Source organism: Watersipora subatra, chromosome 2 (genome assembly GCF_963576615.1).
Source record: "Watersipora subatra chromosome 2, tzWatSuba1.1, whole genome shotgun sequence".
Taxonomy (NCBI): domain Eukaryota; kingdom Metazoa; phylum Bryozoa; class Gymnolaemata; order Cheilostomatida; family Watersiporidae; genus Watersipora; species Watersipora subatra.
In genome coordinates this window covers 64,275,369-64,398,630 of record NC_088709.1, presented here as the reverse complement: position 1 = coordinate 64,398,630, position 123,262 = coordinate 64,275,369, and the positions used below count along the sequence as shown (strand labels likewise).

The 123,262-nt window shown below is 34.5% G+C and overlaps 1 protein-coding gene and 2 non-coding genes across 3 annotated transcripts; 1 reads left to right on the top strand and 2 right to left on the bottom strand.

Annotated features, from left to right (window-relative positions):
• Positions 1-7,736: 7,736 nt before the first annotated feature.
• On the top strand, positions 7,737-100,955 carry LOC137387188 (filamin-A-like). Its single transcript, XM_068073514.1, has 49 exons — positions 7,737-7,773; positions 9,345-9,531; positions 12,499-12,685; positions 13,259-13,519; positions 18,788-18,885; positions 19,947-20,094; positions 20,484-20,602; positions 22,887-22,964; positions 24,047-24,209; positions 27,713-27,913; positions 29,892-30,029; positions 31,175-31,308; positions 32,818-32,953; positions 35,737-35,915; positions 36,824-36,947; positions 37,247-37,380; positions 38,002-38,204; positions 40,336-40,478; positions 41,282-41,920; positions 42,848-43,021; positions 43,848-44,048; positions 45,013-45,135; positions 45,891-46,039; positions 47,048-47,193; positions 47,792-47,945; positions 49,330-49,519; positions 49,856-50,032; positions 52,478-52,542; positions 53,042-53,326; positions 53,762-53,848; positions 54,610-54,651; positions 55,627-55,750; positions 56,913-57,053; positions 57,434-57,490; positions 58,176-58,304; positions 59,092-59,274; positions 61,551-61,709; positions 63,773-63,976; positions 76,776-76,928; positions 79,692-79,820; positions 80,844-81,080; positions 82,374-82,541; positions 87,738-87,868; positions 92,759-92,882; positions 93,797-93,967; positions 96,973-97,076; positions 97,777-97,894; positions 99,297-99,488; positions 100,159-100,955. Exons 1-49 carry the CDS (start codon positions 7,748-7,750, stop codon positions 100,350-100,352), a joined length of 7,809 nt encoding a protein of 2,602 aa, XP_067929615.1. The 5' UTR covers positions 7,737-7,747; the 3' UTR covers positions 100,353-100,955.
• Trnar-ccu (transfer RNA arginine (anticodon CCU)) lies at positions 85,383-85,486 on the bottom strand. Its single transcript has 2 exons — positions 85,450-85,486; positions 85,383-85,418 (listed from the first exon to the last, which is right to left on the bottom strand). It is a non-coding gene; the product is annotated as a tRNA-Arg (tRNA).
• Positions 85,556-85,628, bottom strand: Trnar-ccu (transfer RNA arginine (anticodon CCU)). Its single transcript has one exon. It is a non-coding gene; the product is annotated as a tRNA-Arg (tRNA).
• Positions 100,956-123,262: the final 22,307 nt, after the last annotated feature.

The following is a 123,262-nucleotide window of genomic DNA, read 5'->3' as shown; positions in this document are numbered from 1 at the left end:
TGTACAGCCATATAACTGCATTACAATCGGCTAATAATAACAAGCACCTCTCTGACGCTGCCATCTTTCGCGGTATCTAAACTGCTATAAGCTCTTTAGGATTTAGTTTGGATATTAACTGATATCATACAGTGGTGAGTAGACTCCTGGTCTGTGTATTGCTAAACTTACCAAGTCTATACTGAGTTATAAATTTAGCCGTTTGACATTGTGTCATGTTCACTGTTTTCTTTGTTTTAGACATAGTGGTAGTACTGTTCAGTGTTGAAGCCGAAGTGCTTCGTTAGCATAATTTGTAATACTTTATTATAACGTGATATAATATATAATATTTGTCTTGATATAAAGAGGTAGCTCTTAACCAGTATTATTAAAAATATCTTGTATTTTATGTTCGAATCTAGAATGAAGACGTATGGATCTATACGCCTACAAAGTAGATACATAGATCTATACATGTACAATGTAGATACATAGCTTTATACATCTACAAAGTAGATACATAGATCTATACATGTACAATGTAGATACATAGCTTTATGCATCTACAAAGTAGATACATAGATCTATACATGTACAATGTAGATACATAGCTTTTTACATCTACAAAGTAGATACATAGATCTATACATGTACAATGTAGATACATAGCTTTATACATCTACAAAGTAGATACATAGATCTATACATGTACAATGTAGATACATAGCTTTTTACATCTACAAAGTAGATACATAGATCTATACATGTACAATGTAGATACATAGCTTTATACATCTACAAAGTAGATACATAGATCTATACATGTACAATGTAGATACATAGCTTTATGCATCTACAAAGTAGATACATAGATCTATACATGTACTATGTAGATACATAGCTTTTTACATCTACAAAGTAGATACATAGATCTATACATGTACAATGTAGATACATAGCTTTATACATCTACAAAGTAGATACATAGATCTATACATGTACAATGTAGATACATAGCTTTATGCATCTACAAAGTAGATACATAGATCTATACATGTACAATGTAGATACATAGCTTTATACATCTACAAAGTAGATACATAGATCTATACATGTACAATGTAGATACATAGCTTTATGCATCTACAAAGTAGATACATAGATCTATACATGTACAATGTAGATACATAGCTTTTTACATCTACAAAGTAGATACATAGATCTATACATGTACAATGTAGATACATAGCTTTATACATCTACAAAGTAGATACATAGATCTATACAAGTACAATGTAGATACATAGCTTTATACATCTACAAAGTAGATACATAGATCTATACATGTACAATGTAGATACATAGCTTTATACATCTACAAAGTAGATACATAGATCTATACATGTACAATGTAGATACATAGCTTTATACATCTACAAAGTAGATACATAGATCTATACAAGTACAATGTAGATACATAGCTTTATACATCTACAAAGTAGATACATAGATCTATACATGTACAATGTAGATACATAGCTTTATACATCTACAAAGTAGATACATAGATCTATACATGTACAATGTAGATACATAGCTTTATGCATCTACAAAGTAGATACATAGATCTATACATGTGCGATGTAGATACATAGCTTTATGCATCTACAAAATAGATGCCTCGATCTATACATGTACAATGTAGATATATAACTATATGCACTTATAATGTACATTCTAACTTGAAATACAAAATATTTTAATTGTTTATAATTTTTATTCTTTTTTACCAATTTTCTCGTTTATTGTGGGGCCACCGCTGCCAGTCTGTTGTTTCAGATAACTTCTGGTACTAAGGCTAGCATGATAGTTAGTTGAAGAACAAGAGCAATTGTGGTTGCACGCCCTTCCTAACACCACCAACGGTTCCTGTACGATTTTAACTACCAACCTACTGGTCACAATCCGGTGTAGCAGCGATGGCTGTTTTTATGAAATAAGAAAATTGGTTAACTAGCAAAATCTGCTTCAAATGGAGGGCTAGTTATGGCTCTCCCTTGGACAAAGCTGAAAAAGTGCGTAGAACAGTGCTGAGCAACAAGGAAGAGCCATTGTCTTCCATATTGCTGACGCATGTTCGGATGCATGCCAGATTAATTGTGGCTAAACAAGAACCTTATGTATGCAGGCAGTCAAAGGAGACGCTTAAACAATTGTTGAATGTTCATTTATATATTTTCCTCTCCCTACCCTCGACATATAAAGCCCGCTTTTCACCCTACCACAAGAAGCGGCGGTGGTGCAACTGGCGGCTGCCGGCGGTTGCTGAGAACTACTGGCTGGTGAGAGTCAGCGGTAATTTTCTGCTGGCGGTGGTTGCCGGCAGAGCTCAGCGAGTTGAACTTTTCTACGATCCCTAGTATAAGTTGCAGGATGTCGCCGGTAGTGAGAACTGTACACAGGCTGCCCACACACCCAGAATGCATTGTGCTTAGGATTTCCGTAATTTCGATTTTCGAATTAATCCGTATTTCTGATTATGGTAAAGGAACTAATATGACCTTGACCTGAAAACACGCATTATATCTCAACTCTATGCGCAAAAACCGTTGTAAGGAGCAGGCGATTCCTTAATTACGCAATCACTGCCAGTACTGTAGCTGATCCCGGTGGAGTGAGAACCGGGCCTAATAGGTTACTATAGGCTTTTTGAGCAGTCAGTCGAGTGTTTCTAGTCATGAACATGATAGCATAATAAGTCAAGTCTGGGTTGCCATTTTATGCTAGCAATAAATACCTCTTTTCTCATGTTCTATTTGTTGGTTTTTCAGTCACCGGTCACACTTTAAGATTCATTTGTTTGGCTAGGTGCGTATTGCCAGCTCGTCTTTGGTCTGGGTAACCGTTTATTTTTCAATTCTACATTTTTAATTTTATAATAGACGTTCTTAACTAGCACTGGTTACAAAGTAGACTACCATCAAGTGAACACAATCTCACAACCATCAGGTAAATACCATATATCACCAAGCAAATACTTTATATTACCATGTAAATTCACTTTATTACCAAGTAAATACCCTATATTACTAAGTAAATACCCTATATTACTAGGTAAATACCCTATATTACCAGGTAAATACACTATATTACTAAGTAAATACCCTATATTACTAGGTAAATTCCCTATATTACCAGGTAAATACACTATATTACTAAGAAAATACCCTATATTACTAGGTAAATGCCCTATATTACCAGGTAAATACACTATCTTACTAAGTAAATACCCTATATTACTAGGTAAATGCCCTATATTACCAGGTAAATACACTATATTACTACTTAAACAGCGTCAAACGATTTACCAAGGCATTTAAATTACAAAATAGTTCATGTTTAGTCAATTAAGTATTAATATCTTTAATTTTAACTTTTTTATTTCCAATTCTAAAAAGCTACTTCAATACTTGTTAGTACCTACCTGCTAGTACCTGCTAGTACCTGCTAGTTGCAGTTACTACTGTTTCTGTCATTATTGATATATCATTAAGTCCGACTGCTTCACCATCAATACATTTGACCACCTTTCTGATTGTATTAAAAAGCATTGTGTGAACTCTGCTCTACCTGTCACTGCTTCTCATCTATATGATGTCATTTGATAAACTGTACAGATGCTTGCTATCAGCACTTTAATTGTATGATTTATAGCATTCAATTTTGTTAAGTTTTGCATAAACCTGAACTACTAAATGACATGTGGAAATGCTCATTAATTTTTAATCATCACTCTATCGATGCTGATGGGGTTTAGATCAGAAACTGGCCACTTTTTGTAATGAACATATGGCAGGCTCTAAATAGATGTTACAACAGACATCATTTATGCTGTCTGCATAGGTGGGTTTAAATATTATGGACTAGAAAATGTTATTTGGTTCGTGAAGCTTGACTAACAAGTTAATGATCACAGAGATTAAGGTGAGAAAGCATATTGCTCTATCATACCTTGAATATTCTTGATTCTGCTTATAAAAATCGTTTCCTCGTAATATGAGCCACGATACCTGGCCGAACTAGATAGGGTGGCCTAGTTTACTCTAAATACAGGTCACCCTATCAGAGTCAGCGCTTGAAGGAAATAATGTATTTAAAATATATTTTATCTAGAGTAGCTGTAGGCTATGAAAGCTTAGAAACTGATCATTGATGCCCTACATCAGACGCTGCCAGTAACAGAACCTTTACTGACATTTGCTGGACTCTGTCAATAGGGTATTCAATATTTATATCATCAAGCTAAACATTCTAAACACAGAGACAGCATATCTATGAAATGTTTAAATTGTTAAATATTATGCAAGTAAATAGTTATTCTTGCATCTTATTGGTATACTTGACACTAGCAAGAGGGGCAATAGAAACCACAACAATACTAACTAGAGGGCAGCCACAATATCTTAACAATTCGAGTAGTATCAGCGCTGTCGAGTGTCTATTGTGAACATAGCAAGTCATATATCATATTTGTAAAGGATCTAGGATTATCTTTACTGATGAATTATGCTATCAAAACATCTATAATAAAGGTCAACAGCGCCTCAGTGAACTAGTGAGTTAGAATTCCTCTCTTGAGAGACTTGCCTTAATTCCCTCTTTTCTACTAACACAGACTTACTAGCATTGTAACTTCTGCAGCTGTAAAAAAAGGTAAACTACTCCTTATTGGTCAGTCTTTTAGCTTCTTTGTAAAATCTCTGTTTGTAACATGAAGTTGGTCAGTAGTTATTAGTGACTAGGACAGACCCCATTGGGCTGTTACCTATGTAAGATGGCTTACCAAAGGCTAAAGCGAACTTAAAAAATATTTAGGGAATCCGCAGGCGAATCAGCCAAAAGTACTAAAACTGCAATTTAAATTCATAACATCACTTTTAATTTGATATAAACTAGTAGAAAACTGTTAAATTTGGGATTTCGCAGTTTTTGAAATAAAAAATTGTCTTTCGTGTAGTTGGGCTCAATACTAATACATCTGACAATATATTAGCCCAAAAACTTCACACTGTAGATACTCAAAAACAAAAAGGGTTATTCGATTTTAAATAATTACTACTCTTTGATTGATAAGATGATAATAGAGAGTAGTAGACTTGGATGATATCAATGTTTGAACTCACTAACTATTGGTTAGAAGTCTATAATATAGCCAATGGGTTGACTCGAATGATTTTATTGTATCAAGACCTTTTAGCTAATACATGTAGGCCAAATCCTGATAAGCATTATACTAGGGGGCAATCGGAATCAAATATTCAAAATCTAAAAAAATGTGTAAACAACAATATTTATAAGTGGAATACAGTGTTCATTTGTGGTTGGGGCCCGTATGCTCACACTAACACTTTATATGGTTGCTGCTACTGTGAAACCTGTCTGTGAATTCTATTTATATTTAGGTGCTTTATGATTGCTTAATAATAATAACTGTGTCTGAACTTTGATGAAATTGGCTGGCTGATTGTCAGCAAACAAGTTTAAAATGAAATTCTAAGTGCAGGTTGATTTTTTATTAAAACCACATTTGCTCTAAAGTAATATAACAGAATTCATAGTAAAGATAACATTACAAATCAGATTATTATAAGCAAATACTAAAAAAATGTAGTTTATATTTTTGAGCATTGTAATAGAAATCTCCTTGTGTATATGTGACAGGCAAAAACTTGCGTTTTATGCTTTCAGTGTACTTTGCACAGCGTTCATTGCAAGTTTTACAGAAAAAGCATATTTTATATCTTATTTATTTTATATTTTTACAGCATATTTTTTGCCTCAAGTTTGCTACATCGGTAAAATACACTTTTTAAAGAACTGTTTCTTCTAACTGGACACTGCATGATACCTAATGCAACTTGTGCAAGGATTCTAGTAGCATAGAAACAACAAGCATTGAGTAATAGCCATGCCGCCGAAGTAGAGACAACTTCTCGGCTGTTCTAGCCGTAATGCTAATTGGCTAATAACCGTCTGGTATGCATTAGTTATGGTAATCAACGCTGGCCTCTGCTCTGTGTATTAATTATCCTGGCATCCCGCTTGACTCATCTCTCTTAACATTAATATTCTCCTCGCTTCTCCTTTCTCTCAGCACAATGAGTCGACAGTAGGAGGCTGCGACTTCCTGTTTGTGTGGGGTGGATGTCAGATTTGACTACTTCAAAAGGGATTTTGGATACGGCTGATAGGTTGTGTTCTTTTGTCTTACAATGTTTCTCTTACAGTGGAACAAATTAGATGCTGGAGATTACATGCTGACAATAGACATAGTTGTTATTCTAATAAAGGACTGTCGTGTCAAAAGCAGATCAAGTGTTTTTGGCTGTTGCTAAGCGAGTGAACCTCTCAGCTGCATCAGTGAAGTCTGAGTTTAATAATCGACATCAGATAATCTGAACTCATTAAGAATGAAACTCGCTGCTGCCGGGTTACACAGTGGATGAATATGGGTCAGCGCGAGGTATATGAAGTGCAAGGTGCAAGTATCGCTATGCGCTACCAGATACACGGAGTTCTCTGCGACTTCTCCTTATGGTAGTTCGACACACACTAGTTCTAAAGAGTTTACTAGAACAATGAACAAATGTTAGAGAAATTTATGAGCTGTTCCCAAAGATTCAAACAGAGTGAGTTTTAAAACGCTAGTTTGGACACGCTTTCATGAAACTTTAAAAAGGAATGATAGGCTGCTTTGAATTTTTAACCCATCAGAAAATATTGAAAATAACTCTCTCAGAATATGGTATGCAGCGAGGATTATAAAGGCAGGCATTACCTTCGGTACCAGGCTTGATAAAAACAAGTGTGAAGCATTCATGTAAGTCATATATAAGCAAACAATAGCCCTGGGACCATGATTGATATAGGACTGTCGTGCATAGCCCCATCTTAGTGACATCTGTATCTTTTTGGCTTCAGATCAAAAATGTCTTTAATGAAACTTGCTGACTACAAAATTTCTGGTGCTGCTGAATGGGTAAGTTTGCAAGAACAACCATATCCAACTAGACGGCCAATTGGTCACCATAATCTAAACGTTTCACGAAATTACTGACAGCTTGGAATGAGCTATCTATATACGAATCAGCGTTTGACCCTATTGGCAGCGTAGCGAACTGGATTATCTGTTTTGTGGTTGAGTTCAGTGATTAACGAGCGAGCTTGTTTGCTTAATGATGTGAATTAGCAGCAGTAATTATGCAACTTCCTGAAGAAATTTTGCCGTCTCTAACAACAGAGCTTTCAGAAATAGTTTCGCAATTACTGGAATTCTGCAATTCTCAACCCTTATGAACTTTAAAGCTCCTCGTTTATCTAGCTTCACTCTCTCTTCCTTCCCGAAAATATTTTAATTTATAATGTATCAATTATCATGCACTAATGAACAACCTACAGGAAGGTATGTTTCCATAACACCCCTGAATTGTTTATGCACCGCACATGCTTTGTTTTTTTTTGTTATATTTTTTATTATATTTTATATATTTGTTATTTTTGTTTAATTTGTTATTTTCAATGTATCAATTGTCATGCACTAATGAACAACCTTCCGAGGAGGGGGTCGATTTCCATAACACCCCTGAATTGTTTATGCGCCGCGCAAGCTTTGTTAGGCTTCACGGAACGTTTCTTTTCATGAGATGTGAGTAGAGACACGTACTACCTATTGCATTCAATAGACTGTAATTTGACTACTGTCAGGATGCCATATCAGGCTCCATTGTTACGGTGGGTAAAATTATATAAATTATATTCTTTTATTACCCTGAGGGAATTATATTACTTGACAAATGCATTCTTTATTGGCAATTCTGACTCTTCTATTGACATTGAAATAAAAAAAACTGTCGTTTCTAGTATTAGGGTCACTTGCTATTATAACTGAAGGGTTATGGACTGCGTTAGTAGCTCTTACTACTTGCTAATTTTTACGTAATACAAGTCTTTGCAGTTGTTCTGCTGTCTGCCAATAGACTGAGTTTTAGGTTACTACACATACCGCCCCGATCCGAGTACTATCTGTGTCTCTTTAGATCCAAAACAAAAATGCAACTTTCTGACTACAGATATTTTGGTTTTGAGTGTTGGAGTTTTTAAAAACAGCCGTTTTCTAACTTCGTAGGGCGGGTTTTTGCCATAATTCAAGTTTTTCTATGACAGTATTACCTGTTTAACATAATAGCCTTAGGTTAGAAGCAAGTTGTGGAAGACCAAAGGCTACTCCGTTGACTTCAATAGATTTAGCACATAACATCAATGCACTAAGCATTGATGCAACAATCAATGCTTAGTGCATTGATTGTTGCATTGATCACCACATTAATTAGTGTATTGATTAGTATATTCGTTAGTGCATTGATGATTGTATTGATTAGTGTATAGATTAGCGCATTGATTATTTCATTGATCAGCACATTCACTAGTGTATTGATTAGTCCATTGACTAATGCATCAATGATTGTATTGATTATTGCATCGATCAGCACATTAATTAGTGTATTGATCTACTTATAAGTGTGCTTTCACTACTTTTAGTCTCTCCATATCATATATCCTGCTGTTGCCATGCAAAACATGCCATATATGTTTCCCGTATTATTACATGATTACAACGAGGGGTTTTACAATCTCCAATCTAAACTTTTTTATGTAAAAAGTAAATCATCAATCATAAGGTAACCACCTGCAATTCATGCTCAATGGGTGAAGTTGTTTACCGCAGTCAATGGACAAACACCAGACCTATTCGATCAAAAATGGGCAATAACAGAATGTTTAGTAGTAAACTTTTCTATTCTATATTACCATTGGCGGTTCTATACCAGTAGGCTTAACAGTTAACTGTCATCCAAGCAAAACAACAATGGTTTAGTATCTGTAGATGATAATAAAAAAATGATGATATGACATTTAAAAACCAAAGCAATTTAGCCGATTCTCCTGTGAGTTTATTTCGTTTTTAAATGTTTTTTTAGAAGTGAGTGAAAACAAGAAAAACGGATGTCAATAGCTTGTTTTACGTTGGTTTTTAGCATAAATATTTTGATAGACTACCATCAAAATGATGATTGATTATATTGTTGATTGATTAATGAATTGTCGATAAATAATCATAGTTTCGTGATTGCTTATTGTAAATCTAGGCTCAAATTGATTTAGCGATTTTTAAGCAGAAGAAAGTGAGACATGAATTAAATTTTATTATAAACTTAAAGACTTAGCTTGTGTAATAATATATTAGTTTTAGTTAACTTGTTTGATGTTATAACCCATTACAACCAAATATGGGCATGTTGCAGAAGTCGTTGGCCAGTCTTAGAAAACAAGGACAAGATGTATGAGGATGATTATGATGGTGAGGAATGGTACTCAGATGAAGAGGAGTTGGCAGCTGAGAGAGAGCTGGCTGAGGATGCCCAGTGGAAGCTCATTCAAAAGAACACGTTCACTCGGTGGTGCAATGAACACCTAAAACCAGTTCAAAAGGTGAGTAAATGGTCTGTTTTAATCGGTCGTATATGAAAATCTGAAAGCTGTGCAGGATATCAACTTTTTACTTGTTAACCCTCTTTTTACACAGTTTTAGAGGAAAAACCGATGCAATAGGAAACCAATACATAGTATAGGAGGAATTAACCCAAATTCCATTTGTGCTAAAAGTGGCAATCTATTAAAACAAAAGTCAGTTCAATCGAAATATAACGCTTTGATAGGTTATGCTCTCTTTGGTATTAAAAAACTTCTGTATGTAAACCAATGAGGTCTTACCCCAGACCGCTGAGTTTCAAATTAACTGGCAATCAGCTAAAATCAGTCGAACTGCAATTTAAATTCATAATATTGCTTTTGGTTTAAAATAAACTAGTAGAAAATCGTTAATCTTGTGAATTAAAGGCTTTTTAATTAAAATTGTCTTTTGTGTAGTTGGACTCGATACAAACACATCTAACAAGAAATTAGCCTAAAGATTTTGCACTGCATATTCTCAAAAACAAAAAGATATTCAATTATACAAAGTTATTACTTTCTAGCTGGTAAGGTGATAGAGAGTAGACTTGAATGATATCAATGTTTTACCTCACGTACTATTGGTTAGGAATCTAAAATATAGTCAACGAGCTGACTCGATAAAACATAAACTTAGTTCATCAGTCAGAAATTTTCTCGAGCTCAATGTGCATATTCATTATATATATATCATATACATGTACATGTATATACATCCATATATATATGATCAAGACTGAAATCTGAGGAGAGGTTTATCCATGGACATTTTTTGCTCAAGTTTACTGTATGACTAAAATTTAAATTACTTTGATTTAAATTCTAAATTTTGCTTAATTTACTCAAATTATATAGCATTTATTACTAAAATGTTTTAACTAAAGTCGAAAAAAACCATCAGAATCTTTGCACTCAAATAAATAACAAAAATTGAGTTGCTATATAGACCTCTAACCAAGCAGAGCTCAGCAATGAAAACCAACACTGACAAGACTTGATGCATTCACAGGCAGTTGAACTATTCTGTACTATGAGTTGTGTTTCCCTGCACTTAATTGGTTTTCTCAAATTTTTGTGCTCATCAAGATTGGCTCTTTATGAAAATCATTGTTTTTTCGACTAGTTTTTTCAATTGACTTCCAACTATCAACAAGTAAAGTTCTCTTGTCAACAATTTATAAAACTAATTATAGTATCCTTTCTTTATCTGTTCTTCATCCCAAGTTCCTCTGAGTGAATCATCTGTTGAGATGAGTCAGTATGGAGATGAGTTTGTCCTATGGCAGCTTAGTCAGCATTCTTTACAGATACTAATTACAGTTACAGATACTAATAAAACAAAAGTAATGGCATGCTTCTGACATGTAGTGACAGGTAGCTTGGTAGTGTTCTCATGTTCTCTAGTAGAGAAACACATCGCCAAGACTAGTTTTTAATAAGCTACCTTGGGTGGTCCTAACACTTATCAATGGCTTCTTTTGGAACTGTCAGATTAATTGGATGCAGTTTGAAACACATCCAGTCTGACAGAGCCACGTAGCCGTTTCACTTGCTCAATGTGCGAAGCACAGAGGTGGATCCTTAACATGCCCACATTGTCAGTTTAGTACACGGACTTCTAAGTTATGGTCTAGATCCGAAAGACCCAGCAAGCTTTCTGTCAGATCGGCATTAAGCAGAGCTTGAACCACCAACCCCATGGTAGACAGTTAAAGACGCTACCACTAGGACACCCTGACACCCAATTCATACAGATACTAATAGAACAAGAAATATTGGATCAGCTGTAATCAACTATTCAGTTGAACATTATAGAATATTATTCAGAGATTTCTTTGACAAGCATTCATTTTAAGTTGATTATTTTAACAACTTTCTAAATACTTTCTCTTGTCAGAGTTATCAACCCTTGCAGCTTCAAAAATCCAAGTAAATTATACTGTTCACTAAGCAATGGCTACATGTAGGTTAGTTGTCATTTCTTCTCTATTGCGGCAGCAATGAAGCCTGACCCGATAGCTGCCAACATAAAAGTACCTTCTTATTAATATTCCAGTTAAAAGATATTTACGTTGCGTAGGCGTCAGAATGAGCTGTCGGAAGAGCCAGCTGCTACTTTTTTATTACCGGCAGCATTTCTGTAAGCTCTTACTGACCTGACTCAAGTCAGCAAAGAGAAGCAGAAACTATGTGCATGTATGTGGCTGTGATTACCTGTTGATGTATTCATCAAATTTAAATATAAAGTCAGCAATTATTGATGAACGGTATCTTAACTACAATCATTGTTTTCTATTACTGTTATTTTATGGGCTTTTCAAAGTATGTGTACCCTACTTAGCAGTTTGATATATGAGGGTTGCTGCTCAAACACATTCTCACCAATGAATTGAGGTTTTACTGTATTGATTCACGTATTGATTAGTGCATTGATTTGTGCATTGATCAGTGCATTGATTAGTGCATTGATTTGTGTATTGATTTGTGTATTGAGGAGTGCATTGATTAGCACATTAATTAGCGTATAGATTAGTGCAGTGATTAGTATATTGATTAGTATATTGATTAGTATATTGATTAGTATATTGATTAGTATATTGATTAGTATATTGATCAAAGCCACCAAAACACTGTTGCTAGTATAAACTAACTTTAATTATTTAAACGCAAACAGAAGTGGTGTTATTTTTTACTTTTTACCAATTAAGTTGCAACTAACAGCTAACAGTATTTTTACGGCAGCAGATCTGGCAGCATTTTCAGTTGCTTACATTGTTGTTTGTAGTTAACTGCAGTCTTCAACCACTTTGGTATACAAGTTAAAAAGTTTTGTATGATAATAAACCATATCAGTATTATACATACACTAAACATTTTAATTACTGATTTATATTTCTTTCTTGATCACAAGGCGATTGAACAGTGACATGTAATGTTCTTGTTCAGACTGTTTCGGACATTGAGTATGACCTTTCGGATGGCCTTCACCTCATCGCCTTAGTCGAAGTGCTTGCAGGAAGGAAGTTTAAGCGCATGAACAGGCGCCCAAACTTCAGGTCACAGAAATTGGAAAATGTCACAAACGTGCTCAAGTTCCTTGAGGAAGAGGAAGGAATAAAAATTGTCAACATAGGTGAGTGAAGAAAACTTTTAAAATCTTTATTAGAAATTGTGATATAGCTGTTACTATAGTTTTATATCAATAGATTGATACGGTGGCAAGTAAATGTATTAACTTGCCTTTTGTGGCAAGCACATGGTTTTTTACTAGACATGGTGGATTATGGTCTAGTTTTGGAAAAAGTGAAACGTCACAAAACTTGATTTTTTCTTGTCATTATTATAGAATTGTTAATTTTATACTTAATTTTGAATTTGTTTTTGTAACAAACAAATTAAGCTATTTCATTAGTCATTAGTTACTGACTAAATTTAATATTCTGAGCTAAGTTTCAAAATTTTTTGTTGTTATGCAGTGAAAATTTTTATACACGCAGCACTTGATTTAAATCTAAAGCCCACATTTTATATTTTATAGTATGTAAAGTGCACAAGAATTTTAATTATTTTATATATATATTTTGTTTTTAAATATTAGTTAGTAACAACTTTAAAAAAACAGTTTCAATACCCCTATTTGTTTTAAAATAAATTACAAGTACAAATATTCTCATAAAAACCTAAAAACTAAACACGTTTCTTGCAGACAGCACAGACATTATTGACAGCCGTATCAAGCTGATCCTTGGTCTAGTATGGACGCTCATCCTTCACTACTCTATAACCATGCCTCTCTGGGATGATGAGGGTGACTACGGGCCGCCCGGCTCCAGAGAGGGGCCAACTCCTAAACAACGTCTCCTCATTTGGGTTCAAAATAAGATACCAGAAGTGCCGGTACGTAACTTCACCACTGACTGGAACGATGGTAAAGCAATCGGTGCCTTGGTGGATGCTGTCGGACCAGGTTAGTAGTGCTCTAGTATTTTTATCTGTCTGAAAATAAATATCTCAGCTCATTTGCCTTCTGACTGTTGTGAGAAAATTGGCGGGTAAAACATTGAAAATATAATAATAAAATAAAATGAAATAAAAATAAAATATAATATCACACAATAACTATTTAGCTCATTACAAATATACAAAGTTAATATATAAAGTGTCACGTTGTAATTTAGATGATATACATACTAGTAATCATATGTAGAGTATCATGTTATACCTTAGATGATATACATACTAGTAATCATATGATAGGTAGAGTATCATGGTATAACTTAGATGATATACATACTAGTAATCATATGTAGAGTATCATTTTATACCTTAGATGATATACATACTAGTAATCATATGTAGAGTATCATGTTATAACTTAGATGATATACATACTAGTAATCATATGTAGAGTATCATTTTATACCTTAGATGATATACATACTAGTAATCATAGGTAGAGTATCATGTTATACCTTAGATGATATACTGTACATACTAGTAATCATAGGTAGAGTATCATGGTATAACTTAGATGCTATACATACTAGTAATCATAGGTAGAATATCATGCTATAGCTTAGATGATATACATACTAGCAATCATAGGTAGAGTACCATGTTATACCTTAGATGATATACATACTAGTAATCATAGGTAGAGTATCACGGTATAACTTAGATGAAATACATACTAGTAATCATGGGTAGAATATCATGCTATAGCTTAGATGATTAACATACATGAGTAATATTTGATTTCTATTTGTATTTTGGTGCAATTAATAATTTAAGAATACATTTTGTTTTGTTTTATTTGTTCTAAAGCCTAAAAAACAACAGCAAGTATTTCACATATAAAATTAAGCTGAAAGCATTATATAGAACTAATAATTTATAAATATAAACCATTATATATAGGCTAGTTTATAAATAAACAACCAAATAATAGTTTATATTTTTATATTTAGTTTCTTTACATGGTGCACTGAGTATAAAAGTATAAGCTATTTGTAAAAACTAACTTTCTAAAGTAATAATCAGTAGAAAGAGTTTTTATCATTATTTTACCTTAGAGATGTGTGAAAGGAATTGTAAGTTTGGCAAGGCTTAGGTTCAAAAGTTGAGAGAGTGATAGAAATACATGGCTTAATTTAGTCTAACTTACACTAGATACAGGTACAGTTTAACTAAATTTAGTTCGTGTATTTTTATTATTTATAGGTATTTTTTTTATCAAATTTTTATTTTAAAAATTTTGTAATGCTTCAAGAAATATTAGACATCGCCTGTTTAAAATCACTTTATATAGTGACCACAAATACTTGCTGAAATTTTGTGTAAGATGTCAAGAAATGTAAAATGATAAATGAAATAAATAAATTGTGAAATACAGCCAAAGGTAAGGTTTGGCTGTATTTGGCTGTTTGACTATTGTTTGTATCACTTTGTAAATATATATAGGCAGCATTATCTTACTATTGAGCTGTATGAAGACATAACAGTTGGGTTCATACAGCGGCTCCCTTTAGCAACCACCAAACTATTTCGATGAGTTATAGATGAGGGTAACTAAATTACTGTATATGTCAGATAAATTGCCATCTTAATTGCTGGGTAGATATACTCTCACCTCAAATGAATGTGGGTAGCCGATTCCTCTAGTCATAAACCAATTTTAGTGTTAGGCAGGAAACCTGTTGAAATGATTAGTCCAGTTCATTTACTAATTGTGGACCCAACATGCTAGATGATTGGAACCTATATTTACAGGCAGTAAGCATTGTCCTACCTCTAACATGTCTCTAGGCAGTGAGCATTGTCCTCACTTTAACATGCCTCTATGGCTAGTGTCTAATTATTTTCTGATCATGGAACCAACATGCTAGTTTATTGGAACCTATATTTACAAGCAGTGAGCATTGTCCTCACTTTAACAAATTGCTAGTGTCTAATTATAGACTATCAACAATGATAATCTCAGGCCTATATACTGACACAATAATCATAGTGAAAGGCAATTGTAGTTGGGTTTTCACGAAAGGTTCTCATGTGTTTTCATCTTTGGAGTTTAGATATGGTCTTCTTTCACTAAGATGCTAAAAAACTCATCGAATGTAAGCCAGATGCTAGTAAAGGTACTTTTTTAATCCCTCTGCAGACCTCTCTCAAATTAAAGAGAACACGGTTTTTTTGCCTTCATCAGGACATGTAATAACCGAGTTATGCAGCATTAAAGAGCCAATGAAAGAAGAGATACAGAAGTTCTGCTGTTGTTTCAGTTGTTGTTACTTGTAATAACCGCCTCGTAAATTGCTTTAAAAGAGATGAGACGCTAACTGTTTTGTCAGCAATACGCTTAAAAAGTGATGTCTTCCTTAACATTTCTTCGAGAAAAAATAACACCTTTCAGCAGATTACTATTCAGAATAGCTTCAGCTGAAAAAATGTCCACAGTTGACTTGACAGAGAGAGCGAGTTAAAGTCAGATAATCTTTTAATAACCACCAATGATCTTTTCTGAAAATCAACCGTCTGACCGTTATTCTGAGGTCATATAATCTAGACCTAGAGGCCATGATGCTGCCTGAACTCATGACCTGAAATTATTAAGGCGCAGGTTTCAGTCTTGCTAACCACTTGGAAGTTGTGTTCTACTAGGAAGTTTTCTTTGCCATCCGATTGTTGTTAATAGCTATTGCTAATTGCTAACACCTTGATTCTGTGAGTATTTGACTAGCTTCCCTATAAACCTTCAACTAAGCATCCATACAGAGTGTAGCGACATCTGGGTGGGCCAGTGTCGGCTACACTAAGCCGACACTGGCCCACCCAGTCGGCTACACTGGGCCGACAAGGAGATCATGTGTCTATCGGGTGCTATTATAGTAGAGCGGCGATCGTGCGGTGCCTTATGCCAAGGTTTGTCTATATTGAAGCAATGGGAAACTCATGCGCAAGTGTAACACCGTCGGTCGCTAAGGCAGTTTCCATGACGCCAAAATGGCACATTGCACGGGTGTTCGCTTTCAAACAGCGACAAAATGAAAGTGATCCAGCTGTTTCCATGATGACGTTTCAGCGCCATAAGGAAGTGTGTCACTACACTATTGCTGTATGGAAACGCAGAGCAGGACCTGCTAAGAAAGAAAATTAGCTAACAGAAAGTCAGGGCAGGTGGATATAGATCGCTTCATTTGCTGCCTGTTCCTTTTTATCCTCCTGTCGTAAATCCTGTTAACTTGCTGCACGGTTATAATCGGCAGCTGCATAGCCTCAGCTTGTTTACACAGGCAGCGGTTAACCAGATGCATGTATTCATATCTACGTATATCACCCTTGGCTTCTAAGATATAACGAATAATTATTTTCGCAATATCTTTCATTAGCCGTAATTGCCAATACAAATGCCTACTCAGCCATCTTGGAATGTGTCTAGTCCCATAATGCATTGTGGAAAGTGCTTGATGCAGCATCTTATAAGATCTTTTAAGAGAATTGAATGCGTAATATTAGCAATTGCATTGGTGGTCAGACGTATTTTTAGCGAAAATGGCGGTTGCGACATCGAAACCTCTTGAAATAACGAATCTTGGTGGGCATTACAGCTGATCAGGCGTTTTTAGGTTATTGCTAAGTGAGTGAACCTCTCAGCTGCATCAGTAAAGTCTGAGTTCAATAATCGACATCAGATAATCTGAACTCATTAAGAATGAAACTCGCTGCTGCCGGGTCAAACAGTCGATGAATATGGGTCAGCGCGAGGTATATGAAGTGTAAGATGCAAGTATCGCTATGCGCTACCAGATATGTGGAGTTCTCTGTAAATTCTCCTTATGGTAGTTCGACACACACTAGTTCTAAGGAGATTACTAGAACAATGAACAAATGTTGTTAGAAAAATTCACAAGCTGTTCACAAACATTCAAACTATGTGAGTTTTAAAACACTAGTTTGGACAAGTTTTCATGAAACCTAAAAAATAGTGATAGGTTGCTTTTAAATTTTCTAAGCGCACCCAGAAAATTTTGAACACAACCCAAACCTATAATGTGGTTTGCTGTAAGAATTATTTTAGTCTTGCGCGCGTTCAGAAATTTGGAGTTATCCTCTTCTGGCCGCTTTTAGCATCATGGTCATTTCTATATTAATGGCCAGTGAGTGAATCCAACAAAATGTTTTTAGCAGAAATAGAATGCATTGGTATAAGTCAAACATTTAGCTATCCTAGCCTAAAAAGTTGAAATTTTTATAATTATTTTAAGCCAGCATTGTTTTTATGCATCACCATGCATAAGCCTATGGCCATCTATTGTCAATGGATCCTAATTTATTTGGTTGTTGTGTCCCCATGCACATCAATCCAGGGCGGATTACTACCAATAATTCTTCTATAATTATCAAGGGTACAAAATTGGAATCTAAATGCCTCACGAGTGCCTAAACATGTATCTTCTACGCATAGGCATTTTGAAGAACTGTATGCACCTTTTTTAATGCTAGTTTTATTAAATGAGAAGACAATGCACAATTTAGTTTGCTTTAGCTAGTAATGGACGAGTTGTTTGTCATATGCTCACACGTGTTCAAAAAATCGTAATCCAACTTTGCTAAAAACCCATTTTACAAGTGTCTGCTAAACAGGTTACCAACTCTTCAAATATCTAAATGAATTGCTAATGTTGTCAAAAATCAATCCTTTTTTATAACGGCTAAAAAGATTTATTTTGATACAGACAAAATTAACAGAAAAAGAACTGGCATTAGATGGAATAAATTGAGACGAGTATGCTTGAAAGCCTACGATGTATCGACAGCAATGAGAGACATTGTAGGGATAAAGTTTCAGCGGAGGAAGAGTGTTCAACCACTTTAAACAGAGATGTTTTTGCAGAGAGCTGTTCAGCGGCAATGAGAATTGATGCTCCGCCTACTAATCAGTAAATGAACTAGTCAACTGGTTAACAATAATAACCATCTAATTGGGGCAGTTTTATTTAAATAAACTTTAGGCCAAAAATTAAATTTGATATCAGTCCAGCATTTTATGCGTCACCAAAATTTAATAATATTAAAAATAAAAATTAAAAAAAACTTGTTTGTTTCAGTCTTCACTATAAAATTTCCTAATCTAAAAACACAGCTTTTTAATACCTTTTAAACACATATTGCTTTTCTAGAAAGCTTTAAAGTGCAGGCCATGTACAATGGTATAACTTGGTTTTTTCTGTCCTACTAGGTCTTTGCCCTGACTGGCAGGATTGGGACCCTAACCAAGGAAAGAGAAATGCTACTGAGGCTATGGACCTTGCTGAGAAATGGCTGGATGTCCCGCAGGTAACTGAGAATCTGTGTTTTTAAGTTATCATCTAATGAAATGATTTCTACTATCCTAGTTTCATGAGGTTCATCAAAAGGTTTGCCTTTTTTGGATATGTATAATTTATGCTTATGTGTTAATCTGATCTAATTAGATGTTCAGATGTTCTAGTGAGACTTTCTGCAAGCGATTATTGCTAGAGGTTCGAGCTCTGCATAACAACGCATGAGAAGTTCTTTTGCAAAGTACATTATTACTAGATATATAAGAACCAATGTCTAATGCTTACTGATAAAACTTTGTTGCTCGTAATCCCACCAACAGCCAACTTCCTGTTTTTAGAATATTGCACTTGGTTTTTAAAAAACAGACTACCTTTTTTCTTCTGGATGGGCTTATATGATGTTTTTGTGTTTATCCACTAAGCGGTGTTTTGTCTATGACATAATGTTTTAAATTGTCCATAAAGTGTGACTGTGTTCCTTTAAAGATGAGCTTGCACGAATTTTTTGTAGATTTTATCCAAACGTATCAGAATTTTTCTATCATTTGCGATTTTTGTTGATGTTTGAGATGAAGATGTTGAGGGTCAAAATATTTCAAAATTTATATCGACAAAACCTGATCGCGGTTAACATGCTCAGAAGAAAAATATGTGCCCAAATGACATCACTAGTCGCTATAATTGATATCAGCTATTGCATTCAAGCTGCAGCGTTACGTGTCTTTATTTTGTCAGCCTTTTTGCAACTGTATGCGGCATAATCACACTTTCGCTTGATCTGAGAATTTTAACTGAGATCTAGTTTTTTCGATATTAACCTTGAAACATCTTGGCTGTCAGATCATCTCGAACACCAGAAACAAAGGCAAATGGTAGAAAAATACCAATAGTTTTAAATAAAATCTACTAAAACTTTGTATGTGAGTTCATCTTTAAATAATGTGTGCAGAGAGCAGACCTCTTCCTGTGCTCTCCATAAATGCCACTTATGTTGTCACTGTACTGACAGCACCCTACCCGTAAGCACACTTTATGGATGTTCTTTATACATGTATGCATTCCGCAAATTTGTAGTTGATTAAGCCTGAAGAGATGACGAATCCCAAAGTAGATGAACAGTCCATGATGACCTACCTCTCACAGTTTCCAAACTCTAAACTCAATCCAAATGCTCCTATTAGACCTAGGACCAATGCTGCAAGAGTCAGAGCTTACGGGCCAGGTATGATTTCTTTCATACTTTTTAAAATACTACTTTATAATCAATACTTTATGACAATTCATTTTTAACAACTTGAATAGAATTTTTTTATTCAAATAAGTTATTGTTTAGAAATATTGCCAAAATACACATTTATTGGTATTATTATGCAAATTATTTTGTAAAATTTCTTAGAATTTGCAAAATATGCCATCTTTCTATTCTACTGAAATCAAAAACTGATGATGTAAGCAAATCATGGAATTTGGCAAAGTTCAGCAAGTTTCAAAGTTTAAGCAGATGTATTTTTATTCAAATTTAATGGCCAAACGAATATAAAAAAAATGGCCATTGTGTGGGGCCTATGAGAAGATGTTCTGATCTTGACCAAAAGGCCATCTCATTGGCAGGCCTCGAGCCGAAGGGCAACTGCGTGGACAGACCGGCCAACTTTAAGATAGAGACATTTGCTGCCGGTCAGGGTGAGCCCCTTGTGCTTGTCAAAAACCCGAAAGGGCAGCCAGAGAGAGTAAGTGCTGGTGTGGAATTTAGCTTTTTATGCTGCATCATGGTTTTTATCAACTATTAATACTTGCAACTTTGTGCATTATTCAAGTTTGGACAACTTACAACTTTGTATCTTGTGCGTGAGCAGACAACTTACTACTTTATACCTTCAAGCATTTGTGTCACCATTGCAAGGATTTGCACTCACATGTCATTTTTTAGTTTTGTATTAATATGCAAGAAACAAAAGAGCATGCTGTATCTATTTCTATGTGACTGAAATGACACTAGTATTACAAATGTTTGTGCATGAAAGTATAGATTGCGGGTCAATATAATTGCTGCTTATTTAATTAAAACAACTTTCTGACTTGTAATAAATCTAAGCATTGCATGCTGGGTAATCTCAATGACCATAAATAAAAAATCATGAAGTATAAAGCAGATTTTAAGTTATAAGTACTTAACACGACTTGATGTTATAGCGTAACTTGTTAACTGTTTAAAAATTAAACAAATTTTCACTATTTTTGATTTTTGTAAACTGCACCGCTCAGTAGACATTGATAGTGTTTAAAATACAGGAAAATACTGAGTAGATCTGATAAGTTATCTGTATAAGGCACATGTACTTCAAAGCATTGTTTAATACGGCCAACTGAAGTTCCTTTTGAATCCCACAACAGTATAAACATTGTAGTCTTTTGCTCGGCCAAGTGTAAAACGATTTTTTACTAGAGGCTACTACATGTGCTTACTGCTGAGCTTATTCTCACAGGCTAGTATTATTTTAAAATGTTTCAACTTTTTAAATACTCATAAAATAATCGATAAGCTGCTATTTAAAACCTAAACTGGCATGAAAAAAGTTTGTTACACTAATCTCACTAATCTCGCTAATCTCACTAATCTCACCAAACAACGCAGGAAATTTTGAGGCACAAATCATTTACATATTCAGTTATTTTCTATGCTTCAGAATGAATAAGTTATTTATTTTGTAAAGCTAACCACAACCCATTTCTCTAAGCACCAACTGGCACCTGCACTCATAGCTTTGTGTCTCGAACCAACTATTAACCTCATATTAATCAGGATGTGATAACTCCAACTAATATCAACAAATAACTGCATGAGACCATTATGCTGAGTTTACCAAAAGTCGCGAACCAACTATTAACTTTATATTAATTGGGATGTGATAACTCCAACTAATATCAACAAATAACTGCATGAGACCATTATGCTGAGTTTACCAAAAGTCGCGAACCAACTTATTAACTTTATATTAATCAGGATGTGATAATTCCAACTAATATCAACAAATAACTGCATGAGACCATTATGCTGAGTTTACCAAAAGTCGCGAACCAACTATTAACCTCATATTAATCAGGATGTGATAACTCCAACTAATATCAACAAATAACTGCATGACACCATTATGCTGAGTTTACCAAAAGTATGAGTGTGTTTGCATGTCTGCTGGTGTTTCTACGCAGGCCTGCTGCATAGAGGAGTGTTTGCTGAGAGCTTTGCACAGTTTTATGTAGAGACGTTTGAAGCTGGTACAGGCCCAGTCGCTGTCCTTGTTACTAATCCTTACAACGAGCCTGAAGAGGTAAAGTATCTCGGTCATTGTCTTCTCCTTGTCATTCCTTTTTTTTCTCAATCATGATTGTGGAACATGTTGTGTTTAATCAATCAACTGGAATATGTTATGGGAGTTTAAATTGATTGAGGTTAATGAGACGATTACATAGATATTGATAATTCAGTTTTACATGATGGGCTTTGTTAGCGATTATCTCCCCTGCATTTGGCCTCAGGTGATTATAATTAGAAAAAACAAATCTTAAAAAATTCTAATTTTGGTCCTGTGTTGCACTCTAGTAAAATAAATTTAATATATGTTGTAGCATATTTTTTGCCAGCAATTCTAGAGATCAGCTCCAATTTTTGGAAATAAATGAAATCACTTCAGTTGACATGCAATATTTTAACGCATTATGGTCTATATATTTGCTAAAATATGCCAAAATTGTTAAAACTTTTTATCAGGGCTTCTAAAAAACATTGATTTGCTAAAACTTAGTAGCCAAATGATAACTTAACAAATTTTTTGAAATTTTCTGTAGCAGCAATAGCAGATGATATTAATACAGAGTGTTGAGTTGAGCACTGGTACACTCTTTAGCTTTAAGTTAAAATACTGACTATGTTTGCGATGCATCATGACAACTACTTTAAGTTTAATGTAGCTACATGTATATAATGGTTCTAATGGTGATATACTACTGTTGTAGTGCGACGTCGTCTTCACTAATGACAGGAACTTAACATATGCTTGCCAGTACGTGCCAACCATGGAAGGAGAGTACACCGTTAGTACCCTATAAGCTTTTATTGCACTCTGGTTTGAACCAGCATTTTGCTTGTTAAGTTGTCTTGAGCAGTGGTGGCCTGGTGGTCTCGAGGCCTGGTGGTCTAGAGGCCTGGTGGTCTCGAGGTCTGGTGGTCTAGAGGCCAGGTGGTCTAGAGCTCTGGTGGTCTAGAGCGCCTGACCTCTGTATAGCAGGTTGAGGTTCAATTGCCAGAAAATCGATCGGTGGTGACAGAAATTCCAAGCTTAACTCTCTAAAACTGGGCATCATCCAGTCATGGAGGCTGATAATCTAATCTAATAATGATAATGATAATCTAATCTGATAATCTAATCTCGCTGATAATCTAAGATGTGTCCAGCCAAAATTACAGAGCATTGTTTTAATTGAATTTTAATTTTTATTTTCAAGACGCAAGACAATTACTAAAAAATACACTATTAAAAATCATTGATGACTGCTCCATGTGCGCAATATAGCGATAGCTTGGCTAACTGAGGTGCAGAGTCTTTGTTTTGTTGATCTCTTTACAACTATAAATCTCACAACGGCACTTTTTCTCGATCCGAGCGTTTTAATCATGATCAAGTTTTGTTGATTTTAATCTTGAAATATTCGTGTAAAATGACATCACTAGTTGTTATCATTGCTATAGTCGGTATCAGCCATTGCATTAAAGTTGCAGCATTATGCCTCTCTACTACATGTATGTCCATCTCTTTGCAAATATAGACACATATACAGTATATAGTACTTTATTGGCAATAATTCATTTCAAAAAATAAATTGCATAACTCACACTTTCGCTTGATCTGAGCATTTTCACCACAATCAAGTTTTTTTTATTTTAATTTTAGCAGTCAAATCACCTCAAACCCCAAAAGCAATCGCAAATGATAAAAAATGTCGATAATTTCTGATAAAATCTACTAAAAAATATATAATTTTATCTTAAGTTAACTGGAATCTGCATAAATCAAAGAATTGAACGGAGCCTTAACTTAGCAGCAGGCAGACAACAAATTTTAACTCATTCTGGTTTAAGCTACTGACGCTGCTTTATCATCTATCTGCCTCTTTAGGTTATGATTCAGTTTGCTGGACAGCAGATACCCAAGTCTCCCTACAAGGTGATGGTTGAGGGGGCGCCTGGTGATCCCGGTAAGGTGACAGCCGCAGGACCTGGACTTGAGCCATACGGATTACAGGCTGACAAAAAGACATACTTTGAGGTTTACACAGAAGGTAGGAAGTGTAGGCTAACATGCTACTACAGGTAGCCTAGGCGTTAGAAGTAGGCGGAGTTATCAACAAAAGTGGGAGGAGTTAGCACCAATGTGGATGCCTTTTATAAACAAAAGATATAGTTTTTACAGTAATCTTTTAGATGCTCTATCTATGGAAGATGACTAATTTAATCAAGACGCTACAGAGACTTTGACGCTCTGAAAAATTATTGTTATCCTTTTTATGGGTTAAATCACACAATGCTCGTAATTGAATTAATTCCATTTGGAAATTTGTCTTCTTGCCACCTAATGGAATGAAAAAGAATTTTATTGCCTTATATAAGGTCATACATGTTTGAGATGATACCAAATGCGGGGCTCTATCGTTTGACTAATTACTTCTTTATTTTGTGCAAATGCGTAAACTCCCAAGCTCTTTGTGTTTGTGAGTTATAGAGATGCCTTTTCATCTTTTATAGATCAATGTGCTTTTAGAGTAGCGCTTGCCAATTTATTCTTATCGTTTAACCCCCTGCGACTGATGAGGGCAGCTACACACCCTGGTTTTAAATAAAACAAAAATGCTTAAAACAATGAAAAACAGACATATTTAGAATATATAAAAAAAATATATGTTATTGGAAGGTCATTCTAAGAAGAGCCTAACATTTTCACACAGCAGAAACATAAAAATAACTCATTTTATGGTCTTTGATTTTTTTCTATGTCTTCTCTGCTATTATCTGATCAAATTTTGGTTCCTTTTGGGTGAGTAAAATGCGCAAATCATTTTCATGGTTGACAGCATTGCGATATTTATTTTTAATGTATAGAAGAGATGGAGATTGGTTCCTGTACTCCGGTAAACAACATCTCGCACACCTATACGAGACGTCCTGTTTTAGACTCAACTTCTGATTGATGTTTATCTAAGCACGCATATGCAAAATATCTCTTTATTCTGCGTATAATCAGAATACACAGGTTATATACTTTTTGACAAGCACAAATAGGTTTTTTTTAAACTATATTCAGAAGATTTAAATGGACCAAGAGACTGTTTATTTAAAAATTTATATGCTGTCAGAACCCAAAGCGTTAAAACCAACTTGTTGCTTTTCCTTTTGTTTATATCAATATCAATTTTTCTTAACTGATGGTTTTCAAACACATCTCATCTTAACCAGTACTTGTGCACCTGGTACTATGAACCAAGTGTATGCGGGAGAAAGTGGTGTTACGCAATGCCTCAGCTAATAAGACAGTTTGCCTGAGACTATTATAGCAGTTGCTATGCAGAGGTCATTAACTAATTTGAAGTAATTTTCCAATTACTGCATGTATCTGGTCAGAAAGGATTATTGGCAATTAGTATAGCTTGATTTCAACACATATTGCTGAGGCTGTTACCTAAGTCTGCAAATAGTAGGCAACAATAACTCAGGCTAAATTAGCTGATAAACTGTCTAAATATATGTTTTCAGTTGAAAAGGTATGTTGTTACAGAGATCTATCGACATTCTTTGATTAGCTTTAGAGAGAGAGAGAGAATCTTAAAATCAGGATTTTATAAGATGATAAAGATGAAGCAGTTACCATAGTAACAATCTTTACTTTTATAAAGCCCGCTTATCTGTCTGTGTAAAGCCATGCTGGGAGGTTAGAAAAAAATAATTGTTTTCAACAGGATTTGAACTCATAACTTTTAGCTTCTTAGGCGAACACTCTACCATTAGATTTCCAGAATAAATGAAAATACTGTGTAGTCATTACATTTGGCAATCTCTCACGGCACACTAGATTGTCAAGGTACTCCTGTAAATAATATCTGATGCTAAAAAAACTGTAACGATCAGCGTTTGGCAACGTTTTGGATCAAATTATTTGGAGTTGTCTTTCTCTGAAGTAGCATAACCTCCGATTCCACATTTAATGGTTATAAAATCTGTTGATGGTTTGTGTTACGTTGCTGGTTTGTAGTGGGTGCAAATGATAGTACTAGTTTCTTTAAGTTTATTGGTTGGCTACTCGCTGTGCTGCTTCCCCATCTACCTAATTGGCCCCTTTTATATTCAGCTCATGTTGAACTCTACAATCGCAATGAGGAAACACTCATTCTCATCTTCTCATTTAATAGATTTCTGCCATGCTCGTATTGGATATTTGATGTACAAGGGCTTTCATGGGCAGATTTTGCAGAAAGAGAAAAGCCGATTTTGCTAAAATCATTAAATTCCAATACATTTGAGACAGCAAGCACACATGCTGAAGGAATTAACCCACGGCTAATTTTAATAGACCACACTGAATGCAACAAATCTTCGTAAAACATTCTTGTTCTTTGCCAATGCATATTTTGTTTTTAAATGTTTTGTTGCCAAAATTTAAAATAGAAGATTTTGATATGGCTGCGATTTGCATTTTGCAAAAACTGAATCACTTACAACAGTTGAGCTAATCTGTATAAAGGGAAAGTTAAAATACTAGAGAAACTCATCACTGCATCAGCTCTACTGCCAACACTTTTAATGCCTGCTGTTTATGCATCTCTTAAGGAAACAGGATACATAAAAAACTAACACAATCCTAAAATCAACTCATCGTTCGATGTTGCGTAGTAAAGTGAACTAACTCTAGTTTCTCTATGAAGTTTACAAACGTTAGACATCAAGTGACCTTTAGATTTCACAAAAATCATGATGCAATACTCTACACGCACGATAATCATCTTTTTTCCTTTCACCCTCAAAGTGCCGGTCAAGGTCAAGGTTACTATGGAATTTATACCTAAAGTAAACAAGTAGTTTGGTAAACGGAGTTAAACTTGCTGCCTTTTAATAAAAATATTTTATGCATATACATTGCAGTCATACAATATTATTATGGTGCTCCAAGAAGCCATACAGAGACTTAAGAAAGGTGAAAAAATCACGTGTGAATAAATTGAGGCAGCATTCCTTTAGCCTTCAGCTGAAGCAGCTGCCGGCTTAATTTAGTTCTGTCACTTGCATCGGCAGCATGTGTAGTTGTGGTCGTTTTATTTACAAAAGTTTGGTTACAACATTTATGTGAGAAAATTTTCTCATGTATTTGCTTACTAGTAGAACTAGATAAAAAGTTTACATACATTGTACATGAATATCTGAGAACTGGATTCTGTGAACATAGCCATGTGAAGGAGTAATATTGATATGGAAAACATAGTACATAAAGCATTTTTCATTCATCAAATTTACCATAAAAATAGAAAAAAGAAGTAAACTCTATACAATAGAATATGTGAAAGAGTCAATCTTTCCAGCTTTTGGAGTTATCCCATCATTGATCCAATTGACACGTCAAGAGTTGTTTTGGTATTCCTGTTTCCATTTGAGGCAGGTTAATTTTTTCAGCAACTTTTTAATATAGTCTACAATTCCTTTGCAACAAAAGATTTAGGTTTAAAAGTTTGATGGTTATAATTCGCTAAATCCTACTAAATGCTAATCCTGCTAAATGCTACTAAATTGGATATTTTAGGGGCTGGCACAGGAAATGTGGAGATAATAATAATAGACCCGCATGGACAAAAGGACACCACCAAGCCAAAGATCGCTCGCTCTACGGAGACCACCTACTATGTTGAGTACTTGCCAAAACATGTCGGCAGATATACTGTGCATATCTTCTTTGCGAGCAAGGAGATACCTACCAGTCCTTATCCTGTGAATGTGGCAGCCCGTAAGTACACAACTAACCTTTACTAAATTGCACTTAAATTACTAGGATAAGGTCATGTAGAGCATTTTGTAATATCAGACTATCTACGCACATAATGGGTAATAGAGCAGCCAGCCGTTGATGAAAATAAATTTGTTTTCCATCATGGTAATCAAATGACCAGAACAGGTGCAATCGGAGGTCATATTAATACACAACTATGGAAAAACTCATGGCACACACATAAATATATCATAAAGTATTGGCACTTTTTACATGTATACTGACGATGCCTGCAAAATCTTTTTGTCTTTTCTTTTTTATTTGTACAGTTTAAATACGGATACAGTTGATCTTACGTATTATAACTCTTCTGTTGCAGCGAGCTGTCAGTTTTGAATTTTATTTTATATTTTATTTATTTATGTAGTCTGAATAACATTTTTAGTAATGTTTATATATTGCTATAGTGACACTCGTATCCTATGCGATTCCATAAGTGAAAAGTGGAATGTGTGCATTTTCAGGTAATTTGGATATAAATGTTAATATTGTAATCAATTATTTTTAAAAACACCGCAATTCAAGTTGGCATCTGAGTTACGTCTTTAAACCAGTAATTTCTAAAGTGGGAGTTGCTTTCTTTTTACACTTGACTAATCAAATTCAATATAAAAAGTTAATGTTTGATGTATCCAGTTTTCTTAATAAAACAATAAAAAATTTTAATAAATAATCATTAATGTCCCAAAATATGCAGGAGCAAAATTTTTCACTTAAAAACACTAACAAAGAAGAAGTGTGGAATTGTTGTAAATCATCCCAATCTCCTATTTGTCAGTTGATGACAGCAAGTTGTTAGATATGTAGGTGCTATTAATTTGGTTCTAGTGCATGCAGATTCTTTATACTATGTGGTTTTATGCACTACGATCACAATGAAGAATGTGGGATGATTCCTTACTCCTCCAAACTCAATGAGCTACTTCCTGCCAAGAATTTTTGATTAAATTTATATAAATAAAGCGAATTGTGTCTACCAGAGCATAAAGCTCATTTGCATTTGTGTTATAGTAAAAAATTTATCTGTTTTACAAGGCCAGTTATTTTCACATTTTTTCCAAGTGTCAAGGTCACTTGCTATCATCATAACTTCTCTGACTCAGGTATCACAATTACTATGAAACATTTGTGGTTAACACTCAGGATTGCCAAATGGCAGGTCAATCTCCATTAATTTCAGTAGTTCATTCTCTGCTATCGGATTACAGGGAAGGCATCTGTATTATATTGCTCTTCTGTTTCACCGGGGGTGAAAACATGTTAACTGCGGGGTCAAGCTGTTTCATTAAAGAGTTCATCATGCATAATTATTTGTAATAAATTATTTTAGTAATGCATTTCATCAAGGTTTTTAAAGATGTTGCTTTTTAAAATATGTTAATTGATCACAGCTACTGTATCAGATTAAAGACAAGCAATGTTTTTAAAATACAATACTTTAAAACTAGTAAAAGTCAAATATCTATGTTGTGCACTGCAACTAAATTATTCAATAAATACTCATTTGTCTTTTATGACTTGGCTTCAAGTGTTATGAAAGTGATGCTGGCGGATCACTTGTGGGCGGCTGGTGACAGTGGAGCTACTGGTGCTACTGGTGCTTGCTCATGAATGTCTGTTCTTCTGCAAACTGTCAGCGGGGCTGTCCTGCTGCTAGTCTGCAACTATCGGGCAATCCCTTTTGCTTTATGTTTGTGTTTTTGTTAATTTCTAAGTTTCAACTATAAATTACACGCAACAAAACATCGAACACACACGAGATATGCTTGCCTCTCATCTATATCATTTTTTCGTTAGGGTTATATTTTGTTTTTAAAAAGTTTAAATGTATTTTCCAAATATACTTAAGATAATTCCTACACTTGTAGACCTTGTCATGCTAAGTCATAGGTAACTAGGAGCAGCATTGTACTGTAACTCATATTCATAATTTTAGCTGTAGAACCAAAAAGATGCTACGCTACAGGACGGGGTATTCAGCCTCGTGGAGTGAGAGTTGGAGATTTGGCAGATATCAAGGTGCATACAGAAGGAGCAGGAGATGGAGAAGTAACGGGAACCCTCGTCGGCCCACGTAAGCACCTCGACTTTAGGTTGTTTTTTTCCACAGTATTCAAAGGTTGTTACTACCTAAAACACAGCAGATGAATGAAAGACTTTTTGTATTAATATTCGTATAATTGATAAACTTTTGTTTGCCTACATACGTTACATATATTTAGGTGACAACACAAAGTTTCTGTATGTACGGCTAGCTTAACTAGTTAATGAACCGCCAACAACACTCAATCTCCTTAAGATTGAGTGTTGTTGGTGGAGTTGTAAAAAATATGGAGTTGTCTCACCATTCATGTCATTCAAACAAATTTCAATGCCTACAATATTTTACAGCGTTAACTTTTGGGAAGCTTTGCAAATTTTTATTTTAGTGTTCTTTAATAATTTTTAAAAATTTGGTTATAAGTTGTAATAAATTTTCTCAAGAGTTGTCAAACCTCCGTTGGTTGGCTAGGGTGGTACAAGTTCAGGATTGAGACCAGCTTCAGCTAAATAAATTTTGTTAATCGTCAAGTTTTTTGATAAATTTTGATTCTTTATCAGCTAGCTCTTTTGGTGCATGCATTGTTTCAAGAATAGCTTATAATCTAGTTTCTAACAAAAAGAACTGAACAACTCCTCTATAGTATATATGCTACGCCTGGGCACCTGCTGATAGGCTATATCGAGACAATTACGATATCAAAACTAACGTATCGCGATGATTAGTATTAGAAATATTCAAAGTTATGTATTTATATTCCAGAAACAGAAAGCAGTCCTGGTAAGCAAGCAGTTTGGTAACTTTTCTGCTCATATTAATTGGAGTTGTCTTTCTCTGTAGTCACATAATTTCCACTTCCATCTCCGAGTTTCATTAGTACCACAATTAGCAGTTATAAAATCTGTTGATGGTTTGTGTTATGTTGATGGTTTGTGGTTGGCGCAAATGAGAGTACTAGTTTCTCTTAGTTGATTGGTTGGCTACTCGCTGTGCTGCTTCCCCTTCTACCTAATTGGCCCCTGTGACATTCAGCTCATGTTGAACTCTACAATCACATTGAGGAAACACTCATCTCCCCGTTTGGTAGATTTCTCCCATGCTAGCTTTAGTGGTTGCCCACCCATATTGGCACTTAAAAATATTTTATATACAAAATATTTCATTGGTTGATTTTACAGGAAGAGAAGAACCACTTTCGTTTAAACCTGTAAATGCCAATACGTATGAGACAGCATACATACCAAAACAGCCTGGAATCTATACCGTCAACTTACAGTATGGCGCTGGACACATACAAAAGAGTCCATTTAAGGTAAAACAATGTTTTTCACAAAAGTTATAAAGTTTAATGCATGATAGCCTCAGGTCCTCACAAACATTGAAAGGTGGTAAATCAACATTGTTTATAATGCACCAAATAGGTTAACAATTGCAGATTATTTCAAATATTTGCTGATTATGATCAAGATTAATTTTAATACAGGTTTGAATGGCAACATATATATATATATAGATTTAAATTAATAAATACATATATACACATTTATACACATATACACATATCATTTTAAGGTAATCAAGTTAGAATAGAGAATTTTAAACTCTAAGAGGTGAGTATATTAAAACAAGACAGTGTTTGGTATGACCAAAAGCTGTCGAGGCAGCTACAATCTTATAGCTGCCCCGACAGCTTTTGGTTATACCAAACACTATTTAGTTATATGTATATACATGGATATATACTAGTTGAAGGCCCGGTATTGCCCGGGTAATAAAAGTCTTTGCACAGAAAATTTATTTTTATTCAACGTATAACAACAGTTACCATTCTAACTTTCAAACTTCATATCATGAGGAAAGTGTTTTGTGCAGGTTAAATACATTGAAAAAAATAAAACAATTAAAAAAGGGTTTAGATTTAAATGTGAAATAATTAGCAAGTAATAGCTATATTAGGTCTGTTTTGCTATGATTACAATAAAAGAGGATTTGGTAATGATACAATTAATACGAACTGAGAAAACAAAATAAAAATCCTGAATATGTAGAGTTAATAATAACAATTTGTGCATAGAAGTGTGTGTATAAAAAAGGTTACTGTTCCAGCAGAAGCTAACCATCAAAACTTTGAATACTGTGATACTGGTGCCTCTTGATACAGGTACAAATGTAATAATGAGATATCGTACTGTCTTTGTCTGACCAAATGGAGAGAGAATGTCGAGGCTCTTCCTACGGACATAATACAATTGTTCGCGTGGAAGGAATTGGCCTTGACCGGGATTTAGCAATTGAACCTTACGAAAAACAGAAAATTTCAGTTCAAAAAAACACGAAAAAGCAGCATGTTTCATAGAGTTAACAAAATTCATAAGGCTTCAAATAATACGCCATTTAGCATGTGCTATTGAGCAAAAGGTGTGTACAGTAAGAGCTGTGAACCTAGACGTGAGCATAGACTAGTGGCTAGACAATTCTATTACCAACCTGCAGCTGTGATCTTCGTGAGTTCGAATCCAGCAGAATGCGAAATTTTAATTCCAAGATTTTAATAACTAAAGCTGGACATACCGAAGGACAGACAGACAAAAAGACAGACAGACGACAAACTTTGTGAAATATATATTTATATATATATATAGATATAGAGATAGATATACATATACATAATCAGGAGCCTTTTTTGGGAATCAAACCATAAATTGTTGTTCAGAGGTAAGGCAGTCTAAACTACTAGACTGTGACCACTCAGCTTCCCCTTTCAACAAATAACCAATCATAAATAAAATCAACAAATATATTTCTGTTTGTTTACATGTAGGTCAATGTAGGACCTCATAAAGAGAGCAATATCAGAGCTTATGGACCTGGTTTAGAAGGTGGTATAGCCAACAAACCAGCAGATTTTGTTGTGGAGACTAATGGAGACACGGGAGCTCTCGGTTTTGCTATTGAAGGTTTGTCTATAAACCTATGATTAGATAACTAGACAGTAGATGATAGTCTCATTGAGTCTATGATTAGATAACTAGACAGTAGATGATAGTCTCATTGAGTCTATGATTAGATAACTAGACAGTAGATGATAGTTTCATTGAGTCTATGATTAGATAACTAGACAGTAGATGATAGTCTCATTGAGTCTATGATTAGATAACTAGACAGTAGATGATAGTCTCATTGAGTCTATGATTAGATAACTAGACAGTAGATGATAGTCTCATTGAGTCTATGATTAGATAACTAGACAGTAGATGATAGTCTCATCGCATTATATTATTATCTGATCATCTAAACATTAGTTGATAGTTTCATCGAGTCTATGATTAGATAACTAGACACTAGTTGATAGTTTCATTGAGTCTATGATTAGATAATTAAACATTAGTTAATAGTTTCATTGAGTCTTTGATTAGTTAACTAGACACTAGTTAATAGTTTCATTGAGCCTATGATTAGATAACTAGAGGGTAGTTAATAGTTTCATTGAGTCTATGATTAGATAATTAAACATTAGTTGATAGTTTCATTGAGTCTATGATTAGATAACTAGACAGTAGATGATAGTCTCATCGCATTATATTATTATTATCTGATCATCCAGTGATAAGCCTTTCTGCTTAAAACAAACGCATCTATTTAAACAGTTATATTCAAAGTTCAGTAACCTTGTCATTCATTCTTTTTGGTCAGGGTGGTTAATAAAAGTGATAGTAGACACAATAGCAAGATTAATCTAAATCGCATCTTTAAAGTTTTGTCAAACTTTAACATGAGATTCATTGTAGATACAAAGTTACCCTAGGACACTAATATTTCGCTAGTATTTAGTTTTGTGAGTAGCATACAGAGTAAAGTTTCGCTGCAACTTAATTTCGCAACTCTGATGAGTGGGAAAATATAATGATGTGAAGTAAATGCAGTGGAACAAACATAATTATATTCCTCAGGTTCTGTTCCCCGGTAATAAATTTTGACAGTCAAATTATTTTGTTGGTTTATATTTTAACGATGCTATAGTAGTCGTTAAAAACGTTAAAATAAATGTCGTTATAAAATTCCATTTTACAGTATCAATGAACAAAGCTATTTAATTCCGCGTTTTCGCTCGTTTGTTATGATAGTTTAGTTTCGCTCATGAAATTTTCGCGAGAGGATGACTCCGCGAAAACGCGAAAGTTAGATGAGGCGAATACATAAGTGTCCTAGGGTAACAAACTAACTTAATCTAAATAAGTATTGATTAGTTAATATAGATATTGATATATCTAGATCAATCCGTATTAATATTGAGCAAACAAAAATAGTAATGAATGGTCTCGGTTAATCTATATTTATCTAAACTAATATGGCTTTATCTATATTCATATAGAGAAAGCTAGGAGAACTCAAAGTAAATTAGATAAGTTAAAATTTTCCTGGATTAACTTTGAATGATTAGTATTATTATAGAATTACCGTGTCTTTCTTTAGCAATAATAACCAGAATTTGTGAATATTTTTAACTTGTCAACATTTATCTCAATTGATCATAAAATATAATAAATTATGTATTAGATGTGAAAATAATTATGAACATGAGTTTTATAATAATGAAAATGCAAGACTTATTATAGATGTTAGATTATACTTGTATATGAAACTGATCCTACATGCCATAAACCTCTTGTTATTTATGAATGAAGGAGCAATCTTGAGTGGAAAATAAACAACAAGAATGAATAGGAATAACTGTGATTGGTTAATGTATTTTAGATTATAATATAATGATAACACATCTGATATAAAACGCTACCTATTTAAAACAGCGTGTAATTTTACATTTATGTTATTGTCAAACAAGTCAAATTAACCTATCAATATATAATTGAGGCTGTAGCATATTTTTATATGCATGACTGCAATAAAGTTGGTATCAGTGAGATTACTTAGCCTGAACTAACAGTAGCTAAAAAACACCCTTGCTTCAGGCTTACTTATTAAAAGGTTTTTGTTTGTTAAATCAGACATACTCATTATAGATACTCAGTCTATGAATTAGAAGCACTCTTTGTAGGTACTCAGTCTATGAATGAGACACACTCATTACAGGTACTCATTCTATGAATCAAACACACTCATTACAGATACTCAGTCTATGAATCAGACACACTCATTGTAGGTACAAGTCTATGAATTAGATATATTCATTGTAGGTACTCAGTCTATGAATTAGATACACTCATTGTAAGAACTCAGTCTATGAATTAGACATACTCATTGTAAGTACTTAGTCTATGAATTAAACACACTCATTGTAGGTACTCAGTCTATGAATTAGACATACTCATTAGATGTATAGGTACTCAATCTATGAATCAGACTGTCACTAGTAAAGATACTCCACGACTACTTATACAAGATGTGGGACCTTATCAGTGTCAGTTGTACAATCAAAACACTAGCTAGTGTTAACTTACATAGTCAAAACACCTAGCATATACTTGTACAATCAAAGCATTACATAGAGTACACTTGTATAGTACAAGCACTAGATAGCGTACACTTGTATAATCAAAGCACTAGATAGTGCACACTTTTATAACCAGAGTATTAGGTAGTGTACACATGTGTTATCAAAGCACTAGCTAGTGTACACTTGTATAATCAATGTACCAGCTAGTGTACACTTGTATAATCAAAGCAATAGGCTGTGTAAAATAGTATTATCAAGAGCTCACTTTGGGAATGTATATTTTAGGACCTTCCCAGGCTAAGATAGAATGCACGGACCAAGGAGATGGCTCCGCAGATGTAAGCTACGTACCAACAGTGGCAGGAGAATATGCTGTACACGTGCTCTGTAATAATGAGGATATCCCAAAGTCACCATTCATGGCTCAGATTTCTCCTGCTACCAGAGACTTCAACCCTGGACAGGTGGGTTGTCTTATCATGGTTGGGTGGTCCAATCATAGTTGGGTGGTCCTATCATAGTTGGGTGGTCCTATCACAGCTGGGTTGCCCAATCCTAGCTGAGTGGTCCCACCCATAGTTGGGTAGTCGTATCACAGCTGGGTGGTCCCATCATAGCTGGGTGGTTCCATCGCAGCAGGCTAGTCCAATCCTAGCTGGGTGGTCCTAACATAGTTGGGTGGTCCTATCATAGCTGGATGGTTCTAACATAGCTGGATGATCCTATCACAGCTGGGTGGTCCTAATATAGTTGGGCGGTCCTATCATAGCTGGATGGTCATAACATAGCTGGATGGTCCTATCATAGCTAGGTGGTCCTAACATAGCTGGGTGGTCCTATCATAGCTAGGTAGTCCTAACATAGCTGGATGGTCTTATCATAACTGGGTGATCCTAACATAATTGGGTTACAATTAAAGGAGTTATAAAAGTGGTGAAGGCTATAGCTTGTGAAAATGATTGCTAGAAAAACCAATTTGGTTTCAATATACTTATAAATCTTATACTTATGAATAACTTTTAAATCAATCAGCAATATGTCGCTTATTTCCCATATCCAAAGTTTTTGTAGAATTTATTCATTCCATGTCTTTCTATGCTTCGAATGGGTTCAGAGTTGCCCACCACCGACGAAGTAGCATAGATTTTTTCAAGATTCGCGGTGTATCCCTCAAAAGTCTAGTGTTCTGTAGTAAGCTTAGTGTAGGTTATGACAAACATTTGCTAGTACAATAGATTTCTGAACCAATCCTACACTATAACAGTTATAGGTCTTTAGTATAGATTATGGCAAACATTTCTTGCTTTACTTTCTTAAAAGACTTTCTTTGAACAAAACCAAACACGTACTGATGCTGCCTCTCTAATTGAAGGTTGTCGCATTTGGTCCTGGGCTAGAAAAACACGGAGTAGTTCAGAATAAGTGGGCTCAATTCACTGTGGATACTCGAGCAGCTGGACTCGCCCCTCTCAGCGTTTCCTGCCAGGATGTTGATGGTAGGCTAGGGTGATGGGAGATAAAACTATGCAAAGCCCCAAATATTACTTTTTTCATGTTCATTTTTATAGCAGCACATATTGACCTTAGACTGTTGCATAATGCTCTAAACATTTCATAATTTTTACTGTTACCTTAAAGTTATTGTGAATTCAGCTCTAGTATTTTGAGAAAAGTAATTTTTCCTCTCTCGTTAATTTATTTGAGGAAATTTATTCACTGACATACTTAGTAGAGTATAACCATGTGCTGCCTCTCTGATATAACTTCTCACATGGCACCTGTTCTATGATGCCAGGAGAAAAGGTAGACATACAGATGAGGGACAACAGAGATGGCACCTTCAGCTGCCAATATCTACCCAAAAAGCCCATAAAGCACACAATTATCATCTCCTATGGTGGTGTCAACATACCCAAGAGCCCTTACAGGGTTAGTATATCTACTAAGAGAGTATTACTGCTTGTTAATAAACATATCATAGTCTCAAACTAGATGTCATTTACCTTTAGTTTTAAGATTTTGGTGTTTCAATTTTGGTCCTGTAAGATCTATTGCTTTACTTTGGCAATACAATAAAAAATTCCTTTCAAATGATTTCCGAAAAGTTACTTTTATGCAATCTTGTCAGACACATTATTGTGTATCATGTATTATATGAATATCAAAAACTGGTATATTGTATATACACATGTAATTGTATACAGAATTGTATATAATTGTATACAGTATTGTTCACAATCGTATACAGTAATGTGTACAATTGTACACAATATTGTATACAATTGCATACTATACTGTATAAACTTGTATACAATTGTATACAGTATTGTATACATTTGTATACAGTAATGCATACAATTTTATACAGTACTGTATGCAATTGTATACAATAATGTGTACTATTGTATACAATACTGTATACAATTGTATATAATATTGTATACACTATTGTGTACAATTGCATACAGTATTGGTGATAATAGTATATTGTACAGCCATATTTTTTGATAGATATCCCACAGATATCTAATCATTTAGCTGCTTTACCAGGTCTATGTTGAGGAGCCCAGCAAACCAGAGAATGTCAAGGTCTTTGGTCCAGGCATTGATGGACCAGTCAAGACCTTTCAGCCAACCCACTTCTTTGTGGACTGCTCAGCTGCAGGACCCGGAGACGTGGCTATCTCTTTGTGTGACGAGAGGGGTCTAGACGTGCCAGTACAGGCGGCTGACAACGGTGAAGGTCTATTTAGGTGAGTGTAGAGAGAACATAACTACTGACCTTTTCCATTTTGTTATTGTTGCTATCTTATAGAAAATCCGAAAGTACATTTGACAGGGACATCTGTTAAACCCTCCTGCGGTTGTGGTTTACTGCTAAAAGTGAATTTTTAGGCAGTTTTTTGTCAGCTATGACAGCGTTAAATTATGAGAAAGCCAAACATCAGCTTTAGGAAAAAATATTATTAACAGACTAGACCGTCTATAGCTAATAGCCACATGTTCTTTCTTTTTAAATAAATCCTCATAAGTGATCTTATTAGTTGCAACTATTTTTAATATTGAATTTTCATGTTTTTAAATTGAAATAGAAATTCAATCTTAAGGGAGATAACTTCACTACATTCCTACGATTGGCAGTGCAAGTTTTATGCATTAGTAAAAAAAATTTTCTAGAAACTATTAGAAAATTCTGGTAAAACAAGTCTGGCCAATAGACTTAATCATTCTATTTTATGACATAAATTCAGGTTTGAGAATTCATTTCCTGGAGAATATAAATTTTTTGTTTTTTTCATTGGTCGGTAATTATATATATATATATATATATATATATATATATATATATATATATATATACTAATTCTATGGTGAGACAAATATATTTATAACCACAAATTCTTTCTGGAAGCTTCTTAGCGTATTCTTGAAGAATGGTTGTCAGGTAACAACCTCATACCTTCTGTATGACAAAATCAAAGTAGCCAACAAGCTTACCTGTACTATATTACAGAATCAAGTTAACCAATGAACTTATTTGTTCCAAATCACAAAACTCCAATTAGCCAGCAGACTTATCTGTTCCAAATCACCAAATCAAGTTAACCAACAAACTTACCATGAAACCTCTATTTGAACGCCATGGCGCTGTATTTTTCAACTTTTCCACTATAGTGGCGGTCAAATAGAGGTGGCGTTCAATTAGAGGCTAGCGTATTTTTCAAATAGCTCACCAGAATTTGGGAAGCTAAATTTAACCCTTTTACGGGTAAAGCGAATGTCGCCTATATTTTGCTTCAGGCAAAGCGACATTTAGCCTTGTAGATGCAAGAAATCTGCTAACTTACCTCCAACTGGTCAACATTGGGAAATCGAGAAATATCTCTACCAGTTGATATCTACTGCATGCAACTAGGTAATCTTCAATGATATTATAGCTGATGCCATGCTTTGCAGTTTGTTGGAGCTTTCAATTTTTATTTCATTCTAAATTTGCAAGCATATTTTTATACTATAACTAAATTTAACAATGTTGCATAAAATCTCATTGGACTCATTGATATGTTTGCTAGAGTTTGCAGCTAAAACTGGCTTTTTATGTGCAATAGAAGAGGAGTTACGAGCGTCGATCCATTGTAAGCCGAGTTAAGATAACCACAATGATGCTATTAAATAATATGTTACAAATCTGCAAATTTATAAAGTATAAAATAATAGTGTATCAAATCCTACAAATATATACTTAAGAACAAGTGCCATAAACAAACCAAACTTATAATACATGCAGAAACAGAAATTAACATTTTTGAAACAAAAATACTTGCATCGTTTGCTTGGCCAGTTGTGTCCAGATGCCCAATTTTAGCCCCATTGGCGTTAAGCACAACTTTTAGCCTAAAGCTAGTCGTTCATATACCATCGTAAATGTAAACCATTTTTCACATACATCAAAGTATTAAAACTGCGTTAAACAAGGAACTACTATTTGCCTGGTACAGTTATTAATTATTTCTATGGCGTTGCTTTTCAAGTTTTAGAGGAAAAACTTTGGAGTTAAAAAACAGACTTCGGTACGAACACCAGCCATAAAAGAATTAATTGTTATTGATGTAACCAAGTAATTATTAGTACTGTTTTGTGGACACTTTCCCACTGATCACTTTCTATTATGGGTTTGAAAACATCAAAGAATCTCAAAGTGGTAGTCAAATGGAGGTGGCGGTCAATTAAAGGGTGACGTTCTATTTTTCAACCCGTCTCCTAAAGTGGTGATCAAATAGAAGTGGCCGTCAAATGGAGGCAGCTTTCAATTAGATTTTTACGGGATCTATTCCAATTCACAAAATCAAGCTAGCCAATCAACTTATCCGTTTCATATTACAGAATAGAGTATGAACCGAAGTCTGTTGGATGGTACACGGCAAACATCTTGTTTGGTGATCAGGAGATTCCAACGAGTCCTTATAAAGTCAACGTTGAACCTAATATTGATGTCAGTAAGATTAAGGTCAGCGGGCTCGAGCCAAGTGAGTATTGCTTCATATCTGCATAGTGAGTAATTGGGTGTTTCCCTATATAGCCTCCTTTCCTACATTCTCATAGACACAGTATGCTGTTCTGTAGAAGACCCACACTCGTCTGACCAGCACCATACCTTACTGTTGGTAGTTTTGGTGAGCTCCATTGTTGATTTGAACGAGTAGACTTTTTGCTGAGTTTAGTTTTGGTAACCATCGAGCTATTACATTCATGAGTAGACAACTTTTGCAAAATACTTATTTAGCACTAAAACTCGGCTATGCTAAATACATAAGCAAACATTATTTGACTTTTTAGCGCAACTCATACAGGAAGAACTTTTATGCCATTGTTATTTTAAGTAGATATATTTAAAAATATACTTAGTACCTTTTGCTTTATGGAAGTGTGTACACTGTATAAATGCTATTAACTTAATTATGCACATAACTAAAATTCTGTACTGACTATAAAGACAGTTTTACAACTATTGACAATCAAAAAAGTGGTCAATTTTTCAAGTTAGGTTAAACAGCTTTTTGATGAGAAAAAAACTTTATGAAGGCAAAGGTTGCGGAAAGATATTCACCCTTATGAGGAAGTTGTTAGTCACAATCATAGACAGCAATTTTTATGGCATAGTTCCCTTTGTTGCTGTGTACCTCGCCTACCGATATTTTTATAGATTTACCCATAGATTTACCCAGACTTTGCATAGCCATATATTAGTCATGTGTGTGCAGCAAAGCAGGGCAGTTTGCCATGTTGTACACCTTAGCAGCACATTAACTATACTCTCCTCCCTAAACAGACGTCCCCATTAACTCTCCAACTGAGTTTCAAGTGCAGAACCACGGCGCCGGAAAGGCTCCCGTCACAGTGAACGTAAAATCGCCGGCTGGAAGAACCGTTCTACCAATGGTTGAAGAGAACCCAGATGGACACAATGTTACCTTCATCCCTCGAGAAGCGGGGCCGCATGATGTTCATGTCTCGTTTGGAGGAGTGGAAATTCCAGGCAGCCCATTTAAAACAGCGGCATACCAACCGGTTGAGGAAAGACCTGTACAAGCACCCCAAGTGGCCCCCAAGCAAAAGGCGCAAGTACAGCAGAAACCCAATGCTGGCAATGTAAAGGCTTACGGTGAGGGGCTCTATAGGGGAATAACTACCAAACCGGCTGAGTTTACCATTGACACGAAAGAGGCTGGACCAGGAGCTCTTGGACTCACTATCGAGGGGCCAATAGAAGCAAAGATGGAAGCGCGTGACCTAGGAGACGGCACATGCCAGGTGACCTATTACCCCACTGAGGCAGGAGATTACACTATCACCATCTCGTACTGCAATGAGCCCATTCCAGGCTCTCCATATACGGCTAAGATCCAACCTGGAGTCATAATAGATGTTAGTGGGGTGACTGCGTACGGCCCCGGACTACAGCCCAATGGTATGATTGGCTTTGGTGGCCCGCAGGAATGCTTGCTCGTGTTCATCCAATCATCTGTCTGAGCATGCAGTCGTTTTATTAGTCAGTTTGTTTAGATATTGGTCGGGCAGGATGAGCATGCAGTCGTTACTAAACAGATCAGCCATGCCGTGCTTGAAACAATCCTTGTTTCTGTTTCTTTTCTGCCGTACAAGAGTGTGAGTGTGAATATTTTCATTACCTCGCAACTTGTTTTCTTACATTTGGTTAGTTGGTAGGTCTGCATGAGCGCAACGAAAACTTTTTGTTCTGCTTGCCATCGCTCAAGAAGTGTGCTTGCCTAGGTTTCCTACTACCTGCAGGTGTCTGTTGCACTGTCCAAGTTATTGCAGAGGACTGAAGCTATGCATAATTGAATTATCTGAATTTTTATTGCTAGGCTGCTGTTAAATTATTTATATCAGTGAAACGATTGTGTTTTTTTGGTAATAGTGAGATGAACAAAGAAATGAAGTTTTCTTTGACCTGCTTTTCGCCTAGGTTAACTTTTAGCCATAAATTCTGTTTTAGTTTTGATTAGTAGCTATGTCAGAATTGGAAGTATTGCTTAGTCTGATCACATGAGCTCATAGATGCTGATACCCATACATTAGCAAGGTCAATGTCTTACCTCTAGCCTCTCGTTGGCTTATATGTAGCTAGTTGTACCTCGATTACAAATTATAAATTTTTCTGCCTAATGTACATTCTCATGGAGCAAAGGCTTTATAGATGAAAAACTCTAATGCATTCATAGCTAAAGACCAGAACACTAAAATCTCTCTCAAAAGTACTTCTGCTAAAACAAGATCAGGATGAATAAGCATTCAGTTTTTGTGCTCCGGTTTTTATAATTGTGTCTGTTCATTTACCGTAGCATCTTGTTCAGCAGTTTGAAATATGTTTCAGGAGTTTTCCTGGACTCTACAACGGACTTTACTGTTGATGCAAGGTCTGTCACGCCTTCTTGCGCAGGAAAAGTGCGCGCTGTCATCACCAACCCTTCAGGCACTAAAAATGATACAGCTGTCACCCCTAATGGCGATGGCACATACCATGTTGCGTATGCACCCTTTGAGCAAGGTAGGAACTTGCTACTGTCAAAGACAATGTGGCAAAGTTACCTCCTCCAGAAAGTGAGGAGTCCTCAAAATTGACAAACTGGCAAATTTTACACCATAAACTCTACACATAAGTACAGTTTATGGTGTAAAATGTTAAAAAAAGTACTTTACAGAAGTTGTTATCTCGGCTTCAAACGGATTAACATAATGTACGCATAGAATGATTGAGTCTATTGGTCGATTGGTAGGAATTTAGTCTAATAATTATTTTTAACAGATTTTTTGTGAAAGTATTTTTAGATGATCATAATTTGTTTAAGGATTTTTAAAGATGTATCTTGCCCACCATCTCCTGAGTAGATGGTTTCACAACAATATGACATGCTAAATATGCTTCGCAATTTGATGCTTTCTTTCATAGAATCGACATGCGCGCTCGGTCCCAGAACGCATTAGGCTTGTATGTCAAGGTTTGACTGTATTTGTAAGAAGAGGTTTAACTGTACTTGGAAGTATAGGTTTGACTGTACTTGTAAATAGAGGTTTGACTGTACTTGTATGTAGAGGTTTGACTGTACTTGTATGTAGAGGTTTGACTGTACTTGTAAGTATAAGTTTGACTGTACTTGTAAGTATAGGTTTAACTGTACTTGTAAGTATAAGTTTGACTGTACTTGTAAGTATAAGCTTGACTGTAACTTGTAAGTAGAGGTTTGACTGTAAGTTGTAAGTAAAGATTTGACTGTACTTGTAAGTAGAGGTTTAACTGTACTTGTAAGTATAGGTTTGATTGTACTTGTAAGTAGAGGTTTGACTGTAACTTAAATGTTCATTACCATCTTCAGGTCCTCACAAAATAGACGTTACATACGAAGGTCTGCCCATACCCCAAAGCCCATTCGGAGTGAATGTGAGCCCTGGAAATGATCCCAACCGAGTCAAAGCTTATGGCCCTGGACTGGAGAAAGGCATTACCAACCAACCCCAAACCTTTACCATTGAAACCAAGGGAGCTGGGCAAGGCAGCCTTTCTCTAGCAGTTGAAGGTAAAAGTTGAACAGCAGATAAATGGGATACGGAAGACTACATGAACCATCATAAAATACAAATAAAACACAAGCTTATCTTTTCCAATTAACTTTCAAATTTAAAAGAGAAATTATAATATAATGAAAAACAAATGCTCCAAAATATGGTACTTAACTATGAATGTAAATATATGCCTGCTCAGAGAGTATAGCAAGGGCTATTAATAAAAACTAAAGACATTTTCAAGGGAGACGAATCTCATTAATAGCTTTTTAAGTTTGATCATTTTACAGTCAAGACCTTTAATAAGCTTGCACTGACCACATTATCAGCCATTTTATGATAACTACTGCCCATCATCATTCTGCATTTTTAATGTTTTCGACTGCCGATTACATTGCATACGTTATCATGCATATCATGTTTGTTAAAACTAAAAACAATCCATCGTTTTTTTTATGTCATCAAGCTGTTTGCACATACACTCGTTCACGAAAAAGTCGCCATATTTGTAAGAAACGATCGTTTTTCTTTTATTTAATAGTACTTTTTGGTGTTGTTTTGATCCTATTATAAAAAAATGCAAACAAAAGCATCGTTTTCAAAAATTCACTGAAAAAGCTTCGTGTTTTAACGATAAAATTGTCTATAAAGATGGCCGACAATGATAAAATGATGTCACGAAAAGACGAAGGATTGACCTGCTTTACCATATTTGACTTGCCATTTTGAATTTTCCAAAATGAAAGGTCCTACCCTATTTTGTGACATTCAACGCACCTTTTAATGCATGGTAGATACTCTATCTATGAGGCACCCACCATATTAATTTCATATCACGTACATTGTAATATGCATTTTATTTCACAATATATTTTTTGTAATAACTTTTTACACAATCTGTGTAGTATACAATCAGCAACATACGGTTCAAAATTTTGTATAATATATAAATATACTTTATCGTATGGCATATTTTAGGTCCGAGCAAGGCAGTGGTAACCTGCAAAGATAACCATGATGGCACCTGCTCTGTAGAGTACCTGCCAACCAAAGCAGGACCATATGACATCTCTGTAAAATTTGCTGATCAGAATGTACCAGGTAGGTTCCAAAAATACCAACTGATTCTTTCTTTTCTAATTTCTCTCTTTGTGCTAGTCTACATTGATGGAACAATTTACAGTCCTTAAGGCTGGTTCACACTACATCCTGTATTTCGGAGTTGATGCCACAATACTCAGGTGATCATCGATGATAACGATGTTCACACTATCACATACTCATCCGCAATTACATCAGCAAATACTCCGTGACATAGTGTTCTCATTTTTCTTTTTAATATTTCGTGACGAAACCTTTTTGTTTTCTCGCGCTCGACTCAAATACTAGTCTCGCAGCAACTATCATAAACGGAAATAAATAAATCATGCTATCCGCGACCGCAAATTTCTATCGCCGGAATGGTTCACATTGTGTAACAGGCTGTCGTCGATGGCCGGCACAATACCGGGAAAGTTTAACAGCTGCAAACTTTTTCAATGTATCTGCGTTGATGTTTAGATGTCGAGCATTAATAGTGGGAAAAAGCAAAAGTAGGAAAAGATTTGTAGTTAAATTCATCACTCACTGATTTCACCTCAGTAAGAATGGAAGGAAGGGTACCCAACTCAAAGTAGCTGCTATGTCGATTCTCTCGAATTACAGGACTACTCCACCAGCCTGAACTTTATAGCTGTTGAAATATATGGGTTTAACTAAACATTGCAACTGGAGTGTTCACTCAGGAGAGCATAATAAATAGAATACTAGTTATTTTTATGTTTTATATATTATATGTTTGGCATATTGTATTTTAGGCTCTCCATTCAAAGTACCGATAGAAGATGCCTTAGATCCAACCAAATGTCGTATGTACGGACCGGGACTCAACCCTGAAGGCGTGAGGGCTACCCTGCCAGCTACATTTACTGTAGATTGCACTCAGGCTGGACAAGGACCTCTTGAGGTAGAAATATATCACAATAATTATGTAGACGGCAAGTTATTTCAACCAAATACATTTATTATAATCTAACACCAAGATGCGTTACTAATAACTTTTTTTGTTGCAAAAATGAGCATTTCGACTAATTGCACGTTTAAATCATATTCAAGCATACCATAAAACCTCTAGATGAACGCTATGGCGCTCTATTTTTCAACCTTTCCTCTATGGTGGCGGTCATTTGGAGGCAGCGTTCAAATAGAGGCTGGCGGTCCATTTTTCAAATGGATCATCAGGATTTTCGGATGATAATTTTAGTCCTATTTCGGGCGAAGCAAATTTCGCCTATATTTTGCCCTCTTTTTAAACATATTATTCATTTTTAATGCAATAAATGTGGCAACTTACCTCTAACTTGTCAAAGATCTCTTAATGCATCGGAAATCTGAGAAATATCTCTACCAGTTGATATCTATTGCTTTCAATTAACTTGCGATGATATTATAGCCTGTGTCCTTCTTTGCAATTTGTTGGAATTTTCAAAAAAATTTTCATCCTAAATTTTAAGACATATTTTTATTTTATATCTATATTTAGCATTGTTGAATAAAAGCTCATTGCACTCACTGATATGTTAACAATTAACAATTATTTTGAAAATATCATTGTTAGCTGCTTAAACAATTTTTCAGCTAATATCCATTCTCATAGTACGGAAAGGTATTTTAAACATTTTATGTCAAACCATTTATTTAACTTAACTGACTAACTGTTGCCCCTTTTTGTCATTCTTTTATGGCATAATTTGGAAAACATTTCTGTTTGCATTCAAATTATTGCCAATAAAGTAATATATATAATATATAGGCTACCCACATTCTTCAAGAATATTAGGGACTCTCAAAAATGTTTAAAGATAAACTATTGTTATAGGAAATAACTTGACCAAATCAAAAATACGTTTACTGAGATATTTTGCTTTGTAATAAGATTAAGACCCAGTTCATAATGTGAGAAAAATCTTTCAAGGTAACTTATGATGATGGAAGAGGACACAGGCGCCCTGCAGAGATTTTGCCTGTACAGCAAGGAGTCTATCAGTGCACATACTATCCTGCTGAGGAAGGGCTATGCAACTTGGATGTCAAATATGCTGGACAGCATATACCTAACAGGTGAGATAATTGACATGGCAAGTACCACCCAGGCAAATAGTTGATATCCTTTAGCAGGTGCACTTTGTCAAATAAACTCACTAGTGTCTTTTTGCCGTAGAGTACATCTGAACTGCAAAAACTTTTAGTCATTGGCGTGAAGTTTTGTAGCAAAAACCTTTTTGTCAGATAGGTATACTTAGAAAAACTATTATTCTAGAAAAACTAGACCGGCGTAAAATGAGAAATTTAAACCCTCTTTATTTTTCTTAGTTTTCAAAATGGCTATCATAATTAACAAACTACAATAATAAAGACTTGAATCTGCAGCATATTATACTAATAATATATTGTTGTATTACTAATATATTATTGTGTTAATAAGCTATTAATCAATATCTTGCTCACCAATGAACAGAAGTACCACAAAGATTTCAAGAGAGTCCCAACAGAAACATTTTTGTGGACTAATATTTCACTATTGTCTTCTTGTATAGAAAGTTTAAAATCTAAAACCTAAGAAGAATAAACAGCAAAAATAATTTTTTTTCAATAAATGTTGCCTCATTTAATTTGCAATTAATTAAATCCTCCCTATGTGCTGTCTGTCTATTAACAGCCCAGTAAAGCAGAAGATACTACCTGTGTTTGACGCATCCAAAGTGGTTGTGTCTGGGCCAGGAGTTGAGAATGGAATACCGGCCAGTCTGCCAACCTCATTCTTAGTTGACACTACTGAGGCAGGTGATGCCGATCTTGACATTGCTGTACAGGTAGGTTGGAACCTTGCTAAATATTATTGATAATCAATGTATCCTCTGACTGTTCGAGCTTGCAGCAAAGAGAAAATTTGGCAAACTTGAGCGTAGTTATAATAGTGGTGTAAGGGAAGACAACTGCTTTAATTATTATAGATTGTGAAACCTGCATAAAGTAAAAAATGCAACAAACCTACAAATTTTAAAAGTATTCATGAACATTTGAACACTATTTCTAAATGTAATCATTTTAGCAAATAACAGATACATTTTTGAAAATACGATATGTGAGAACAAAATGATATGAAATTTAAAAAATATTTTTTGACTACTGTTCCACTTGTACTATCGTAACTAACTCAATGCAACCACAATTAGCCTATTCTGGCTAAAATTCCTCTCTTTAGGCTCTGTAACTGAACTAGTAAACTGAAACTTTAAATTAAGGTGTTAACTTGTGACTGTTAAGCTGTCGCTATTGGTCTTCGAGATGAGGTCATCAAGATTAGGTAATTACGATGAAGTCATCTAAGTCATGTCATTGAGACCACCCACGGAGTTTGATCTGACCATTAGACAAGAATATTCAGAATGTTGAGTGATAAACAATAATGATAATAGTAGTAATAATGATAATAATATTGGTAATAATAATAGTGGTAATAATAGTAGTAATAATAATAGTAGTAGTAATAATGATAGTAATAATAATAATAGTAGTAATAATAATAGTAATAATAATAATAGTAATAATAATAATAGTAGTAATAATAGTAGTAATAATAATAATAGTAATAATAATAATACTAGTAATAATAATAGTGATAATAGTAGTAATAATAATAGTAGTAATAATAATAATAGTAGTAATAATAATATTAGTAATAATAATAGTAGTAATAATAATACTAGTAATAATAATAATAGTAGTAGTAATAATAGTAGTAAGAATAATAGTAGTAATAATAATAGTAGTAAGAATAATAGTAGTAATAATAATACTAGTAATAATAATAATAATAGTAGTAGTAATAATACTAGTAATAATAATAGTAATAATAGTAGTAATAATAATATTAGTAATATTAATAGTAGTAATAATAATAATAATAATAATAATAATACTAATACCATTGGGCTACAATTTTGTTTTTTATATGGACATGCCTATAAATATTCTATTCTAAAGTTATAGACAATATTGAAGTCTAAATTCCTGGTCTCTAGACGGCTCTGAATCTACTGTGATCAGATCGTAAATATATCTAAAGGTGGCTTCACCTTTTCCACTCAAACTACTATTTACTAAAACTTTCCAAATATATAAAAACCCTTTCAAATGTAGCTTCATTATTATCTAGTAGATGCACTGATGACAGCAGTTATATTTACTTTAAAGGCACCCGACGGCACTTTCCTTAGACCTAACATCACGGATAACCATGATGCTACTGTGACCGTAGCATACACTCCTGATGAGTGTGGGGTGTATCAGGCTAAGGTCAAGTACGGAGGACGTCCTGTGCCTGGCTCACCTTTCCAGGTTCACACAAGACCTTCTGGAAATGCTGCCAGCTGCCATGTCAGCGGTATGTTTTAACTGTGTTTCGTAATGTAGCAGCAATAATGCTCCTTTGCATTGAAACCTCCATTTGCATGTAGGAAATTTCCTGATCGGTATTTGATTTATAAAAAGCAGCTGAGTACTGATTAGGCTATTTGGTTTACTCATTCTACTAGACTAATGACTAATATTATTTTGACTAGTTCTGACTAGTTTAAACCAGTTCTGACTAGTTGAAACCAGTTCTGACTAGTTGGAACCAGTTCTGACTAATTGGAACCAGTTCAGACTAGTTCTAACTAGTCAGAACTAGTCGAAACGTAACGCTAATGCTTGGTTCTACTGCTTCCTGTTTGGACAGATGCCAAGCGACGCGTGGTTGTTGGAGACGAGTGCGTGATAAATGTTGATAAGTCAAGAGCTGGCCCAGGAAATGTGACTGCACGCATCGCATCTCCATCTGGTCAACCTGCCGATGTGGACATTGAAGATAACAATGATGGTACTGTATCTATCTTCTACACACCCAGGCATCCAGGTAAGAGATTCATGAATATGTTCTTTCTGTCATAATCATTGTATTTTAGTTTTGTTATATTATAGGCCAACCTTGGCTCTTAGCCACAGTCCAAAGGATTGCGATTATTTAAGGATATTCAAACAGTGATATGTTAGAGGTTCAACATGGTTTTTCCCATAACAAACAATCTTTACTATATTAAAAACAGTGTTTGGCTGTCTGTTCGTCTATCTGAAGCCATGGCTAGAGATTAGTAGGTTTTCAAAGGGACGAGAACGTATGACACTCAGCTTGGTAAATCTACACTTTACTACTTGCGGCCCATTAACTACCTTCTGGTATTTAAGAATAATTGTGCACACTTATTCTTTGTGCTTTATCGGCACACCTGATCTTGAAAAGGCGACAATCCGTGGCACACTAGACTGCCAGGGTAAATAATATTGATCTATTTCAAGAATAAAAATTACTTTTTCAAACCCTTTGCATTATTTTTCTCCATCACAAGCGTATTACGAGACAAAGTAATATATTAAGCGCAATAAATTTTTCATGATTACTCTATTAATAGAATACCCGAGGCTGGAGTATTCTATTAATAGAATACCCGAGGCTGGAGTATTCTATTAATAGAACACCTTAGGCTGGAGTACTCTATTAATAGAATACCTGAGGCTGGAGTACTCTATTAATAGAATACCCTAAGCCGGATGACTCTATTAATAAAATACCCGAGGCTAGAGTAATCTATTAATAGAATACCCAAGGCTGGAGTATTCTATTAATAAAATACCCTAGGCTGGAGTACTCTATTAATAGAATACCCGATGCTGGAGTACTCAATTATTAGAGTGCTCTAGGCTGGAGAATGTATTATCATATTTGTAGCAACTTCATACCTCAGCCTCAGCTTCTAAAACTTTTGTGTAAAATAAAAAGTTCTGGAAATGGTTTGTGTATTTTATTCTGATACAAATAAGATGGTACACTAATACGCTACCTAAAACACAAACTACAGTTAGTATTTTAGATTACACATCTGTATACAACGGTTAAATGCTAAAGACAACAAGAGAGTGACAGCTGACAACTGAGCTGCTTTATCGAGTTTCGTCAACTTCTCTCCAGGATGTTAGCATTCTGAATTTTTGTTTGAATTAACTTGAGTGTTTTGTTTGAATTTCTTGTTGTTTGAAATCTGATATTTTCTAAAACTAGATTAGATACTCAGCTATTTCCATTAAATAAAATGTGATAAATGTGCTATTTATTGTTTTGTACCAAAATTCTATCGTGTACTGTGCATCGAAACAGTAAAGCAACTTTGACACGACTTTCCTGTTTACATGTATATCTCTTGAGAAAATTACTATGCAGTCTAGTAAGCAAATCATGTGTTTTCTCTAATGAATTGCTATGTATTTATTAACTTTCAGTGCTGGCCAATAGAATTCATCGCGGAATAACCTATATTACAAATGAATTTTTGCTTGACACGTTTGCTTTCTGCTTAAAATTACTTATTTAAAAGTCAAACTGGTTAACAAAGCAGCCACACAGTGACACTAATAAGGGAAAATGTGCACTCGCTGAATAACAAGCCAAATTATTTTTGTTGAGTTGACTGCTAAAAATCCCTCTAATCCTGTAAATGATTGCCACTGATGAGGTCAGTGCCACTAGCAATTTGATTTTCAAAATAAAACTGTAAAATCACTTCATTTTGACAGTTTTTATTATTTTTATTTATTAAATTTATTATATAATGATTTAAATAATAAACAAATTTATTGTTTAATTTATTAAATTTATCATGAAACTGCAAAATGGATTTGTTTAAACACCTTTTATTATTTTTAATACATTTAATTTATAATTGTTATTTTATTATTATTTGATATAGTTTAGAGTCAATATAACTAAAAACTAGGGAAAAATAATAATTATTTTGTGATGAATAATTATGAATATAAGTATTAATCACAAAAATATTTATAATAATGATAATTATTATAATATAATAAATATAATAATTAATTACATGTATAATTATTATATTATATTAATTATAATTATAATAATTATGTTGTGCTCCTGTTTAGAGGTTCTGAGTGATCTCTACTTTAAGTATCATGAAAATGAAACCCACACAAATTGCACAGAAATTAATCCACGCTGATAAAATCATGGAGGGATAACTCCTGAGAAAATTGTATGCTTATTGTAAAAGGATAAGTATTGCGGCTCGTTGTAATTCACAAAGTGCTGCTCAGTTGAGGGTTTGCTATCAGCTGTTCTACACTATATAGATGTCGGTAAAATTACCACTTGCATAGAATGACTCTCTTGAGACTGGCTTTAAAATGACACACTTTATTATGACTAATCACTTGAATAAAATATACAAGTGGTATAAGATAGAGGAGACAACTGAGAGGATTAATGGGACAAACTGTGTTACAGGAAGCTATGAGGTGAACCTGAAGTTTGGTGGTGTTGAAATACCTGGAGGGCAATTTATAGTCGAGGTAAGATTTGATACTTTTAGTTGTTTCCACCTGCGTATCTCTGAGGTTGTGTCCACCTACGTATCTCTAAGGCTATCTTGAATTCTGATGAATACAGTTAAGCACTGATCACCTGTTTGAGTGTGTCAGATAGTCTAGCAACACACGAGGCTTTCTTTTACACATGCTACATAGTCATGGCACTCCGAATATTGTAAAATGCTTTAAACAGAAGTGAAACCAGCTGAAACCGAAAGGTGAAACATTTACCAAATTTTGAAAAATCTGCAAATCCTTTTCTCATCATGAGCAAGTTTTGAATTTGGAAGCTAAATGAAAACTGATTAGTTTATTTTTATGTTACTTTCAAACTTTTGATAAATATGATGCAAGCTAATAGTCATAAGAGCAAGCAACTTTGTGAAAAGGTTTAAACTTGTGGATTCAACAGCCAAAGGTCGGGTTTAGTTGTGTAGTATCCTTTTAAACTTTAGCGTAATACTGATTATGAATACAACAGGCCTTAGGTAAGGACCAGCTTCGGCCTGAGATAGACAGTACAACATCTTCTTCTTCTTCTTATAATCAACAAAATCAACAATATCAGCAAAACCTGCAAAATCAGCCGTATCAACCAAATCAGCCGAACCAGCAAAACCAGCCGTATCAACAAAACCAGCCGAACCAGCCATATCAACAAAACCAGCCGAACCAGCAAAACCAGCAATATCAGCTGGCGCAGCAAAACCAGCAATATCAGCTGGCGCAGCAAAATCCGCTATCACAACCTAACACTTCTACAGAGGTATAGCTCGAGCTCTCTATCTGCGGTTTGGGCGGTTCTTATTTCTTGCATGTGCTCAGTCTGCTCATTCGTTGGAGTTTCAATCTCTCGCACTGAATATAGGTTCTTTACTAACTGGGCTTCGGTTGGTCTATTTATTGTCTTACAGAGTCAGCGAAAGGTCAGCTGGTAACCTGATCAGCTTGCACCTGTACATACAGATGATTATCAGTTTAGCTAACACTCTGTCGATCAGATTCATATGTGTGAAATGCATGTATGACGGAATGGCTATCTAATCTTTTCAAAATTTCTTATTTGGTTCATTTGTAATCACTTATTTGTGCTTCCAGTTTGGGACTTATGGGACTTGGGAGCTGATGCATTTCAAATCTTTGTTGTAGTCTAATGTTTATTTCAGTTGTTCACATCGATATTTAACTATGTTCGATACAGATTGACAGTGAACGGCGCACGGTTGTCACGGAGACGCACAGGAAGTACACCGTCACTAACATGTCCTCTCAGCAACAGCAACCTAATGTAATATTTGCTGCTTGCTCAGTCATGTCTCTCTTTGTCTGTCCTTTAGATTTCTCCTGTACGCCTTCAGGTGTCTCCTGCTGAGCCCTTATTTGTTTATTAAGTCTGTCACGATTGTCGCTGTCAATGATTGTGATCTGTGTTGTAGGTCACATCTGGCCTATTTCTTCTGTATCAGATTGCGCATGCCCTCTTCAATGTTGCTCTCCATATTTATTTCTGTACATGGCTCTTGATGCTTGGTTTAAGTGTCCATATTGGACAATGTTTTTTTTATATTTGATCACTATCTCCATATTTGGTAGCTATCTCCATATTTGGTCATTATCTCCATATTTGGCCATTTGTTCCATAATTAGGCACCAGTCTCTGGATATGACCTTCCTTATTTGATATCAATTTTTACTTGGTATAATTTTTTTAAGTAAAATTTTCTCATAAATTACTCAGGCTTTAAAACCAGGTACAAATAAGCTTCAATTGAAACAACCTGGAGAGCACGCTATGGTCACACAACTCCAATATTTTTTTTAATAATTCGATGTTTTAACTTGAACTCAATCTTTAGTCAATTAAATGCTTAAAAGTGCAAACAATTGTATCGGCTTAGCTGAGTCTGACTTTTTGGAGTCATCCCTCTCCTCCTTTGGGCTAAGCTTCATTTGATTGCGAAGAAAATCAAATGAATCGAGCAGTCAAAAGTTTTGACAGCTCTTAGCATGTAAGTTTGCTGCTAGTAAAAATTTGTTATGATATTTCAGTGTGGAGTTGTATCGTCTCTGCTAAGCAGTTATACATTTATGGTATGATAACTCCCAATAACACTGACTCCTATTAACTCCATGCCCTACGCTCTGCTCAGCTGCGTTTGGTTCGCTTAGCTAAGCAATATCCTGGGGTATCATTAATTTTATTGACTATTCTCATGAAACTGTTTTCTATATAGCCTACAAAATCTTGTGAAAGGTTGGAGGGCGTTGTTTAGATTTGCCATTTTGCAGCGGTTATGTAATTGACTCTGTGAGCTACCATAGCCAATTGCTAAGCAGCTATAGCCTTCATTACATCATTTTTTATATATTTTGAGGTGGGAAAATGTAAATAGGTTTGGCAACACTTGCTTCATAAAGCTAGACAGCTGATTCTAAATGATGTCTAACATGGCTTACAACATGGTTTGTTCCTTTAGATTGTAATATCTGTATGTATTATTGTGGTAGGTATACAATTATTGTGGCAAGTATACAATTATTGTGGTAAGTATTATACTATTAATTATAAAGTAATTATACTATTGAGGTTTCTAACTATTAGCCCATCTTGTTTTATAAGCTATTTTCAGTGTAACACAAATATTTTTATGCTTAGTCGAAACTCAAAACAAACAACAATGAATTACTAAAATAACAGATAAATTTAAATTAATAGCTATTCACACTATGATGCTTAAATTGAATCTAGTTATGATCTGAGTTCAGCCTTCACGTCTTAGACTAGATTATCACCGCTTATCACAAATTTTTACAGGTGAGTTTAAACAATCATAGATTGTCACAAGATATTAGAGTTTGTCTCAGATTCTCACAGAGTGTCCCAGCTCATCACAGATTGTCCCAGATCATCAAAGATTGTCCCAGATTACCACATATCTCTTTAGATCACCTTTAGCTCGTCTAAACCAACCATTGTTCATGAAACTTAAATAGCTATCTTGTTCCACAATGGCATCTGTTGTGAGTTCTAATGCACGTACTCCGACGTTTAACGGTTTGCTTTAGGCTGACTATGTTGCCGTTGATCGTGTTGATTCGTATAAAAGCTCTCAAGCCGCGGCGCCATCTAACATGTTTCATCCAGTTGATTTTGTCATCCCTACTGGCCCAGTCTTTAGCAATACATCAGGTGAGTGTATTATATTGATGTGATTTCATGCAAAAATGTTTTCAAAGTCTCTCGTTGAAACATGTAAAGAGACTAGTGGAATTTAAAAGTTCTCAATTTTTTTCTCATAATATATATATATATATATATATATTTATTATTTTATATTACTTTATTGGCAATAATTTTATTTCAAATAAAACAGTTTTTCAAATTATGCCATACATCAATAATAAAACAAACAATAGGACTGTGTACCAAAGCAGGCGTGGTTTAATGATTAGGAGGTTGACTCATGATTAGTAAGTCAGTGGTTTGAGTCACATGAAAACCATTGTTGGTGTTAAGAAGGGTATACAACCACAATCACTCCTGCATCACATCCGTCCAAAGTCTGGACACCACCCAGAAAAAAAACAGACCCCACAAGGTGGTTTTCTCACACGGTATCAGACAACTAACAATCCATGAGTTTTTCATATGCTGCTCAGTTGGGCAGAAGTAAAACAGATATTTATAAAAGTAAACAAATTCTATGTAACCCTACCTCATCTATATAAATATCACATTGAGAGGTTTTCAAGCATTTTATGACCATGTAATTTTATTCCTAAAGCCTAGGTCACATTGGTAACTATTCACACATGAAAAGCATATGATATAGATGGAAATTTTTGACCAAACCATACATTAGCATTTGTTACATTTTTTACACGTGAATGGTGACCAATATGAACCAGGTTTCCATGCTACACTTTCAGCAGAATAAAGAATTAAATTTGGAGCATTCAGGAACATTCTGAATTAATCATAGATATTAGAATGTTCGAAACTTTTGCACCATTTCATAAACAAATTTCAGCAAACTAAACCCTTATAATCTCGATATGTTCTTTCAACAATGTAGGTTGTCACACAATCTACTTCTGATTTTATAGTTTTCTAAAGTATGATTAGACAACTTCAGCCCATTACTGACTCGTAATCATAGAGATACATAACAGTGGTAGGGAAGCTGAGACGACTTTCAGGTTTTACCAACTTATGTTTGACCTTGTAATTTCGCCAAACATTTTGAGCTGATTTGAATAAAATGCTAAATCTTCTTTAGTTGATTTTTAACTAAATACGTATGTCGCTTACTTCATTGTCCTTAGGAAATCGTGTCTCCATCTTATTACAGCAAGAGTGATAACTCCTTCTAACCGCACTCATCTGCCAGACATTGTGGATAATGGAGACGGAAGTGTTACTATAAAGTACCAACCTACTGAAACAGGCTTGCACAACCTGCATGTGGCTTATAATAACAAGCCTATTGAAGGTATGGAATTTCATGACATGATTATTTTGGTTTTGCTCCTGGTTTCCTTAATTTATTAAAGTTTTTAATTATTTTTCATTTTTATATGTAACAGGGAAGGATGATTACAAACTGCTAATAATAAAAGACAACTATCGCAGGTGTTAGTATTTTAGCTAATTTTTTACACATTCCAAATAGACTGTTTGGCCTTGATTTGACCCTAAGTTCACATAATGTTATGTACCATTATTTACAAAACAAATCAAACAACACTATACTAAAATAAACTATGCAATTGATTGTTAGTAAACTTTTTGTGAAAAGATAAAATAATGTAATTTTTATGTTAACAAGAAAAATTGAGTTTTCATTACTTTTAGAAAAATCCTATCTTCTAGGTACAGCCACGACATATCATGTGGTAGGCACTTACCACTCACGACTTTGGTTCAAAGGTATTGTAAAACCAGAAATAGAAGCTGTGCTTTCCTATTTGATTTCTAAGCTCATCCTGTGCTCGCAGACACGCGATCGCAGACAACCACGGGCTTTATTTCTGGCTTTTACGGTAGCTTTACAATTTAGTTATCATTATTTTCCTACTTCCTTGCTGTTTTCTTTCTCCCACTCCTTAGACATACTGAGTAAACTAAGCTTCTTGCTCTTTTTTACCTACAACCTTTCACCTTTGTTCTGACCACTCAGAGTAAAGCGGAAAGCTGCTACCATGGTTCAGTGTAACTTATACTAAGTTTCTATGCAGCAATCGGGTAGCGACACACCCCCATATGATGCTGCAATTTCATCATAGAAACAGCCACGTTGCTCTCATTCTGTCATGATTCAGTGTCACTTTTTGGAAGCAAAATACCCTCAGGATGCTTAATCTTGGTGTCATGAAAACAGCTTTTGTGACCAATGGTGTCATACTTGTGCGGGTGCATCGAGTTTTAATTTTTGAAACAATAGCAGTCTTTTTTATCATCCATGTGTTGTTTTGTCCTTGATCTCTTTAAGATAAAACCTTGACATAAGACGTCGCACAACCATGGCTTTAATATATAGCCCTATGGGAACATAATGTTTGTCAGCCCAGCTTTGCTTAATTTCAAATTTCAACCCTAAATTAATGCATTGCAGGTAGCCCATACCAGTTTTATGTGGATGCAGTTGATAGTGGAGTTGTTGCTGCCTATGGACCAGGACTAAGTTATGGTGTTGCTGGGGAGCCTTGCTCCTTCACAATTGATACCAAGAATGCTGGTGCTGGTATGTTGAGGAACATTTTCTATGTCTATGCATTGCAATATTGGGCTAGATACTTAAAACATTGAATTATATTTTATTGTCATCAAATCACTAAGCAGAAGTTAGCTAGTCGTTGAACACAACTAGCTAACGTGTTCTGGTATTTAAGTTGCACTAATTCCTTTATTTTATGGTCTCCAGTAAGCTCTATAAAACATTTGGACTCTTTATGTTGTTTACAAAGTGACTTTAAATTATTATATTATGCCCAAACTAACTGCGGCATCACGCATGTAAATTCTAACTGAATTTAATGTCTTTTTCTTAGCTAAAAGTTATGACAAACAGAACAAGTTTAGTCTGTGAGATCCCGAGCACACGTGGAAAGGATCTCACAGGATCTCTTCTCTGTTTGTGCCTGTCTCTATGATTGACAACAATGCATACATACATAAATGCTAGCCTATTACAGTCAGTTAGCTTTCAACTGTAAACCAATCAGAATAAAACTTGAAACAGTTTGAAAGTGTTGAATTTAGACATTGTTTAAAGAATGTTACCTACTGAGATATTTAGCCTAGTTTAGTTCTCTGGCTAAAAATAGGCTTCAAATGGTTGTAATACAGTAAACAAGAAAAACAAATATTAGGTGAAAGTAAAGTACATGGACAAGACGGAAGTCATAAATGTTGCTTGTACTCGACAGATATCTACAGATCTTTATCAAACCACTGTGAATAGAGCGTCAAAAATGTCATAAAAGCTTAAGTGTGTCTCTGATAGACTAAGTTTTATGTTGTCATCATAGGTGGCCTCAGTTTGGCTGTAGAGGGTCCCTCTAAAACTGAGATTAGTTGTCAAGACAATCACGATGGCACGGTCACTGTGACCTTTGTTCCCCGGGTTGCCGGAGAATATCGTGCTTCGGTTAAGGTCAACAGCCAGCATATTCCGGGCTCACCATACTTGGTGAAGGTGCAACCCAGACCAGGTTAGACCGATCGTGGCGTGGATATGACGTGTTGGCATCGCATGGTCTCACTAATGAATATAAACAGATGCTGTTAGCTATCTTGTGGTTTCTTGTGTTGCATGCCAACTAGTGCTTGCTGCCTCTCTCTTAAAATGCTGCCCGGCTGGTCGGAAGTAAAACAAATAGCTATAAAAGTGTACAAATACATGTAATCCTGCAGTTCTACTTGAAATCAATAAAGAATACAATGCAAGGTTTTCAAGCGTTTTGTAGCAATAAAATTTGGTTATCGATGCCTAGTTCGCATTGGTAAGTATTCACATGTAAAAACATGATACAGATAGGAAGTTTTGACCAAATCAGACAATTTCATTTGGTGTTGTGTGCCCCTGAATGGTGAACAATAAAAATCAGATTTTTGTAACGCATCACCAAAACCTGGTTTAGTGTCAGCAGAAAAAAACTCAGCAAAAGAAATTCAACTTGGTACAACAACAAAAAAGTTTCTAGCAGAAAAATATTTAACTTGGAGCTTTCTAGAACATTCTGAACTATTTGTAGATATTAGAACTTTAAAAAATGTAACATAAGGCTGCATGTATTTGTTAGTTGAGAATGAGAAAGCTAGTAAAGATGCCTGCAGCTCATAAAACAAAAAAACCGATGAAGACAGCAAATACAGTAATCTTAGTGTCATTTTTTAGTCAAGTTTAGCCTTTATTTTGCTGTTTTATTCTTCAGCAAACTATATTCTTTTGAAATGTTCCAATGATTAACAAAAAGTTCTAACTGGTTTCCACCTGGCATTAGTGTTTAGCGACAGTCACAAGTCAGGCATGGTTCTATAGGCTCTCAAGGTTGTGAGAAGGTCAACGCTTTCACGCAACCTAAACCTGTTACATCAATAAGCAAGTTGGCAGCAACTTCTGTCATCTTCTTGCGATGTGTTAAAGAATTCTCATCAATAAAATAGCTCCGAGTCATAGGAGATCACTGAAGGAAACACAACCGTGTTAGTAAAGAATTTAACGGTTGAAGTCGTATCCGTTTATATGCAGGAGTTTCCTAGCTTAAAGATGAACTTGCACAGAATTTTAGTAGATTTCACCAGAAAGTATCGGTATTTTTATCATTTGTGTTCGATGTTTGAGATGATTTGACTACCAGGATGTTTCAAGATTAATATCAACAAATCTTGATTGCTTTAGCAGTTAAAATGTTCAAATCAAGCGAAAGCGCGATTATGACATCTCTAGTTGCAAAGAGACCGACAGAATAGAGACACATAACTCTGCAACTTAAACACAATAACCAATATCAACTATGGCAATGATAGCAACTAGTGATGTCATTTCACAAGCATTTTTCTTCTGAGCGTTTTATCTGTGATCAAGTTTCGTCGATTTTAATCTTGAAACATCTTGGCAATCAGATCACCTCAAACATCAAAAACAATCGCAAATGATAGAAAAATATCGATAATTTCTGATAACTTGTACTAAAACTTTGTGTACATTCATCTTTAAAGCGCGGCCTTACAGCTTGAACAACGGGCATAAATATCGGGAAGAGAACAAATACCAACACTTTCATTTAGATGGTTATATTCAAAACAAGATGGCATGCTTTAACCCCATTGGCCAGTCTTGCACAGGAGTGCGTTACTAGCTAGTGCATGTGCATGCAGAGTGCTGTGCCTTGTTGTAGGTGGACTAACTTTAGCTGTAGATGGGCCTAGCAAGGTGGACATCAACTGTGATGATAATAAAAGAGGCCTCTGCAGAGTGACATATGTTGCTGAGGTGGAAGGCTCCTATAATGTTGTTATTATGTTTGAGGGACAACACATAGTAGGCAGTCCGTTCAAGGTAGAACTGCATGGTAAGACATAGACATCAGCCTCTGCACTGCATGCGTTTGTGAAACGTTTCTCACCTCTGCTTTGTTGCCATATTTATAAAGCTGGTGGTATGCGATCAGTTTAGTCAAATCAGTGAAATAAAAAATACTGTGTTCAGCAAATACAATGACTGACTCCTATGTTTGGAATAATTTCAGGCGACTTGAAGACATTTGTGACAAAAAATGTATAATGAAAATATCAAATGCAAAGAATGCTTAAACATGTCATTTTGTACAATTCCTGTTAGCAAAGAGTTTGGTAAAAGATCTTTTGACAAATTGGAAATGTTTTTGTCTTTGAATGTAATAAAAATTGTCATATTTTCTTAAGTTTATCATTCTATTATTCACAACATTGACCTCTAGAAGAACAACCATATTGTATACTACAGGAGAAATCCAGGAGAGGTCACAGTTTTCGATGGGCACGGCTACTGAGTTCTCCCTCTCAGTCAAAGAATATGACATCAGCATGCTAACTGCTGACATAACAACTCCCTCTGGTCGGGCTGAACCTTGTATACTCAAGAAGTTACCAAATGGCCACCTTGGTAGGCACTTTCGTCTTCTCTAGCTAATAGAACTTTTGCGGCACCTTTTATTTAGTAATTGTCTTCTCTCACTAGTAGAACTTTTGCGGCACTTTCTATTTAGTAATTGTCTTCTCTCACTAGTAAAACTTTTGCGGCACTTTTTATTTAGTAATTGTCTTCTCTCGCTAGTATTTGGCAGTAGAAAGGCGTGCCTATACTTGTTTGCCTAGTGCATGACTGCATTCTAGTCTGTCTAAAGCAGGCATTGGCAACGTGCGGCCTTCAGGCCAGTGCGACCTTTTTGCTGCTTCAAAGCGGCATTTTTGTTGCTGGCTAAAGAGAATAAAGTTGAGTGTATTTTTTACTGCAATCTGAATACTGCAAAAATCAATTGTTGGTCTGACTTTATATAGAAGTTGCTTCCCTTATTGATGGAATAACGCAGTCATAATGAGCTATCACTGTGCTTGTCCTGCAAAAAAATAAAAGCCCCTTTTTGCATGGGGAATCCCTTCCAACAGTTCCTTTCTGTAACAAAATATTCAGCAACTCTGCGGCAGTGAGTTTTCAGGTGCAGTAATGGAAAGTGCAGCAAAGATTATATTAAAAGCAAAGCAAATAATAGTAATACAATCATTGCAATAACTGACAAAGTTGAGTTTATTCCAAATTTCATAAATTTTTAAAATTTTATAGTGTTAAAGCAATATCTAAAAATTCATGCTATGAACACTGACATTTTGAGAAACGGTGATATAGGGAAATAAACATTCTTTTTTCTGCACTGGTCGTTAAAAATTATAGGACATAGGTGATGGTGGCCTTTTATCAAATTACCATCCGAAAGTGGCCTTATGCCCTAAAAGGTTGCCCACCTATGGTCTCAATCTTCAAAATGTAAATTCTCCTTTATGATATGAATATCTCTACGTTAAAAATTATTTCATGAAAAAAATGCAAAATGCTAGATTAGAAACCATAATTAAATATTGTTGATTTTTTTTAAAGATATAAACAGAAAGCTGTATGCTGATAACCTCCTCAGTACCAATTATTAGTAAAATCAGTCAAGGTTACAAAGTGTAACACAAGAATAGTTAATAAACAGTGTGATAAAATAAGAAATATTGGCAATTACTCAATCAAAATTTTTTTTGTTACCAAAGTTCAAGTCATTGTAAATTTGTTAAATATGGAAATAGACAAAAGATCTTTTGATGCTGCAAAGGATTACCTTGTATCATAACACATGTGTCATATGGCATACTGCAGTATGATATGATATAATGTGATAAAACGGTATAATATACCATACTATAGCATACCTCAATACAATATAATACAATAGAGCAAAATATAATAAAGTGTATGATATGGTATGAATGAGAGGATGTGATGCGGAGGAATGTAAGATTACATATTTTAATACAATATGGTATATTATATTGTATAGTAATATATTAAAATATTGTATAATATGACATGATGATGTAATGTTGATATAATATAACAACATACATGTATCATAATGTAATAAAACATGGCATTATGCTATATTATAGTAAAACATAAGTGTAATATAGTGCTATACTATATCATGTTTATTATGTTATATTGTTATTATATATTATTTTGGTCTGCTAATTTTGTTATAAACCTCGATACAAAAATCTGTGTAAAATAATGTAAGTTTTAATTATGTGCTATGATGTTTGGTTATAAATAAATTATATTATTATAATTTACTTTTTATTGTAGTATTATAATTTTAATTATAAATAATTATAAACCTATGGGATATTCCTTAGACACAGTCATGGCAATTAATGATACAAAATGTATAATTACTGTAATTTATTTTAATAAAATGTAATTAGAGTGAAATATCATTTTCTGCACACCCAGTTTGAATGTAAAATTCTCCAAATGAGTATTTAGTAACCGACACTCCTGTGATTAGTCACTTTCTCATTGTATGATTATATTGTAAAGGTAAAGCAAATATTTGTAACTTACATAATAGTATTATAAATATTATCTATAACTTAAACAGGGAGCTGACAATATTGTTTTCATTGCAGGGATATCCTTCACCCCGCATGAGACAGGCACACATCTGGTAAATGTTTACAAAGACAGGCAGCATATACCTGGCTCTCCCTTTAAAATAGACGTAACCCGAAATGAAGTGGGTGATGCCACCAAGGTCAGAGTTTATGGCGAAGGATTATATAGAGGTCAAACCAATATTACCAACCATTTTGTGGTGGATACTCGTGAAGCAGGTACAGTCTCATCAATAAAGACTTTGGTCAATGATTTTAAATTATGGTCACCAGAATTTTTAAATTCAATCCCAATGTCACATCAAGTTAGTACATGTAGCTAGTAGCAGATTAAAATTGCAAAATGCTGCAGTGGGACATTTGTTGTTAACACCTAGGCTGGCATGCGAAACCCTTCCCGCTTAAATGAGTGCTTGAGGCACTTACAGTAGCTCAGCGTGTCTGTTGCTCCTTGGCACAGCAAGTACAAAAAAATCTATTTGGAGTTGTCTGCCTATGAAGCTAATTGGGACAGCTCCGAAAGATTGTTCAAAAGTTTTATGCATCATTAGGTTTGCGCTTTTAGTTATTTTATGTTGCATGCAAGTGTTTTAGTATTGCTTCCGTTTAAAAAAAACATTGATAGCGCTTTTAACTAGCAATGTGACTTTAATGAAACAAATTAAGTGAACTTACAGTATGTCTTTTTAAAATATATTACAAGGTCATCCAAGACTGAAAACTTTGGTTTCATTTCTAATGCATAAAAATCATGAAAATCTTTGAAGTCATTCCAAAGAAGTTTTTTTAAGAAATTTGATGTTTTGTTTTCACTCACTAATTGTTAAAACATTTAGTCAAGCATTCAAATATTACTATTGTTATAGAATTTGTTTGAGCATGATTATCTTGTTAGTAGACCATTTGTCAGCCATTGATTTGTGAGTGGTTTATCATGAGTGCTTGCATGTCCATTGAGTAATAAAAGGGTAAGTAAACAGGGTAAGTCTTTATGTCAGTATTATGTGGTAAGTATTAACAAATTCACGCCCTTCATAACTCCAGCCTCTAGCTTCAATTATTACTGTACTGTGGGAGGTATTTTTATTTGCGAGCTTAAATGTCGGCATAGCATGTGATCATATAATTGTATTAGTCAGAGTTGGACATAGTAAAAGGCTAGTTGCAGACTATTGTAAACTATGGCATGCGAATGTATAAACAAGAATGAAATAATGATGCTAGCTGAAAGGCTGGCTAACAACATATCAGCTTGCTCTTCAAGGGGGTGGCAGACGAGTGGAAACTTTGTCACTTATCTGCTGTAGTTGTTAATGTAGCCATTGGAGTGTTTTTAGCTGAGATATAGATAAAATACCTGTTCTTTTATTATATACACACAATAATGGCCCATTTTGGGGCACATACGGTAGCTAGATTTGTAAACTAGTTTGTTTCTAAACACTACAGTTCTATAAAATATAGTAGAATACTATGAGTTGAAAGTGAAATATAGTGAAATACTACGAGTTGAAAGTGAAATATAGTAGAATACTATGAGTTGAAAGGGAAATATAGTAGAATACTATGAGTTGAAAGGGAAATATAGTAGAATACTACGAGTTGAAAGTGAAATATAGTAGAATACTATGAGTTGAAAGTGAAATACAGTAGAATACTATGAGTTGAAAGGGAAATATAGTAGAATACTATGAGTTGAAGGGGAAATATCGTAGAATACTATGAGTTGAAGGGGAAATATAGTAGAATACTATGAGTTGAAAGTGAAATATAGTAGAATACTACGAGTTGAAAGTGAAATATAGTAGAATACTATGAGTTGAAAGTGAAATACAGTAGAATACTATGAGTTGAAAGTGAAATATAGTGGAATACTATGAGTTGAAAGGGAAATATAGTAGAATACTATGAGTTGAAAGTGAAATATAGTAGAATACTACGAGTTGAAAGTGAAATATAGTAGAATACTATGAGTTGAAAAGGAAATATAGTAGAATACTATGAGTTGAAAGTGAAATATAGTAGAATACTACGAGTTGAAAGTGAAATATACTATAATATTATGAGTTGAAAGGGAAATATAGTAGAATACTATGAGTTGAGAGTGAAATAAGATATTTGAAGTGTTAATGTTCTTCCGTTATGTTGACATATGGCGTGAGTAGAACAGTTATGCAGCTAAAGAAATAATTGGTGAAAAAATGGTGAGATGACTTTCCAACTCTAAAAGACTCTATGGCCACATCAAAGCACTAGATCTTTGATGTGACCGTAAAGTGACAAAGATGTGACCATCATTGTGTTTAGATCATAACATTAGACTTGAGTCTGATCCAAGTATTAGATCTAACTACATGATCAGGTCAGATCATCAGATTCAACTCCAAAGTTAAAAGTAAACTTACCCAAAACTTTAGTAGACTTTATCAAAAAGTATCGGTATTTCTCTATCATTTGCAATTACTTTTGATGTTTGAAGTAGTCTGATATCAGTATGTTTTAAGATTAAAATCGACGAAAGTTGATCACGGTTAAAATGCTCAGATCAAGCAAAAAGTGCAATTATTGTTGCAAAGAGACCAACAGAATAAAGACGCGTAGCGCTGCAGCTTGAGCACAATAGCTGATATCACCTATAGCAATGATAGCAGCTAATGATTTCATTTTGCACATATTTTTCTTCTGTTTTAATTGCGCAGAAGTTTTGTTGATTTAAATCTTTAAACATCCTTGCAGCCAGATCACCTCAAACATCAAAAATGCTCGCAAAAGGTTGAAAAATATTGATAGTTTCTTAAGTCCGAACATCAGACTTGACTCCAGAGTTATATCGGACTATTAGATCAAAATTGTAAATCGGATCTTTTATGACTGATTTACAAGCTTGTCTTAAAAGTTTACCAGCATTAAATTCAACTCAAAAAAGTTCAAAGGGCTTTGCAGCAAATATTTGTGTGTAATCTTTGGTTAGTAGTTTGAACAAATTATACTAGCCTTTTAGACATTTCATGAAATGTAAACAAAGTTTTGGACTAGACCAACAATTACTATAAGCTAATGCGTATATTTGAAGTTACTAGAAAGTCACGATTGCTCTAGACTCAGTGTCTACGCTCTTTTATTTTGAGTAAATATTATCTTTTTACAAACTTTACAAAGAAAACCATGTAGAAACAAATTACAATGACATTCTCAAAAAATTTGGCAAGAAACTCATTTCATCTACCAGACTTTCGTCAACAGGTGTGCATACAAATAAAGTTTTATAATTTAGTTGACTAAAATAACCTAACAGGAGAAAGACTTCATAGGTTGAGGCAATGCTGTCAATACTAAACCCTTTGCCTGACCTTTATATCTGCGGCACTTATGAAACGATTACAGAGGTTATCGGTAATAGATGAAGAGACTACTGGCTATTACTAATATGGCCATTAGTAGAAAGTTTCACATTGTCTCAATTAGTAGTCTGATTTGCTTTTGTATTTCCTTTTGTCATAACTACATTACTGCCTGAACGATATAATTAGTCATTTTGCTAACTTAGCAGCTGCGAGAGACCTTGTTTCTGAACATTCCATAACAAGTGTGATTACCGGTGCCAGCGTATCATCAGCCTGTAAACATCTCACAACTCCTTCACTGCCTCTAATTACACTCAGTGCCTTGTTAGCTTCTTGAACCTGACATCATCGCTGTTTCTTTTATGGCAGCACACTGCTGTCGGCATAAATAAATAAGACTTTTGTATTGTTGCAATCTCAAGGAGTGGATTGACAAAAAACCATATTAAAACTCACTTACATTTTTAATGAACCGCAAAAATATGATAAAACAAAATCATTTAGCTTTCTGCGTTAAGTTTGGAGAAAGCGTAGGCCAATATACAGACATTGTTTTAATGAGATGGCAGATTTGGCTGACCGGTGCTGCATTCTTTTCTAGGGTTATTAAACCCTAATAAATATATAGTTTAACCTCATACAAATGAGCAGCCTTTACGGCTACTAGCTATAAAGTTGGATTACCTTTCTACACTAATTAAGGATAAGCTGATAGGATTCGACTGTGGCTCCTCTTCTCACCCTTTAGCATTTCTCTCCGCTCGGTTCATACACGCCTGATCATCTCGTCTGCTGTACAATGACTTCATACTCAAGTAGGTAGCCTCTTATCTTAACCTGCATCCTTGAATATTTATATTATTCCTCGAGCTCTAATTAAATGCTTTACTCTGGCAAGTAAAACCTGACGATCATTATTCTAGCCTTAGAATTCTGTTAGGCTGAGTAGATGGATTCTTTGTAATTAATACCCTATTTGTTTAATATCAAATTCGTATATCCGTATTATATCATTAGTTTTGACTAATAACATATAACTGTCTAAGATAAAGTTGGTCTTTGCTCACATTTAGAGTGTAGAGTGGCTTCTCTCTCTTGGCGAGTATTCTGTTCTTTTGTTTATTTTAAAATAAACAGTAAATCTCTAATAATATGCATTAATTGGTTATCCAGAGTTTGTTCTTACTTTGGTGCACAGCAAAAAACATGGTTATGGAAAAAAATTATAAAATTTTATTTTCTTTCATTGCTAGAAACGTAAATAATGGGTTAGTATTACTGTCAGATACAGCAAACTTCTCCCAATTTTTTTGTGTTAAAACTTTTTGAATACAATTGTAAGAAAATAATATAATATTATATAGTTGTATGTAATGAATGTTATTGTAAAAAAATGAACTCAGTTAAGTTTGTATCTTATATATATTACTTTATTGATAATAATCCTATAAAATAATTTTATTTTAATCTTGAAGTATAAAAGGGTTTGAAACTTTATCAACTTATATCCACCATCATTATAATTATTATAATTATTATTATCATGGATACTATTATAATAGAGACATGTAGAACACTTTTGGATTCGGATGAATAGTGTAAAAACCGATTATCACATTTAACAATTGCAATACTATCTAAAAAAATTAAAAATTATCACATGCCTTTCTCCTTATCGTGTTATAGTCAAGACAGTATGATAATTGCTGACAGCAACTTTTTATTGAAGTTTTTAAGCTAGTTACTCTATCAGAAACATTGCATTGTGTTCGCTGCATTCACGGACAATACAGGCCAGAAATCTGGTGGTCTTTATTGAATGTTTCAGTCAACTGGGTTTTTATAACATTTTTTCACTACTTATTTTCAAATAGCTATGGTTTTTTCAGTTTTGCTGATAATTGTGAGCCGCTGAAAATTGTATCAACAAAAATGTTAGAGATCTAATTTAATACGACTACATTGTAAAAATTGACCATGCCTGAAACTACAGACGTACATGTATATTCTAAAAACATAGCATAGAGTTTGGTTAACCACAGGAGCTCTGAAGTATCTTGTAAGCGAAATTCCTATCAGTCTGCCAGGCACTCATATTCCCTGATTGAAATGCATCTGTTCGCACCTCGTGCGGACAGCTGGAGTGCAAACTCAAAAGGCTATTAGAGGCATATCAAGGAATTTAGAGTGTGGTTCACTGAGACCGCCTAAAAGTCCATCAACGTTATACAACGAGAATGATTACTTAGTCTGCAGTTGGCCAGTTGTCGAGACTTCGACAGCTATAAGCGCTTTCCTGTGCAGGTCTTTTTATGCAGCTGTCCGTGATCAAAGCAAAATTGATGTAAGCGATTTCTGCCGGTTATTCACAAATTTTATTGTCCTTATCTACTCAAAAAATCATTGCGTTCGGGTTGAAGGGAGTCACGAGAGTTGTTTCGACACGACACGTGGTGCGTTCAGTTGGCTGTGATAGTGGTTCGGCTAGGGGGATTAGACCGTTTTTTGTGGCCAGCCCCGTTTTGCAGTATTTCCAGTATTTATCCCCATCCAAGCTTGGCAGTACGTCTTTTGAGCTCAATCGGTCTACACACAGCTTATGAACTGAATTCGCCGATAGTTATGAATAAGCTCGGTGAGTGTTTTTAAAGACGGCAAAATATTTCACGTTTTTGTTGGTGATCAAACATGACAGTAACAACTCGTCCCCAAATCAGTAATTTAATTCTACCGTTTACACTCGCAACCTATGAACATCGCTTTAATCAATGTTCTAAAAATTACGATCTAGGAAAATTTTTAGTTTCGGATATTTGTCAGTCGGCTGATGAAACTTCACCAGATCGAACTTTTTTAATGTGATCGTGCAATCATACATGTCTCATACGGTGTGTTGGTGAACATCGAAGTAATAATTATTAAGACCTTGAAAATGGTTTGTCAAGGTCAGCAGCAACAATCGATGACACGATGGCTATTTTTACACAATCGACTCGATCTTTCTGTACAGACAATCTGTAGTAAGCAATATTCTTTCAGGAGATGGATCTCTTAAATTATTCCAATCTAATTGTGTCGATCTAATTTTTATTGACTTTTGTTGGTGCGATGGAGTTCCTTGGCTATATTTTTTCCGATTTTTTAGTATATAGAACTTTTGCCCATTAAGTTTATGTCACTAGCAGCGGCTCATCAAATATTTTATTTAGCAATGAATTTATGGCCAAGTGCCAACTGAAGCGAAGTTTTCGATTTGTCAGCAGATGTTGGCTTAGAGTTGAGCAAATGCATCCAAAAACAATAAGTTTGAAAACGCATTGAATCGTCTTTACTCATTGAAAACATACTGAATCGGCCTTGTGCAATCGTTATTGATTTGCAATGATTTTTATTTATTATTGACGGATGCAGTATTGACCTTTTTAATGGAAGTGACAGCGGAACTGCACTGCAATGATAGACAGTAACTGGAATGGTGCTGCTTTGATGAGTTCAATTGAGGCTCATGTGGCAACTTGTTACATGCTTCAAAGTATGTTAAACAAATACTCTGTGAATGGATAGCTTTAACAATCACCATGTTCGACACTAAAAGGTGTACGTAGACCTAAGGCTTATCTGATTCAATCACAAAGATCTATATGTCAAGCACGCCTTTTATGCAAAAGAATCATTTTAAACTTCATAAATATCGTATATTCTGTACATAAAAGGCTTTATGGTAGGTCAATTACATTATTGAAATAATATTGTAATCAGTAACACTTTTTTTGTAACAACAAATCTTTTGCGGCGATGATATTTTGTTAAATTATTTTATAGTTATTCAGGTAATCTATGGTTAATATGTTAATCTATCTTTGATTAATGGCTCTGTTATTGACCTTTAATTAGTCTGGAATTTCAGAGTTCTTGGTCGAGATTTCCGGTGAATGCACCTGTGTATTAAATAAATAAAGAAATCAAATAATAATAAATAAATATAGAGTCTTTTTATGTGATTTGTAATTAATACAGTCATTATTTGGCCGACTATGAGCTGATTTGCTGCTTTGAGCTGGCTGAGTGTTTCGAGCAAGTTTGCCACACTAACCTGTCAGCAATACACTTCCAGCGAAAAGGTTTTTCTATTATTTTATCTGTGGTATTAGGGAATATTTTCAGAGTGTTGGAAATTAGGCCTTATTTAAATTTTGAAAATATAGTTTTTTGTCAAACCTTTATTTGATTCTATTAAAATGAAGAAAGTGAAAATAGGCAGCTATTTGTAGCAACACCGACAATATTATGTGTTTGATTTTAAAAGTTAAAACTTCCTATTTCAATGCTGTTTATGAAAATTATCATTGTATAAAAGTCCCTGATCCTATTTTCATAATTTTTCTTTTAGACAGATTCAATTTAAAGCACAAAGTATGAGTTATGAAAAAATGCTGTTGCAGATTCCTTTTAGTTTTGATTTACTGTTTGTCAATATTATCGTGGTAAGATTTCCACATTTCTAACATTCCTGAATATTTTAGTTGTTATCTTAATGAAAAAAATCGTAAGGCAGTTATATTAATCTTAGAGCACTCTGACAAGAAGTTTTCAATAGTCAATAAGGGTCATGCCAATTCTTTAGACAAGCGTCAACTTGTCGCAGGTGCTAGGAGAATCAGTAAGTCACTCATTGCTCATGACACACATTTTATTGACGAAAGGTTGATGCATCAGAAAATTGGGAAAATGTATCTATGAAATGATACTGCAATACAATCATTGCGATACAGTTGTACAGATCGATTCTATCGAGAAAATATTGCTCACAGAAAAGATTGGCACGGAAACATTTATAGAGCAGCAAAACAATAAATGTGGAGATTTGAAATTTCAATTAATAAAATGCTTTTACAGTTTTTAAAACTAAAAATGAACGGAGCACAATAAAAGCAGCACAAATTTTAATAATCTTGCAACTTATCTTTTCCACCTGAACACAGGCATGACTGCTGCAGTTAGTAAATAGGCGGTCATCATGGAGTTGTTTTGGAGCCAATTAAAATGAATGATTTTGGCAAGTCTCATCAACTGAATGATAAACATCGCTTGTTTCATGATTTGAGCTGTTCAAAAAATCAATTTAATTTTGGTGACTGGACAGTTGCCAATCGAGTCAGACTCCAACAGTCTTACATGGCATTATGGGAAATCAAATTAGCTAATTATTGATGCTGGCAACTGTTTGCTCCATAGGCTGCAAATGACATGCGCCAATTGCTATAAATTGTCACCCCGAAGGAATCTGCCTGCTGGTCAAATTTGTATAGTTGAATACTTGAACGTATCAGTTGCAGGGTTCTTTTTTACTCTTGCACAGGAGTGTTAGTAAGCAGGGGTGTATGGTATGCATTAGCCAGCTCACGTACATATGGTTACACTCTGCAAGCTCGGCAGCACGGCAGCCGACAGCGCAAGCGAGTATTTGAATATGTTATTAAACGAGCTCGTGATTAAATCCATCTGTTTTCCTAGCTTCTTTCGAGCAGACGAGATCTTAAAGCTCTCATCCAATCACGTGAAAGAAAGAGTTGAATAACTTATTTGTATAGCGGCTGAGGGCATTCTGACATTTAGAGTTGAGAGCTGAAATCACTACGGAAGGGAGATTTCATACTAACACTGTCTTTAAACAATGCCTGCCGCAGCAAAGCAATCCGTTTCGTTCGAAAGAGCACCGGGAAGTGGTCCGGTCTCTAAAGGGGGAACTAGCTGGACATTTGAAGAAGACAGTGAGTTTTTATTGCGCCTCAGAAGATAATCCTTTTCGACAATTTCTAGCATCCTATGAGAGATAAGCCTCTAACCAAAGGCTTGCTTCTAATTGGACGACTTTTCAACTTGCTTCTTCTTGAAAATGCGTTTCTTTCTCAAATTGGGCATTAATCTAAACTTTTAAAAAATGTGATGGTTTTGGTTCAAATAATAAAAAGTTAGTTACTTCTAACAGACTTTGAAATGAACCAATACAACAGAAATGTTCGATTTTGTACCTACAGAACTCTACCGCATTCCTCTGAATGAATCTTGTATTTTCATTGCCAGTCTTGGCATGTTTTGACTGCCAGTGCATCAAGTATTGCACATTTAATTACTCCTGTTAGTACACTTCTCTTGTACGCTGCCTAATTAGGCAAGTGCAACTTTTTGCATCAGAAATTACCTTTAGATGTACAACTCTTAACGACCAGCCAGGCGCCAAGTCTAACGGGAATAGTGTTTGTAATAACCATTTGGCTTATAAGACTTGGCATTAGCATTTGAGACAATTAGTATTTACTCGCAATTCAGCAGAATAATTGGCCTAAGTAACCCTTTAAGCAATTTTGCCCATAAGCTAGATGAGAAACTTGCGGTTTGAGTTTTTAATCAAACATAAATGGAGACTGAACATTTTGCTTTTATATTTGCTTATCGTCATTTCTGTAATGCAAAGTCGATAAAAAACATTTTATCCGATAAAACACTTGAAACCGGGCGATTAAGTCTCCATTAGGCCAGATAATACCTAAATAGTGTTTTTGAAAGCTCTTTAAGTTAGACCTTAGAGGTAAACGGATGGTGCTGATTGCACTCCCGTACTTTTAACTTGTATAATCAGCTTGGTTTGACCATTTTCACAGCCTCAATGTAGAGTTTCGGCTGTTTGTTTTGGAGATTAAAGATTTAGCGCAGGAGTGGGTACTTACTGAGATGAGTGAGCGTATTGTGTTGCCTGATCGCATGATATCACAGTCTTTCTCTTTAGCTCCAAAGCGGAGAGACCTACTATAGATAGTTTCAAGGTTGTCTGACGAATAGCGAACATCTAGTATACATCTAAACCATGTGTGTTTCTATAAAAGTACACTAAAAGTTAATTTACTGATTGCAACTGAGTTTCATCATCTCTATTAATAATTTTCACTTTTTATTGTGCGTCTGTCTGTTAGTCCATTAGTCTATGTAAATGCAATGTTTCCACGTCCTTTGGCACATTTCATCCAAACTTGACCTGTATTTGCTCCATACCTTCCTCCGGGTCGCCAAAATGTTTCATTTTAAAAATTCATCTCTGGTTCCTACAAACCAGCCTTTTGAACACCTATCATCAACAACTTAAGAATACGCCTTCGCATGCAAGAAGGAGAACTGTCCTCAATGGATTGTTCATGGGTTGTTGTCATGAAAGCATTGCAGCAAATTGTGTTAAAAACAATGATATAATAAACCAATTATATCTATGGTTTATTATATTTATGTTAAAAATCTACATGCCCATGTGGGCTATCTGATTGAAAATGAAATACATCTCGCGTAATGGCGACCCGCTAGCATGTATAATAAACATAATATAGTAGTAAGATTTCAAAGTATATGATAACATTCCCTTCTGATTTTTATATAAACTTGTTTACACCAAAATGGACTAGTAAAGGAGGTGCACAACTCTTTCAGTTTCTTTGTTACGAAAAAATTAAAAGAAACCAGAGTAGTAAGTTTGTATTGAAACGCCAAGCTCCAATATTTACAACTACTAGATGCAACTAGACTGAGTTTTTAAAATGAATACAAGCTTCATGAACAAGAACTGATGTATGGAAAAACTTTTTAAAATCAGGTCATATTTAGCTAACATATTTCACATCCTTGTATGAACATATTACCACAAAATCAATGATGTCATCAGTAAATGTGTACTTGTGAGTTCTGATATAAAAAGGCACTAGCAGTTAAACCGATTGAAATAAGAACACAGTTGGTAAGAAAGATAAAAAGATATAAGGTTTTGTTCTAATATGTCTGTTTTAATGGACAAAAATTAAGTAGATGAACATATCAGATTTTCCCACAATGCTTAGCTAAATCGAGACAGGAGATAGAGTCCATTTTATATCTTAAAACTTTCCCATAGATTCTCCATTGGCCTTAGACAATATTTCTTTGTTATACATTAACATTTTATAGGCAGCATCTGAATCCTTAGCCTTTGCCCCTTAAATAACTTACTTATTACATAGAAGCTAGTTATTGGCATTAAGGAGGCAATGCTATTCTTTATGCTCCCCATAGTCATAAAGCTGCTTCATCTTGAACACAGGAAGCAGTAATTAGACTCACTTACAATAGAATTAGGTTTATTGGTATCAGACCTCCCAGCATTATGTTATTATATTCCTTTTAAGCAAGAATCTAGTACCACGCGGAGCAAAGGCTACCACTTTCTCAGACCGTCTAAACATTTTTTTATTCAATGGAATGGTTAGAAGCTAGAAAATACAAGATGGGATATTTTATCTTGTAAATTTGTTATTCGATATTCAAAAATAGACATACACAAAATTTTAGTAGATTTTATTAGAAACTATCACTAATTTTTTCTCATTTGCAATTGTTTTTTGATTTTTGATGTGATTTGGCTGCCAGAACGTTTCAAAATTAACATTAAAAGCTCAGCTTCAAGCGAAAGTACAATTATAATGTCTATAAGTTGCACTTCGGCAAAGAGAGCGACAGAATAGAGATACGTGATGCCGCAACGCAAACTCTATAGCCGATATAAATAACAATAGAAACAGGCAGCTGCTCAACTAATGATGTCATTTTGACACGTATTCAATTATTTAATCACCATTAAGTTTTTGCCGATTTTAATCTTGAGACATTCTAGCAGTCAGATCACCTCACACACCAAAAACAATCGCAAATGATGAAAAAAAACTGATAATTTCTGATAAAATCTCCTAAATTTTTGTATAAGTTTTTCTTGAAGTTGTCATTTCTTTAAGAAAGTGCTCAGATGCATTCTGTGGCTTTGTGTAAACATTATGAAGGCATAAAAACCTATATTTCTTTCATGAACTAGTAGGGAGTCGAAGGAGCGCATTTAATTACCTTAATATAAACGATTCCTTTCACCATGTGACCTTTGAGTTAGCTTCTTTTTTGACGATACCCTACCTCTCCTACTTACCTTTCCTCTACCGTAAATATTTACAGTGGGTATTATGTATTGTGATTACTGTATAGAACTAATTGGAAGGTAGAGATGGCTTACCGTCGGGCTATCTATTCCTCGCGCTAAGTGGGTTCCAGTTGTAATAATATTGCTAATACTTTGGCGAGCTAGTCAGCTTCTGCTCTCATGTCTAGTAAAGTGCTAGCAAACTTTTACTCCATTTATTGCATAGATTGATTTGGAAATGTTGGGTGGAAAATAAGTGATATATTTGTCTGTCTTTTATCTTATCTGTTTTATTATCATCTTGATGGAAGCGATTTTGCTGAGACAAATTTAATCGAATTTTTTATTACTTGGCATTGTGTTCAAAAATAAAACCCATAATTTACGTTATTCTTTCTAAACAAAACAAGCAAGTGCAAAATTATTTTACAAAATTTTTGGTCACTAAAAAAATCTCACTTTATGTGGTTTTTTATTAATGGAGCAGACAATTTTTCAAATGTACATATAACTGTTCATGTAAATAAAATTTATTGAATTTAATTGCAAGTTTCCTATGAACATTGTTTCTACAGTCATTTTTATGACATTTATAAAACTCATAGAGTAAAACCTAAATTGTGTAGCACATGAAGCTTGCCACTACTTCTATTGCGTTGACAAGATGGTGATTATGTTTGTATGTTGCCAGGTTACGGAGGTTTGAGCCTGTCTATCGAGGGACCGAGTAAGGCCGATATCGACTGTAAGGATAGGCCTGATGGAACGTGCGGTGTTAGTTATAAGCCGACACAGCCTGGTACCTATGTCATTGCCATCAAATTCGCTGATGAGCACGTGCCAGGTATGTGACCTTCACCTTGAAACACAGCTAGTAAAAGTATAAACTAGTTGCACTACTTGAAAAACTGGTATTCTGTCCAGTTTTCATCCTTCCTATTATTTCTGTAAAAAAATCAATCACTAAATACATTTCTTTTTGCTTAATATTTTACTTTAGTTAAATTTGTTTTCGTAATATATTAACACCTCAAGTGTATTAATAGCTTGTTGTTGTCATGGATACGTTGTATAAGTTTCAAACGTAACGCTGAGGTAATGGGAAGGACGTTTGTAGAGCTAGCCGTACATTAAGGTTCATTAGCAGCTCTCATTACACCACATGTGCTGCTTGTTGGAGTAATTGTAAGCATATTAAATAGTATGTACCTTATAATGTACTATTTGATTAATATGTTGTATGTTCTATTATATGAAACAGCATGCTCTCAAGTGATGTTAGGTAAAAGATAACTGGATTTTGTAAAGTGATAGCCTCTGATCCTTTAATTTGGTATTCATTCACTTGCATTCATTTTCTTTCGATAGAGAACATGTTTGTGTTTTCTGAAAAACTCCCTGAATGACGCCAAGCTAGAATATTGTTTTGTTCGGTTATATGGCCATGGAATTAAATGGTTGTTCAAGTATTGTACCTGATTGGCTAAAATAAGACCTACCTACGAATCACCGAATCATTTAGTGGAATAGCTTATTTACTTTATTGTTAGTCAACCTTGCAACCTTGGTTTTAAAATTTCGATTGTCTTCATTAAATAAAAGGTATTTTTTAATCCTTAAATTGGAATAACATAAATTGAGGCGAGCAGTTAGCTGTCACTATGTTTCCATGACACACATAATATGCAAATTTGAGCCAATCGGCAAGTTAACCGCATCATGGAAACAGCGTAAATCCACAAGCTAAGCGAGTTTTGCAATTCGCAAAATTTGATCGAAGGCTTGCGAATAATGGAAACAGGACTTCGAATTGTGTGCATTAAAATACTGCGCCAGCTGTTCAATTTTAAACATTTTTAATACTTTTGTTGTTCTTTCTCGATCGAGCTTCACACGATTGCGTCGCTAACACATGCATCGCTAATTATTAGCTTATAGCGTACAAATCCTTACATTTTTTCAACAAGGCGCTGGAGTCGATCCGCATCATGCGAACGTCCATAGAAACACTTAATTTACACGGTAGCGCAACTCCAAATCCGTATGGTGCGAGTCATACGCGTCATGGAAACATAGCGTGTGTTCCTTAAAGCAGTGCAGGACCTTCATAATAATATTCACAAGCTAGAAGAATAAAAATACGTTGATGTTTTGTATAAAGTACTAAAAATTAAAAATGCATTGTTATTTAGAAATACATGTATGTTGTTGTTTGGTTTTGGTTAGCTAAACTGTGTCATTTTAATTTATATGTTTCTATTATTCTATTAGATTTTATGCTTATTACGCTATCTTGTCATATTATCTTACTTTAAACCATCTGAGAATTTACCTTTTCGATATTTTGAGTTTTAACATTATGCCAAATTCTGTTACATCACACTACATTGAAATACGCTCACCATAATGAATTGTATAGAACAATATTATCTTAGAGTATATTTTGATTATATTAGACTAATACCCTGACAGTCCCGTGCAGCATGAGAGATCGTCATGTGTAATAACTACGCGCACAACTATTCTGGTGGTTGAGTAATGCAGTTGGTAGCGCGCTCGGCTAGATATCTGAATATTCATGTTCGATTCCAGTAAGGTGGAATTTTCTTTCTAACGCACTTAGTGTTGCTTTGGACAGATAGATGGCTAGATTCAGCTCATATTATAGTGAAGAGTAGCTGAATGTCCGGTGTTGCACGGGTATTAAAAAATGGCTTATAAACAGTGGAAGGTAATATAGTTGCCATTGGCTAATTTGAGTAAGCTTGTATTTGTATTGCCCCACTCACTAATAAAACCGTGAGAGCAAGCTTTAGTGATGTTGCGTGTAACGCAGAGTTGCTATGCGTATTTTAACCCAGATAATGACTCATATCGTCCAATGAATCCATTGCATCTCGCGTAGCTTAATGTATTAGTTGGTCACCTTGAGAGCAGGAGGTTCTGAGATTCAAAGGTTCAAATTCGGGAGGTTTAAATCCTCTGCTACATGGTTTTTTATTGCTAGATTTTAATCGCTGTAGCTGGACAGACAAATGACGACATACGACAAAAAACATTGAAATTTATATATATATATATATATATTTTATTATACTATATTGTATTATATATTATATAACATATAATATTAGAGTAGCCTACATTATGTTATAATCCAATACACTACACTATCCATCGTTTTTTGACGTCATCAAGTCGTTAGCACATGCGCTCATTCACGAAAAAGCCGACATATTTGTAGAAAACGATCGTTATTCTTTTATTTAATAGTATTTATTAGTGTGGTTTTAATACTATAATAAAAAAAATTGCAAACAAAAGCATCATTTTCAAAAGATCATTGCAAAAGCTTCGTGTTTTAACGATAAAAGTTGTCTATAAAGATGGCCGACAACGATAAAATGGCGTCACAAAAAAACGAACGTTACACAATATGTTCTACTAATTTCATTCTAGCAAGATGTATCAACTTACAATGCTTTTCAGTCAATTCTGAACTACTAGAGCATATGATCAGTACACCAGGATATCATCATAGCGTTGTTACGTGACAACTGTCTCTTTAAGTTGTATGGCTTGTTACCAGACTGTTTGTTGGTTACAGGTAGTCCATTCAACTGCAAAATTGGTAGTTTGACCAGCTCCAATGAGGAGTCTGTCACTACTAGAGCGATAAAGGTTGTTGAGACTACGCATGTTGGCAGTGTCTGTGAGCTTTCCCTCAAGGTACCAGGTAAGAAACATCCGACAGTTTTATGTTTGTAGTTGAGTTAGTACAGTATATTATGCAAATGCAATATTGTATTGTTGGTTAGATAGAAACTTTTTAAAATTAAAATCAGGGTATTGGACTACCTGATGGTTGGTGATGAAATGAGATGTGTGCCACTATGAGTGGTATTATGTTTATCATGCTTGGTGAAAACAACGCTTTTGGACCATGGAAAGAATTTTATACAAATGTGGAGGAAATAGTACTCAGTGTGGCATTTCGGTGACACAGCTTGCAAGGCATACATGAATATAATGCATAGGATAGTTGATAAGTGCATCTGTTTCAGATGTTTGATCTGCTTAGTTTCAATTATAGTTTTATGAAAAATACAATTTAATTAAACAAAATTCTGGTCGGCTAGACCTTAAAATAAAGAGTCAAAATTTGTTCAAATAACAAAAATAGAATTTTTCACCCAGTCAAGTATTCGCTTTACTAATTCTAACAAAATATCTGCGCACCAAATAAGAAGTCTATTTTGCTAGCTATTAAAAAGTATTAAAACCTTGTTAAAATAAAAATAATAAACTAAAATAATAATAAAATAAAAAACAAAAATTAAAACCTTGTTTTTTGCAAACTGAACAAAATGAGTATTGTTCAGTTTGAATAGGATTTGTGCTCTTTTGAGAACACAACTTCCTCTCCTAGCATATACCTGTATCTTAGTATCTGCTGATAATTTAATAATAAAGCATCTTTCTTTTTTAGTAAGATACACATTTACATAGCTAGCTTAATATAATTAGTTATAATATTTTATGATAGATTTTCACACACAACGTGGCTCGTTTGTTTTGTACATAGATATATAAAATAATATATGGTTTATATATCTATGGTTTAGTATAAGTGCTCTTATTCTTGAATTCTCCGTTTATAGAATGTTGCACAGACTTGCTTGAGATATTGTCATGTTAAAAAAGTCTTTTTGCAATCTAACCTTCAAGGCTAATCGGTTGTTCTTTTTATGTGTTGTAGGCTCAGACCCGATGGACATGGTCGCCTCCGTAACGTCGCCAACCGGGGTCTCTGACCTCTGCGATATAGTCGATCAGTCAGATGATCAGTATACGATTAAGTTTGTGCCCAAGGAAATGGGCGTGCACACAATCTGTATTAAGCATAAGGGATTACACATCCCCGGTAGCCCTTTTCAATTTACAGTTGGACCGATTGTAGATGGTGGGGCACACAAAGTACACGCCAACGGAGCCGGTAATGTTCTTGTTAATGAAGTCAGATACAGGCATTATATTCCCTTTGGTTTCTAACCAAAGTCTTAGGCTAACTATTTCGACAATTTGAGAGACGAGGCTTAGACCTCTGTCTTTGACTAGCAGTTAGCATGTGACAAATATTTTATAGAGCTGGTTCGTCATGACTTGATCATTTAGACAGATTTCGAAGTTGTAACTCTCATGACCCAAGGCTAACGATGCCAAGGTCAAGGCTGCTTGTTGAATAACTGAAGTTATCTTAGACAACAGTGAGCTCCTAAATACTGCTTCGCCATATTGACTAATAGAGAAGTGTTAGGAACGATAAATGGGAGTTGTTAGTCGTGTGGTGGAGATAACTCCTATATTCTAATATTAAGTTTTGCAATCAATGTTATTATATTGTTATGTTTGCTGTGTTACTATTTATTCTGGACCCTGAGCTTTAGATGCTAAGCCTAGCTTAACTTTTCTAGAATGTTCTTTCTTATTTGATAAGATTATCATAGTGTAAGCAAATAGTGTATTTCAACACTATAGCCTCGCTTCTCTTGCTCTTTTGTGATTATTCAGGGCTTTTATAACTGCAGATTACACAAATTAATTTCACTTAATAAGTTGAGAAGCAACAAATTAGTCACATTGCTTCCATGGACAGTTATTGAATGAAGGAACTAGAATCTTTAATTTCATTGTGTTAAAAGATTTCAATGAGAGGACTTGATTGGTCACTTCTAGTAATTACTCCATTGCCTACCTTATGAGTAGGGCTCAGATGCTCTGGTCATTCAAACACAATGGTAAGCATATTCAAGTTTTGTAATTCTATTTAGCCTTAGAAACTTTCTGAGTTTTAAACAGATTTTTATCAGGTTAAAACTGAAAGCTTTCCAGAATGTTCTTTTGCTTTTTATCCTAGTGTTTTGTAAAGATTCTAAATCCAGTGTTATTATTCAGCTTGTGGTGTACAGAGAGATGTACACTTTTTATTTTTTTCTGCTGCCACTCTCCGATTGCCTTTTGCTTTTGAGCTACATGTATATATTTCCAGTAAAGTCGATATAAGCATTGAGATATCACTAAAAGATAACACATGGCACTTTGTGAAATAAAACTTACAATAATCTTTTTTTCTATGAGTTGTCTTCTCATTTTCTTGCGTCTTCAACTTTCTTTTCTGATAGCTCCCTTGTAGATTTAGTTGTAGATATAACGCACCAATTGAAGATTGTATAGAGTTATAACATATTTACAATTGTGACATTATTCAGCACAGTTTTTTTCTCAACAGGTTTGGAAAGGGCTGAGGTAGGACACCCCAATGAATTCAACATTTACACTCATGAATCTGGCAATGGATCACTGACTATCGGCATTGAAGGACCATCAAAGGCTGTCATTAAGTTTGATGATCGCTACAAAGGTTCATCCGTGGCCCACTTTACTTGTGATGAGCCTGGTGAGTTGCAACTGACTCCTTTCAGCCGATTTATCTACGTTTTAGTTGCTCAAAAAGATTACTCAATCTGTAGCTTGGTAGTTGGTAGTAGTAGTGGTGGTAGTAGCAGTAGTGGTGGTAGTAGTAGTAGTAGTAGCAGTAGTAGTAGCAGTAGTGGTGGTAGTAGTAGTGGTGGTAGTAGCAGTAGTGGTGGTAGTAGTAGTAGTAGTAGTTGCAATAGTAGTAGTGGTAGTAGTAGTAATAGTAGTAACAACAGTAGTAGTAGTAGCAGTAGTGGTGGTAGTAGCAGTAGTGGTGGTAGTAGCAGTAGTGGTGGTGGTAGTAGCAGTAGTGGTGGTAGTAGCAGTAGTGGTGGTGGTAGTAGCAGTAGTGGTGGTAGTAGTAGTAGTAGTTGTAATAGTAGTAGTGATAGTAGTAGTAATAGTAGTAACAGTAGTAGTAGTAGCAGTAGTAGTGGTAGTAGTGATAGTAGTAGTAGTAGTAGCAGTGGTGGTAATTTTCTAAGAATCTCAACAAACAGTTGGGTTGCTTTCTGTTATTAAAATTTCGTGAAGAACTTTGACTGAAATAGCCTAATATTTGCTGCGAAAACAAAATCTTATCACCAGAATAATGATGGGTGGGTTGTCATTCGACCTAATTATTCAGATACTCTCGTTAAAGAACTCAAGTCTATAACTGTGGGCCACTGCTTATCAATATCAGCAATATTAGATTACTAATGAAATAGCTTGAAAGTCAACAAATTTCATTATCAATAAAATTATTATTTTGTCTTCACATTTATTTTAAAGAACCCAAAATATCCCACGCAAATTTGTTCATTTTTTACTGTAACAAAAATATGAAAATAGCCCATGTTATAAGATTTTGCTCAATACCCTCATAAGAAGTAACATATTTTAGCATGAAAAATCTTTTGTCATCATTTAAACAATCCATCACTTAAAAGGCAAACTAAGGGAGACAAATCTATAATTGGCTGAGCATGAAGAATTTATCTCTGTCTAAACTCACCAAAGTCTCAAAACTCTTTTAGAACAAAAGCGTATGATGTGGTAAGGGTTAGCGCTTAATAAGACACAAAATATAACACATATAATATTATTCACAGTATACGATATTTAATATATAATAATGCGCTTTAAAGTGACAAGAGTGAAAATTTTAATGTTTACATCAGTCATTAATCAATATTAATAAATCATTGTGTCTGTCTGTTAGTCTGTGTATATGCTACGAGATCCCACATTTTCATCCAAACTTCATAGCACAGAGCATTTATAGAAACCTTTGGTTTCTATAGAAGGTATTTTAGAAAACACCTTTGGTTTCTATAGAAACCAAAGGTGTTTTCTATAGAAACCAAAGGTGTTTTCTATAGAAACCAAAGGTGGTTTCTATAGAAACCAAAGGTGGTTTCTATAGAAACCAAAACACCTTTGGTTTCTATAGATGCTCTGTGTCTTCCACCAGGTTGCTAAAAAGATTTGGTTTCAAACCTTTTGAAACCAAAAACAGAAAAGCCTCTTCAATACCCAATCGCTGGCTATCTGATTAAACTGCAAAAAATCTGGGGCATCATCAGGCCTATGACTAGTCATGAATATATGTAGCCAAGCTTTCTATCACCCCTTTGGCATAAAATTCTTACTATTAAAGTTATACTACTAGTTGTGGTGGAAATTCAACATGCAATAGAGATAGTAATGAGAAGGACAGTAGTGATGGGTATAATACTAGTGTTTATAAAGATTGCTCTGGATGTGTCACATCTTCTGGAAGAAAGGTCTACGGACCAGAAGTGTTGTAAAAAGTTTTGCGGTTACAACATTATTGATACGGGTGATAAATAGGAAAGTGATGATGTGTTGAATGATGTAACAGTTTTATGGTGTGTTGTAAAAGTTTACAACACACCATAAAACCCTTTTAATGATTTGATGATTGAGGGGGCTGTGAAGCATTCCAGCTTAATAAAGTTTTTATAATTCAAAAGTTAATGACTAACTATTTAATTGTAATTAGCTATTCGGGCTAATTGATAGTGATAAACATTGTTTTGTTTGTTATGAGTAAGAGATTACTAAAAATGAGAAATTTTTCGGAATATGTATAACTTCTCAATATTGCATAACTAGACTCTCTGTAGATCAAAATTCATGTGGCAAAGCCAACAAGCTAACTCATATCTCCACTCTTACATTACATAAAACATCACGTCATGTTAAACAGAAAACAGACTCACACAGAAATGGCATGTATGACTCCAAACTACCAAACTTGTCAAATATCAATTAACCCTTTCACTGCCAACCATGTACATTTAGATAGCTATCGGCCTAGTGCCAGCCATTTTACCAAAAAACGCATTTATGCGTCTACGGCATCGAAAGTCTTCTGTTAGAATTTTGCAACGTGTTCACATTTTGCTGGTAGCTAAGAAATACCTTAATTCTGATGTGATCAGCTCGGGTAGGACTTGAGCCTACAATATCCTGACCACAGTGATACTGTTGGTATTCTGTAAAGCATTATTAAAATGAATTCCTCAAGTCTCCAACACAAAATGAAAATCTAGTCTCTGATAGGGCATCAACCCTTAATTTCCTTCTTAGACAGAGAAATACTCTATTCTTGAAAATGCCTTATCCATTAGGTAGCATTTTAATGGAAACCTTACAGTAAACTAAAAGCGTAACTCCTGGTGTTACTCAAACTCACAATCCCATGCTTCGGAGGCAGATGCCTTATCCATTAGGCCACAGAGGCACTGTTGGTAATAACCAAAGACAATCATGAAACAGAATTCTTGTGTTATTACATGCTAACTAAAAATGTAACCCCTGGTGGGACTCGAACCCACGAACCCCTGCTTAGGAGGGGTTCGTGGGTTCGAACATGCCATTAGGAGGCAGATGCCTTATCCATTAGGCTACAGAGGCACTGTTAGTAATAACTAAGGACAATCATGAAACAGAATTTTTGTGTTATTATATGCTAACTAAAAATTTAACCCCTGGTGGGACTCGAACCCACAATCCCCTGCTTAGGAGGCAGATGCCTTATCCATTAGGCCACAGAGGCACTGTTAGTAATAACTAAGGACAATCATGAAACAGAATTCTTGTGTTATTAGTATTACATGCTAAGTAAAAATGTAGCCCCTGGTTGGACTCAAACCCACAATTCCCTGCTTACGAGGCGGATGCCTTATCCATTAGGCCACAGAGGCACTGTTGGTAATAACCAAAGACAATCATGAAACAGAATTTTTGTGCTATCCCATAGCAATCAAACTAAAAACGTAACACCTGGTGGGACTTGAACCCACAATCTCCTGCTTAGCCGGCAGATGCCTTATCCATTTGGTCAGAGGCACTGTTGGTAATAGCTAATTTGCAACACTTTGAAGGCGGATGCCTTATTTATTAGTTCACCTAAGCAAACTTAGCAGTCGCTAAACTAAAAGTCACTAAACTATTAATAACTCTGAGATGCAACCGACTGGCTGAAGATCAAAAATAGTCATTTGTTGGGCAAGGAAGATCAGGGATAAGCATGATACAGCAAGTTAGTTTTACTCACTTTGGAGTGCTTTCGGACTTCCGACATGGAGGGTGCGAGATTGGGTTACGCATGAGACATGTAAATTCCAAACCTAGAAGGGTTATGATAGTTTTTGTCTTTATTGGGGAACACGATGGTATGTCATACCTGAGTAGATAGAGTAGGGTCTGTTGTCAGTGATTAACACATCTTGTACACACAAGCATTCCCCTGGTCACAGACCATATTAACAACTTCCCACCAGCTGTGCAAACACTTGAAATAACACAATTTTTTTAACTTTATATCATAATATGGAAACAAGTTTGTACTTCATAAAGAAAACACTTTAAATCAAATAAAGCAAATATTCTTCTTACACTTTTTTCCCCAAGAGATGATACATTAGAGGTATCTGAAGAAACATAAAGATTACAATAGACCGAGTCCGATAGAATGTATATTTGTTATAAATAAAAAACAAATGGTTTTAGAGTAAAACTCTTGTTACTCAGAAGGAGCTTTCTAGTTTTGCCTAATTTGGAATCTTTGTTACCAAAAAGGGTCAAACAGTGTGTAATCAGAAACTAATGTTTTGACAGCGACCATTTTTCATTTCTTGGTCAATCGGAAGTGCCCTTGGCCTTTTGGCGATATCTCAAGGATTGAATTTCCAATCAACTTGAAATTTTGGAATTCAACTGAAAACACTTTACACGCAAGGGGACCAAAATTTCATAATTCTGCGTAAACTAGAAGTTTGGAAAAATAAAGATAAACCACGCGAGTTCACTCGTGCCCGGTCTTCAAAGTGTTAAACATTTAAAGTTGAGTAATTATTTTAAGACATGGTTTGATATCTGTATGAATAATCCATTGCTTGTAGGCTAAAGTAATTGAAGACTTGCCTATAGCAAATCCCATCCCTTCCGTGTGCGCGATAAATATGTCATCGGATGTTCTTGCGGACCATCTATAGAATAATGACCGTGTCAGTCACAAATCTCTGAGAGTGACATAAAGAGAATAACTCCTAGTGTATACATACAATGTATGTGTATTACTAAGCGAAAGCTTATCCCATAACCGAGCATTGACAGATATTTTATCAATAAGTTGTCACACATACACCTCTAGAGTATGTGTAAGAAATCCAAAACCATCCTTTGTAGTTATGAGGTTCAGCTACTGACTAGCACAGTGGATTTTATACTCTTCTGCTACAATAATTTTCTCAAATATCGTTTCTTCACCCATGTGGTTAGTTGTATAACTCAAGTTTAGACTTCTCACCTGAATATTTCAGTACTTACTTCAAATGCAATTAATTGATAATTGATTGACATGAATTGCTGTCATATTGGCATGAAACACATTTGTCGTGTAAGGCCTGTAGCTACCACTACCGGCATTTCTACTACTTTTACCTGCCAGGATTTTTTGGTATGTGGTAGTCAATGGGGACCTTTATCTCTAAAATAGATTTTTGTAATATCTGGAAGGTTCATCTGTCTGAAGAGCCAAACGTGTTTGTTTTCATCAACCCTATTTGGAGTTTTCCTCTTTTTGACAGTCTATCTTTAGCGATTGTAAAGAGCGTTTCTTATGCCCAAGTTTGGAATGTAAATGGGGATCTTTTGTTGCCAGGGGAGTACATCGTCGGTGTGAAGTTCAACGATGAGCATATCCCAGACTCGCCATTCAGAGTTCCAGTTCACCCTTCATCGGGTGGTGCCCGAAAAGTCACGATTCAATCACTTAAACAGAAGGGGCTAGAGGTGAGCTTTTTTATTAACTTTCACTACTTGCTGTTCTGTTTAGGAGCAAGAGCATCTAAGTACTTATTTCAAACCAGATCTAACATTCAGGTATTTTACTGTATTTGCAAAAGCACCGTATAAAAGTACGAAAGGTACAAAAGTGCTGTCGATAATTTGTAAACTCGTTATGAAAACCAAATCACTACCTATATCATTTACCATAATATTCTAATACAATGTGCCCCCAGTTACGATGTTCCTGTTATATGATTTTTTTGCCTTATGATGTGGAAGGCAATGTTTTTCGTCCCGCCATACAACATTTTTGTCACCATGTATGATATCAACAAAAATTTCTATCGGAATGCAAATTTGGCAGTCGGTGTGCTGAATAGGTCGGAATAATAAATATGCCGATATGCTATTCACCAAAATCCCTCACACAACGCGTAAAAGCGATACAATGCTTGATATCTCTCAGTTCAGTGTTATTCGTTATTAGTTATTGTGAAAACGAAACTGGAAACAGATAGGGAATAAGATTTTAGCGATGAAAAAGTTGAAGTTCAGTGAAATAGTTAAAAATACTTAGTAAAACTTAGCTTTAAGTATGTGTTTAGTAAGCTAAATTCATTTGAGTTAACAAACAACGTTTATGAAATACGTCTGCTTCGAAGTTAAGAACTCTCTACAGTACGTACTGCACATAGCACATTGTAATGTTACATTTTATTGCAGATCATATCCACTAAACCCATTAAAGTTACTGTAGGTAACTATAGTTACTAAGGTTAACATATTATTTTGCTACTAATTTTTAATTTGTAGCCTACAGTACGCTTATAAAATTTTGATGATTCTTACAAGGGGGTGTCTGCATTAGATATTTACTATTGCTTTTCATACCCCTCTATACGAAATTTGCGTTTTTAGCTGGCTACACTGGAATTAATTAAAATCATATGGCGAGGGTCCACTGTATCAGAGAGCTCACTGTATCAGAGGGTCCACTATATCAGAGGGTCCGCTGTACAAGACTCAGTTGTTTTTACTTTAGACTTTTATAGCATTTTCATTCGGTTGAACAGGAAGAGATCATTATATTTTATAGCAGCATGATTGGGAATACCTGCATTCCTATTTCCATTTTTAACTTTTTTATTTAAAAAAAAACTTGTAAACAAAAGCCAGCAATCACAATGTTGTTTCATTTGAGTTTTTCAATAATATATTAGGACTTTAGCAATTTACTATGAACGAGAAGAATATTCAAATAGTATGGTACCGATGCACTAAAGTAAGTCTCATAACATTAATATAGTGTTTGTTTTGTTCAAGTAAGGAGACTAGTGCTAACTGTAACCAGAATTATTGTAAACGAGTCATCAGCTGTCAGTGCAAAATTTGCTTGAAGGCATTCATTTCATACACCGTAAAACCTCTAAATGAATGCCATGGCACTCTATTTTCCAACCCTTTCTCTATAGTGCCGCTCAAATAGACGTGGCATTCAAATAAGTGACATGGCTTTGAGACTTTCCTTAATTTAGTAATCACTCTCAGGTTTAAGGTAACTTTTACTCCAAAGCAAGTTTTTACAGAACATTTTTCATTCATTTTTGGTATTTTTTACTCACTGTTTTATTACATTAAAGACATATTTTGGAAGAATGATACTGTGCCCAGGACAGTTATATGAAAACCTTTATGAAAGATTCCGGTGTGAGATAGCAAGGATTCCATCTACATGTATAAAACTAAAACTTGTACAAAGAGGAGCATTTTGTATTGTTGGAAACACCATTATTTCTCACAATTGAAGTGCCCTTGCAGCCCAGCATATTGCCCCAAACATGCGCTTTTATAACATATACATATATGTTAGAAGTATATGTAAGTAAGTATATGACATATACATATATGTCATATACTTACTCAACGACTTTAAACGATGTTAATTATACTCAGAGCTTATGAATAGAAATGAGTTCTTTGAGAAGAAATTGAAGCTTCTGTATTTTGCTTAAATAAACTTTATAATAATTGGTAGTTACTAGTGGTAAAGCCAAGGTTGGTAGAGGTCATTGCGCAAACACAGCAAACCTCACTTTAGCATCTATATTAATAAATCACACTTTAAGGAAATAACAGGCAGCATAGGCAGGCATAGGCAGGCATAGGCAGGCATAGGCAGGCATAGGCAGGCATAGGCAGGCATAGGCAGGCATAGGCAGGCATAGGCAGGCATAGGCAGGCATAGGCAGGCATAGGCAGGCATAGGCAGGCATAGGCAGGCATAGGCAGGCATAGGCAGGCATAGGCAGGCATAGGCAGGCATAGGCAGGCATAGGCAGGCATAGGCAGGCATAGGCAGGCATAGGCAGGCATAGGCAGGCATAGGCAGGCATAGGCAGGCATAGGCAGGCATAGGCAGGCATAGGCAGGCATAGGCAGGCATAGGCAGGCATAGGCAGGCATAGGCAGGCATAGGCAGGCATAGGCAGGCATAGGCAGGCATAGGCAGGCATAGGCAGGCATAGGCAGGCATAGGCAGGCATAGGCAGGCATAGGCAGGCATAGGCAGGCATAGGCAGGCATAGGCAGGCATAGGCAGGCATAGGCAGGCATAGGCAGGCATAGGCAGGCATAGGCAGGCATAGGCAGGCATAGGCAGGCATAGGAAGGCATAGGCAGGCATAGGCAGGCATAGGCATTTAAGGTGAGAACTCCTACGGTACGTACTGCACATGCAATGTTACATTTTATTGCAGATCATAACTGCTAAACACACTAAAGTTACTGTAGCGTAGTACTATAGTTACTGAGGTTAACATGCTAACTTTAGCATGTTAACTTTAGCATAGCATGTTAACATGTTATTATTTTACTAATTTTTGATATGTACAGTATGTATATAAAATTGTGGTGATTTTTACCAGGGGATGTTTGCATTAGATAATTACGATGGGATCCATACCTCTTTATACGACGTTTTCACTTTACGATGCCAACACCGGAACTGATTAATATCGTACGGGGGTCCGCTGTATATTAATTCCCTGTTCATCCATAGGCTAGAGAGGCAATGTTTATCATTTCAAAACCTGATTAAGCTCGCATTTTCATATTACCCTAGTAGTCCGGTGCGCGGTGGAAGATGATCAGGTATGTCGATAAAGCAGAGTATAAGTGTCGTATCTGCGCAATTATTCTGAAATACGAGGAGGTGATTGATTGAAGCACATGTGGGAGTAGCAAACTGAACGGCATTAGTTTGAATCTTGTTGAAAGAAATCGTCTAACTTCTGACTCTGGCTTATTTTAGTAGAGATTTGGTTTAATAATCCACCATCTGGTGTGACTCAAACCTACAATCCACACTTGAGTCCACAATTCCCTGCTTAGGAGGCAGATGCCTTATCTGCCATTAGGCCACAGAGGCACTGTTGGCAGCAACCAAAGGCAATCATGAAACAGAATTCTTGTGTTATTCCATGCCAACTAAAAATGTAACCCCTAGTAGAAATCGAACCCACAATCCCCTGCTTAGGAGGCGGATGCCTTATCCATTAGGCCACAGAGGCACTGCTGGCAATAATCTAAGACAATCATCAAACAGAATTCTTGTGTTATTCCATGCCAACTAAAAATGTAACCCCTAGTAGAAATCGAACCCACAATCCCCTGCTTAGGAGGCGGATGCCTTGTCCATTAGGCCACAGAGGCACTGCTGGCAATAATCTAAGACAATCATCAAACAGAATTATTGTGTTATTCCATGCTAACTAAAAATGTAACCCCTGGTGGGACTTGAACCCACAATCCCCTGCTTAGGAGGTTGATCCCTTATCTATTACCTCGCAGAGGCACTGTTGACAATAACCAAAGACAATCATGAAACAGAATTCTTGTGTTATTCCACGCTAACTAAAAATGTAACCTGTGGTGGGACTCGAACCCACAATCCTCTGCTTAGGAGGCAGATGTTTTATCCATTAGGCCACAGAGGCACTGTTGACATCAACCAGAGACAATCATGAAACAAAATTCTTGTGTTATTACATTGCCAACTAAAAATGTAACCCCTGGTGGGACTCGAACCCACAATACCCTGCTTAGGAGGCAGATGCCTTATCCATTAGTCTACAGAAGCACTGCTGGCAGCAACCATAGGCAATCATGAAACACAATTCTAGTTTTATCTCATGCTAACTAAAAATGTAACCCCTGGTAGGACTCGAACCCACAATCCCCTGCTAGGAGGCAGATGCATGCCTTATCTATTACCTCTCAGAGGCACTGTTAGCAATAATCTAAGACAATCATGCAACAGAACTATTGTGTTATTCCATAATAACTAAAAATGTAACCCCATGGTGGGGCTTGAACCCACAATCCCCTGCTTAGGAGGTAGATGCCTTATATATTACCTCGCAGAGGTAATAGATAAGGCAGATGCCTTAGGAGGCAGATGCCTTATCCTTTAGGCCGCAGAGGCACTGTTGGTTATAACCAAAGACAATCATGAAACAGAATTCTTGTGTTATTCCATGTTAAATAAAAGTGGAACCTCTGGTGGTACTCGAACCCACAATCCCCTCCTTAGGAGGCAGGTGACTTATCTATTAGGCCACAGAGGCAATGTAGAGACAAAACTGAAACAGAGTTATTATGATATTCAGTATAAAGTAAAAATGTAACTTCTGGTAATTCTCATACCCAAATATCCTAAATCTGGTATGGTCAACTGCAGTTAGATGCCGGACTATTAAAAGCGCTGATTGAAATGTTGTCAAAGTTTGTTTTGAACTATTATTTTTAAACATAAAACACGACATGATAATTTTGTTATACTTGTGAGTTTTTTGGTGAAACTTATAACTGCTTACTAATATTTTTATCTTTCAGGTTGGAAAGCCCAACGCTTTCACATGCGTGTTTAATGGTGCACAGGGGAAACTGGGTGCAAAGGTAGTGGCGCCCTCTGGGGCCGAAGATGAGGCACTTATTCAATCTCTCGATGATTCAGGCAGTAAGTTTGGAGTTACCCAACCATTGTTAGCATTGCATCTATTCATATCAACTACTTTGTTAAATTATATAATGATGACTTTCACAATAGTTTAATGTGTTAAACCAAATTATAACATTAAAAGGCTTAATTTTAAGCTCACGTAACATCTCATGATTTAACTTGCTACAAAATTAGGCAATAAAAATTATTTCCAAAATTGTTTAACTTTTTAATAACCGTTTAAAAACTAGGCAGCTCTTCTTCAAATCTCTTTTCGGAATTTTTGCTGCTACCCAATTTGTATAAAAACTTAAATCAACTTAAATAATTGATATTATTTATTTTTTACCTTTATCATCATTGTTATTATACTTTCTCTCTGATAACTAAATAAGAACGGTAACTTTTTTTTACATAAATTTTGTAACAATTAAAAATTTGTTAGCAGTTTTGTTTCATTAATATAGAAAATTATAATACATAAGCAATTAGTCACTTTATTTAGAGCTGTCCGCTCTCATCTTGTAGGCTGTAAGTCAGTATGTAGCAGCTTGTGTAGACCTCATAAGTAATTTCATTGAATTAATAACAAACTAAAGCAGTGAGTTTTGAGTTAGTTTAAAAATAAGCTTGAAAGCCATTTTTATTTTTCTGTTATCAAAAATAACTAAAATATATACTTTTTAATTAGCTCATTAGTTAACTAGAAAAATACCAATTCACAATATTTTTGACTAGGTTTATTGTTAGTTTCTAAGCTAATTGATAGAATAAACATTCCAACGTTTCTTTAAAACTCTCCTTGTTTAAAAGCTGCGGATGACTTGACCTGACCAATCGCGTGATCTTACAAAGCTACTGCCACTTGCATCACCTGCAAATGCACCTGTTCAAGTCTTACCGTTGCTAGAAGTGTGGCTTTTATCTTACAGGTCACTTTGCTGTTAGGTTCATTCCGAGAGAAAATGGAGTGCACTACATCCACTTGCTCCTCGATGATTATCACATTCGTGGCAGTCCTTTTAGAGTGATTGTGGGCCAAGCCGACCCTGATCCCGGCCTTGTTCTTGCCAGTGGAGAGGGCCTCGTTTCCGGCAAAACAAGTCAGTAGACAATAATTTGCTACATAGCTAATATTGAATACTTGCCCTACGAAAAACCTTTATAACGGCTCGGCTCGCCTTAGTGCCTATACAAAAACATTGACCAAAGATCACAAAGTTAACAGGATCACCAAAAACTTTGCGACAATAAATTTAGGATGTTGGATTATCATTATGCCAAAAAAAAGTTAATCTTTCATTTACTCAGAAACCACCACATAAATGGCGATTTCCAATTTTTTTATTTCCAGTTTGAGATAGATGAAAGATATTGTAAAGAGCGACCTAAACATATTTCTGCTAGTGAAATGTTTCAACACGGGATGTAAGAATTTCTGACCACTACAATCTTATATTAGAGCATGTGGGTCTGCGTTTTGGTCAAACTGCAAAAATGATAGCATTTTTCTTTTGCAGCTGGGTTCACTAAACTACACAAATATCAAGCATTTTTTTTGTTTGTCAAATGCATTGACTCATGCGCAAAATTTTTTGTTTAATCTTAAAAAACTTTGAATTAACAGAATATGACAGAAATTCTAGCCTTTACAACAAATACTGAGTGTGTGCCAGCAAAACATTGTCAACACTTAATTCCATCCGAACAGCCATAAAATCTGCAGCAAAAAAGTTGATGTTTCCTGTACGAACAATCGGGGTACTGAGCTAATGTGTACGCCTAAGTTAGTGACTGTGGTTTAAGATTATTTTATTATATTGCATTAAGTCAATTTTTGGCAAAAATTGATAGAAAATGGATTTTGTCTATTTGGGAGAATTGATTAGAATCGATTTATTGAAGTTAGGATAGCTAGAGAATTGAATTGTGGTGTTTCGCGGTGAATTATGAATTGAATAAATTCTTACACATCTTAATATGCAAAAAAATGGGGAGCTGAATCATTAATTTTTTGATGAGAATTGAATTGTGTCATTGTTAAAGTCATAAAACAGTCTGTTCTGGCATGGTTATACAGGGTCTGTGACGTGTTCTCTTAATAAATGGAACTTCAAATGTTCGTTGACAACCAAAGCATAAAAATCTAAAGAAAGTCTTGTTAATGTCTAAAGTTTCTTAATTCTTTGCGAGTTGGTATTTTAGTTTTTTACAATTCGAATGATCTTTGTTTTGCCAAAAATAAAATTAAGTAATTTATAAATAGTTATTATTAAGCAACATTGTCTGCAATATATTTGTGTTTTGCTTGCATTTGCTAGAAAGCAGAATTGCTCAACTTTCTTGTCATGTTATTGTCATTTTTTAGTTGTTGTGCAGTTGCAAACTCAAGTTATTGTGCAACGTTAAAGCCAAGTTATTGTGCAACGGTAAACCCAAGTTGTTGTACAACAGTAACCCAAGCGTCAAAAAAGAGCAACCATAATAAAAATTTGCGACGTCTAGATTTTAAATGAAAAACTATACTTTTAAACATATTTTTAAACATCCCTATATTATAGTCATTTTTAACACCATTTAAAATTTTTTCGCATTTTTTGATAATTATCCTGTCGCAACTTATATAAAAATGTTGATTGACCAGCGCTTTCTTTTTGGGTTTTTCAATAAATTAAATGAATGCTAAAAATAAAGCTATGGAAAGTGATATACTAAAAATTGCAAGATCAGGGGAATTCTCTGACCCTTTTGAACTGTTAAATATTTTGCTTTGATTTAACTTTTTGACTGCTGCATTATTTGTTGGGACAAGTGCTATGGTGCTGCATTTTTTCACTAACAACTCGTCGTTTAATTTTGGCTTTTGCTCTGTTATTTTATGGTCTGTTTAGCTCAAATAAACAATACATCATTAGAGCCCTTTCAACAACAGAATATGATCAATAGTACTTGTCTTGTGTGACCTCATAGCAGTCTAGACGATGCCGTATACAAAAAGCTTGTTTTTTGAAATAGCTTACATTTCATAAATGCTAGCTGTTTTATTTTGCTGGTAAAAGTTTTGAAATAGCATGAAGGCAGTTTAGATAAGCTAGGAGAATTAATGCAGAGTTATTAAATGTAATATGAATATAAAGCAAACCGGAAATAGAGCTCAAAAAACATATCATCGTCTAACAAATAAATTTGTATCACTCAATATATGATTATCGATTGCAAGAACTTTCCAAAATCTTATACAATGAGTGCTCCAGCAAATAAAGGTTTCCAATTTAAACTAAAATAAACTGTTATAACATTAGATATAAAACATTATACAAAAAAGTACATATTTTTTATAGAAACGAACGGTTTCAAATTATTGACTTGCAAAACATTGTTTTTTTTTATTTGTGAGAAAAGCAATCACCAAGCGGAACAGCGATTTTTTTAATATTCCGTAGACGTATAGTGGTTTATACTGTGTTGGACCTCGGTTTAAGAAAGCTGTCGCAAAGTGTTGATAAATTTTTAAAAAGCATTGGTGACATCGCAATTAAATGGGTGCGTTTTTGACATTATCCATTTCTTTGACCGCTATTAATTAAATACTCGACCTAACTGTCTAAAACTGCTTCATAGGCAATCTAAATATATTTCTACTGTTAATATGTCAGGTTTGTAGATATTTTGTAATCATATTACAAAATATAATGTAATATTCACCTTATACATCATATTACAAATATAATGCATGAGGTGAATATTATGCTCATTCACCGGTGGTTGTTAAGTTTCATCGATTCAGAGAAGATTTACCGATTCACAGAAAGGTGAAATTAGCACTCGGGTCATCTATGCGTTTGTGGTAAAATGCGAAAATGGTACCCAAAAGGTTAAAGAAATTATGTCTGGCTGCTGATTGTCTAACAACGCAAAGCAGTCTTTCTTTATTAGCTGACTGAGTATTCAGTTAAATTTTATGAATGTTTAGCTTATGACTTTAAAGGTAGCATTTTTTCAAGAATTCTTTAGTCTTATTACGTATTTACAAAGCATCTATATAGTATTTATATAGTAAGATCGACCTGTGAAAGCGTATATGAGGAAATAATTGCAATATTTTCAGGTCAGGACAACTCCTTCACAGTGAATACGATAAGCACTGGAGCAGCATCTACACTCGCTGTTACAATCGATGGTCCTTCAAAAGCTGTCATAACTGCTCAAGAGGTGAGATATATACAGACAGCAGCAATAATAGTAATAACATGAATAATAATAATAACGATAATAATAGCAATAATAATAACAATAATAATAATAAAAGATCATCTGAAATTCAGCTTGTCTTTTTGAGACTTGGCTATAATGTACATATTTAGTAGAGAGAAAATAAAATGATTAGACTTATTCAGATGTAGCAAGTGCTACTATCATCTCTAAGTTAGCTTCGGGGGAGTTGTCTACTTTTACATTTAGTTTTACCAAGTGATTTAAATCTATATACATTCTAGAAAACACCTACTCATGACCTAACTGATCTTTAGTCTTCCTGTTTTCTTTAAGCCAACTAACCTTTGCTTATGAAGAATAGAAGAATTCACTTCATGTTCTATAAATAAATCACAGAATAAAATCATCAAATAAATCTTTTTTTTAAAGATTCATCCAACTCGTTTCCGGTTCTTGAAGAATCACCTAATTCACTTCTTGTTTTTGAAAACTCATTTAACTCGCTTCCTGTTCTACAAACGAGAATAGGAAACAAGTTATTAATTTCCAGTCTCATAATTAATTTCCTGTTTTAAAAGAGTTCACTAATGCATTTCCTGTCCTTGAAAAGTATGTAATAATTAAATCCTGTGCATGCTGTATTGTTATCACTATTATTATTCACATATCATTATTATTATTGTTATGATTATTGTAGGTACATGAAGGCTACAAGTTTCTGTACAAACCAGCTGCTCCTGGAGACTACTTTATTGCTGTGAAGTACGGGGGTAATTACCATATTGCTGGGAGTCCTTTCAAGGCCAAAATAACTGGTAGGTCTTACTCAAGTCAGCTTATAGTTGAGGGCGTAGCGTGGGAATTCTAAAAATGCTAACAAGTAATAAAGATTACTTATTCTTGCCTTTTAAACTATGATATATCGGCTGTTTGTATATCATATAATATATCATGATATAACGTATCATGATAACTATATTTATTTTACTATTAATTGCATATTCTGCAAAATCAGGTAGTCGATAAGGGCGGATAAGAGAGCATCAATTTATTATGCCGAATGTCATGAGTTCGAATCTCATGCAAAGCAATCTTTTATGATGCGCTTTAATTATTCTTTGTACTATTTCTTCAGTCTGATGGTTTTAAGTGAGATTACCAGCTGCTTGGAGTTTTATAAATAGATATAGATATAGATAAATAAATAGATAGTTATAGATAAATAGATAGATATAGATAGATATAGATAGATGTAGATATTTATATAGGTATAGATAGATATAGATTGATAAATATGATGATATATACCTGTAATGATATATAATGATATGATATATAATGATAACTATAATTCTTTTATTATTCTATTGTTAATGGTAATCGTATTTGTTATTGTCTGTTTTTATATTTGAAGTGCAGGTAAAACATTAAGATTTCATGGTATGATTTTCATATTACCTGCGTCAGTTTGACTACAGGAAACTAAGATTGAATAATATTATTGCTACAGGAATATAACTTAATCATGAATAGTTTTAGAGTATAGACATAGAGTTCTTAAGAATAGATAATGACAAAAAATTAGGTCTAATAACATTGCCCACAATTATATCCGCAGTGAAAGTTGTTTATTGGGCTATTATTTGCCTACTATAAACAAAGTACTACTAGAAGCTCGAATTTGTGACCAGCAGTGTAATTATAGATTAGAAATTGCGTTGTACTTCCGTCATCTGAGTTGACACTTGATTCCATAAAAACAGCTATATAACAAAGCATATTTGTCATTGACTCGCGCAACTGGTCATATTTGTGCATACCACAATGTTATAGTTTAGTTCAAGAGCACATTACTCCTAATTAACATAAAGTATAAAGAGCTCCCAAATTAAGTAGACAAACTTCCCAAAAGTGACATTGACATAACTTTTTGCTTGATGATTGGCAATTGTTTTCTGACAAAAAACAATTTAGTACGGTAATAGCCTTATCTAGGCATACACTATATACTATATATATATATATATACTATACTATATATACACTATACTATACTATATATATATATATATTTATATATATATATATTTATATATATATATATATATATATACTGTATACTATGTTTAAAAGTTTAGTGTCAACTTTTTATTTGTTTTCAATTCTGTCATTTTCTGTCTGGCAGATCATTTTCTGTTTTCAATTCTGTCATTGCAGGCTCAGGAAAATCTACAGGAAAGAAGGAGCATGCTCACTGCGTAGTTGAGACCAAACAGAAAAAAGAAGATGACATGTCAGCCCTTCTCAAGTTCAACTCTGATGCCTCCAAGGTCACGTCGAAGGGAATTGGGCTAAATAAAGCATTTATGGGCAGAAGTGCTCAATTCGCTGTTGACACATCACATGCAGGTAATTCTCAATTCAATGTTGACATGCAGGTAATTCTCATATTTACTTAAGCGCATATAAACTGAGAAAATGTTAGAGTAAATTAAGATTAATTGTAGCCTGTGATCTGTAATATGTTAATAGTTTTATCCACACATAAATCAGAGTTGGTATTAACTTATTAAAAGCTATGTGTTACACAGAGATGCAAGGCTACAATGTTGTGGTTCACTAAAGGATGGTTCACACTGTATCTTCGCGCGTGGGCGTTTTCCTTTCGGCACTTATCATCGACTATGCGAACCGCGGCCGATAGCATCGAGGAAGCAACGCGGATATGTCGGTAAAGTTTAACTAGAACACTACATGACGAATTATTTCCTGATGCTGGGATGAAATTGTGATAGTGTGAACAGATTATCATCGACAATCACCGAAGTACTGTGGCATCAATCCCAAGATACTGTGATATAGTGTAAACCAGTCATTAGTTACAAACATGTTGGTTTTCCAGTTAAATTTACACGATTTTAATGAAACCTTAAATTCTGTGTGTTTGTTTCATCGAAAAAGAAAGGGATGTGTACTGGCTGAGATTGTTGTAAGCCACTTGCCCTTTCATATGAAGTTTCATCACATTAACACACCTGCATACTCCTTTTAAAATATTATTTGCTTTTATTTTATGCAGGTCAAAATATGCTGTTCTGTGCCATGGTGGGGCCAGCTGGTACACCTCCTGTAGATGAGATGATAGTCAAACATAACAACAGGAATGTCTACAACGTTTCATACACAGTACGACACAAGGGGCGATACGCTCTGATTGTCAGATATGGAGAACAGAATATACCTGGCAGCCCATTTTCAGTAAATGTACTGTAAAATGTCCAAATATGGTTATATGCCCAAATATGGCAGTTTGCCCAAATATCATAACACGCCCAAATATGGCAGCAGGTATTCCCTTCTAAACAGCCATCGTATGCATCCGTTTTCGTACAATCTTAAAAACTAACAAAAACTAATAAACATTTCAAAACATATTTTCCTTTAGAACATTTTAAAGGTGTTTCGGTAAATTACAACAAGCACGTCTGCTGTTAACTTTCCCAGCAGCATTTTTCCATCCTTTGAGCTCTAGCATTTTGCTGGTCTATGAATACTTTTTCAGCAAGAAGTGAAGTTTTGAGTATAACTTAAGCAATATGGCCATTAGGTGGTTTGGTATTTAGTGAAATGTTAGATTTTTAAAATATATTTTAAAAATCTATATCTGTCATAAATCTCATTGGAGAACGATGAAAATCTCTATTAAATGTAGCATGACACTTCACAATTGTTTTGTGAAATATATTTGTTTTATATTGCATCTATTTTATTATTGTTTGGTAACATTATTCTGGTTATAGATTTGCACTGCTCTTTTGAATTTTAGCTGTAATCTCCCCTTGTATATGGTGTAATAAAATGCATTGTATATGCGAAGCGCTATTTCTCATGCCAATAAAAATGCTGAATGTCAACTGAACAACAACAGAAAAACTAAAACAAAACTTCTCTTCACCACTTTTAAATAAAGATTAAGTTGTAACTTGTTATTGGCCATTTGTGTTTTTTATAAATATATTTTATTTTAAAGATTTATAGTATAGATGTGTAGTTTGGAGTCAACTCGCCCAAGATGAAACATTTACATTTTATTATTGAGAGTTTGACCTTTACCCTTGAAGTAAAAATTAAAAAGACTGACTAAACAGAAACCGATATGGCATTATTGGTTGGTTAAATGGCAAAACTGCCTGAATGTGGTAGGATATGATAACTCCGAGTTCTGAGAGCATGTTAGGTATGCATCCAAAACATTTACATTTTATTGCTGAGCATTGGACCACTAGCCTTAAAGTGACAGTATAATTTATATCTCGGTTAAAGACAGCAGAGAGCACTTCATATAAACTGAAGCTCGACAACATAAAGCAATTCCTAAAGCCTAAGGCTACAAAAATGGAGCAATTCATCACGTAATCTGTGGCTAGCCAACATAGAAAATTCATATAGCATAGGACTACTGCAAACATAGAGCAATTCATATAAAATAAGGCTACAAACATAGAGCAATTCATATAACATAGGACTACTGCAAACATAGAGCAATTCATATAACATAAGGCTACAAACATAGAGCAATTCATATAACCTGAGGCTAGCTGACAGAAAAATTCAATCAGCCGGAGTGATTGACTAAGTCTGAGTCTAAAAACAGAGCAAGTCTTGAAGTCTGAAGATGGAGTACAAAGAACTGCTCATGTAGGAATCAAGGAAGGAAATTTGAAGAGATAATCAGGAACTGCCAGTCTGTTAGGATGTATGGTATCAACTATCCACCTTTTTATTGCTGTCAACTTATACAGACTCAAACAAGTAAATACAAAGCTATGATTGGCAATATTAAAAAACCTACTGCGCAAACTTGTCTTAGATTATTAAAAAATTCAAATTCATCGCCATTGACACACTCACTTCAAAGCTTTTGCCAGCTTCCAGTTGAGAGCTGAAGCCATATATGACATGATTGGTTACATGGAAAAAACACCCGGTGAATATAAAAATAAAATATGATATTATTATTATATAGTAGTACTAGAAAGTCCACTGTCATACAGCCCACGACCAAAGTGATATTGGAAAAAAAGAAAGGATACTGATGGTTGAGAAATGCAATATTATCAGTCAAATGGCACAGCAGTGCAATGGGATAACTGCAATGGTAGCTGTAATGTACTGGGTGTGGGTGTTATTATATACAACAAATAGCAAGAATGAAAGGAAAAGATTACATGTATATGTTTATATCTCTCCCCCTATGCACTGATATTATTAGAATAACCAATATTATTAATAGCTGTAATTAATTGTAGCTGTTAGTTTGTAGTTTGCATTTGTAGTTTGCTGAGAAATTGATGTATGTGGCTGCTCAGGGTTTGACTCCATTTCAAAAGGCTGTTTAAAAACAAATTGTTTGAGTCCTGAAAGCATTTCTTATTGAAAATAATGGGAATAGTTTTAATCTGTGAGATAAAAGAAATTGTTTTAATGCTATTTTATCAATTTGTAGCGTAAATATTATATTAAGAAAGAAGGTAATATTTGAAATTTGCTGAATTTTTTATAATAGCAAAGGCTAGCATGGAAATGTGTTGTTACATCTGTAGCAGCTATAGCCTCATTTCTTCATACTTTTGCAAAACTAAAATATGAAGAAAGACTTGTGTTTTCTATCCTAATAAAATTAAAAATTTAACCATATACTAATACTAGAAATTCTACTGTCATACAGCCCACGACCAAAGTGATATCGGAAAAAGAAAGGGTACTGATGGTTGAGAAATGCAATATTAGCAGTCAAATGGCACTGCAGTGCAATAGGATAACTGCAATGGTAGCTGTAATGTACTGGGTGTGGTTGTTATTATATACAACAAACAGCAATAATGAAAAGAAAAGATTATGTTTATATCTCTCCCCCTGCAATAGGAGAAATGCAATATTGGCCAATATTAGAAGTAAAATGCACTGATATTATTAGAATAACCAATATTATTAATATAGTAATACAGCGATAATATAAAACCAATGCACAATTTTGTTTACATTTCTAAACGTCATAGCTAACAGTATCAAAAAGTTGTGATATTTATATAGATTTTTAGAAAATCTATTTAAAAAAGTGTTTGGTCATGACAAACAGCAATAATGAAAGGAAAAGATTCTATGTTTATATCTCTTCCCCTGCAATAGGAGAAATGCAATATTAGAAGTAAAATGCACAGATATTATTAGAATAACCAATATTATTAATATAGTAATACAGCAATAATAAAAAACCAATGCACAATTTTGTTTACATTTCAAAACGTCATAGCTAACAGTATCAAGAAGTATCAACAAGAATATCCAAACTTATAATTGAATATTGTAATAATATCATAAAAATCGTTAGAAAAAATACCATTGTCATTTCCTTTACTTTCACTGTTTTGGACATCAGTTAGAATACCAAAGTACTTAAAAGTTTCCAAAATGTCAGTTACTTTGAAATCGGCAAAAAAGAAACGATTTCTGTACTTCTACGTTATTACAGAAACCGTCGCCAATTCAACAATGCTATAGATTGGTGAAATGTGCACGTTATTTTTTCGTGAAATGCGCACGACTCAATTGTTCTCTTTTTTGTCGCTCGGCGTTTCGTTTGCCGGTCTTAATGTTGATAAAAGTAAGGCTTGGCCAGTTTTAATAACGATTTTCGGCCAAATTAATCTGTCTATTTGTGTATAATCCGATCAGATGGGTAAGGTTTAGGAATATGTTAACAATTTTCAAAGACTTAGTAACATATTCAAGTAGACTTGTATGTGTTTTGAATCGTTATTATACTTTAACGACTCTACACAAAAATGGTTAAATTTGTTGATGAGATTTCGATACAAGGGTTTGCGAGGGTTGATGAATAATTTTTGTAAGTTGTGTGCACATGCATTTATCATAAAAACTCTCAAACATTCGCTCCGCTCGTTTGTTCGTGGGGCAATATACGAATACAATATATTATTAAAATATATCAGTACAATGTATTATTAGAACATATTAATACAATGTACTCATACAGTATATTAATATAGTATATCAATACAATATAGTAATGAAATATATTAATACAATATATTAATACAATTATATATTAATATAGTATATTCATACATTATATTAATATAATATATCAATGCAATATATTATTAGAACATATTAATATAATAATATATCAATAGAACATAACGATACAATATATCATACAATATACAAATAGAACATATCAATACAATATAAAAATAGACCATATTAAAACAGTATATTAATACAATATACAAATACAATATATTAATACAATACATTTATACAATATATTAATACAATATATCAATACAACATATTATTAGAACATATTAATACAATATATCAGTCAATACAATATATTTATACAATATTGTAGTACTTACACTATATCAATACAAAGTATTAATACAATATATTAATACAATATATTAATACAATAATTAGTCTAAAACTAAGCAAACGCATACAATCAGCATTTGTTGTAAGATATTGCTGCACGTGAATAATAATGATATGATAATAATATAATAATATCAAAGGTCTCTGTTAACAGCCAGTAACACAAAAGTTGGCTTGCAGGGAAGCAGGAGACCGGGTAACAGAACTCGCTATATAAATGGCGGTGAACCGGGAAGTTTGTGTTTGGGGAAGGTAATCCACAAGTTTGCATCATCCACAAGTTTGCATCATCCACAAGTTTGCATCATCCACAAGTTTGCAACATCCACAAGTTTGCATCATCCACAAGTTTGCATCATCCACAAGTTTGCATCATCCACAAGTTTGCATCATCCACAAGTTTGCATCATCCACAAGTTTACATCATCCACAAGTTTGCATCATCCACAAGTTTGCATCATCTACAAGTTTGCATCATCTACAAATTTGCATCATCTACAAGTTTGCATCATCCACAAGTTTGCATCATCCACAAGTTTGCATCATCCACAAGTTTGCATCATCTACAAGTTTGCATCATCCACAAGTTTGCATCATCCACAAGTTTGCATCATCCACAAGTTTGCATCATCCACAAGTTTGCATCATCCACAAGTTTACATCATCCACAAGTTTACATCATCACAAGTTTGCATCATCCACAAGTTTGCATCATCTACAAGTTTGCATCATCCACAAGTTTGCATCATCTACAAGTTTGCATCATCCACAAGTTTGCATCCTCTACAAGTTTGCATCATCCACAAGTTTGCATCATCCACAAGTTTGCATCATCCACAAGTTTGCATCATCCACAAGTTTGCATCATCTACAAGTTTGCATCATCCATAAGTTTGCATCATCCACAAGTTTGCATCATCCACAAGTCTGCATCATCCACAAGTTTGCATCATTCACAAGTTTGCATCATCCATAAGTTTGCATCATCCACAAGTTTGCATCATCCACAAGTCTGCATCATCCACAAGTTTGCATCATCCACAAGTTTGCATCATCCACAAGTTTGCATCATCCACAAGTTTGCATCATCCACAAGTTTGCATCATCCACAAGTTTGCATCATCCACAAGTTTGCATCATCCACAAGTTTGCATCATCCACAAGTTTGCATCATTTACAAGTTTGCATCATCCACAAGTTTGCATCCTCTACAAGTTTGCATCATCTACAAGTTTGCATCATCCACAAGTTTGCATCATCCACAAGTTTGCATCATCCACAAGTTTGCATCATCTACAAGTTTGCATCATCCACAAGTTTGCATCATCCACAAGTTTGCATCATCCACAAGTTTGCATCATCCACAAGTTTGCATCATCCACAAGTTTGCATCATCCACAAGTTTGCATCATCTGTAACAAAACACTTGCAAGTCAAGCGAGTTTTGGTACTCTCAAATTTTTCTTGAATGTTTTAAGATAAAAACAGCATTATTGTGCGAGAAAATACTGCACAAGCTATTTAATTTGAAACATTTTCTTCACTTCAGGTCTTGATGAAAAAAAGGGAAAAATGTGTGAACTGTGCTACTGAGTTGTCATGCCTTTCTCTTACGCTGACAGCAAACCTTCACCATGTGGCGGTTTAGGCAGACGTAGACCTTCATGTAGCAACGGAGGCTGCTGAGGGGTTATTGGTTTGCGCGCAGGTGCTAGCAGGTATTTTCTGTGAGGTAAGTTGCGGCTACTGTACTGTTGGTGTGTAGCGACGTGGTGGTAAAACTGATGGCAAAGAGGAGTTTAGTGTGCCATTATCGCAGCATTGCATAGTAACAACTTTTTTGTTGTTTTGCTCAGTTTTCTACCTGCGTGTGTATATCTATTATAAGTAGGTAACATATTTATTATAACTCATCTGCTCCTTTTTCACATTAGAAACTACTGGTAGTTCAGTGCGTCGTGAGATATCGTCAGGTGAGCTAATAAAGCGCAGAGAACTACATTTGTATTTGCACAATTATTCAGCGAAGTTCAATGTTGTCGACTGATGTGGCTGCGTGGGGCTATTAAGACTAATGGTGCAAGTTCGAACCCCGTCTGATAAAATCTTTTTCACAACTTTAAACTGTGGTTTCAGACAAGCTGGTACCCAGACATCCCGACAAGGCCTGTATTCCCTGGGGCAGCTGGGCGGCTGAGCCACCCCAACTTTTTAGGGATTTTTGGAGGTTAAGTACTAAGAATTGCGGCCTAAGCTCATTCACTTGGAATTTCCAACAACTAATTTACTAGCAACTAGTGTTCTATACTGTCTCCGAGCTAATCTCGCCAAACGAGTAATCTTGTGAGTTTTTGTTAAGACCTGGAAACTGAACTTTATTGCATATAGTGGGGGTGTGAAGAAGACCCTCAAACTTGCACTTTCCTTATCATATAAAAATTGTGCCATTGCAAACGTGGTTCTAAAAGCCCTTTTGTTGAGAGATAGAGAGCTTTTAGTTATTTAGATGAACATTGACTACACTACAATGAATGAACAAAAGAAATTAACTGCATTCTTCTCCAGGTAAGCCTTGTGGTGTAGTAACTAGGTGTTTTGGTTCATTCTGCCACTAATAAATAATAACAAAGTAAATAAAGTAACTCAAAACATCGTTGAGGAGCACTAGGAGGCAGGCTTGTCTAAATAATTTTCTAACATTACACATATATAAAGATGTTGAAATAGATACAGAATCAGTTGAGAAAGATTTCTGCCATAGATACATTGACAGAACAAGAGCTATTGCAATAAAGAAGTAATAGCTCTTGTTCTGTCAATGTACCTTATAGAAATCTGCAGTGTCAGTGTTTTATATCATTCATTGAATAAAGAAAAAGTTTGGCCTACCATGAACCATAAACAATATATTTATGTAGATTTTGATGTTTACAATTGATTGCATTTATGCATACTTAAAGGGTTGTTGACGCTTAAAAGGTTCAGAGCTTCGGGATGCTGCCCCAAACTTCGTTGGGGGCTTACACCGCCCCCCAAACCCCCAGGTGTTCATAACTATTTGCCTAACATTCGCAGCCCCAACTTGCAACCAGGGAATACAGGCCTGATCCCAACACGCAGCGCAAAATTTTCAGGTGCAGTAACTATATGCTTAACTATATGCATACCTATTTCAAAATTTAACAAGGTGATTGAGAGGTGCAGATGATGGCAAGCCTAGCTGCTAAATTGAATGTTGGAGTTTGATTCCTTTGTGATGCACTCTGGTTTCCAACTTCTAACAATGGCTTTGGATATACAGATAAACATTGCTTTACCATAGTGAGGATTGCAACTGCTTTTTGCAGTGTAGGAGGAGGCCTTGGATGCAAAAACCTATTGAATGAAAACCTCGGTGAAGGATAAAATATGGTGAAACCATTTTCTAAACCCAAGAAATTTTGGTTTGATTAAGTGTGAAGTACCAGAATACCAAAGTTTGTTTAAACTATAGAGCAAGGGTCGGGAACCTATGACTCAGGAGCTATATGTGACTCTTTGGATGATCGCATCTGGGCTCTTTGATAAACCAGGGAAAAAATAATTCATAATTTGGTGGTTAACTTCATTAACATAATAATATAAATAATGCTGAAGTTGCAGTAACAATAAACAAAATAAAAAATAGCGTCCATTTAGTAAAATATATTTTAATTTGCAACTTTTTGATGTGGTGCGTGCAGCAGAAAGTTTCTAGTGCTTACTGTAATCCGCTCTGCGCAGGCCGCACAGAGACCGCACGAGTCATTTTTAGATCAAAACATTAACCCGTCAAACCAAGAGATGGCTGAAAGAAAAAATTGTTGTTTGAACATTGTTGTTTAACGTAAATCCAGTTTTCTTATACTATAAAATTGCTTAAACATACTAAGTTTTTTAGTCTTCCTTCTCAATTTTATGTTTTTGAGATTCAAAATATACATATGGCTCTCCTAAAATTAAATTTTAAAACGTGAGTCTTTTGGCTCTCTCATTCAAGAAGGTTCTTGACCACTACTATTATATAGAGGTAGACTAGCCGAATGCCCGGTGTTGCATGGGTATTAAAAAACAGCTTATAAACAGTGGAAGGTAATATAGTTGTCTGTCACTTGTCTTTAGCCTAGCACATTGTCAATGACTAATTTGAGTAAGCTGGTATCTGTATTGCTAAACTTACTAATAAGAGCCGTGAGAGCAAGCTTTGGTGACTTTGTGTAACACAGAGTGCTATGCGTAATTTAACCAAAATAATGACTCAAGTCGCTCAATGAATCTATTGCATCTCACATAGTTTAATTGGTTAGGTTATCGTCTGGTGAACAGGAAGCTCCGAGATCAAGTCCAGCACGAAGCGGGCTTTTCATACCTAGATTTTAATAGCTATAGCTGGACAGACCGAAAGGCAAACTGAGATTTATATACATGTATATATATAGATTAGCAGCTCTACACAAAAATAGAGTTTATTCATTATTTCAAGATGTCAACTATCAACCATTCCGTACGTCATTCTGAATAATCATAGGTTGCTAGCTCACAAGATGTTTATAACCCTGATTGGCTGAAAATGCTGGTATGATTGTGCTAAGAATTCTTAATATCGTTTAGTACCAAAAAGAGTAATTGTCTCATCGTGTTATGAGTAAGTTCATTAAAGTTTCTTCATTAAAGTATAGCAGATGGCTAGCCATTGCTTATAAGGCAAGAAAAAAATTTCACATTCAATTAAATAAACTTCAAGTGAAACTAAAAACATTTTTGATAAAATTTCTCAAGCTTTCTTGCGCTTTCTCCCTCTCGCGCTTTTTTCTCTTGTGTGTTCTCTCTTTCTCCTGCTTTCTTTTCCATTCCCATTCAGATTGCAAAATTGATGCAAAAAGCTATGGAAATCGGTGCTGTTTATTGTGATAATAAAAATCATTATTGAAAACAGAAAGGTGATTCAATGTATAGAAAAATAATAAAGATTCCTACATAATATGTATTTATAAACTATATAATTTTTGTTGTACATCAAGTTGTATCGGTATTATATGCATTATTTGAGAATACAACTAAATAAAAGATGATTGTTACTCATCATAAAACTTAGGGACTGAGGCTATGTATATCAGGCATTGGATTTAAACCTCAGCTAACTAGCAAGTAAAAATATAGCTCTTACAATACTGACCTTTATATGGCTTTGTTATACCCTGAATACTTAAGCTAAACTGAAAATGTCAACTTCAACATTTGCGGCCAAGTTCAGATAAACAGAAGCTAAACGGAGTTGTCTGTTCACAACAAGCAATAGTGAACCGTTACAAAAATACCAAGCACATACTGATAGACCTAAGTAATATAATTCAGTATGTCAGAATATGATTGTTTAATTTAAAACTAAAATAATTGCTAAAAACAAAAATATTGCTGTATTCCATGATCATGTAGAAATCAAGCAACTGTATGAAGTCGTCTTCTCTTCTCCAGGTTATTGTAATTTGTTTGCTCAAAAGTATCTACACAAGGATCTATGAGGTGACAACTTCAAACGCATTGCTAATAAAGAGGCCTACACAATTTTGCTTTCCTAAAACACTCAAATATGTGAACTTGTTCACCATGATTCATCAGAAACAACCACCACCAACATATATTTATATATTTACTGCTCACTCAAATCTTTAGACATGATTGCACCGGTTTCTGATGCTCTATTTTAAAGACATAAAGAATGAAGTTTATCTTTGTGATTGACCCGAGAACGAGCGCAGCTAGTTCTAACCAAAGCGTTCAAAATAAAATTGAGAAAACTTATAAAAATAACTTTTTATGACTGAATATAAATAACTAAAAATAGAATAATAATCGCTAATATTTAAAATGCTTAATATTTTAGTGCAACAATGACCCTTACCACCTTGAAAACTTGATGAGAAAACAACTCCTAAAATGCTATGACTCGCCTGATAATGGCTGAACTGGATTCTGATTTACATCACAATTGTCACCATTAGCCATTAGCTTGTGTTCCTCTTCATCTATTGCATAGGGTATCGAAACACCCCTCTTAAGAGAGACAGACCTGCTCTCACTAGCTGAACTAATAGTCAAAAGTCCGGTGTTGTTTGAGTTGCTACGCGATGCGTACGTGACCCCTGTGTCTGAACTGACTGATCTACGCTGTCGCTGATTCGGATGCCTGCCACTGAAACACTTCTGCCGAAACTTCATTTTTATCCAAATCTTCTGTATCTCTCCTTTCACTTCAGCATTGAGGAAGCAAAACAAGATGGCCACTACGAGGCCCTAAAACAAATATTTTAGTATTTTGAATCCAACGATGTTAGTAAAATTAATAAGTTAATATACCTGGCAGTGAGAGAAAATCACACTTTAACTTAGTGTTAACTTAACATTTAAAGTTAATGTTAAAAGTTAACTTTACATGTGGAGGTTTGATAATTCCATAGGGATGTGTTATAGAATTCCCTTTAGTGCCAAAACAACATGTGACATTAAGAAATTTATGTTCTATTCAAATATACAAGATAATTCCAAACTATCTACAGTATACTATCTTTAGTAATTTGTGATTTAGACTGTACCTGGAATGATGTGAAGATAGCGTCTACATACATGCCGATCCACATTAAAGTGCGATTCTCATAGACATTCGGATGAAAGTCAGCATAGAGGAAAATAAGATAGTGCACTCCAAAAAGTGGAATGATGACAAAAGCTGACTTTGCGAGTCTCCTACAATAAATATTCTAACATAAAGAAGACGACTTCCAAAGAATTTATAATATAAACAAACAAAGTTCCAAAGAAAGCTCTGGTCATGAGAAACTAGCAATATCGGCTTTTATTGGTTTGCACTCTTGTAACCGACAGCTTATACTCTACGCTGAATATACAGCCAAATAAATCAAGTAAACTTACTTCTTCAGTAATATGTCACTGAGTTTATATAAACTATTTTCATCATCGTTAAACAAAAAAAGAAGGGCCTTACAAAACGCTTTTGATCTGAAAACTTTAGTGGTATCACGCACGACACGATCGTCACTTCCTGTTTGCCTTACGCTTTATCAAAAGCTACAAATGAAACAGTATAGCTAGAAGCTAAAAGTATTACTTGGTTGTCAGAAAATATGTAAAAGTTAGAGCGCTAAAACTTACTCGACAGCATGAACAAACACCTAAACATCTATTCATTACTATGAAAAGGTGTTACACACATCTTTTATTCGTTCTCTTTGCGTAGAACAGTCAAAAATTTAATTTACTGTTTGGTTGTGTCGCTGTTGTTGGACTCCATGATTTACTTTTTGTTACTCATATCATCTGCAGAGTTTTAAATATGACATTCAAAGTTCAGGTCAACTTTCAAAAAGTTTATACAAACCAACACGAGCCACTGTTACGATTGCATTTAGTTCATTCCACTTGGCCTTTGTTTTTATAATCGCCTTCTTAAGTCAATGTTTGAGTGTTTGCCGTTAATTCAAAAATAAACCAACATCACTGCCTATTGGAATTGCATGGCTAATAAACATGCATTTGCGTTAAGGCCATCCTAGTTTGTTCAACTCACTTTATAATTTCTGATTTCTGTTTTTTCATTTTTCCTTTCTTTTGGCATGTAACAAAAACCATCATTTTGTAGAAAGAAAATAGAAAGTATGCAAATAGAAAGTTATACATACATAAAACTACTCTAGTTAATGTATTTTAGTTGCACTGTGTTGATGATTTTAAGATTTGAATTTTGAAGACCTAACTTTTTGTAAAAATAGACTTATTGAATTAAAATTCAACAAAGATGTTTTTCTAAGAGGTAGCTTTAAACATTATTACCTCAAAATGAATAAGTTTACCTGCCGGTCTTTTGATTGTATCCATTCATCTCCGAAGAGCTCAATTTGCTTGCTAAAAGTCTCACAAGGTTAATGAAGAATACAAAGTTGACCTGTAAAAACAGTAAAGTAAGTTGACCTGTTAAACAGTAAAGTAAGTTGACCTGTTAAACAGTAAAGTAAGTTGACCTGTTAAACACTAAAGTAAGTTGACCTGTTAAACAGTAAAGTAAGTTGACTTGTTAAACAGTAAAGTAAGTTGACCTGTTAAACAGTAAAGTAAGTTGACTTGTTAAACAGTAAAGTAAGTTGACCTGTCAAACAGTAGAGTAAGTTGACTTGTTAAACAGTAAAATGAGTTGACTTGTTAAACAGTAAAGTAAGTTGACCTGTTAAACAGTAAAGTAAGTTGACTTGTTAAACAGTAAAGTAAGTTGACCTGTTAAACAGTAAAGTAAGTTGACTTGTTAAACAGTAAAGTAAGTTGACCTGTGAAACAGTAAAGTAAGTTAACCTGTTAAACAGTAAAGTAAGTTCACCTGTTAAACAGTAGAGTAAGTTGACTTGTTAAACAGTAAAATGAGTTGACTTGTTAAACAGTAAAGTAAGTTGACCTGTTAAATAGTAAAGTAAGTTTACCTGTTAAACACTAAAGTAAGTTGACCTGTTAAACAGTAAAGTAAGTTGACCTGTTAACCAGTAAAGTAAGTTGACCTGTTAACCAGTAAAGTAAGTTGACCTGTTAAACAGTAAAGTAAGTTGACCTGTTAAACAGTAAAGTAAGTTGACCTGTTAACCAGTAAAGTAAGTTGACCTGTTAAACACTAAAGTAAGTTGACCTGTTAAACAGTAAAGTAAGTTGACCTGTTAACCAGTAAAGTAAGTTGACCTGTTAAACACTAAAGTAAGTTGACCTGTTAAACAGTAAAGTAAGTTGACCTGTTAACCAGTAAAGTAAGTTGACCTGTTAACCAGTAAAGTAAGTTGACCTGTTAAACACTAAAGTAAGTTGACCTGTTAACCAGTAAAGTAAGTTAGCCTGTTAAAGTTGACCTGGAAAACAGTTTACAAATAAAAATATGGTTGTATTTTGAGAACCTCTCCTAGTGATTTCGAAAAAATTCATCATCACTCGAACTACAAATACCTCAGTTAAAAAATGAGAAGTCATTTGTCTACAAACATACATGTAGGTGTTCTCACTGTGGAAATCAGTGCAAAGCAAAATCAGAGAGGTAAATATTCTCAATAAGGCATTAAAGTCACATCTTTCCTTATGATGACTTCAACATGCAAGTTTTCAAACATGACAAACAATTTGAGCAAATATTTGAGTATGATAATACACCCAAAACAATTTTCAAAATATGACGTTGGAAGCTTTTTAGTTCATTTCAGTAGCTAGAAATAAAGTCGGCTCACAATTTAAAAAGATGAATGTAATATACAACTAATATGTAATATACAACTAATATGTAATATACAACTAATATGTAATATACAACTAATATGTAATATACAACTAATATGTAATATACAACTAATATGTAATATACAACTAATATGTAATTTACAACTAATATGTAATATACAACTAATATGTAGTATACAACTAATATGTAATATACAACTAATATGTAATATACAACTAATATGTAATATACAACTAATATGTAATATACAACTAATATGTAATATACAACTAATATGTAATATACAACTAATATGTAATATACAACTAATATGTAATATACAACTAATATGTAATATAAACTAATATGTAATATACAACTAATATGTAATATACAACTAATATGTAATATACAACTAATACATGTATGTAATATACATGTAAATACCAAGTTAGTTTAAACTTCAACTAGTCTGATAAAAGTATTGAGAGTTTTAGTTGAAGCTTTTATAAATTGAATGAAACTGAAATATCTTAAAATTTAATATATATATATACAGTAATCTTTTTTAATCACAATTCATAGACATACGAGAATACAATTTTACTTGTTTTGGACAGATTTTGGTAGTAATATCACTCTATAATGAAGTAAAAGGCATTTGACATGGAACCCAGTAGAATCTAAACTCTCACACGTTTTTCTGCTTTCCACTTTATGGGATCGCATACGATACAGAGTGTCATTATAGCGATATATGAAGATTATGAAAATTGTTATGTAGACAATATAAATAAAATAGAAAATAAAATTCAAAATTGAAAGCCCTCTGTAATAAAAACGTTATAATAAGACCAGCTGTATCAGTATTTAAAGTAGACAAATACAAAAGGGAAGGCAAAAAAGATCTTGCAAGCATCATCAGTATACATGTAAAAGGTGCAAATACTGTATGATATATTTATGTAAGTGCCGCTTAAATGAGTTTTTCCATAGTTGTGTATTAATATGACCTCCAATCGCACCTGTTCTGGTCATTTGATTACCACGATGGAAAACAAATTTATTTTCATCAACGGCTGGCTGCTCTATTACCCATTATGTGCTTAGATAGTCTGATATCACAAGATAATCTACGTGACCTTATCCTAGTAATTTAAGTGCAATTTAGTAAAGGTTAGTTATGTACTTATGTAGCTCAGTATATATGTAAAAGGTACAAACTACAAACACTGTATGATATATTTATGTATGTGACGCTTAAATGGGTTTTTCTGCATTTTGGTATTAATATGACCTACAATAGCATGTGTTCTGTCCACCATGTGATTACCATAGTCATATTATCAAAAACAAATTTTTCTTTATCAATTTCAAGGTTCATGAAGAGATTTTCAATATAGAGCTGTTCGTACAATCAAGCCATCACTATTAGTAAAATACTAAATTTTACCTGCATACAGATATTATTGACTAGGCCACTATTATACTAAATAAGATATCTTAGTCAAGATGAGTTCCAAAAAATCATGGAAAATCAACTGACCCAAATAGATATACTTACCAGAACTATAAGCAGTATGGGTGTCTCTACAATCCAACGGATGTTATTGTGATCGACGCCCAGCCAGCATCTAAAATGAGTAACATTTTATAAACAACTTCATAAAAAGAAAATAATTTGGGGGACTATAAAGCTATATCATTTCAATCTAGGCTACAACTCTTTACAACTTACCTAGTATATATGTATTTAGATTATAGGTAAACTAGATGAATGCTCTGCGTTGCGCAAGTAATAAAAAACAGCTTATAAACATTGCATTACTTAGATTCCCTTTACACTAAATCACCTAGAACTGTTTATATCTTCCGTGCAATGCCAGGCATTCACCTAGTGAAGCTAGCTGGCAATCGTTACATTTGACGCCATGTCGTAATGCGTATGTTAACCGATACAATGAATATCTTCACCATTGAACCTTGAGTTGAACGCATTGTCTGATAGATACGCCTGCGGCCTTTAGAACTGGAGGTTACGAGGTCAAATCTGAGGTCAAGTTCTGAGGTCAATTCCTCTGTGAAGCATATTGTTCATTACTAAAACCTAATCGCTAAAGCTGGACAGACAAACAGACACTGAGATTTATATAGATTGCGCTATATTGTATTACATAACATTTTATATTAAATTCTAGAAAAAAATATTTTGTTACATCAGTCCAAAACGAGTTTTTTTAACTGTTGCTGAATATCACATCACAATCCTTCACACTTCATATGTAAGATCTTTGACACTGTTTGTATTCTGAGTCTATATTCACGTTTTATCCATTAATTTGACTTGCAGACAACGAGAACAGCCTTTTATGCATGAATTCTGGCTGGCATTAAAGAGTGCTCTCTAAACATATATATCTGCATTTAGAAATCTCACTTCGTCACTGTGTCTGTCTGTCTGTCTGTCTGTGTACACACTACACATTTCTACATTTTTTTGGCTGATTTTATCCCAATTTCAAAGACATGTGCTCCACGCCTTCTACCAAGTCGCTAAAATATTTAGTTTCAAGTTCCATCTGATTTCTGAGAGGAGTTTTGAAACCAAACCTCTTAAACAATCACCTGCTGGACATCTGATCAAAAATGAAAGAAATTGCAGGTTCTCACCAGACTTACTGCTAGTCTATATATATATATTTCTCAAAGTTCGTCTGTTTTCCGGCTATAGCTATTATTAGAACACCTGAGCTGGACAACAATGCAGACTCAAAGTCATGGCTTACCGTCATTGGAAGCCTAACCTTATTAACTAGCTTAGTGAAATTTTCCATTGGCAATATGCCAGGCTACTAGCTTGAAAGGTACAGTTGTTTGACAAAGTTTTAAAACCTTTACAGTTGTTTTTATTTTTCTCATGATATGTAGTTTGAAAGTTAGCATGGCAAATGTTGTTATATCAAATACTGTACAAATCAATTTTCGGTCCAAATACTCTTCTATTACACGGGCAATGCCGGGTGGTACAGCTAGTTGTATATACAAGCAAGTGAGTGTATATTACTAAGTGTTGTATGTAAGATGGTTTGACTATGACAAATGAAGTTAAATAAGTGCTTGCAACCAAATAAATACATAAAAAATCAACTGAAGTTAGTATAACAAGCTGGCATGTGTAAATCTAACCGCGTAAAAGATAACAGAGATCAGACTTTATTGACATAACTAGCTACAGCCTGGTGCATACAAATAACATTTCTATTTTATTTTGGCTGCATATTTACATTAGCTAAGTTCACTTTGGGTTTAAACAATAATCTACCCCAGTTGCACATTCTTTATTTCTAAGCTCTTCATCAGTAATATACCAGCTGGTCATTATTACTAGCTAGTAGTTATGAGTAGTTACTAGCTCTTGTGATAAGGTCACAAAGAACATCTTGTGATATCGAGCTATGAACGTGCATCTTGGGTAACAGAGCAACTGTTGATGAAGATAAATTTGTCTTCCATCATCGTAACATCACATGAACAGAGCAGATGCCTACTGTAGGACATGTCAACACCAAAGAGCAAAAATAACTCATTTATTTACTACATACATAAATATATCATGTAGTATTATTTGCACCTTTTACATGTATACTTACGATGCTTGCCAGATCTTTTTTGTCTTCCCTTTTGTATTTGTCTAGTTTAAATACTGATACAGTTAGTCTTATTATAACTCTTGTATTACAGCTTGCTTTCAGTTTTCAATTTTATTTATTATTTTATTTATGTAGTCTGAATAAAATTTTTAGTATTGTTTACTAGCTAGTAGTTATTAGTCAGTACTAGTTAGTAGTTGTTAGTCAGTACTAGTTAGTAGTTATTAGTCAGTACTAGTTAGTAGTTATTAGTCAATACCAGTTAGTAGTTATTAGTCAGTACTAGTTAGTAGTCATTAGTCAGTACTCTTATGTTTTATAAAGACTGCTAGTTGAACATGACTACTAACCTGAATGTCGTAGGAATTAAAACATTAATTAATCTATTCCCTCTAGTCTAATGAGAATGTAGAGTTTGAATTTGTCAACAATGGATGAAATTAGACCAGCATGTCAACAATAGACCTAAATATTTGGTGAACGGTGTTAGTGAGAAGTGCTGTCATCAGAGACTATGCTACAGCAAAGCTGCCACTACAACCAGTTTTAGAACCAATTGATTAGTAGAAGAACTATACTTACTCGTGATCATCAGTCGCTGCCTTTGCTCCGACCCACGGTAAAATAAATAGAAGTGGAATGCCTGTAATAAACTGCCAAACTTATAAAAAAGTTGGGGCAGGAACATAGTATAATAGTAAACATTATAGAACAGTGATATACATAGTACAATAGTAAACATTATAGAACAGTGATATACATAGTACAATAGTAAACATTATAGAACAGTGATATACATAGTACAATAGTAAACATTATAGAACAGTGATATACATAGTACAATAGTAAACATTATAGAACAGTGATATACATAGTACAATAGTAAACATAGAACAGTGATATACATAGTACAATAGTAAACATTATAGAACAGTGATATACATAGTACAATAGTAAACATAGAACAGTGATATACATAGTACAATAGTAAACATAGAACAGTGATATACATAGTACAATAGTAAACATAGAACAGTGATATACATAGTACAATAGTAAACATAGAACAGTGATAATTATGCAAAAATAACTTTTGCTTCCAATATTCATAATTTTACTTCACTATTCTTTATTTTACTCTTATTTTATTTTTTGTCTCATGATTAATTTACTTTGATTGACATCGACTGGTAGTAATACAATTTATATCTATTTATCTTTCTGTCTATATACCTATCTTTCTGTCTATCTATCTATCTATCTATCTATTTATCTCTCTATCTACCTATCTATCTACCTATCTATCTACCCATCTATCTACCTATCTATCCATCTACCTATCTAGCTATCTATCTACCTGTCTCTCTACCTATCTATTCGATCTATCTACCTGTCTATCTACCTATCTATTCGATCTATCTATCTACCTATATATATATATATATATATATATATATATATATATATATATATATATATATCTTACCTATCTATCTACCTATTTATCTACCTATCTTGAAACAAATTTGGCATTCACAGTAAAACTGTTCAAAACATGTGGCACAAAGTTAAAGTAGACACATTCATAAAAGGTACGATAAAACCAAGTAATATTTTAAGTGTCAGCAACAAATTGCTTAAACGTTTAAAGTAGGTTTTTAATTAATAGGCTAAAAAACAATTGTTCAAACATGTATCTGTTGAAATCAAGTTCACACGTAAGTAAAACATTATAATAGTGTAAGGCAATTCTCACTTACCCCAGCCTGCCACAATTATTCTGTACTTGTACTGTTTATCATTGAAGGTGAGAACAAACATCAATAAATGTAAGTACAGAGCTTCCATAAATATCCATGAATAGTTGCTAATCCTTGTGTACATCCATAAAGCTGTGCCAAGTTTACACCCTACGCTCTACAAACAGTTTACTTACTGCTAAGCGGCATACGTCTATGAACCATGGAGTTAAATGTTTTAAGAACTTATGATTGCAAGAAGCTTCACAATATTGACTAGCCAGCATAGAATTTTAGGTTGTGATAATATGTCTGGATACCAGGGTATGTAAGGTTGTCATGGTACACTATGTTAGCAGGGCATGCTTGGTTGACAAGATATGTCTGGTTGTCATGGTACGCTAAGTTCGCAGGGTGTGCTTGGTTGAAAAGGTATATGAGGATGTCATGGTATGCCAGGTTGATATGATGTGCTAGGTTGACAAAGTATGTCAGGTTGTCATGGTAAGCTAGGTTGGCAGGGTGTGCTGGGTTGACAGGGTGTGCTAGGTTGAAAAGGTATTTCAGGTTGTCAAAGAAACGTTAAGTTAAGCTTGCTGCAGAGAAAATGAAGAGTACTGTTTACACAAAAACACAATGGTATAGAGCGCGTGCATCAATAAGCATAGATGCATGTATGCTTAAATAGAGCAAACAACTCCTTACAAGCAGATTTGCGTGTACACTCCTACCACAATGATACAAATGCACTATACTATTCAGATATAGGGATTATATGCTGTTTGTAACAGTAAACTTACAGTTTGTGTGTGATTGTTCTGCAAGCTTGGTAGTAAGGTATCATCACTTATAGGAGGAGGATTGTTGTCGTAGGGGGAGATAACAAAGAATTGGATGAGGGTGAAAACACCTCGTAGTATGAATGAACAGTACATGTTTGCATGTATGACATTTCTGCAACACTGGAGCAGCTTTCTAAAACACAAAATACAACAAAGTGTATGAACGAGCTGCTTAAAAGATGTAAGATGACAAATCAGATGAAACAGTGTTAACAGTTTCATCAGAACAATTTTGCAGACAAGAGTAATTAACTTGTATGCATAAAGAAAGAATAATCCTCGATCAATGGTTAGGGAATTTCAAACAATTCTTTCTTTTGCAGCCTGCTGTGTAACTCTATTTTATAGCCTTAGGGCCATAGCAGTAAAACCTTCAGAATGAGAAACAAAGATCTGCTTAACTTAAATTTTATAAATATAATATCATCAAACTGTGCAAGCTACATTCCAATGACAAAGAAAAATTCATTACTGTAAATTACTGTAATGTATTATAATATATAAGTAATATACAATAGCATAACATGATATAAAACAAGGGAATAAAATACTATAATATGGCATAATATAAAATAATATTACACAATATAATTGCAATTACCATTATAATTGCATTATAATGTTATATACAATAATATAACACAATATAATACAATAATATGCCATAATAAAGCATTACAAATATGATAACATAAAATATAAATAACAAAATTTAAAATATAATAATATAGGTAAATAATAGCATTTAGAATATAATATTATAAATAATACCCTTTGAAATATATAATATAAATAATAAAATTTAAAGTATAATGATGTAAATAATAACATTTAAAATATATTGATATACAAAATACCATTTAAAATATATAATATAATAACATTTAAAGTATAATAATGTAAATAATAACGTTAAAAGTATAATGATATAAATAATAACATTTGAAATATGATAATATAAATAATACTATTACTGGATGGTAGAGAAAGACTCTGCATTGTTACCAACCTGAAATAGCCGAAGAGAGCCAATGATAACAGCGAGGCAGCAATAGAAATGCTGATTCCTATTATGTATATGTTGCCCAGGTATACTAGATGTTTATCAAACTGCAACAATAACAGTATAACTCATGTCTCAACTTATATATATAAATCCCAAGTGTTGGTCTGTCTGTCGTGTTTCCAGCTATAGTGATAAAGTTTTAGCGACGACAAAGCGCTTCACTCTGAATTTGAACTCACTACCTTCAGTTCTGGAGGCTGGCGAGCTAACTTATTAAGCTACACAGGTTACTTGTAATACAATGGATTATTCGAGCTCATATTCATTACATCGGTTACAATATGACATGGTACAACTTAGCCAAAAGCAACTACATTACCTGCCACTGTTTATAAGCTGTTTTTATATTGCCCGTGCATGCTGGACATTCAGTAGTATTGGATACAGCGGTCATTCATATAACTTGAGGCTAGCTGACATAGAGCTATTCATATAAATTGAGGTTAGCCAACCTAAAGCAATTCATATAACATAAGGCTACAAACATAGAGCAATTAATATAACCTGAGGCTAGCTGACAGAATAATTCAATCAGCAGAAGTGATTGACTAAGTCTGAGGCTAAAAACAGAGCAAGTCTTGAAGTCTGAAGATGGAGTACTAAGAACTGCTCATGTAGGAATCGAGGAATGAAATTTGAAGAGATAATCAGGAACTGCCAGTCCGTCAGGATTATATGGTATCATCTATCCACCTTCTTATTGCTGTCAACTTATACAGACTCAAACAAGTAAATACAAAGCTATGATTGACAATATTAAAAAACCTACTGCGCAAACTTGTCTTAGATTATTAAAAAATTCAAATTCATCTCTATTGACACACTTACTTCAAAGCTTTCGCTGGTATCTGACTTTTTTGTATGCGCATAGCAGTCATAGTAATTGCCAATAGACTTATTTTTGGAGTCGGTCTCCCATGTGCCTGATTCGGTGCAGTGCCAGGTCGCAGTTTCTACAACATTTCAATTTTTTTTACAAATGTGTTGCTTTCACAAGCTCGTAATTATGTTAATATTCACAATAACAAGGCTAACAGTAACAACAATACTAATGATCATATTCTAGATGAAAATACTTGTAATGATAGAAATGAAAAATGTACTGAAATTATGTAATATGAAGAGGACAACTCCAATCAATATTAGTGCCCTTAAAACTATCAACTTTGAATGATCAATTGAAGCAAACCAACAGCCAAATTTGCTTATAGAGAAAGTGTCTTAGAAGAAAGGAATATTCTAGAAACTGTACAAGCTTAAAGGTCTCAGTCTTGCTTGCTGATAGAATACAAAAGACAGTGACCTTTACTACAATTTTTACTATAATAAGACCCGTGTTCGTCTGTCTGAAACCACTGTTGGAGATCGTGAAAAAGATTGCATCACGTGGGGTTTAAACTCATGGCTTCCAGCTTCATAGTCTGATGCGGTAATGTGTGCACCAGCCAGCCGCACTAGACATTACTGAATAATTGTGAACAGAGCTATTATCTGCGCTTCATCGACTCACCTGATAATCTATCATGGCACACTAGACTGCCAGGGTATCAGTCTTAACTATAATAAAATAGTTGTCTGTTTGTCTGTCCGAAACGGTGGTTGGTGGTGAGGAAAAAGATTGCATCACGCTATAATTGGTCTCACGATTTTCACTATGGCGCACCTCCACTCGAACAACTCCGTCACTTCACAACGCACTTGCTATTATTATTATTATTATTATTGAATACATTTAATTGTGCAGTTACTTATTACACTTGACGATAGTGATAGATGAATAATAGTACACACTTTGATAACGACTCTTATAGTAATAATAATTTTCTATATATACAAATCTTAGTTTGTCTGTAGTTCGGTTTGTCCGGCCATAGCTATTCAAATGAAAAATCCGTATCACTGCAGATTTGATCTCGGACCTTCCAATTCACCAGTCCAATCCCTTACTAATTAAGCAACACGAGCGTGATGGATTCATTGGGCGATATATGTTGGTATGTGGGTGCAAATACGCTGCCGCTCTCCGTAACAGCGCAACATCACAGAGAGCCGTGTCGTAATTTTATGCGTGCTCAACCGTGAGAGCAAGTAGTTAGCTCTTATAAGTAAGCTTACTCAAGTTAGCCATTGGCATTGTGTAAGGCTAAT

What these genes read in the sequence shown, in the direction of transcription:
- LOC137387188 (XM_068073514.1), top strand. Translation starts at nt 7,748, where the DNA reads ATGCCATATCAGGCTCCATTGTTACG. An exon ending in GGTGGATACTCGTGAAGCAG is followed by an intron (nt 63,977 to 76,775) that starts GTACAGTCTCAT and finishes GTATGTTGCCAG; the next exon opens with GTTACGGAGGTTTGAGCCTG. An exon ending in TTTCAAGGCCAAAATAACTG is followed by an intron (nt 97,895 to 99,296) that starts GTAGGTCTTACT and finishes CTGTCATTGCAG; the next exon opens with GCTCAGGAAAATCTACAGGA.